This window comes from Anguilla anguilla, chromosome 4 (genome assembly GCF_013347855.1).
Source record: "Anguilla anguilla isolate fAngAng1 chromosome 4, fAngAng1.pri, whole genome shotgun sequence".
Lineage (NCBI taxonomy): Eukaryota > Metazoa > Chordata > Actinopteri > Anguilliformes > Anguillidae > Anguilla > Anguilla anguilla.
The window spans coordinates 19,561,758-19,705,936 of record NC_049204.1 but is presented as its reverse complement, the minus strand read 5'-3'; the positions used below and the strand labels follow the sequence as shown (position 1 = coordinate 19,705,936).

The following is a 144,179-nucleotide window of genomic DNA, read 5'->3' as shown; positions in this document are numbered from 1 at the left end:
GCTCTGGTCTCAGCAGGCTTCTGTATCCATTGTTGCCAATTTTCACATCAAAAACATTCACAAAATGTATTGGCTGTTTCCAAAATGGCCTCTCAGTCAAAAAAAGGAAGAAAATTATTCATTTCATTTTATCATATGTTAATAAAAAAAATTTCAGCTATAAGAAAATGTTATCTGCATATACAAAACCTTAATTTATGTGTTTACAGACAATTAAAAACATCTTGCTAATGTAAAAAATCCAAATCCAGATATCAATGTGCACCATGTCATGTATATGTGTGCAATGTGCCATAAGGCCAGTTTTTATCAGTGGAATCACTTTGTGGCTAGGTATGATTTCATTTTCAAATGTATTGCTATACCATTGATGTCACTGGCTCATTTTAAAAATGTGTTATATATTAATTATTTTTATTCTCCATAATTTCTATTTCCCAAGTATTCATTATTAGCTACAGTATTTTAATTCCTCCAGTTGACTGGGTAATTAATTCCAGCTGTACATATTAACAACATCAAGTTTTCATTGTAACTGAAGAACATTTCTTTTGTTATTAGCATTCAAGCATTCTCTGGTTGTGAATGGTATCTCCTTTGATCATAAAAAATAAAACATAGAGCAATCATATGCTGTGATATTGAAATATCACGTTTTCAAAATGAATGCTTTTATTCAAAACAATTCAAAAAAGCCAGGCTATACATTTATTTTTCTTTTTGTATTTCAGTCTACTGTATTTCTGTTCAAAAGCATACCTGATGGTGCATTCTCTATAGATACTCCCACAACTTCCATTTACCCTACATTAGGGAATTATAGTAATTATATCAAAAACTTGCCTTCAGCAAGTATTATTTTAAGATAAAATGGAACGTGACGGGATTAAATACTGTTGGACGACCAATGTAAGGTAATATTATTTGATGTTTTCCCAAAATGGCTGTAGTGGGCTACCACTTTACTGGGAGAAAGCTATTGGGAGCAGCCAGCATTCTCCAGAGACTGCCCCTTCACCTTACCCTCTCTCCTTTCAGCACATGTGTTCCTAAACATTATAGTAATGTGATTTAATGGCTGATTTTCAATGAGTACAATTGCTTTAATTGGAGGCTCCCAAATTGTATTTTATTTTGCTGCCGAGTTTTGAAATATAATCAGTTTTCCTAATTTTATTGCATTTCCTAATGATGCTTGCCCTAAGCAATTGTACTGTGTGTTCCTTAGCAAACAGCGCGTGTCAGCTACAGAGATTAATCTTGATTACTTTAGCCCTTGATGAAGTAGTGTACAATAGTGCTCTAATTGGGGAATATTATGGTATTAAGGACTGATAGACAGACGGTGAAATGGATGTTAGAATCCTGTAATAATTGCAATACTATTTGTGCGATTACTAGCTGTTGCTATGCGAAACATATAAACAAAGAAGGGGTACACTTGACTTAGGATTTGACTTATTTCAGACACTTTATTAGAGTGATTGGTTTGGCACAATTCATGAAATATGTATATTTATGATAGATATAATATGATGAATATTTGTTTACATAAAGATTTTATATTCAAGTGTACTTTAAGTTCTAGTATAAACTCACCCTGTAATGAATATATTCCCAAAAGTTTCAATTAGCTATTTTCTTGTAACTAGCCCATACAAGTGAATTTTAAACAAACCACTCTTATAAACAGCCTTCCCACCAGCCTATCCATTGTTACCGTTTATTTATTGCAGATATGTATGCAATTGTAATGAATAGAAATGATCTCCATCTTCATAAAATATGTTTTGCAGGGGAAAAAATGTCAAGACATTTGATTACATTTTTTACTTTTTCTAAAATCCTTGGAGTCTCTGGGAACGCTTGGTAAATACAAAGACAAAATAGCTGGTATATTATTTTGGCTGCTTCACTTAAGCCAACAAGGTTGGAAAAAGCTCTTTGGGGGGTTGTCGTACACACTGAATGCATGCACTGTATCCCTGAGCATATTCCAATTCTTTTTTTTTCTTAAAAAAAAAAAAAAACATCAACAAATTTTGTGTCGTCATGGCTGAAAAGATAAACACATAAAAGATGGGAGCATTAATCTGAGTCCGCCCCCATCAGAGGGATGTCTTCAGAGGTGTTTTATGGCAAGACAACATGTGCTGATTCCCACATTTTCTTTTGTGCTGACAGCATCTTTGATCCATCGGGGGCTTTGCTGAATCTCATTTGGAAGGTGAGGGAGACTCAACATCCCTGACGGGATGTGAGGATGGGATCTGAGGGCGGCCATGGCCGCGCAGCGTGGAGTAGGAGAGCACTGGTCAGCGCTGCACTGGCCAATACGATCACTTGGGCGGGCTCGGTGGTAAAGCTCAGCCCCCATTGTGTGTCTCGTGGAAGATGGACAGCCACACCAGGCAATGAAGCATTGAGGTCCCCAGGAAGTGTAAAAGGGTCCGATGTGGTGTGGAGTAGCCTGGCATGCCATGACGCCGGTATAGATGGTCATCTCTGTATTGCTGCCATTTCTCTGAAAGGTAAAGCAAAAACAGCAGAAATGAAGGGGTCCCCCAGCCATGAGTTAGGTGTCATGATGGAAAAATGAAAAAGGTGCCAAGGCCAGCTTTACAAGTGAAAGCTAAAGTAAACACAACCAGGGCGGTGTATTAACTACTTCCTGTTTTCTCTGGTTTTAGGGAAATCATCTTCCATGTGTATTTAGATTTTTGAAGGGATTTTTGATCATCTTTGCATGTTTTCTGTACAGGCTGAAAGCCCAACTTTGGCTATGTCTCTGACTAGTACGCAAACACCTTCATACACATATGTGGCATTGAACTAAGCAGAGTGTATGCACATCTAAAACCAAAGGCAATGAAAAAGTAAACTTCACTATGATCACTCCATAATTGCACTTGATGTCTGTCATCAATGTCTGCGTGTCTATCATTCTTGCAAGTCCTATTTCATAAAATTACAATATAATAATATGTTTGGTGTGACATATATCAAGCATTCCACATGTGTTGCACTGAAAGAATGGTGATTCTGAAAATAACTACTAGCTTTGTGGTGTCTTCTCAGAAACAGCCAGTAACCAGCCACCAAAGAAGCCATTGCAAGTGAATTGTCAAAACAGAGTGACTGAAACACACAAATGCTCTTAAATTACAACTCTCCTTGCCTCATTGCCATCATTAAATTCTGTGCCACGAAACAGCAACATCATTTCAGAAATTAAAAATATTATTTGCAAGCTAATACTCTGAGTACTGTAGCTAGTACAGTTGCTACTATAGTGCTCACAGGCCAGCATTGTGTCATTTTTCATATATTCAGATTTTGGAATTACAATCAAGTAAACATTTTTTCATGCATTCATTTGCTATTTTTATTTTCAAAATGAGCATATGACAGACAATCCAATGCCGCGCGGGACATCTATTGCCGAATACATTGCGAGCACAAAAATTACATTACAATTAATATTACATTATTGAAATTGCTCGTTTATCTTGTTGGTCTCAGCAGATTGCTTTTATTAAGTGCACGCACCGTTTTTTTTGTCCTGTTAGTAAGAGCTTGTTCTGATAAACCCCAGCTTTTCTTATTAAAGTCCGAGCAGCATATTGTAAATACAGCAGCTTGTCATAATAATGACAGAGTCGACTCCATTATGTTCTTTTCAGTTTATTTCTTTGATTTACCACCCCAGACTTTGGCCCGGGATGATCTCCAAGGCTGCTGTCAGGATGAATTTTATGTCCTTGGCTTTTGCGTCTTTCTGCAAGCCTGTCACATTCACTCAGCAGTGACTAGCATACCAGCCAAGACCTCTGGCATACTGAGTATTAATAGAATATTGATACAGCCCAAATACTGTTGTGGGATTTATTCGTTTTGTAAATCCTTGCGCTGTTTCGGTGGTACAGGAACAATTTAATTAGCAATTTTACTGCCTTGTCCTCTCATTAAATTAATTATTAATTAGGCAAAAAATATAGACTTGTTTAATACTTTAATTACGGGGGAGCTTTATGGTCATCAGAGTTCAGCTGGTCAAGGATATTTGGGAAGCTTGTGAGGTGGCTGCTCTGCTCTTTCCTCACTGCACTTATACACTTACATAAGCCACGTATGCAAGTACCTTCTTGTGGACATTTTTTTCTTAATTGAAGATAGTTGAAAAACAACGGGAGCAAAAAAAAAAAGAAAAGAAAAAAAGCATTTGCACAACCATGGCAGTACTGGGAAGAGAGCCAGCCTTTTTTGCATGCTATTATTATTTTTCTTTTTTTAAAACTCCTTTAGCTATTGCAGAAAACTAGTTCTGGCTTGAGCCCTCCTCATTTTTACAGGATATGCTGGGTGCTACTGTGCTTGACTTACGTTCCCTTTCTTGACTGGATTTGTTTTCATTTCAGCATCACTGAACAAGAAAAACAAACAAAAACAAAAAGCATTAATTAACACATGCTCTCTTGTGTTAGGTGCTAAATCATAATATCTGTGTATGAGGTGACGATGAACAGGTGCCTGAATCTTGAAAAAGCATGGAAAAAACTAAAGTGGAGAAATTCAAACCTTAGGGAGCCAACAAGGGAGGTCCATGATTGCATTGAGATATATAATAATAATAATAATAATAATAATAACAACAACAACAACAACAACAACAATTATTATAATAGTAATAATAATCTGTCTGCATCTATTTTCCATGAAACACTATGCTTGGCCAACAAACACAATAATACAAGCACAGCTAAATCATAGTAGTGGAGGAATTCAGATAATGGCATGTTTTCCAAAGGGAGTTACACTGTTCACTTTTCCTAGTGTAGTGTATGGCTTTAGACATAATGTTTTTAGATTGAGGCAGCCAATCAATGCCAAATATTCCTTTGGAAAAAAAGGGAAAGTAAATGCAAATGTGACGATAGGTTCATTGATTTTGATATTTACATAATTATCAACAATGCCGCTGTATATTGGAGTGTGGAGATAGATGATTCATTATCTGGAAAAAACACATGGGAGTGTGATAAACTAATTAATTTCCTTTGATAGCATTTTGGTTTTTGTTAAGAGCTGGATTACGTCAATAATACATTGTTTATTGAGAGAAATTATTACCAACTCATTGAGTTGTGCATTGCTAAGTCAATAATATTGCTTATGCATACAATGTTTGGTTCTCCATTAAAATACAGTATATCGTGAAAACACGCCATTCTTAACAGTTTATGTAACACATAGTTGAATGCTTACATACAACAGTTATGCAGCTTTTCATATATTCAAAGGCATAAAACCCCTAAGACAATGTCATCTTGAAACATCTGCAACGGTCATTTGAGCACTCATCAGAATCCCTAGTCTTCCATGAAAGAAATAATCAAAAGTCTCTCCTTCCTGGATGCCGAAATTTCCAGCTTGTTCACTGTTTCCCTCCAACTTCTGAGGAATCTTTTGCGTGGCCAGAATTAACATTTTTCTGTTTTTTTATATGCATGGTCAGCCATGCACATCCAACATACTGTAAGAGTAATACATTAATCTAACTAATAAAACTCCAGGTTACATTTTCCATTCATTTTCTTTGAGATGGGTGAACTTAAGGGTATTTTTGAATAAAACTCAAAAATATAAGTTTGATAGAAAGACTTAAAACTGATTGCAGCAGAATTGAAATCATTATAAAACAATTGTTATAAAATGAATTTGAATAAATGTCATTGGAGCAAAATGGACACATTTATAAATATTTAACTAAACTTGATAAAATTGAGTACAGCTTAAGGGAAATGCACCAGATAATTAAATTGCATGAACTGTGTTAAATTAAAATGTTTAATTTTGGGCAACTCTGCTTTCTTGTGTTAGTGAAGTTGAAACTGCATTGAGCACGCAGCAAGATAGGGGAGCACAAACTACACATTGCAGCGATGGACCCAAGGCAGCTTTTTATTGTATGCAGAGCAAGTTTGACTCAAGCTGTGTAAAATGCCTGAAGGCCATTTTCCATGCTCAAAATTCTGTCTACAGTTGCACATTGTAAACACACACAAAGCATTTCCGGTACTACTACTGTGACATCATAGAACAATAAGGATGTAAGCCCTTCAGTGGCTAACTAGCTAGCTCATTTTGATAGCCACCACTGCAGTATGCATTTTCTTTTCCAATGACAGAAACAAATCCAGTGTTTGTTTTCCTCCATGGGGATTGTTCTTCTTCACATAGAACTGGACAAAACTAACTTAATGTTCTTCATTTAAAAACAAACTTGCATAACCTACTGCAGATGAGCAGTACTATGGTAACGTTAGATGACAAATTATAATTTGACTCGTGCACTCATCATCTTAGAGTGACTTTTTGGGCATGCCTCATTAATACAAATGTGTTCGATTTTATTCACTGGCATGCACCATTCATTCTGTGGTGCAAAGTGCCATGGACAAGACTTGCAATAAGTCCACACAATGAATGAATAAAATCCAAGTTAAGCATGGCATAAGCCAGGTTCATGGGAGCTGTGATATAAGCATTTTCATTGAGTTTATTGCATACAGTTTATCATCCTGTTCTCATTTGTTAAATAAAATGATTGACTGTAAAAAGAATTCCTTTAAGTTTGATATTTTTGAGTAGTTAAATTATGATGAAAATGAATTTATCAGAGGAAATTGTTCATATAGAGTATGTGTAGCCATGAAACCACTGAAGGACTTTTTACACTGCAGGGGAAATGGGTGTGTGTCAATGTTTTTACATCCACAGGTGCCACTGTACTACCATGGATAAAGTGATATGGGTGAGCCACACGAATGCAATTAAACTGCAAGATGCCAACAGAAAATGTGACTGTGTTTGCAGTGGGCACCTCAAAATGGGATGGAATTTTTAATAAGCTAATATAAAATAATGTGGAAAGAATATCTCACTTGGCTATGTGAGCCAATACACAATAATATGTCCAGTGTCAATTCAACTCTAACAGTGTTAATTCAACACTTGAATTGACAGATAATATTTGGAATGTGGGACCAGATGGATTAACACTGTCAGAGTAGAATTAACAGTGGACATCTTACTGTGAAGATAACAAACGTGTAAGACAAGTGAGAGATATTTTTGTCTTTAAGAATATCGAATGTGTATGCAATAGCGACACAAAACACATACACATACATATGGCCTCACAAATATCGATGCTGTAGCTCTCTACTGAATTCTATTTTACACAGAACTTTGACGACTCATTTTCTTTGGACAAGAGCGACTTTCTTCCGGAGTACTTGGATATAATTGGCACACTATTAACCATGTGCAAGTTCTCTGACTGATGCTATCCAAAACTATTTTCAATAATTGATTCTGTACTTTAATTGAACAGTATGAGTGAATGTCATAGCTCATTACTTTACTCATTAGTTAATTATCGAAGAAGTAGGACAAGTCAATAAAACGGAGGGCAGTAAATTCCGGTGCTAATTAGCGGCATTTCCTCAGAGACATATTTAAAGGCAGATTAGTTACCTGAATGTCCCCAGACAGCACGGGTGGAAAGAACAAGCCAGAGCAAGTTAAGGTTAGCAGCCTGCCATTATTAAGGCATGACTTATAATCACAGCACTGTTATGTAACCCCGGATAAGAGAGCGGGCACAAGTGAAATGTCAGGCTAAGCTGTTTATGGCTCATAAACAATGATATAAAAAAGCCTTTGAGTACATGGCACGGGATTTAATAAAAGCTAGGAAAATAAAGATGGGGTGGCAAAAAATAAAATTCATAAAAATCTTGGACTAGCAAACAAATTCACAGTTAAGTCCAAACATTTATATTTATGTTTATGCATCATTTTTTCTACATTCAATTCATTATGTGTTTGTTTGTCTGACTAGAATAAAATAAAAATTTAAAAATCTATATATTGTACAGCTATCTCAGTGCAAAATGAGCCCTGTTGAAAAAGGTGGCCACATTTGGACAAGCTGTTGACGGACGCATTTGGCCTGCGCGAGGGGGTTCGTCAAGCGGCGTCATGCGGGCACCAACACGCTGCATTTGGGGGGCGGGGGGGGGGAGGGTTCCGGGACGGAGGTCGCCGCTTTTGAGATGCAAATCGTCCAATGAGATCATAAACACCTGACATCGACTGCGACCGCGCCGTTTATCCCTTTTAATTGCTCCCCTCGCCTTTATTTCTCTCTCCGACGAGCAGGAGAACCACTCAGCTGTTTTCGGGGCCCGCATTATCACTTTTTCACTCAAATGGATCCGACGGGCCAAGTTTTCCCGAGCCCTTTTGCTGCGGGGGCCCAGGGGAGGAAGTGACAGAAGGCGGCTTTTATTTACCTTAGCGGCCGCACCGTGTCATCTGCTTAATCATGTGGCTAATCGACAACACTGTCTCCCCTCTCACACTGGGCTGGACAATAACAGCTCATTCATATTTAATACAATGGAGTGTTTAAGTCATTGCACGCGTTTGCGGGGGGATATTGTGTTTCATTGTTGAAATTCTCCTTGGAGACTTTGCTAGCCGTCTAAACAAGCATATGCTTGCACTTCTGGTGTTAAGCAGACCCATGCAGCTGGACTAGTGGGATGTATCAAAGAATTAATTCACATGATTAATTCAAATGGTTAATTCAGCATTATGGAGGTTTCAGATATAAAATTACCAAGACAAATATGTACTCCACTGAATAATAAATGACGGGTGAATTTAATTATGCAGCACAGTGTACAATAGGAGTTCTTTATTCCAGTCTATAATCTCTTTTGAGCCTTAACAACAAGTGCACGGTGTCAAATTCTAAGTAGCGTATGCCGCCATGTTTGTAACCATTGTTAAAAAAACAAAAAAACAAAAAAAAAACAGTGGATACTGGAAGCAGGGTATCATTGTGGCTACAGTATTTCAGATTGAATTTAAATACATTTTCTTCACCTCAACTTCCATTTTGCACAATTTGCTATCTGCACTTAAACACTACAGTATACTATTGTCTGTGATGATGTACTGCTTTAAAAAGTACAAACAAGTCAACAATTCAGTAATGTGCTACTGACGTTTCTTCCCTGGATCTTTTAACTAAACGATGAGGACAAGGTCGTTAAGACACTGAAAGGTTCATTTCATTGTTACGAGCAGATGAGTGAATTAATCATAAGGGATGCCGTTTAATGACACACTCGCCTCGCTGATTGTGTTCTTGTTAATTACGATTGTTAACTACAGAGCACCTCTGAAGGTCCTTTTGGTATTTGATCTGAACTCCCTTCTCCTAAACATGCATGCTTTATTCTCTGTCCTTGAGTGAAACTAAATGATAGGTGAAAGACACAGGGGTGCAGCGTGTTTTTTTCTCAAACATTATGCGACGAGAGGAGGTTTGATACTTGTTTGCATGTTTCGTTAGCTTTACAAAAAATGGCCATGAAAGCATGGTTATCCTCAGCACTGGTACTCTACTGCCCTGCGTCTTCTGAGCAAGAAAAAAAGACAGTTGTTGGTACCAGGACAATGTGGCCATCTCAGTTTCCCTTCTTTTTTTGCAAATTAGTTGGTGTCCAACAGGAGTGTTTGATTATGTGGTGGGGCTCCAGTTCTTTTAATATTGGGGTCTTAGGGGCAGGCAAAGGTCATAGTGGACACTTCCTTCTGTTCAAAGAGTAATTCATCAGAATCAGGTTGCCACAGAAACAATTGGAACCAATCAGGAGAACAGCCTGGGGTGATGGGAATCTGGGTGTTACTCTTAACACTTAAGAATCAGGAACAGATAATCTCTTAAGAGCTTTATGGTTATTAGCGCATTTGCCAGGTTGAGATGTTTTAAATCTTGGTGCGGAAGGGTTAAGTCTTGAGAATTTTGTATTTATAATATAAACCTAATTTTGCTTTTGTCAATACTTGCTAAGTTCAGAACATGAATAAGAATCCATCTTGTGTTTTCCACTATTTTCAGAACAGATTTATGTTAACATTTTGCATTCATCCTTTATAAATAATATGATTTGAGTTGAAGGTTTATCTTTTCAAGATCAGAAAATGTGTCATGTTCAAAAGACCAGACAATAAAAAATATTTTTCAGAGCCTTAAAGCAATGAGAAATAATTTAATTTTTGGTTGATTAAATGCTTCATTGATTTATCTATTTGTGTTTTAAAAAGCAAAGAAAATTATTTTATGGAACTTATAAATGTTTTCTTTTTTAAATAATGAATAAAAGGAATACATTCATGTGCTTCTGAAAAATGAAAAAATAAAAACTACGCAGCCTTGTTTTTCAGGAGTTAATTTTAATGCCAGTGATAACATGAGACATTCTCTCTACTAACACTAAAGACTGACAATCGCATAAGTAAATGTAGCTTTTTTAGTCTTATTCCATCATTTCCCTTCTCTTTCAGATTGTACTTATCAACATCTCAGAACAATCTAGATTGGCAGAAGGCACAATCGCAAGTGTGAAACACTTTCCCAGCATGTGCATTTTGGCACACCTTTGATGTGGTCGATACGTCTTCATCTCACTTTTCTATATCGTTCTCATTTCCTCCGAGTCATTTCCAATAATGCCAAAATTTTTCACTTTGATTTTTCTTTAAACGTAGAAGAGGGCTTAAAGAAAATCCTGAAAAGGCCTTTTAAAATGGAATGGGACCAGCAGAGTTATTTGCTGGATTTCTTCTTTTTTTTCTACTCTGCTTTACAATCTCATTAAAGCAATCTTTTGTTTTGCCACTTTATAAGCTGTGATCTCTGGCTTAGGACAAGTCAAGAGGGCAGGACAGTTTGAAAAAGCCCCTTTGCCACAAAGAAGCTGTTTGTCCTCCGACAAAATAAGCCTCCCTTTTTTAGCCCTCGACAAAAAGAGCAGGAAAGGTCATCCACTACCAAGATATCGTGAGAACTTAATGAAAGTTTTATAACTCTTGAAATGTTTATGACCCCCCTGTACTCACCAGCTTGACTCTCCAATTAATGAAAGATTCTGAGGGGCACATCAACTGCAGCTGGACGGCAGCCAGACCGGCCAGCTCTAATCTTAATGCTGTGGCACTTCCTCTTTCCACAGGCACTTTTATATTTCATATCACCAGCATGTTGGGGGTACTTCTCCTGCGAACACATTTCCCCTCTCATTACTTGCTGTAATTCAGAGCTTGACTCTTGATACTGAACTTGATGAATTGAAGATTGCTTTCTCAGTGGACACATTTTTCAGCATTACCAGTTGTTTTCAGAATGAAATCTATGCATAGGTAATTTTTCAAAAACAAGCTGTACTGTATGAAAATAACCATTAACTCCCATTTATAACCATATTCCAGGCAGCAAGATATATATATATATATATATAAAATTTATTTATTTATTTATTTATTTTGTTAAGTTTCTGAATTTCTGTGAAAATATTGTGGAAAATCAAAACAATAAAGACAACCATTTCAACAGGCCCAGTCTACAACATTTGACACTACCTCCACCACTAAAATTAATTTTACCACAAGAAATCTCTGCACATGATAGTGGTTATAGAAATTCAACTTGAGTGAACACTTGTCTTTCCTCTGTAGACCTGTCGTACTGTGTTGCAAGGAAATCAGAATGCATCTGAAACAAATGACAAAATATATTGCCTAAGGCCTTTTCTTTTAATGGTTATGACGGGAAACTATTGCTGTCCACAAAATATGATAAAACCCCTGCCATAATAGGATTCATAAACATGCCTAAATACAATTTGTTGAAATGTATTTCAGGAAAAGACAATCATTTACAACTTCTGAGGGGGATTTGGAATAAGTATGTTTGTATGCAAATCCGCAACACGTTTTATGTACTCTGCTCCTGCAGTTCATGAAAGCGCATTAGATTTATGGCAGTGCATGTGCATAATTGTGGAATGGAGGGGGGAGGGGGGGGGGATGAAGAAACATTTTGGATTTATAGAAAGACCTTTTTGGAGCTTTGATTACAGTGAAATGAGTTCCGCTTTCATGCCTGTGACATTGAAAACAATCCGATTGCTTTAACTATAAGTGTTCATCAGTTCGGTCCTGGATTGCATTGGCATGGGAGCGAGCCAGCTCCTATGGGCTAACACATTCAGCTGGCACTGACACAGTTCTGAGGGAAGAGGGGGAACAAAAGATTCTGTAAAAGCCCCCCATATCCAGAAATTCTGAAAAGGTTTCAACAAAATTTAATGTAAGATATTTTATTTTTTGTGCACGGGACACATTTTTTGTGTGTAAAACTGAAAAAGAAAGGTTGCACACTCTTTGCTCCGTTTTTGTACATCATAGATATGAGAGACTCGCTTATTTAAGATGGTGGTTTCTTCATAGCGTATTCTTGAAGGGTTGTCTGGGTGCCACACTATGAAATATCCAGTCATTCTGTATGATCGTTACTTTCTGGTAAATTCTTGAACAAAAATTTCATTTATTTTATTTTTGTACATCACAGCACGGCACAAAATTGAATTGAATACAAGTAACTGTTTTTTTTTCTTCTATTAAATTTAGGAAAAAACGGTAGTTGTTAAAACTGAGTGTTGTCTGTAATAAAAATGTAATAAAATATATGCAATAAAAATATATAATGATGGATGAACGTAGCCAGATCACTCACATGCAGTTCAATTTTTAAACTGATATTTTGGATGTATACCCACTGGCTAAGTAGTAATACTGGTGAATATTGCATACTGTTTCCTTTTATGGTCTGGTCATTTTTAAGACTGTATTTAATTACCCAGTAAAGAATATCCCAAATGTGGGCAGAGCTCTGTAAAAGCATTACAGTTTTCCAAAAAACTGTATCGCCAAAGGTTATAAGTCAACCTTATGTAAACACATCTCAGAGCATTTTATCTAATAAAACTGCATTTACAAATGAATTTATACCCAATAAAGTGAGCAGACACACCTGCTTCACAGGCCCTGGAAAAATGCTATGTATGTTTGGAAATTTTACCACAACATATTTTTGAAATGTGGTATGGATTTGGGGCGTCTGTAGCAGTGGTTCTCCGTGCCCTGATCCCTCCCGCTGAGAGGGAAGCGGGTGACCCCCGATCATGGCTCGGAATGAGAGTTCAAAGGCGCTCCCTGCAGCTTGTATAAACCACACTCAATTGGCACAAAAGGAAACTCAATTTGCAGGGAGCTACGCTATATACTTTTTACAGAGGAACTTCAGTCATTAGACCACTTATTCCCTCTCACTCAAAGGCCGGAGCTGAGCGACGGGACACTGCTCACTCCCTCCACAAAATCGGGGGCACCTAAAATCCTAATGAGAGCTTGGTTCCTGTGCTATTAGCCAACAATGTTCGCTCCAAAGCAGGGGGATGCATTTAACCCTTCCTCAACAAAATCTGCTTAGAATATGTAATCCTATCTAGTATGCATATGCTGGTCTTCAGGCGTGGTGTGCTGGAAAAACAGCCAAAGATGCTGTATCAAATTAAACAAACATGCAAAACAGTGCTTGGACTGAAATCAGTCCACAGCCAAGAAAATGATATTAAACTGAGCATTCTGAAAATCTACTTTAAGGCTGTCATATTCAGTTTATTTAAATGGGATTTGCAAACAAAGACAGCTACCAATGTGATACAAATAAATCTAAGAATTGATTTAGTAACAAAACGTCCTCCCTCTTGATTCAATGTACCTTCATCTGCATCTAATACACAGCAGCTGCAATCCAATTTTTTAAAGTGTCTTCAAGAAGTACAAAATATTTTTCTTGCTGTTAGCATAGCAGACTATTATTTTACTATTATCACAAATGCATGTTTTCATCAGTGTATGCATTCATCTATTAAATTGCTTGGAAATAGATAATTTGACAATTATTTTTTAAGTAGTGCAATTTAATTACAATCCAAGTCCAATCCAAATGAATCCCAGAACATGTGATGCCATCCATACACTAGAACGCCATCCATGCAGTGGCATTATTAAGATTCTACAGTATATTGTATGACTGTTGACTGTGTATGACTGTGACCTGTCCAGAAAACTTGATCTCCACACAACGCAATTACAGCATATTCATCAGTGCCCTTGTTCTTCACTTTGGAAAATTACAGAGTGTTACAGAAGCTTTTTTTCATTTAAGGCCAACCTTGGCAGTCAATTTCTCTTCCACTCAATCAAATATGTGATTAGCTGCTCACGTTGCAGTGCCAGAGCTTCTCATATCAAATCATCCATAAAACATGATACAAATCACTTTAAATCTGTCTCACCTTAATTATATACACAACTGTTTATAAAATATCCAGCAAAATAAGCCCTTAATCATTCAGTTATCCAAAGCTAAACTGTGCTTGCTCTCTGCCTCATGTGCAAGTAGCATAATCTCACTTTGATCCATGTGCATCCTGTTCAGACCCTTTCCTCTATGTTCAAAAGAGTTACCCAATTCAAATAAATAACTGTCAGACCAAACATGGTGTGTGTATTCTGTCAAACTGCAAAGACGCTTTTTACATAATTTTGGACTGGATTCAATCAATGTTTTTCTTCTGCAGAAACACATTTTGTTGAGTTTAGATCGGTGATGACTGAACTCTCCAATATGCCTTTAACTGTGAATTGGAATTAGTAAAAATTTTTTAAATTTAATTCATATCATTCATATTTGTGAATATTTTTTTTTCTTCTCAGAACCCAACTAATTTAGCAAAGTCCACAGAATGAAAATCCCATGTAAAATTATTTAAGATGCCAATCAAACTTTCTACCACTGGAGATAAAGTTATAGGTTACAATGTGAGCTACTTGGGCACATGTAGGGATGAATCTTAAAGGTGTTTTTTTTTCACTCATTAAATTTACAGGTTGGTTATATGCTATACTGTTTTAGTTACATTCTTTATCGTATCAATGATCTTCTGTCCATAGCAATTTCATATCCCCCGAATTACTGTATGAGCTACTATGCAATTCCCTGCAATACAGATCCTAGTTGATAGTCAAACTGGCAATATGAACGTACTGAAAAACTTATTTTGGATTTTACGCAAGGACAATATTTTTCCCTGGCACCACTTGTCTTATTTGGGTTCACTGTAAGGGAACTGAAATGGGTTAAGGAAGAACAAATTGTTTCATTTATAAAACTCACACCCTTTTATATGGTATTTGCACCCGTGCAAAGGCCCGTAAAGAAGATGATGTCGTTTAAATCCAATCAGGTGCCAAACAGCCATGATCACCTCTGCATGACAGCACATGCCTTTTGTCTACAATCCATAAAGAAGGTCTATTATTTATATTCTATGAGAATCATGCCATGTGGCCTGTGCTACATTTTTTAAGTAATAAAGGTGACACTGCCCAGGAAAATTAATTTTGTGAGAATGTAAATTTTATTTGAATTATTACAGTTGTTTTGTTGAAAAATGATTAAAACTATGTTGATTTGGGATGCTATAATTGGAATGTAGCATACGGTAATGGTAAGCTAAGAGGCTTCTTGAGGCATTCTATATTCAGTCCTCTACTTTTTGCTCTGCTTTTCATATTCCATTTATAACAATGGCATATGACAAAAGCCTGCCAAAGCCTATCGGTCAAGACTTCATTTTAACTCATGATTACTATATTTTGCTTGATCATATTTATGTATTTATTTATTTGCTTGTTTGTGTGTAATGGTAGGTTGTTCCCTGGCCTTGCATGACTACATCCAGACACAGACTGACCCTGAGTCTTGAAACCATGGTGTCAGTACAAGCCCGTAACAAGTAACAGACTGTGTTCAAAGGATGTCATAACACTGCTTATTGTTATGTGAATCGGGCTTTTATTCCAAGATGCTACACGTAAGTGACTTCATAAATGTAAAGCTGTAGCTGTGGCCTGATAACCTCATACATTTAAATAAAACATATTGTTCTAAGCACAATTTGTGCACATTAAATGTGAATATAAAGTCTATGTATAGTATTCTGGCCAATCTCCTTTATTTTTCCAGTGACCTTCCTTCATTAGCGATGAACTTATGATGAACCTTTTTGGTCAAGCCAATGCAAGTCCTCATTTGCCCCCCTTTTGTTTCCTATGCATGTTACTCCTCTCTTTCGTTACATGAAATAGTAATGGCAGTGCATATTATCTGATGTCCCTGAACATTGCCATATAATGAGATGTGTCCCCAATGGGTTGCCGAGATGTCACCACTAACAAATTCCCCAACCCTGCGTACAATTAGCTTGTAAAAGGAGTGATCATACGTTAAATCAGCACTGGAGAAGATGGATGGGGCTAAACACAAGAAAACCTTCCCACAGTAGTTACTTGGTAGAAGGAAAAGGGGGAAAAAACCTGCTTTTCTGTCAACATTATTTCCCAGGAAGAAAATATGGACAGGTTACCTTTATGGTAACATTATTCCTGACTGGCTGGTGGCAGGATTTCATTACACCTCAGCTAATGTTGAAATATTTTCTGCAAAATGTCAGCATATGTAAATGAAGCCAAAGCTTCGCTCGTGTGTCATGTTTTGTTTAAAGTTGTTGCAACCTTTCCCATTCCTCCCTCTCTCCATCACTCAAATCCCCCACCTTCCTTTTATTTTCCTCAAGAAAAAAAGCATCCCTCTCCTTTTCCATGAAAATGAGTGAATCTATCAGTAAAATAATAATAATATTAATAAAAAAAGATCAATCAATCATAAAGTACCTCAAAAAGAGGTACTTTATGAGTATGTTACACAGACAGAATGTTACTGTGATGCCAACATACTGATACTGATGTGCTATTGCCAAAGATGGCAAAGATGCAGACCTTAGAATGGTAAAAAAAAACAAAAAACAAACAAACAACAAAAAAAAAATGGTTGTGACAGAATGACAGTATAAGAAGTTAATAAACAAAACATGACATTAAAACAATTGATAAGAATGCAAAAATTGCATTTCAGTTCAAAATTGCAATCTGAATGAAATAATGGCATTATGCCAAAGGCAAAAACAAATAAAAGTGACCAATTAGTTTAAACAGAGCTATGGGTAATAGGATTGATTAAAAAATTAATGAATAAACAAAGGCCAAGAGGCAACATTGTTTAATACTGATAATATGAGGACAATTTCAATTCAATCTAAATGTCAAATAAACAATTCAATCATAACATGACACTGAATTGGTAGATTCAGATGGACAACTAATTATTCCAGTTAGACGCAGGATGGATAGTACTGCCAAAGTAAGTTTCCACAGAAAAATCCTATCAAATGTGTCCTTTTTTTGGGTGCATGTTACTTGCTTTAAACCGTGGACTAAAAAACCTCTGAGATCTTTGAGCGACACTGAAAAACTCCTTGGAGGAACCAGACCCCAAAGAATGGACATCTGATCTGTGAGCATGAGCACAATTAATCAATGTTATGATGGGCTTCTATGAAATCCATAATCTCCCTATCTGAGTTGTGGAGTTGTTATTGGAATACTCAACTGGATGCACAACTAGATTCATTTAACCACAGAGGGTTGAAAGAATGAAACAGATCACATAAGCAGTCCACAATAACATATGTGCTTGTTTCCAATAGGACAACTAATGTTGTCCTATTGGACAACTAAGCAAGGTGATTAACTACACCAGATTAGCAGGTGATAATACAGTCTATTTCGGTGGCCTTCCTAGCAGAATGTTACCTAAAGCATTAAGTGGTTCATGTCAGTGAACACATAAGTGACCGTGTGATCATCAGTTCACCTCTGTCTCACCAGAAGTAGCAAATTCCTTTGATAATGTCCCTGTGCCAGAAGAGAGGGCCAGTTAAACCTATTAATTAGTTCATTTAAATGTGCTTTATTTTTACTACCTCTTAGCTTATATTACTGCAGGACTATAACATTAGCATTTTTTTTTTAAACTCCTGTTATATTCAAGTCTGTGTTTCAGATGACCCACCTGCACTGTATAATCATACGAATAATAAAAATGCCATTTGGTCAGCAACTGTTAAACTGTTCATATCTGCTGCTAAGCAGGTATAGCACTGTGAAGAATAGCCGACAAAATGGCATTTATATATATTGTTATAATTGTGTTATTGTGACTATTATTGTTATTACCATTAGTGTTACTACCGGTTGTGATGGTACAGTATAAGCGATAATAACATATTTCAGGGAAATAGCCATAACAAATGGATGCTTTTAATTTTCAGACATCACACAGAACAGATTAATAGAAAAAACAGGACAGAATGTGCTTTTGAGTGTTTTTATCCAGTCAATTCACCACAACATAAAATCTATGGTTTGGATGCATCACATCCAGGCGTCAATTCATGCATTTTTAAAAATGATGTTCCATTAGAGACACCAAGTCTGTTTTCGCACTGGATTTCATTAGGAAGAATTGTTTAAGCTGTCAGTGGCCAAATGCTTAGGGAGAAAAATTTGATAAGTTTTGAAGTATTGCAGATGGTTAAACAGTTTGATTAACAGATTGAGATCCAATGGTGTTTCTTCTAATTAGGTTATTATAGCAAACACCCCTGTGGAGAGAACACTCAGGAAGAAGGTTCGGAGGGGGAAGGGGTGGATTTGAATACCAGCAGATGCGATTTAGAAGTGTGAATCTGTGGCTTAGACAGTTTATAGACAATTATGTATGGTATTTGAGAAGATGCAAAATAACAAGAAACAAAGCAGTCAAAAAGTGTTTTACTGTAATCACACCAACTAGTAAACAAGCTGTGGAGACTGTGATTCTCTCAATATATGCAGAATGTAAGGGTTAGGCCCACAAAATATTTCACCACCTATAGTTTGAAGTTGAAATGGGGACAAGGATGTCCTCTGTTTGCTCAGTTTTTATTCTGTCGCCGGTCAGACACGTTGCATTGCACAACATAAAAAGAAATGAAATACTTTTTTTCTGGCCAGCGGTTTTCAAATTAGGAACCAGAGCAGCAAAGCATTACTGTGAGTTTTCATTCAGAGCCAGAATGCAAATATGTCATCATGTTTCCCATTAAGTGCACACTGATGTCCACTACAGAATATCAGCCAATCACAAGTGCATGCTTAAGTACTCATCACACAATAAGAGCAGTGAAGCCAAGTGAAGTGTGATTTTCAACCATGGCTACTCAGCTACCATTTTATAGTTATCCACAAAAGAACACTATGAGCCCTTTTATACGTTGTTTTTTAAAATGGATCACAAGACTCTGATATACGAGGTATGGAAATTCATAAAATACATTCCCTAAAAAAAACTTTACAAAACTTTTTCTTTGCTCATAATATCATCTTCCACCCGTCTGATATAATTACATTCAGCAAAAATGTATGCCATAATACAGAAAATCTAGTTAAGGAAAGAAGTAGTGTGTTTGAAGAAGCCTCTAAAATCTGCATGCAAATGCATAATAATCACACATTTACAATATTGCAATGATCAAAAAATACCTTGAATTAAATTACCATGTGGGGAAATAATCATAATGTTATTGGAAACTCAATTACCGAGGCAACCCATGTCTGGAAATTAGCAGGACTTAGCCAAGGCAAGTCAGCCCCGAATTCATCAAATTTCGATTATCACAATATTACATGTTCACTTTGATTCTGTCCAAAGACAAACATCCTCACTCACTGCTATATACTCACTGCATTTGTATTATTCATGAACAACGCTCTGATCTATTATACATACAAAACTGATTCTATGCCGCTTGCCGCGGGCTACAAGGCAGAGACACAGAATTAATTTTATTATATACACATGCATGATAATTGTGTACGATTCGGTCAAATATCAAGCTACTTTCCCGCGTGTGATTAGCGTTGTTGCTGCTCTTACTCTGTCATTGTTATTGCAGTCTTACCACAAGGAGGAAGGTGAGAATTTCATTTCTCAGAGAACTTTCTGATGCTTGTGAAGACTATTGAAGTCAAATGAAGCCTGTTTCCTATATGCGTAGTTCCCTTTAATAACAGTTACACACATGAAGAATGCATGAATAAATGAAGCACTGTTCTGCAAGGTATGAGACAGCATTGAGATATTTTTGTTTTGATTGTTTTGTTTTGTTTTTTGATGAAAAAACAGCTGGGCATCCATTGTTGTACATGTTTTGCAATGCAGAATTGAGTAAAAAGGTAAAAATACTGGGTGAAAATTTGGCAAATTTATGGGCATTGTAATAGTAACTGTAAAATATTCATAAGAAGATCTGCAACTCGGCACATGGGGGCATTTATGTATTTGGCAGATACCTGAATCCAGTGTGGGAGAGTACACATGCAGAAAACAAAGGGAAAGCAAGCCAACCCAAATAACCAGTGGCACAATGCAAGACTACACGTGACACAAACACAACAGACATGCTGAAATGTGTCAGTCTTGCAGGGGCTTCCTCCAGCCGAGTGCAGTGTCGAGGTAGCAGAACATCCTATGTCAGGTGTGCTGTGCGTTCTTAATTGCTTTAATTAAAAACCTCACATTTGCCAGCGCTATGTGCACACGTCAACTGTGTGAGCCTCGGCTCTTTTCCTCACTGGCACATGTGGCTCTTTCCCCTGAACCAGCGACACCAGTGAGCAGCAGTCTCAGAAACTTCAATCCCACATTATCAGGGGAGCACACATTGCCTCTCACAAGGGTTTAATTTATTTGTGCCTGTTTCAGACAAAGATTAAAGTTTCATTGGCAGTGACTGGCAGCTCCCAAGTTTTGACTAATTCTCCTTATCAGGGGTCCTTACTGCGGCGCTGAGGGCGATGTGAGTGCTGTGTGTGGTAAAGGTGCCCAGTCACACACACAGATGCGCTCATTCACGCACACACACACACACATGCACATACATACTCGCACACACACACACACACACACGTACGCGCACGCACACACACACACATGCGCGCACACGCACGCACACGCACGCACACACACAGACATGCACACACACTGGCATAATCCCTAGTTTTTCAGCTGGCCAATATGACGGATACCTGGAACTTTTGGGTTTTTATGTTCTCTGTCTGGTAAATTTCCAAATCCAGGGCTCTGCATGTAATCAGCGAAACATTCACTTCTTAATACGGTATGTGTGCCGAAGACACCGGTGAATTTTAATTTACAAAAAATAGAGGGGATGTATATTCAATTAAAATAAACTTCACACTAGTTTTTAACTGTTAAAAAAATTGTGCTACAATTGCCCAAAGCTATTTACCTAAAGTAACAAAAAATAAAATAAAATAAAACTGTAATTTAGGTCAGGGTAAAAGGCCATGGTATAAAAGCTAGTTTAAGACTTGCATTCATATACAAATCACATTTATGCATCCTGGGTCAAAGCAGAGTATAACCATGAACCAAATGAATTTTTTGGTGGATCATATTTATATGACATAGAGAAATAAAACATTTCAGATCTGCAGCATTAGCGGCAGCTATTAAAAGCTGTGGTTAATTTGAAGTGCCCCATTTACCCAAGCAGAGATGTGCATGAGATATGGTTCTTTTGCTCGTAAATAATGGCTCTAATCAGCAGCAGTATTACAATAACATGGTCCAGAAACTTTCTGCCTCAGATTAGCCTGTTCTCAAGGGAGCTGACGTAGCCTACAGAGCCAAACCCTCCAGATTTTCCTGCGAACGCTTGTACACGCATGCGCCTGGAACCTGTATGTTTCTGCAAGTATGTGCACATGCACACCTAACACATATGCCCACATACATGTACACATGGCATGCGCACGTAAACATGCATGTCTTGTCTGCATGTTGCACATATGACAACGCTCTTGCACGCAGATACACACACAGATACACAGGTATGGCTTTAAACACACATACCCATAAGCATACAGATACACTCACACAAAATTTGTCTAAAGTGTGGTCATGGCTGATAAATGCAATATATTATAAAAATTTGCTGAAATTCATTATTCAGCACCACTGATAAATTCCTTCTATTTTAAATACAGCGCCTCATTTTTGGATTAAGCAAAAAATTATGAATAAATTGAAGCCCCAGAAACCTAAATATACAAAGAGGAAAATACAAAGCTTCATGTTTTTATTTGTGCCGTGAGAAAATTCACGGCCGAAAGAAGTGAAACTTGTGGGAATACGCATGGAGCCATTGAGACGCAGAGGAGAACAAGGTTACCGCCGGTTTAACACGTATAAAACCAGTTTCTCACCTGTCACAGCAAATCTGGGATTATGCCAAACTGTGAGGCAGTGTGCTGCTAGCCCAGCTGGGGCCAACATGCCTTCCTAATGCAAATAATGTGCTAACGCTCGGTCCCCAAACATATTACGCGCCGCGCGGTGAAACCTGCCCGTGCAGGCTACCTGCGGGACGGGAATTAGAAAACGCCGTCCCTCCGAGATGGGACGGATTTCACAGTCAAGTTGTTTCACACCGAGCGACGACAGACTGCTGCATAATGGCAGAAGCGGGGGTCCTTTTCAGGCCTGCCCGTGAAGTCGGTACTCAGGGACAGGCGCTGGGTGATCGCGGCGCTCGGAAAGGGATTCTTCCACACGCGCTGTCGGAGCGAATGACGCCCAGGCGCAGGAAGGAAGCCCCTTTAGGCGAGCGATGGCTGCACTCGGAGCGTGGCTGGTGACGGTGGCGCGGGGTACCGCGTGGTGCCCGCGAACGCGTGTCCTCGAGCGCCGCGCATCTGCGGCCGGCGCGGGCCGGGTAAAGCGGCGGGAGCGCGGGGCCCGACGCCGTGGCTCCGAGACATGTCGTTAATTTGAATCCGGGCTGATGGGGGCCGCGGACGAGCGGGGAAGTGTGAGGCTGCTGTCATTTCATTTACATTAATCCCCTAATGAATTCCTCTCTGGGCCCCGGCCGCTCGGCTCGTCTTTCAGGCTAATTTCACCCGACACGCGGCTCGGGCCGGGGCTGGGCCGGACCGCCCGCGCCCCTCAGTACGCGTTACGCTCAATCGGAGGGGGCCGTCGCCGACGTCGGCCCGCCGCCGCACCCTGCCGCTTCCCGCTGGCGGACGGCACCTGGCCCGGCGCTGGGCAGGAGATCCACCGACCGGCCCGCGGTGTGACCTCCAGGTGGGAAACGGGGGCCGCGCCCTTGTGCCGCCCGTGTCACAGCTGAGGGGGAGTGAGTTATCAACACAACTGGCAGACAGACACCTGTGGCCTGTGCAGGCAGGTTTAAACCCCCCCCCCCCACTCCGCAACCACCACCACCGTCACCACCACCTCTCCTGACAAAGACTTCTTCTCGAGGGAGGAAAACACAAACATCCCTCCCAGTGAGCCGCCACCTTTCGCATGCTCGGTGTCTGTTCCTGTTAAAAACCACAACCGCGCCATCGTTCCAGATCAGCCTCCTGAAAGCACCTTCTCCGCTAACAGCAGCGCGGCGCGGCTCTAAACAAAGCGGCCGTGCACAACAGATGGCGTTTCTCTCCGACACTTTGCGCAAAAAACGAGGCCAAAGATGTGGCTGTCAGTCAAGAGAAAGAATAATAAAAAACGCCCTTCTACGGTACAGGCGCTCTTTTCTTTCAGCTCTTGGCTTCGCTCCGCGGCGAGCATTCTCCCTTTATGACACTCACTGGCAGAGAACGCCGACCAGCTGCGCTACTCATGACTCAAATGTTTTGGAATCAATAAAAATAGATTTGTTTCTGTGTGCATGTCATGATGCTCTCACGGAAATCACCCTTGCCATGCTCTTGTTCTGTGTCTTTTACGACGCCGCAGACTTTTGTTTTCTTCCTTGGAAGACGTGAGCGGTTGCTCTCTGACACTCCGCATTTTAAATGCAAACGAAGAGCAGATAGCGTGCACAATGAAAAACCGATAAACGAAGGCTCACAGGATTCTCGCCTCCACACAGCATACACATGTGAGTGCAATTAGAAAAATTATTGATGCGAATTCTGGATGTTTTTTTTTACGGAAATATGACATGCTCCAGCCTCTCTGACTGCTGCATCGCTGTGCCAGTCAGTTAGGTGGTTTTGGCATAGGTTACGCAACTTGTTAAATGGCCGGGACACATATGCTCTACTTATTTACAAAGCAATTCCTTTGTGTGATTGAGACTGGATCAAGCCAGCGCTGTCTAACAGGAGTCTTAAGGGTTCATATTCACCGATCTTTAAAATGTAACAACTATGCATGGTTTTATCTGTGCACAGGAAGCCTATTGAACTGATGGGTTGCAGATAGTTCGTTTTTTTTTTCTAATATCACATTTGATATCAACAGTGTTGGACAACAGGGGGTCAGTCCACTTTTGACACTCAAATGCTAGTAGCCAGCATTGATGCATATGCATTGATGGATGCTTTATGACAAGTACATTGCTTATCAAAATATGACAAAAAGCGTGCATCGGCCGGTGATGGCAACTACTATATCAGGTTAATATGTTCAGTAATGAAATGTTCTTGTGCCAAGCAAATGAAGGTGAGATGGAATGAGTTGTTGAAGAACTGTAGGGATCAAAGGCACTTAGAAATGCAGAGCTTTTTAGTAAGCAGCCTAGTTCTACATGGGGGAGCCCGCATTGCTCGCTGCAGATAACAACCACAGTCCTCCAAGCCATTGTTTTCAGTATCACTATTTGGATAAAATGCCTCTGAAATATTGAGCAGCTTCCCAAGGTTTTGTATACTAAACAATCTCAAGGCTTTGAAGTTCAGCTGGAAGTTGGAAGGAACTCCTAATGTGCGAAAATTTAGAAAAAAAAAACAGAACAAAAAAATTTAACCCTCTCTTAGCTAAAAAAAACATTGTGGTGATAACTGTTTATGTCTCATGACAGATGCTCTGAAAACATGGGATTTTTTGGGTGCCTGAACCAGAAGTTTAAAAAAAAATGCTGACAGAGTGATGGCAGCAATTATGGAGAAATTTTGCACACAGATGGGCCATACATTGGATCGGGGGGGGGGGGGGGGGGGGCACGTTGTTTGCGGGATGACCATCCCGCGCGCTCGCCATACGGACGGCGGCGCTGTGTCGGGAGGCGGTGGAGGCGACGGAGCCGTGGGATGGGCGTTAAATGAAGCGCGGCGGCGGTGTCTGCCAGGGAAGGCTCGGGAGAGCGGGGGCCCACGGCGGCGTCGCGTGCCGCGGCCCGCCGGAGAGACGCGGGGCGCTCAACCGGGCCAGACCCCCGCTCACAACACATGGTCACGGCCACCGCGGCGAGGACGCCCGGGTCCTCGCCGCCGAAGAGGCGTCCCCGTCGCTCCCGAGCCGATCCTTTCACGCAGGCCGAGCTGTGAGAGGTCCTGCCACTTCAGTGCTAGGCCTTCCTCTCCTACACACTTAAAGAACACTACTGCGGGATTATACTGCGCAAACGAAAACTCCGGCTAGGAGGCCGTGGGTGTTGTATCCTGGTAAACAAGGGTTGGCTATGTAAAAGTCAAAGCCAAGTACAATAACTGATTCATATCCAGGGCTTCGTAGGACTGGAGCACGTTGAGTCACAAATCCCTTAAATACATGCCCACTAATGGAAGCTGGTGCGTCTGTTGTTCCCAGCTTAGTGTGTTAAAATGATAATTACAGAAAAGAGATTACTCGTGATGTCATTTTCCAAACAAAACACAGATCCTTTTAAGTAACTGTAAGGCAAGATAACACTTGAACAGCAGGGACATTCAAAAAAGAGAACCGCAGAATTTTACTTGACCGATCGGGATCAGCTTTATCCATTAAGAGAACCGTGAGGCTTTCCCACTGATAGCATGATCTGCCAGAACAAGCACATTTCAGTCATATAGGTCATACATATTACGAGCATTTAAAACTGCTCTTGCACTGGTTTTAATAACCAGTTGCTTTATCACTTGTTTCTGGTCCAAAGTACAGTATTCAAAGCAATGGAATATATGTTTAACAATAAGACAATGAGGTAAGCTGTTTTATTCTGCTGAAACACGCACTAAAAATTTCATGATAGCAGCAACTTATGAAAAAAGCATCCTGAAAATATATATGGGCCCTCCATTATATTTTGCTTACGTGTGTTGTCGAAAACCGAATATAGATCCAAACCATTAAAAACTACGAGTCATGTGATCTGGAAAAACATAAACAGTTAAGACAAATAAGTAAATTAAAACAAGCTGCTGTGTGCATTGTTGCCTTGTTTCTCTGTACTCCAGGAAACATGCACACATGCCACCGACACAGACACAAACAGCATGGTAAATATGTTTATATTCAGAAATGTTAATGTCTAATAAGGCTGTTCAATGCAGCTGTGATTCAGTCTGTTCGCGTGAGGCATGATTTAAATTCTGCACAGTGCATCGTTCTGGGTTCTTCTCTTACCCTACCTGATAACAGTCGCTTAAAGGTACTCCATTAAATGCATTTTAATGTTTGTTTTCTTCTCAATTCTCAATTACGATTTAAGTAAATCTGTGAAGTTTCACAATCTGCAAAGATTAGTAAAATTGTGTTAATCGCACTCGAAAATTGCAATTAACATCATGATATTTAAGTCAATTTAGCGGAACTGCACTTTCCATTGTGTTTTTGCCCATGCTAATTTCTTCTTGAGTAGGAATTCTTCTGGTGAATTATTTAAGGGGCTGTAGTTGTCCAGACCTATATCCAATCCCATTATAACTTATCTAGATTAGCTAGAATTGCAGAACTCACCGTACTCATCCCCTATCTGTAATTTGTCATAATTTGTCCTAATTCAAATTTTTAAAAAATTCTTATACATTCACATTAAAACAATAAACAATATTTTACAGTTTAGTGGACATTCCAGTAGAATTCATCAAAAAAATGTCTAAAGTAATACATAAAAATATAACTCTAATTGATGTTTTCCATGATACACATAAGGATTAGTGAGCCTTTGTTGCTGGCTTCTACTGACACTGTGAATTGAGGCTACTAAAAGGGTCAGTGCAGGCCATGCACTTTTTCGCATTAAAAGTAGGGCAGCTTCAAAACAAGTGTTTCAGCAGACTTAGTATGTGTTTAAAAAGAACTTGGATGTGCTATAAACACATAATTCCCGTTGGGATACTGATTGACAGCCTCTTTCTGCCGTTAAGCATTATCACTCATTTGTGGATTGTGACCTGAGCCTCTGCAAACAACTGGAACTTTGTGTGAGCATAAGCCCCTCCTATGTGAGCTTAGCATGGGACTGGCCTGGTTATATATCTTCCTGCAAACAGAACATCACTCTCCCTGCAGTTACGCGTTAGGGCTTCCCCTCGCGGTGAACGTGTCTGGGTGAAGCTCTGGTCTCCTTTGTGAGAGCGCTCAGGACCTGCCCTGTGGTGAGGTGTGTATGGCCATCACCAGCCAGCCCCTGTTGCCGCGCGCCGTCACAACAGTTCTGATTGACCCCCAGCGTCACGGCCAGCTGACGGGTCTCACGGCGGCAGCTGCAATGGAGACTAAACATTACTTGCGGTCTGTCGGCGGCCTGACCTGATGCCACGCGACACGGTCGGGACCGCTGTGCCCCTCCAAAGCCACGCCTCAGACGGAGTCGTTGAGCCGTACCTGCGTCGGCACACGGAACGCTCCGAACAAGCAACCTTGTTCACGTCAATGGCGGTCATGTTACAGTCTGTAAATGCTGGGATCAGAAACAGGGGAAGAGCTTGACATATGACCACTGCCTAGCCACAGATTTTTTTTTGTCTGTTTTCAATTTGGGCACAACTTTAATGATTAATTCAGTCTATAATTAATGACCGGTATTTCATTACTTGCTCGGCAGTAAAAGTAAGGCTGAAGTTTTAAGGTCAGCGGAGTACACGCGACTGGGGATAAATATCCGCTGGCTCTCAGTCAGTGTTCTTGTGGACTTCCGTGACTCCTACATCAAGGTCATGCTGACAGCAGGAACAGTGGCTGGGGCAGGTGACTTTCATGTTCTTTGGACGTCTTCCTCATTCTTCGAAATACTTTTAGTACGACTGAATTAAGGGCGACCGACACGGTACGTATGTACGTATGTGCACAAAGGAGCGACTGAAGAAAAAGAGATAGGCCCGAGAAAAAGCCATTAAGACATAAGCTCCAGTAATTTTGCACAATGTGGCGCGTACTGGCCTTTTCTGCCTTATTTCTCTCAGCTTGAGAGCGCTTTTGTGCGCGCGTACATGTCAGCTTTCGCTCTGTCGGCAGTTTTTTGTCCGTCCCGCGCCTCCATTGTTCAAGACAACAACCTGACTTAATCACAGGAGACTGCAAAACACTAGTTGTCCCTATTCCCCTTTCTATATTAAGAATTTTCTATTTAGAAGCGCATTGTTTTAATGCAAATTATAACCATAAAACCAAATACCCCATTCTGTTAAATTAATAGAATTACAAAAAAATGTAATGATAGCAATTAAGTCTTGAAAATGCAAATTTTATAGTCAAGGACGATTACCTCATTTATAGCGTGTTGGAAGGATGCCAGATGAAGGTAATTTAGATCCCAGTTGCTCACGGTTACATTGTGATGAATATGCTGCATGCATTACAGCCATGCACCTACTGTCATGGAACTTTGAAAGAGAGAAAATGGCAGAAAGGTAAAAAGAGCGGGAGTTGTGTGTTTTCTCAGCAGCCCGTCTTCCTTCAGACAGATTTAGCTCGGCACACCACCGTATGATTAAAAGGTGCCCTTGAAATCCCAAAAGGAAAAGAACACGATCGTAAAAGTTGAAATATAACCAAAACACCAGTGACTGCGATAAATCTAGAAGAAAAAAAAAAAGGGTTTGAATATTTACCCAAGTATTAGGGAGTGTTTGGTTGGACATACCAGACATGTAGAAAGCAGTCTTGCATGCAGACAGTAATAGATTGTACCTTCTTGATATGTCAAAACCACAATTGATCCAGACTCAGATTTCTAAGCACTTACAGTAACTCAGTTCAGTTCTTTGCCATTACCAACAGGACATATCATTGTGCAACAAAAATATAAATCCAGGGTATTACTTGCTATTTGGACAAGATGCTATATTATATAGGTGCAGCTATTCTGAAATAGGTAGGTGTTCAGGGGAAAAAAATAAAATACATTTTTTCTGATTTAAAGTGCGGACCAAAATGTGCGACAAAGTCTGTGTAAGTCTACTTTCCATCCTGTTCAGTAAAATATTACATTAACCTCATAATGTTCAACTTCAAATTAAAAATTAATGTCAAAAATAAATGCAGAGATGACATTTCAATGCAGGGATTTTAAAAGGCTAACAACGTTTGGCTGTGTAAAATACTCACATTAGTTAATTATTGGACAAAAAGAGGAAGCAGTAATGAAGATCTTTTACGACCCTGTCCGAGCCCTCGCCATGAAACGGCTTAACATTTTAATTTAGTGCTTGTTCTGGCTTGCAGTGGTGAGGGAGAAAACCTGGAACGACACCCACATCATAAGCCTTAACATTTGGATTGAGATGTCCACTGATGGTAGAAATGTATTCTTCTGTTAATTAAAGTGTGGGCTCGGAGTTAACAGGCCAAACAGAGCGTGCTCCTCTGCTCATGCTCACCATTGGATGAAATATTGAGACTATTATGTTGAAGCTGTAAACCTGAACATGCCATCATAATAGAATATTGATTGTATCAGAATTCACAGGCCGTGCTCCTTTCTCCAGCTTTGGAGGACTAAAGGTCATATCGTATGAGTACATAATGCTGTTTGGAGAAGAGAAAACTCTGGAAACCCTACTTTTTTTTCTCGGCATAATACTATGCATTCATCATGGCAGCTACAAACAGGAGACAAATCTGTTCGCTGTTTGTAGTATTTGTTCATCAATATAAACAAATTTACGTGAGGTAGCTCCACCATAAATTAGGCCTAATTTCAGAAGTTGGGAATTGCAGTATGTTGCAATTTATCAATATATCAATATCATTTTGTGAAAGAAATAATACAGCAATTGGCATCATTAATACATTTTATGCACTTTGTATTTGCTTATGGTAGGGAATTTTGCTAGTGAGCTGCACCGCACATGGTTTAAGGCCTTCAGAACAGTATAGGATGCCTCCTTTTGTGTGTTATTCTGTTTCTAAGTCCTCACATGAAGGTAAATGCCTCAGAACTGTTGCAGATGCATGTCTGTGCTAACATGCATACTTTAATTAGATGTGAGGGTTGCATTTCTTTAGTTGTGAAGCAGGGAGAGAGGAGAAAGGAGAAAAGGTCACAGTTCCCCAGGATCACCTGTTTGTGATTCGCAAACCTTTCCTCTCAACTTTTGCTCAACCCATTATTCCTTTGAACCTCAGTACTACTGCATATGCTGAACCAGTCGCATATTTTGTTTGACATAATTACTAATATGTACATGTTCACAAACACTGCTGGGGAAATTACAATCAGAATGCAATTTCATAGTTGCAGAGTACCTAATGAATTTCTACAACAGCTTCCACACTATGTTTTATGCATCACATAGACCTTAATATCAGTAATGTTTCCCCCCCCCCTCCCACCACTCCATATTTTTTTGGGCAACTCACATCTGTCTTATTCACCTTAAGTAACAGAAAGGCAATCCCAACTATTAAATGTTGATTGAGGCAGTTGGGAAAAGCGCCAAAGGAAACAATGACAAATAAGCACACACCATGTGAACAGTGTACAAATTAAACCACAAGCCGCAGACATTTATGCTTGATTGGAGCAATTAAATGTTTTCTTTAAAAAAAAAAAAATCCTTTGAGGACATTTAAGAAAATGACTTTTTAATCATCCGAGGAGCTGTTGTGACTTCTCTCGCCTGATGACTCCATAAAAATTCCAGCCATTAAAAGCTGGTGTCTTCACTGGTCCTGATGAGCGATATGATGCGGCTTTACTCGATGCTACCCAAAATCACTCTCGCTCCCTCTGGTCAGACTTTCCCATAGGGTGTTTCAGAGGTATGCAAAACCGGCAGGGATGACATGTACGATAAATTGGAAAATTGAATAATCCCCATAGTAACATTAGGGGCCTACTCAGACTTAATGATGAATTCACTTTTTTTTTTTTTTTCCTGTGCCTGGAAAATATATTCATGAAATTTCAATGTTGAAATGAAACAAGTTTTTTTTTCCACAAGGAAAAAAATGAAAACATGACATTTCATTTCTCATTCCTCGTCTCAGCGACGCATTATTTTAGTATAAAATTCCACGGACATTTGTCTTGTGTTTCATTTCAACAAGCCGGTCAAGAAATAAAACAAAGTTATGGTCACGCCATTATTCACCCTCTTGTGTAAACGAAACCACCATTGCGTAAAAAATATCATCTGTGTGATGAGTCTTTTTATGCCCTTAGTGAGTAATGCAGTATTGATTCTGCCTGATGATGTACTACTCTCCCATTTGGACTGGATATTGCAGCTTGTCAACTTTCAATGTGATGTTTCTCCATGGCTTTTTATAACGATTACCCAGTAGATGGGCTTCACACTACCGTATATACATCTATTTATTTGCCCTTTTAAGTACTAGTTGCACATCGCACCATACGGTATATATAGTACAGTCTGTACAGTACAGTCTTTTTTTTACTCTGAACTCCAGTACATTGGATTTGAAATCAATCCATGAATATGAGGTTAAAGTGCAGACGGTCAGCTTTAATTTGCGGGTATTTATATCCATATCGGGTAAACCATGTAGGATTTGCAGCCTTTTTTTTACATAGTCCCTCCATTTTTGGGGACCAAAAGTAATTTAACTATTGGCTGCTCAGATGTTTCTTGGCTAGCTGTGCATTGTTGCATCATTTTTTCATACACAAGAAAGCTAACAAAATGGCCTACAGTTGATTGCTCGCTGTGGAATTTGCATTTGGGGTGTGTTTCTGGTGTCTCTCAACACCAGGGCCAAAGCAGTGTCAATACCAGTACAGTAGGCCATCGTGGGGTGACACAATCTTAATAAATCAATCAGAGATTGGCCGTGTCAAGATGGCAAAAAGGAAGAATGCACTGGTGAGTTCAGCAATACCAAACAACCTGGTAGACCACAGAAGACCACTGTAGTGGATGAATATTAAGAATACTTTCAGTTGTGAAGAAAAAACCGTTTTCAACTGTTCAATAGATCAAGAACACTTCCCTATGAATATATGTGCAAAAGACTAAAATAAAGAAAAGACTACACCAGCACGACCACTGCAAGATGCAAACCATTGGACAGCCTCAAGAACAGAATGGCCAGGTTAGCGTTTGCTAAAAACAAACCAAAAAAAAAAAACAAAAAACACATAAAAGACCAAAACGACAATAATTGTGTTTAAATACTTTTATACTCTGAAAAATGAAGGTACACTAGAGGTGCACTTTTATTCTTTAGGGGGGAAAAATTCACCAAATGTACCCTGAAAGTACAATAATGTTCTACTTTGCTGCTAATAAATACCTTTTACAAGCAAAAAAGGTACAAATGAACTATGTATTGCTGACTAGGTGATGCTAACTTTATGTACCTATTGGATACCAACCCAGTGACAAGTGTTTGTACTTTTATAGATACTTTGTCATACCTTCTTTTATGTGTGTGCGTGTGTGTGTGTGCGTGCATGTATATAAATATATATATAATATGTATGTAAAATACATCTCTACCCATGTAATGTAAATAACTGATAATTTGCATTCAAAATGCATGAAATTTGCATTCCATTATTGGGGGTGGTGGGGGGGGGGGGGTGAGAGGTGATTTGAATAATGTATACGTACATATACTCCTAGAATGTCAAAGAATACTGAAAATGTTTTTTTTCGAAACAAAGTCATCTTTTCCTTTTTATTTATGGGCTTGACATAAATAATTTCACATTGTTCTAAAGCAGTGTGACAGAAGAAAGGGGTAATGTGCAATCTCCTAATCCACCATAGTGATGATGTTTGAGTTTTTGAGAACAGCCAGAAAGCCTCTGATCCCATTGATTAGTGTGTGTAATAAAGGAAGCAGGACATTTGGGCCCGGTCTGGACATGGTTCACTTGGTGACTTCATTACCCACAGCTGATTGAAGAGTGAGGGTTTCCCAGTTAAAATGTGGTGAATTTGTGAGTGTGTGTGTGCGTGTGTGCATGTGTGTGTGTGCGTGTGTGCATGAGTATGTGTGTGTATGCCGGTCTACCAAAACAAAAATGCAAATAAAATATAAAAAATTACTTCATGTCAGTGTACTTTGAATGTGCACACATGTAAGTCTTCAAAAAAAATTTACACATGCGTGAGAAAGACCTAGAAGAGAGAGCTTGTGTGTGTATGTGTCTGCGTGCGTGTGTGTTTGCGTGTGTGTGCCCATGCTGCAGGCACACTTCCTCCACTGTAGTCCTCATGAAAACACCACCTCTCACACAGGGGGTTTGCGCATAGAGCGATCGATAGTCTGGTGATAGAAATATGCTCTGCTCATTCCCCAGGTGAGAGATTGATCTGAGCTCCACAGAGGTTCTGTTGAAATTCCAAATAATGGTTAGAGGCCAATGACCCCAAAATTCTGGGGGAAAAAAATGCAATTTTTCCAATAATTAATGTGTTAGGCCACTGAACAAAGCATGAATCATAAATACACTACATAAATACACCATGAGCAGATATGGAGCTTAATTTCAGTCATGCTCTCAGAGAGATTTTTCAAGCAGTTCAGAGAAAGGATTCATGAGATCAGCCCCCAGCAGACACCGGAGTGAAGGCACAAGAGTTTTTATTTTATTTTACATTTACATGTATGATGCCTTTCTCTACCTCCCTATCTTCTTTGTAGCTTCACTTAGATCCTGTCTGCTGTCTATATAATGGACATGTGCTGTTCATTTAAATCTCTAACCACTGAAAAAAAAGATATAAGCGTTCTTTTTTTTTTACAGAAACCACTGATAAATACAGGGAGACAGCACAAGGCAAAACATTAGCGTGTGTATTTTTAATTGCACCAGTCCAAATGTATACACGTATAATCTAATGGAAACATGGGTTCCTTGACATGTCTGTTATTTTATATAATTATATATGGGGGGAGGTGATTTATGTTTTATGCACCAAAAAGGGTAAAATGGATCATCTAACTGGATGGAAGATGTGAAGGTATTTATAGTGGAAAGGCTTAGTGGCTTAGACTTACTTGCACAGACACATTACGCATCCCACATAAAGGAAAGCTTTGAACACGGTTGTTTTTCAAAAGGGTTGTGATGCTGAGTTATAAGGTTAATACAACCTCTTATTATCCACCATATCTGTAAAATGTGCACATTTGAGTGATGACTTTCCTACAGGAACTAACAGCTGTATGGGCAAATCATGCATATAAATCAATTACCGGGGCCTATGTACTTTAAATGCACCCATTAATTAAGCAATGTCAGATACAATGAACCGTGAAGTTCATTACATTTTTAGCATTCAAACCCAGGATTATTTGAAGAAGAAATGAGTTTACCTAATGATTAGCGCAATAAAGTCGGGTGGCTGCCAGCGAAGCACACACTGAGCTTCGCCTCGCCAGACATGAGGAGGAGGAGTGCATTGGCATTGCTGAAGACAGTGATAAAAAAATAAAATAAATAAAATAACACGCGGCAGGTCTAATGCGCACACGCTATGGTTCCCAGGCAGGCAAAGGATTTGGAGTGCGCTTTTCTTACGACAGCGTTTGTCCTGCCTCTTTGTCCGTCAGCCAACGTATCAATTAAAGCCCTGCTAACCGTTAGGGTGCCGCGGTCTACCTTGCTTCGCGCACGTGTGGCGGGTCTGGAACTGGAGCAGAGTCCGATGCGAATCTGCAGTGTTGTTAAACCAGCTCAGAGATGACAGGGAGGATGAAAAAACCCCACAGCCCCAGCTGCCTACATTAAGCAATGACCTCTGCATAATGAAATATGGCGAGAACATTTTCTAGTCATTACAAGGTTCCACATTGTGACATGATTTGCATATTCATATTTTTTTTCCTGAGCAAATTATTTTCCTGTGAGCAGGACATCTGCCTCTGCTTCTCCGGAAAATAAATAAATAAAGTAAACAAACACGCGATCCATCCAGCTGCTTACTCCACCAACAATATAGAGTGGTGTTTTATTTGTATCCCACAGTCTCAATTGCAAAAACACCAGTTCATGGAACTAGGGTCAGGGAACAGCACATCACCTACAGGCAAAGGGCACTCCTGGGATGATGTAACACTTAAATGGTTTGCACCCATGGATAATTTTTCCGTATGCAGGAACTATGGTTTGTTTACTACTTTCCATAGCAAGTCTCTATTGTGTCACATTTACATCCAGTCATTTAGCAGGTCTTATCCAGAACTTACCCAGACTTAAGTCAGTGCACGCGAAAAGATTTAGACAACAAAGAACTGACACCATGTCATTAGGTTCACAACCGATAGTAGACGTTAAAACACAACTTACTTCGAAGTAGTCCACACATTAACCTACAACATTAAGCTGAGCACCATAGCAGGCGCAAGGAGGACACTGAGAATGTAGTGCTTCAAGTAGCACTAGTAGTTGGGTTTGGGTATAGTTACCATTACAGCACAGGTGTAGTTAGTAAAGCCATGACAAAAGCTACATACTAGGTGAGCAAAGATGCGATTTAAACAGCGTGTTTTCACTCTGTGATGGCCCGACAGACAGTGATTCTGCTGTCCTGACTGCAGCGGGGAGCTCATTCCACCACTGGGGGGCCAGAGTAAAGACAAGGTATACGATTTGGTAACAGATCGATGTAAGAGGGTGGCATTCCTCTCTCTGCACCATCTGCCAGGACGACAGCGCAGTGTTTTGTTCGGGCCACTGCCCATAGCCAGTTGAGGGAAATGGGGAAAGGTGTGACATGCATGTATTTTGGCTTATTATAGATGAGACACGCAGCAGCATTCTGTGTGAACTGGAGGGGCCTGACGGCACATGCAGGTAGACCAGCAAGGAGAGAGTTGCAGTATGCCAGTTGGGACAGCGCTAGGATCTCGACAGTCAGCTGGAAAGTCAGACACATGCATACAGGCATGCACACACATACACAAAGTAATAAAAAATGAAGTCAATATTTTAAACTTTAAAGTTCTTATCGTCTCAGTTTAATGAGCAATGAAGTAGCCTGCAGTAAACTTGTAAATATTCGATTAGAGTGAATAAAGCTCAATCTTCAATGTTGAAAACATTGATTTTGAGAGATCTGGAGTGATTAATGCAAAACAAATTCCATAAACATCTACAGTGTTAGGGGTGAATGGCTTCAACCATATACTGTGATTCTTCCCTGAATTAATGAAATGTTGTGCGAACAGTTAATTAAATGCTGTAGTATGTTCCAATGTAAAATCTCACTCATAAAAAACTTAGAAGGTCTGCTAGTGGTCTCCACTCGAGAAAAGGCTCCAGGTTACTGTATCTATCAAGGTAAAAGGAGGACTTAGAGTAAAATGCACAGCTAGTTACAAAGTAGAGTGCTGCACACAGCATACACAACATCAAACAAAATGCATAATAAAGCTCCGCGATGCAGAGCTCTTCACCAAAGGCTTTTGCTTGCTGCATCAACAACGCACCAAGGCAAGAATAGGGAGCCTTGTGAAAAAGGTGTGCAGAATCTTCTTGACAGTACGTTTGATTGAGCGGGCGTCCATTTTGTTTAACTTGCTTTAATTCAAATGGGCCGAGCTGCAGCCGGCAACGGCGCCCGCAGAGCTCCCTCCCTCCCTGCCTCACAGAGGAGAGGCCGCACGGAGCGCTCCCGAGCGCGCGCGCACACGCGCCTTTAATGCGCCAAGCACAGGCTGAGGGGTACATAAATATGAAATTAAACAAAGTGTTATTTCTTTTTATGTTTTGGGCGCTGGCAACATATGCAGATGTGGATGCCTACTTCAAAAGTTACAGCTCCCGCATGATAGCGCCGCAAAAAAAAAGCTTTCTTTTTTTTCTGTAATGAACTTAAATCAGCAAATGTAAAGGAGAGACTCCAGGGCACAGTGGAAAACAGTTGCTCGCAGGGATCGATTTGAATTTTAAACTACAGAGAAGCAGTGTTTGTCATTAGCAATCAAATATTGGCACATTTGAATACCTTTTGTCCTCCTGTTGAAAAATCCCACGACTGTATATCCATTTATAGAGAAGGTCAGGAAATGCTTGGCTTAGTGTGCACAGAAATAAATACCACCATGGAGGAAAACAAACTAAGAAGCTTCATCTTTATACAACATATCACTATAACAGAATCTCAGACATTTTAGATGAAGCTTAAATGGTTTGATTAACATAGTAAATCCTATTTAAAATGCCAACATAAAAATGAATAATCCTTAATATAAATTAATAATCAATTAATCAACGAATAATCTCGTATCTACCAGTTGATTTTGTTCCATTAATTATTTACATGGATAAATGTAGACACATGAAGAAGATGTTTATGTGAATATGATGTCTTTCATTTCTAATACTAGCCCTAAATCATACAGAAGCCATAACAAACGGTAGATGTTGACAAACCAATATCTTTGCCCAGCAAGTGCATAAAATTGCACCATTCCAGTATGCTTACATATCACTGTTGCAAACCAGCAAAGGATACACACAGCAGCTGCCATTATTGCTTAGAGCCCATTATCTGGAAATGCAGGGCAACAGTAATCTGTCAATTTTGGAAACAAAATCTGATAGATATGATACAATTTCTTGTGAAAATAAAATTTATTGAAGTTCTTTTTGTTTTATCCCAAATGCTCAAATTCAACATGATATATGTAAAAGATATTTACATATAAATAAAAAAAAATCCTCAAACTGAATATATTTTGAAATATTGCTTCAGTCAGTCACTGTGGGGGGTTTATAATGGTGCCTTAATGTGAGTGGACAAGTCTCTCCACATTTCTGCACCTCTTACACCGGATGAGCAGTGAAGGATTGCTGTGAAGGATTAATAAAAAATCTCATCTCATCACTTCTGCAGCCACTGAGGGAGCATCTTTCTGCCATTTTCAATATCTCTGTGCTAAGTGATACCTTCGATGGGCCCTGCACTTGACGCGTGACAGTACAACAACAGCATCGGTGTGCAAAGGCCATACGGCTCGCAGAGTGCATGACGAACCATGCAGGATTCCTGGTTTGGAACACAAGTAAAAGAATCACAGCTCATACTGTTCAAGAACTTTTCATGGCCACTGCCCCAACAAGTGAAACATCCTGAAGTGGGCAGTACACTCCATAGTCAGTATACTCAATAAGAACTCCATGTCCTTTGTTTTATGTCAAAATCTGTAATAAAACAAATTAGTTGTGCAGATTAGTTTTTTCAGGTTGTTTTGCACAATGGTGTCAATGACACCATACGTAGCAAAAACTGTCTCTGTTGACACCCAAATTTCGTGCCAAGAATTTGAGCACATTTCATTGTCTGTAAAATCTCTGAGTGATGGATCATAAAGATGACCATATAAGAGTTAAGCAACTCTTTGTTCAAAAGTATTCATCTCAAAAGGCAGTCACGATGACAATGGTCATATCTAGATGGGATACATGAGATTTCAGGAACTGGTGTCCAATCCGATGTGTTCGCCATGATATAAGAATGAAATCGAGGAAAATTTTACCTCATTTTTCAAACAAAGGATAAATCGTTTGGATTGAAAGGTAGCCAAATGAAAGATAATAGCTTACTAGTTTCCCTATCTTTTATTTGACAAACTCTGTTGAACTCCGTTGTCCCCGGCTGGTCAACCATGACGCAACCAAGTATGTGATATTCGAATGGACCAGTTGCACACAGTTGGAACCAGTTCCAGTTCCGAATTTTGCTTTGAGTATACTGGCACGTTTACACAAGTAAACAAGTAATACTAATCTACATTTATTTATTGTCTTGTCACCTTCACACCCCCCCCCCCCCCAAAAAAAAAAAAAGTGTTCCATGCTCCATCCATAGTCTTGTGGCCAGCATTCACAACAGAACTGACATGATTATAGATGTAACATCATTACAGTTAATGAAGAAATGTATGAATTGCTTGTGAAGCAAGCTGGTGGTGCTGGTCAGAGCATGACAGAGCATTCAAACTGAGTATCTGCACTGAGCATCCCTCAGACACTCCCACTGAAAAGCCCAATTTCTGAGGCTTCAGCTATCGCTTTCAAGATTAATACAAATACGTTTAATACAAGTAGTTGTGCATCCCACAATATCAGCTGCTGCATCACAGACAGTTTCACACTTAGGTTACACGTTGACAGCTGTTAAAAAAAAAGAATTATTCAAAACCGATTTTTCATCCTTTCTTTCCAAGATAAGCAAGCATGGTCGCAAGGAATATTACTCTGAAGTTACCTGTAATTTTCCCCACACAGCACTGCAGTCACTGGAGTGATGGTTTATACAGGTAGGGGTAAGAAAAAACTTCAGTCCAAAAAGTATGAGATAATGATCACTCTGGTTGACAGTCCCAAAAAGTGTTCCCACTACAGAAATTCGGCTATAATGACCACCGTAAAATGAAGGATCATCAATGAAAATGACAGGTTATTAAGATTGGGGATTAAACAATGAGTTTAATATGATAGGCTATCTATAAAACCTTTACAACCTGGTCCTGTATGCACAGATTACATCCCCGGTGCTCGATGCCAAAGACACATGTTAATAAGCTCACAACCTTTAATTAAGCAATATGTATAAGTAGGCTCCCATTAAGCAGTGATTTGTGGGCTAGTTCATTATGCCAAGGCCCAGCCACCAGACACATATTCAATACAAATCAAGCCAGCCTGAATATTATCCAGCTTAATGTGTGCCCAATATTGATATTTTATCACTGCCCCTCTGATTAGTGACTTTTAGAATCTTCATTTTTCATTTTGTTGGGGCAGCAATGAAGACCTAATGACCCTCATTAATTTTCTAATGGAATCATTAATTTACATTGTTTATTGGGTAATGAATGGCCTTCCCATTCGCCATATTTATGCTTCTTGCCTGTACAGTATATTTTATACTGGTTTACACTACACCTCACTGTTGTTGGGATTCTCTCACTACACCTCTGTTTGGGGGCATGGGCCCGCATTATATTCGGTGATTTATTCGGAAGACGTGATTTACCTGTGTTCCTCCATTAGCAGTTTACAGGTTACAGTGTTTTCAGACTGATCAATGCCCTCGGTGCGGACACATGATGAAAAGGCTTTAGAATCCCGATCGATCGGCGCAGTCCTCATTTCCCAAACACTGCAGAAATATAGCGCCGGGCCAATTATTTTTAACATGACGGGGAGTGATCAACTGCGGTTTGCGCCGCGGCGCGGATGGCGCGGCGTAATTGGAGCCGAGGCGGTGGTTTTTTTTGTTTGCGGGGACTGGAATCCTCTCGGCGCCAGATCAAAGGCTGAGGTGTTTGGGCGCCGCCCCAGACTCACTGCAGCTTCTCCCTGCTGGCTCAACCCTGTGGGAACCTGCAAAAAAAAAAACACATCCAGCTCATTAGAGGGAGAGCCCCGGCGCTTTCTCTCCTTGTCTCGGAGCCGGGAGAGGAAGCCTACGCCGCGCAAGAGCGCGCGGGAGCGGGGCAATCCATCCACTCGGGCTTGGCACGCAATCATCCTCTCCACATTTCGGCAAATGCTATTTCCCTGCAGGTTTTGTCCAACTGCCCTGTGGTCACATAAATCAGGCCCATCCCAGTGTAATGGATTCTGCTCGACAGAATTAAGAGTGTAGAAATGACACACACGGGACAGGGAGACGAAGAGGGTCCTACTCACGCCATGCAGCCTTCTTCTTCTTCCTCTCCCTGAGCTGGTCCGATGAGCACGTCTGAGCATCCTTCTGTGGCCTCTTCCCCGGACAGGCGATCACACTCTCAGGAGGCTCTGCACTGTCCACATTACCCGTCACCTTTCAGGGGTCAACACACAACAGGTTATTTCTAATATGTTCTGTTGATGGCAATTATGATCCTTCATGCCTTACACAGACAGCTGTCTCAGGCAGTAAAAGGACTCGTATGAAATGGCTGAAATGTTTACACAGCGGGGCAAATAAGTAAGAAATCTGTGGGTACAAAAGACAGGCCTGCAATAAGGAAGTCTATGGTTAAAAAATGGGATATGATGTAACACAGTTACACTATTGGTGCACTATAGCAACACCTGCTAAGAACTTTATATTACTATATATAACTCTACCAACTCTTTGACCCATCCAGAAGAAATACAATCAATTACACATAGGGCCAAAGTATGGAGTTCTATGGTGTAACTTTAACATTAAACAATTCAAATAGTTACAGAAACGAGGAGCAAGCTTTCTAAGCTGATGCATGATAAAAGGTAGATTACAGAATGGAATATCTGAAGACCAAGATACTATATCATGCAAAATAGGTATTACATTGATTATTCATTATGATTCAAATTGCAAGCGTCATCATTATCATTATTACGAACTTTTGGGAATATTATCCTGTGTATCTTAAACTTAGAAAGTGCCTATTCCATTATTTTATAGAAATGTGGGTCCTTAACCTGAATAGTCATAATGCATTTAGCTTTTATAGACTACCAAACAGTTTAAAACATTTAATACTTAAAACTAGTAGACAGGCAGGAAAAGTCTTATTATTCCATTTGGCATACACCACTGAACGTGCTGCACAGTATAAAATATACAAATGTCTGCAAGCAACATTGGACATATACCCTTGAAAAGGCCTGCTTACTGCCACCTATTGTGTAATTGTAAAACAAATATTTCAGCCATATTTTTCACAAAGTAAATACCCCTAACTGTAAAACAGATTACTATCTAAATGTTACAGACAAAAGAAAATATATTCCAAGGCAAGAATGGGTATAAATTAGTTCTGGAATAAATCATCCTTATTTCTAAAGGGTTTTTATGACATCATAACTAATGAACCATGGTTCCAAGCTCCAAAGGCAGAATGCAATCTACCATGGAAAATCATATTTAAAAAAAAAGAAATTCAAGAGAAACAAAACTGATGCATTTTGTCAATTAATGTTGCTACAAGGTATTTTTAAAGGTTAAGTTTCATATTCAAACCCTAAATTAGGTCAATACGGGCAAGCTTGAATTCATCTGAATATCTGTACAGCTGAGTCATGGAAACTCTGGAGAAAGAGCGCGGTTAATGGGAGGTCTGATGGAATATTATATCAATAAAGGCCAAAGACATTAAATGGCATTTCCCTACACTCATAGCAGAGGCTGGGGGGAGATGATGCTAACAAAGGATCCTCACATCCTTTTTAATTTAATACCAAAAGAACAACATTGCCAGTTTTAATTTATTTATAATTATAACAAAATAGCTATTTATCAAAGTTCTTAAAAACATATCTGGCACTGAAATTCTGAGCAGCGTCCTAATGAGGGGGGCAGAATTTCCTACACAGCTGTAAGAAAAACAGGCCTTTAAATTGTACAGAAAATGTGTCTTTATTTACTGCATTGTAGATACTTATGAGCTTTTATTCAAACCATAAATAATTTGTTGAAAGGTAATATTCAAGCTGTCGGAGCTTTAGTTGTGCATTTTTAATGGAAGTTTTACAGAAGCTGAGCCAGGCTTCCCATATGCTGTGGAACACATATGCACGAGATTCTTGATACAGCACAGTTGGCTAGACCTATCTATTTTAGGCCATAGACACTTAAATGTTAGCCTCAGAGGAAAAAAGCACAAGCACATATAAACCTACCCGCAGTTTTAGTACAGACAGTAATGAATTCACCAACATTTATTCCTCCAGCCTCCTTGTTTCCACAAGGAAAGCTGTTTATAGCCAGTGCTCAAAGTTCCCAGGTTTCTACGTGAAATGTTCAAGTCGGAATAGCTGAACGGAGCACGCCACATCGTGATTTGGCACCTGGCGAGCTTCACGCATCTGTTCCATTAGTAGGGTTTGTTGAAGGATAATACCTGACACTACCTCATCCCTTTGAAGAAACAATCAAAGAAACCCAGTCAGTGATCATGATACTATAAAGCATACTGTGTAATGACTAATTTAGTTACACTGCTACAACATTCTCTGTAGGCAACACTGAGGCACTGCCTCAGCGATGCATACTTATGAGCTGGTCGTGCTTTGCGGGAAGGATGTAAGAGAACTACCGTTGATCCAATTACACTGCCAAAAAATAACCTTAGCTGTTAGCGCACAAACCATGACAACCTTTGTACAGTGCTAAATGTATCGCATTTAACTGTACCATTCAATCAGGATTGCCACTTTTCCAGTAGGAAACATTAACATTCCTATTTTATTCACTGTTTGCTTACTAGTTATCCTTTGTTAATATCTTTAAAAAATGATTAAGCCAAACTTTCAGAATAATCTTCCATCAAATGGGTTAGGGTTACTGATAAACAGGCACTTCAACAGCACCCGTGGACCATTCACCAGTTTTAAATGGCTGATAACTGCCCAGAACATAAACTGCTGCATTAATATTAAATAATTGAGTTCATTCATTTCCTTCAAATAACCCAGTCATGCCTAAAAGGGTCCAAGGGACAATATAAACATATATCAAACTATGAATAGCACAAACTAAATATAGCCACAAAAACACCCTTCTGATTTAAGCTATCAGTAAGCTGTAGCTTTAGGCAACTTTTGCTGAGCTTGTTCCTTCAGTTGCCATAGTAATACAACCCTCAACCCCGTATTGCATTGTTGCTGCTATTAAGAAAGACCCCCTTCAAAATGGTCATGTTTGTTTAAAGCCTGGGGAATCCTTCATATTGACCATAGGTAGCCAAGGCAGAACTCAAAAAGCCTGGCCTCTTTAGTGAAAATGAACCATCGGTCAATATTTCTTCAGTAAACAAAGAAAAGCCACTTGGATGGGTGGAAGAGTCCCTTAAGATATCCAGATGAAAAGAGCACAGCCTGCTTTCCACTGCTCAAACAACTAAAATAAATACCCTCATTAAGGGCCCCCTTTCTTTAACGAGGAGAGTAAATAATGTTGCGTGACACTCCCACACCCACACTCGTACATACATTGATTGCTGTCCATTTTTTATTTATTTGATTCTTGCTAAAACAAAAGGCCTTGGGAAAAACCTACGATTAAAAAAACAGGACTATGTTAAAGATTATGACTTTAACTATGTTTCAGATTATGACTTTAAGATGGAGGCTAGTGTTTTGGAGGAACTTGAAAAGAAAGTTCTAGTGTAAATGCATTAGGCCAGGCAAAGGACACATGCGGTCGTATTTCATCCCCCTGAAATTCTGCAGCATAAGGTTTTTGTTCAAAGGCAGGGTTGCCTCAATGTTATTTCTCTCAGAGGAGCTGTCACCTTAAATCTTCCGACTGGTTTGTACACAGCCCCGATCGTATATTGCTGCCAGAATTACATAAAACAGTAATAAAATCATCTCAAGTGTTCTTCCGAGTGTTGGGAATGCCCTTTGGTTATTCGGTATGTATCTCTATACATAAAACCAGTATATATTCTGGAGAGAATTAGGTTGAATATGTAAAGAGTCCCTCTTCCACGAAGGCGGGAACGATAAGCCACCCCGCATGGCGGCTCGAGTGACGCACCGCTCCCTGGAGAGAGTGACACCGCGCGACTCTCTTCCGCTGATCAGGGAGGGAGTCGATTTATTTACATTGCTAAAAAAAAATAAGTAAGTGAATCTCAGAAACACCACATTGAATCCCATATTTCTCAAGTTTAAGCCGGCCAGCGGAATGATGCCCTGTGGCAACAATGACAAAAGAGGGAAATATGAACACTGCACTTATGTATGAAGATAGTGGAGATAACTGGATGCCCTCTCTGGCCTTCGTTTTAATACCTAATGCATGTAGGAATCTGTTCATTGGTCTGTGAGAAATGCGTACTGTTTACCCACACCTACTATTGATATTCCCTTTGCCCATTATGCCATATCTTCGGGAAAACTAGTATTGAACTTGATAGATAATCTTTATGTTTAGAAACGTTTTCATCAGTAAATGAAGTAAGTTGCTATTAGAAAAACGGCTTTGCCTCGGAGCAAACAGTTGATGCAGCTGCAGTATAAATCTCAGTTTTGACACGGAACTTTAAAATATTAATTTTGTTGGGATGGCTCAGGTTGCTCTCGGGGGACGGGGAGTTATTCATGTGCGCGCAGTTGCTACAAAGCAAAATCAGTGGAACGTTTCATTAGACAACAATCTGTGCTGCAGTCTGCTCCTTCCTCGCTGGCAGTGTGAAGACTCGGAGAGGGAGGGAGAGGCACACAACTCAGAGCTTCTCAGAGGCATTTCACAGCTTCAAAATGCTACTAAATTACCAACCTTGCACCTTTGCTATAAACGTGGATGACGATGAAAGTTCATGTAAAAAAGTAATAACAAGTTCGGTCAGCAATAAAAACATATTTAATCTATATTATTTAATTATTATTATAATAATGGGCCATTACGATTTTCCACCACAGGCCTCCGGTCTGTTACTGCTATCGGGCGGGCTTTACTGTGTAGCTGTGTTTTTCACGACTGACCCTAATGGAGATTTCCCTAACTGAGGGCATAAATGTGTCTGTCTGTGAATGTAGCACACTGGTTTTGTCTTCTGCAGTGGACGACGGCAAAAGAGGTGTGGTGCCCACTCTGTCTCTCTCTCTTCTCTGTCTCTCTCTCTCTCAGCTCAGATTGTGCTAATGGCTGGGAGTGCAGAAAGCAGAAAAGAGAGGGAGAGACAGAGGGAGGAAAATAGAAATATAGGGTGGGGAGGTGGGGAGAGCATGAGCAGGAAAGGAGGAGCTATTAAAAAAGAAGGAGTACGGGACCGTAAGGAAGATACAAATAGAGACAGAGACAGACGGTGAGACAGAGTAAGAAAGAGAAAGGGATAGACGCAGGGAGAGATAAAGATAGACCTATAGTGAGGTAAGGAGAAAGAGAAAGAGAGAGAGAGAGAAAGAGAGGCCAGCAGACTCTACCTCCACGATGGCCCCGTCAGGCTGTCTGAGGAAGTGCCGGTGCTGCTCCCTCAGCCCGCTGAGGTGCAGGGTGTAGACAGACACGCGCGTGCTGGTCTCCCCGCGGCCAGGCGTGGCTCCGGAGGGCCCGGCGCCGTGCTGGGGGTCACAGCTGGAGGTGGCACGGCCCGCCGAGGGGTCCTCCATCCAGATGTAGTCGTACACTGCCACCTAGTGAGACAGAGGAAACCCCCCCCGACCACCCCCAACATCGTCACCACCACCATCGACCACCCCCCAGCACCGCCTTTAATTAGGTACTGTCAAGGGCTTGTCACAGCAGTCAGGACTCTCTCTCTCTCAGCGGCAACAGGAGGGGCGAGAGAGGGAGGGAGGGAGGGAGAGCGGGAGGGTGAGGGAGGGGTGGTGGTGGGGATGAGCAGGCAGGGCTGAACTGCATACCTGCACTGACACAAACGCTCACTGCACGCAAATACCCCCTCATACCTGCGACCGCACATCAGCGGCATTCAAAAAAAGAAACAAAGGCCACTGACAGTAATCCCCCGTAATTTGCCGTGAACTCCACCGCGGGTGAATTTCGGTCAGAGAACGCTCGGCGTCGGGTTGCTAATGGATTCGCACGTGCTCCTCTGTCTCCTGGGCGCCACTGTGAGCGGTGCAGGAGTTCACCGACTCATTTTTTGGCTTCTTGCATTCACGGGTCTGCAAAGCCCACAGAAGCAAACAAGGGATACGTGTCTCTTTGCTGTCACGATCACCTTGTGGCAGACCGCTCAAAGGGGTCTCCTCTTCCCGCTCCTCGCACGGCAGGCAGAATACTGTTGGTACGTACGTAAGTTGATCTGGTGGCACTTGCTGTTTATTCGTGCTCAGCTTGTACTGTACCTGTAATGTATTGCGCTCATCTATTAAGAGAGCAGAGCGAGTAAGCAGAGCGTGTAACACGCTATATAGGTCATGTAACTGGGAGGCATCGGTGTGTGAAGATCAGGATGCCTCCCTGTTATTTGCTGTTTTCAGATGCTCACATGTGTCAACTCAATCACGGCCGTTCCCTTTACCCTGCTCCCAGGTGCAGTCTGCGCTGGTCTGCCACGCAATGGCAACCGACCGCACGCACGCGCTCACAAACACACACAGACCCACACGCGCATGTAGCACAACCGCACAAACATATAAACATACACGCATACCAATCAGTTTAGCAGTTGTTCATTGGGTAAGGGTGGGGGGGGGGCATGGGCCTCCTGGTGGTAAGCCTTTTTCCAGGGCCACACTTGGTCCCTGTGGAGCAGAAGCCCAGCGCCGAAGAGGAGGACCACAGACCACAGGCCCAAGAGCAGGCTATTCTCCAGGTGGCAGTGGTCGACTAGCTGAGCAGGGCAAAGGCCAGTTGGGGCAGACTGGGGCAGGCTGGGGCAGACTGGGGCAGGAGATTCATTACCACATGACTCACAATCAGGGCCGAGCTCTCTGCGAGCCTCAGCCAGGTTCAGCCAGGGTGAGTCAACCAGGAAGTTTTAGACCGCACCAGAGTTTGTAAACTCAAGGTGACCCTCTAATTGGCTCCGTAATTATGATTTGTCTGAAAAAGAAATAACAGCGACGACTGAAAAAGCAAACTCCTTGAGAGGGCTGCATGGCAGGTCACGGTTAAAGAGTAACTTAATTTTGTGTCCTGACGTTTGGATTTCTTAAACGACTTAAATTGTTACTCAAAACACAAGTCGGTCGGCTGGAGCCCAAGAACCATTACCACAGGTAATTATGCATTCTTGAGTGCAGAGAGCCTTGAGAAACAGGGCCTCATTGTGTGAAGGCAACTGAGGGCAGGAAGGTCTCTGTCTCTTACGATTTCTAGAACTCTGCATGGTAGTTTGTATCCTTTGGTGGAGAGAATCATGATATACTGCCATTACCTCCTTTTGGAAAATGTGTTTGTGAACACTAGGATTCTACTAAGGTGGTATCCACATTTTCCGATCCACATTCATTTGTAAACAAAAATACCAAGGCCAAATATACAGTGCAGTCTGCAAGCATTTGGACAGTGACACAATTTTTGCAGTTTTGGCTCTGTACTCTACAACATTAGATTTGAAATGAAAAGATGAATATGAGGTAGGGCAGACTGTCAGCATTAATTTGAGGGTATTTACATCCATATTGTGTGTTCCCTGTTGTACACAGTGACCGTATTTTGTGGGACCAAAAGTAATCAATTGGCTGTTCAGCTCTTCCTTGGCCAGCTGTGTGTTGTTGCATAAGTAAATTCATGCACAAGAAAGCTAACAGAAGGTCAAGTGTTGGTTCTAGGCGTGCTATTTGCATTTTAAGTCCGTTGCACAGGTGAGCTCGGCAATAGCAAACAACCTGGTAGACCATGAACGAACATGAACAAAAACCCCTTTTCAACTGTCGAACAGATCAAGAACAGGATGTAGGCATAGATGTTTCAAAGACCACCATAAAGAGAAGACTACATCAGCATAACCACAGAGGGTTCACCGCAAGATGCAAACCACTGATAATGCTCAAGAACACAAAGGCCAGGTAAGAGTTGGCTAAAAAGTACAAAAAAAACTGTGGAGGTCTGGAACAAAGTCTTATGGACCGATAAAACGAGTATTAACCTATACCAAAGTGGTCGAAAGAGGAAAGTGAAGAGAAAGAAAATAACTGCTGATTATCCAAAGCATGCCATCTCAACTGTGAAATATGGTGGATATAGTGTTATGGCTTGGGCATGTACGGCTGCAACTGTAACTGGCTCACTTTTTTGATGATGTGACTGCTGACGGCAGCAGGATGAATTCTGAAGTGTACAGAAACGTCTTATATGCTCAGATCCAATCAAATGGCTCAAAACTAACTGGATCGACCTTCACCTTGTAGCAGGACAATGAGCCCAAACATAGTGCTAATGCAGCCAAGGAGTTTTTCAGGGCCAAAAAGTGGAATGTTCTTGACTAAGTCGGTCACCTGACCTGAATCTGACTGAACATGCATTTCACTTGCTGAACTCAAGACTGAAGCCAGAAAACCCCCGAAACAAACAGGAACTGAAGATGGCTGCAGTAGAGACCCATACCAGGGAAGATACCCAGTGTGGTGATGTCTATGGGTCGCAGACTTCAGGCAGTCATCGAATGCAAAGGATTTGCAACCAAATAATAAATATGATGACTTTATTTAAGATTATGTTAATTTGTCTAATTACTTTTGGGTCCCTAAAATGGGGTATGAAATGAAAAGGGCTGTAATTTCCACATGGATCACTTGACATTGATTTAAATACACTCAAATTTAAGATGACAGTCAATTGTTTCATTTCAAATACAATGTGCTGGAGTACACAGTCAAAACAACAAAAGGAGAGCGAGAAAGAGAGGGAGGAGAGACAGAGAGAGAGAGAGAGAGAGAGAGAGAGAGAGAGAGAGAGATGCAGAGAGACTGTACCCTATAACATAAAGTACTGTTCCGACAGAGGAAATCCCCCTCCCATACTTTTTACTTTACACTGATAGGTTCTGTCAAGCTGCTAGCAGAATCTGAGTGGTCTTTGTCCCATCCTTCCATTTGATAGCACTAAGTGACTGATTTAGAATCAATGCCTGTGTGTTTCAGAGAGACCAGCTGTGGGTTAAGCAGATAGCATTCAAGTGAGCTAACCTAATTCTAACCAATCTGCCCTGGATTTATTGTTGATGTCTGTATTTAGAAATCTGATATAGTCCATATCAGTCTCTTTACTCCCATTAGGAGAGACAACCACTATTTCTTTTAGGACTGTGAACATCAAAACATGTCTCCCAGCAGGGACATAAATTCACAATTTGTAGACGTTACCACAAAATGCACAGACAGGGTAAGAGCCAGGAAGTGACAATCACACAGCACAGTACTGATAAATGTACATAAATCTAAATAGAAGTACAGTAACTATCGCATGTAGTGTACAGTGTATACGCATACACAAACATGCATTGAAATAAATAAGTGCCCACTAAGAAATACAGACATGCATGGGCAAGATAATGGAAATGAATGATAATGTAACGTACAAATTATGTGAAATACATGCAATGGTACCGATAGCTCATTTAAAAACCGCTTACCACTGTTCATCAGGATTAATAAAGCTAGTGTATGCAGTGCACATGTAAAGCAGCATTTTTAAAATGCGGACATATTTTGAGAATTTATTTAAAAATGTATATATTATTTTAAATGACCCACGTGTCCACTTAAGACCGGATATGGCCTGGCATCTAACAAAAGAGAAGAGGCAAGGAAAAAAAAGAACAAATCTTTAATGCTTTCATCTGATTTGAGTATAATTATGTACTTGACTTCTAGCAATTCTAAAAGTGCTCTCTTGACATTCTTGCACATCTTTCTAGGGCCCAACTGTTGGCAGAAATAAGTGTCAGTACCATGGATGTCGGGGGTTTACTGTCCTTGCAACTTCAAATCAAAATTTCCCAAGCTGACTTTCCTTCATACTCTTGTGACTCTGTGGCCCAAACGATGGCAATTACCAATTACCAGGGGAAGCTGTGATTAATGAACAATGTATATTAAAACTAATAAATCACCGGGCCACTTTTCCTCTGATGGAGGGAGTGAATATTTTCAGGTAAGCGGCTAGTCGGGGAGAGACAGCTCGGAGTGACTTCACCTGCGGCTGAGTTCCTCTGGCTAGCTTCCAGGATCGGCCCGGCTCCTGCATAAACAAGCCTGTCAATGCTCCAGAGCTGCACCCCGCCATCTTTACCCAGGTTTCCCTCTCATTCTAATTTTACCTTCCATTTGCATGCTCCTTTGGACTAATTAAATCTTTTCTCTCAAGTCATCGGGATGACAAATAATGTGATGCAATTTTGGCACATTATTATGTATGAAATGTGGGTATAATATATTCCACTCGGCTGAATATCTCGAGACTGCATGTAATGAGAACAACAGCACAACTCTGCTCTGTGTGTAGCCCGCACAAGTACCTCACCCACCCAACCCCCCCTCCCTCTCTCTCTCTCTCTTTCTTTCTTTCTTTCTTTCTTTTTTCATCAAGACAAAAGCTGCTGACCTTCCTATTCAGTACCACCCACCCCCTTCCTTTTCCCCAAACACAGTTTATATATAGTGCCGGCCTTCCACTGGGATCCTTTCGGTTTCAGTTCTGTCCCACTTGGCTTTAATTTACAGTGGGAAAATAATTAGAATCTCACTTTTGCGAAGACTGGAGTGAAAATGTAAACAATGCTTCCCTGCAGGCGGGTGCTTCATCACGTTGACAGGGTGCATTTGAATTTGCCTGGGTGGGGGACAGGCTGGGTTATTTATGTGTCAGTCGAACATGGAAGCCCGGGCCTGGCGGAGATGGGCAGCACGCTCCGGCGGCGTGGCGGCTCGACTCGCCTAATCCCGGGCAGCGGATCGGCTCAGGCTGGGCTGCGGACGGGGGTGTACCCGCGCACGCCGCCTCCGCCCCCCCCCCCCCCCCCACTTCAAATTCCCCTGTCTCCCCTCGCCTGTGGGTGCTGGTGGTTGGGGGCTGGGGATGTGGGGGGGGGGGGGGGGGTTGGTGTCGCCGACGGTCCCTGTGTTCGGGGTGGTCACTCGCGTGCCATGCCTCTGTGGGCCTGTTGTGCTCTCGCTGGCTGGATTTCAACATTTCCGCAGCGCAATTACAGCAGGAGAGGTGATGTACGGCGAAGAGGGCCCCTCCCCAGCCGGACACGGGAAGCCATGCCTGGCCGAACGAAGCAGCGGTGCTCATTAACATGGACACGGACAGCAGCCATTACGCTAAACCTGCACAACAAGCAAATCATGTTTATGCGATTAGGAGAGCTTCAAAATAGCTCGGATTCATTATGACTTCATGCCCATTGACCGAAGGTACTGACCTCCATGCCAGAGGCTGGATTTCATCTGTATTATCTCGACCTCATGCCTTTCCATTTTACTCAATTCGCTAATGTTTAAGAAATTCTTGGCGAATCTTATGATCTTATAATCGTAGCTGATGGGATGAGATAAAATCGATATCTTAAATAACTACTGAAAGTCACAAACAAATACAAACAAAACCCACCAGCCCCATGGCCTATGCTCATATTTATATTTTTAGAATGTTAAATAAAATACAGTCTGAATAAATTAAATAACTCAAGAGTTTTAGGAGAGATGGTATCTTTGCTCACGATAATCCTGGAAATAATCTGCATAATTCACTGTTACTAATTTCCTTTTATCAGGGCAAAATGCATATTTATTCCACAAACAACTGTTATAAATACAAAGCAGAAACATCAAATATCTCACAGAACTCTCCAAAACCATGGCCCTGGTTCTGGACCAGGTCTTGACTAAGAACTAACCTGAAGTCCAATTTTTCCTGTACTTTATGTTTGCTCATTTTTGCCATCATCACGCATGGACATAATGTTCCTAAATGCTTATTCTCAATGTTTATAGTGGCTTTACATTTGAAGGGTGGAGTTCTGCTCCGCCTGCACAGGGGCTCAGGTTTGGGGGGGGGGGGGGGGGGGGGGTATCACTGACAATGAGGGTTCTTCCAAATCTTCCATTTCAGAAATTGAGGACCGTTCACGAAAAATCATCCTTGAAGGCTGATTTCACAGACAGAGATAATGTATGCATCTGTGGCATCTACTTTTGCTGGAATAGTGATGTGGAAGCAACAAGCTATTTATACATAACCCACTCAGAGCCTGAAATGGAAAATCATACCACACATCTATGTACTGCAAAAGAGCATTACATTACAGGCAACCGCAGATTATTCCGTACACATTGAAAGGATCCCTTAAATGCTCAGATTAGTAACGTTGCTTCATTTCCATTTTCAAAAGAGCTGATTGTTTGTCACACTGGATGTGGGAAAAGACATGCAATGGATGTATTTTCAATTTGCTCATCCGATTGTTTCTTTAACAGATACATGTCTCTTTAAAAAGAACCACTTGTACAAAGATATGCTACAAATTGAACGAAAAGTGTCCCTAATTTACCATACATAGCAGTGCATTTGGATCATCCCTCAAAGGCTATGGTAATTTGTATAACTTTGCCTCTAAAATAATATTGCAGCTGTGGGTTTCCGTAGACGGCTCGGCTCACGTCACGTCAGCGGTGCAGCACCTTAAAGGCGTTCGCCAGATAAGAGATTCAATAACGATACGTCTCAGACATATTTCTCCTTGGATTGTCATCCCGCCCTTAAGACTGGACTACTGTCACAACAATAATCGCAGCCCTGTGGGGCGAAAGAAGGCTCCAAGGTCAAACTCTTCAAGACGCAGTAAAATGAACGAGGTTGTGGGCTCTTGTGTGCGCGCGCCTGCTTTTGTGCTGGGGACCAATAAGCAGAATAAAAAAAAGCCCGGGCCTTTCCTTTCCAGGTGTTTGCAGTAGTTTACGCAGTCCAGGCCATTTAATGGGGATGTCATCATTCAGTCACAGTGTGCTTTACGGCAGCGGCGGCAGCACCGGCAGCCGCTATTATGACTGTTCTTATTAGCCCTATGATCTATCGCTGATCAATTACAGGAACGTTAACGACCCCATGGATCACGGGGAAAAAAACAATTCCAACACCCTCTGTTCATCAACGGTCAACTCGGAGTACCAAAGGCACAAATTACAGTCCTCCCATCCGCCGGCGTAGCGGCTGAGATGGAAGTTGTGCAATCCCTTTGGATTTGGACAATTACTGTGAAGAATGTGGCGTAATCCCTGATATTCTCCCTCCCCCCCCCCCTCCCCCTCCTCCTCCCCCGCTCCTCTATCAGGTAATATTGTTCAAACATCATTTCCTTCCCTTTAAAGGTTCGAGCCTGGAAGAGTGTGGGACGCAAACATTTAGAGGCAGAATGAGGCGCATTTTCTTAAATATCCCATTGACTCCGCGCGCCGCCACCAAGCGCTCACTCATTCGCCGACAGTCCAATTTGTTCCTCCTGTTTCGCATTACGGGCGCCCGGCAAAAAGCGCTGGGAATCTATAGGAGCCGGGGAGGGAGAGGAGTTCAGCAGAAACATGTGGCTCCAATTTTGCGGCTCACAGCTGTATGTGTTTTGACAGCTGACAGGGCCTACAACATAGCATGGTGAAGCCGAAGCCCGTCCCGAACATCCCATCGCTGTACATGCACAGCAGCCTGGGTCAAAAACAAACAAACAAAAAAAAGACACCAACCGTATTTTCATTTGTCTCCATTTGTGAAACGAAGAGACCTTTGCCTAATCAGAGTCACTTCCTTTCTGGGGTCGGTTTGCTCTCCTGCTCTGAGAAATCTTGAACCTGTTAAGGATTGGAAGATAATAATATCCTGCTCTTGGATTAATCAGGGGAGACATATTAACCAGCCCCTGAAACTCCGTAATTAAATGTTCACACAGATGCGTTCAACTGAGAGCACTTGCACATACTCCTGTCTGTTGGGAAAGAGGAATAATTTATTTCAAAACGCAAACAGGAACCAAAAAAAAAAACCTATACAGCTTTTGCTCAAAATTGTCAAATTTCTCAAAAGCACTTCTGCATTCACACATGTCATTTTTGCACTGAAATATTGTTTCTTTGCAAACTGAAGATAGCTTCTCAAAGATAGCCCACAGTCACTGCACTACACTAGCCCTGTCTGTCCCATAGCAGGATGGCCGTGGAACCCCGACGCTACAGCGGCTGCAGTGGCATTAACAGAGGCGGACAGGGCTGTGGTGTTTGTGAAGGGGGCTGTGCACTCCAAGTGGGCTTTAACCATTGTGTGACTGCAGAGCTTTCACACATTAAGGCCCACAAAAGTCCATGACCTTTTCACAAACACAGGCACATACCCTTTGCAGTCACATCTCATATTGAATTCTCTAATGCAGCGCTCCTGTGGCTGTAGCCTGGGGCCGTGGGGGCTCAGAGCAGTGTCCACTAATAGCCGCTGTAATTGAAGAAGCTGCTCGGACCTGATTTGAACGCACCGCTTCTCTGGGCAGGAGCAGCACTCCAGGAGCCACAATGCTTTCGGAATGACCTCTCTGTATCAGGGAGCGTCGTCTCTCTCTCTCTCTCTCTCTCTCTCTCTCTCTCTCTTGCTCTTTCTCTCTCTCTCAACTGTTCTCCTGTTTTGGCTACCTTCTTGTGCCCCCTATCAGAGGTAGTTATGTTATGGGCCGCTGGTCTCATGCTAGGCTTCCTGGCCTTTTCCAGAGAAATGCGAAGCTTTGCTTTGCCATTACCTTTATAAGCTCAATTGTAATTTAAATGCACAGTTGGACATCAATGTTGTCCCAGTCTGACACAAAAAGGCAAGATAGATGTTGCCTCTGAAGCCAGTCCTTAACGGAACCCACATAAAAGTTATGCATAATACATCCAATGGTTATGTGCTGCAGGGAAAATTGAAGGGAAGCCACAACTTCCAGTACAGAGACGAAAACTCCAAAACAAGGAAGAAAAAAAAAACAGCGAGGCTGTTTTCCTTATGCTGCAGTAAGGAGGTTTCTCTATTCATCTGTATGAGTGACACAAATGAGGGAATGTACTGACCATGTAATATACTTGCTGCCCATTTCTAACAAAGAAATATTTCCGAGTACAGTAGGTACTGTATACATCATAGAAGCTCATCTTTCAACAGACAGACCAGTCTAGCGTTCTGCCAGCTGGAGACATGTTAGGACGTCAGGATAAATGATTTGCTTGCAAATAGCTGAAACGCCTAGGCAGTGGTCGCCCACCAGTAACACCGAAGCGCGATTCAGATTACAGTGGAGGAAATGTACCTCGCTCCCTTCGCTCGGCGGGGTGAAGAGTGAATGGGATAGCGACAAAGACCCTGGGAAGCCTGCTCTTCATTAGAGCTCCAATCTGTGCCATCCCAACCTTGACAGCTTTACCCTGGTGAATTGTTGCAAACCACCTTGGCTTTTCCAAAGTTTGCCCTGTGGTCACACATTATCTAGACGCGGGAAGAAAAACTACGCGCCCGCGCAAACCTTGATGCGGCGGTTGCGCGATGCTGTTGTGGAAACATCTTGAGGGCAATCAACTGCTATTAACACATGTCATGGGGAACTTATGAATTACTGCAAAGATTGCAGCTAACTGTACCGCTCCTCCATCATTGTCAAGACCTTCTGACAAAACAGTTTGCATACCTGCTTAAGTATTATAGAAATTAACACCTCCCTTCCAGGTATAGTAATCAAGAGGGTGACAGCAGACAATTAATTAGGTCCATCTGCATCACTGCCTTTACATAATTAATGTGTTCATTACAGAACTCGAATATAATTTTGTACTTCAGACTCCCAGTGGCTCGTGTGAATGGGGTGTGCAACTTTTCGCCTGCTTCCATAGCAACTTGCAACAGAAACATGAAGTGAAGATGCAGACAAAACATGCAACATAATTAAAAACATTTAAATGCATGGTGCATGATTTGGTCTGTCATCAGTGAGAACTAGGAAAGCAAATGTGAACAAGAACTTAAATGTATTAATTTTTTTTAATTTAACCAAGTAGGTCAACTGAGAACTCAATTCTCTTTTGCAGTGAGGCCCTGGGAATCAAGGTGGGCAGGAATGCAAGGCATTGTGTAGCCAATCAAATATGGATGGCGATTAGGTGCAAGACGAACAGAGCCATTTTTGGTGGGATGTTTGCCACCTCCACTACACACCTCCACTATTTCAGACAGTGTCATAGGTTCTTTAATGATTGAAAGAAGTCAGGAGCTCAATTTGACATCTTCTCTTTAGGTCAGCACCAACACCTTCTACAGCGCTTTATCCCCATCTCTGTACAGGGGCAATGGATTTCCATTTCCAGATGGAAGAGTGCCCCCTACAGGGCCAACAACAACTCTTCCAGTAGCAACCTTTCTTTCCCCAGGAGGTCTGCAATCCAAGTAATAACCAAGCCCACTCCAGCTTAGTTTCTGCAGTTAGCCAAGGGAAGGGTACAGAGTAGTATGAATACTGGTAAAGTTTCCGTCTTTATTCAACGGTTTCATTCAAATGTCTCTATTTATAGATCTCGCTATTGTTGCTGTATTTAACGTTAGCAGTAATAATGTCAATTGTATGGCCCGGAAGAAACCGTGCTGTACTATAAAGTTAATTGCTACGAGAAAAATCTGATTATATTTTATGATCGTCTTGTGAAAATTACAAGTTCGATAATAACAGGCCATTGGGAGATTTGTTATTGAATGTGGACTTATTTTTATTGTTTCTTTGCTCGAGGGAAACCATGTACTATATAAAAGGAATCTGCTTAAAGTTGCCTGACATCTTGACTTAAGTTTCGGTGTGATGTTTATTCCGTATATGTGAGAATTATAAGAATTAAACCCACAAATATCCACTTTTCTATCTGTCACCAATATTCAAAAACACTCAGGTTTATTTTGTATTTTGGTACCAATCTTGTCTCTCTTTTTCATCAATGCCATAATTTTAGAAGTGTATTTACTTATGACACATTCATATTTACACATTCATATGATAAAAAGCATTACATTTTGTTTCACTGAAACGTTCTCTTTCAGGGTTGCCCTTAACATTGTATTATACTACTATATAACACAAATCAGAGAAGTTGCTGTTCTGGCAAAGTAAATAAGGTGATAAACACTGTGACCATGTCCCTTCCATGGGAACTTCATTTTTCACTTTCACGTCTGCATAACTTTTTGAAAGATCCAATGTACCTGTGAATATATTTTCTTTCTGTTCTTTTTCCTTTCTTTTTTTGTAGCTAATGAAGGCCTTGTGGCCCATTGTTATTAAAATTACGCTTTTCCCTTGGATATTAATTGGGTCCATAATAAGAAACGCGTTGGATTCATTATTTAATTGCAGGGGCACATTTCGAATACAGTTTCTGAAATGTATTTTTAATGAAAAACACTACATCCTGACCTAATCATATCAACCTTATTCTATCTAATTAAGGATGCAAAAAATCATTAGAGTTGCAAAATATTAGTTTCAGCTCTGTCGGGCTGCTCCCCTCTCCTTCATGAATATATTTTTTCATGTCTATGATAAATAGTTAATGAGGGAAAAATGACAAAAATTTGCATGTAGGCAAATTAGTTTAATAGGGATATGTCTTTGCTGAGTTAGGAAAGTGACCCTTTTTTGCATGGAGAAATTGCTACAATAATTATGAAATAATGGCAAGGCCCATCTTATTTAAATGAAAAATCGCCTGCCTGAATAATGTAAAAATCATAAAATGCAATAACCTTAAATTTTCATCATACTGGCAAATGTGTTTAATGTGTTAGCATTTTATCAGTTTAATAAAGGCAAATTAGGGCCAATATGAAATATGCAGTAATTGTTGTAATGCAGGAAAATATATGTAAAGCTGATTTGCAAGGAAGTGCACTACAAGAAGCCATCTGCAAAAATAGAACACTGTCTTAATCAGAAACAAACTTTGCCATAAATGTAAATTAAACTTTCTACAGTGGGGTAGGGCAGTTTTCTCCCAATCAAATTTCATTCAATGGCAATGTACCCAATCACCTCAACTGACCACCATCAAAAATACTTAAGTTCAGAAAAAACAATCTACGTCTACATTTATGCATACTGCTCAACTCAGCCAAACTTCAACCCTGGCTAACACTCAAGAAAGCAGGCAGGATAGTGTGAAGACACCACCAGAAGCAGTCAACTACATTATGAGAATCCCAATGCCTTCCTGTGCTTTAAAATGCTTTATCTTCGAGTAATGATGATGAGAATTTTTTAATAGTATGGCTATTAATTTCAGTGACCACTGACTTTATGGCGCACTGTAAGTATTTAAACAAATATTATAAGTAAACCTTCTTCCATTAATATTTCATTTTATTTCAGCTCAAGAAATGCAGTTTTTGTTTCTGTTCGGTTATGGATATGGCTAATATTTTAATGTTAAAGCATTTGTAGAGGAAATTATGGAAAAGAAGATCAATATTATTGATGTTGTTTAATCAATATGTAACCATAAACAATAATATCTGTATTTATCTCTTATTTTTACTCATATCACTGATCCATACCTGTCAACCCTGTCATTCCAGGGAAAACACAGCCATTTACTTATATTTGAGAAGAGTGGATTACTAAGACATCCAAAAATATTCACACAAATAGGCTAACAGGTTTGGAACAGTCCCATTTAATGAATGGCTTTGAAATATTACCAGAATAGCAAAAACAAGATGTATGTTGGTGCCAATTAAGATTATAAAGGAGAAATTAAAGGGAACGGATCACTCAACTCTCCCATCTTCTGCTTTGGGAAAATAATATATTCACTGACTAAACTACGATTTTTCCAGGACTGTCAAAATATGAGACATATAAAGAGATGTCCTGTAGATGTATTATTATTGTACAAATTGTGTGTGTGTGCACCCATTGAACAACAGAGCATGGAATGCATGAAAATAAGTAAAAAAATTCATAAACCCCAGTTTATACGGTTCAATAGTTTTGAAAAATAAATAATTGTAATACATCAAGAATATGACCCTAAACCAATTCCCCAAAACATCTATTTCTGAGAAATACTCCCTTGACTCAGGGTGGGCCATTTGTGACAGGCACCATGAGAGACCCACACTGTTGCATTGTTTGTTGTGTTATTATCAACCTTTACTTATGTGTCAGTCATCAGAGTTGGCCCTGTACTACCTCCCTACACTTCCTCAACAGTATCTCATCAGTCAGAAACTGGCCAACCTGTGGCAGGGTCAAACTGGCCATATATCAACAACTACCGGCACACAGTTATGCACCTAACACAGTCAAACATGTGACCATCAGTCAGCAGCCTGTTCTGGTCAGACTGGTACATGAGAACAGCCCCAATGGATAACCGTGTTCAGCCACTACTGTTGGCCAATGCTGGACAATTGTTCTGGCCCTGTGGATTTCTGAACATTGGTAACACTGATAAAAATGACAAATTGCCACGCCTACAGTGTCATGCTTCATGGTTACTAATACTCCAGTCGATGTGCATAAATATTTAGAGATATTAATTGGGTTTCTACACCAATTAAAACATTAAAACCCCCAGAAGTAGAAGCTGTTAAGAGTAAACTTCCTATCAAGTGAGTTGGTATATTAAAGGTAATTTAGTGCATTTGTCCACATACATGCACATGCAAGTGTCTGCGTCTAAAGTGTGCATGTTGATTGAGTAGCCTTTCTTTAATGAAATATCTTTGGAAATTGGTTTCCACAGACTAATCAAGCAGCCCGCTAGCTGAGTTTCTGTTTTGGTAATTATCTTGTACTAATTAGAATGAAGTTAAAGACCTCTGAGATGAATTCTTGGCTTTCTGAAATGTAACTAAGGAAAATATAATGATATAAAATAAGGTTATTTTATGTATCTTTTTAGCCTAAATATCTTTGTTAACATCCCTTGATGAAAAGTTGGGGCCGGTGTCAGTTTCCACTATGACTAATCATTGGATTCCCCATTAGCATGCATGTACCATACACACTTCAGCCTAATCCAGCCTTACAAAAGAACAGAAGTTGAGATTCAGGTGTGACATTCCAATGGATCAATACAAACAAGTGATGTGTTTGTTCTCTGTAATATAAATAATTTTAACGGTGAAAGGAATATTGTTCATTAAAATGGAGCTGTGCTTCCTACAGAAGATCTCACCTTCCTCCTCTCACCATTGAATCCTCTCCACTGCTCAGCCTTCTTCACAATGTAGCTCAGCTCCTGGTTGGACAACTCCAGATCATGTGGAATGAAGAAGGCTTCCTCTTTAGAGTGCAAGCGCTGGAAGATGTCAAGCATGCGGCCGTCATTGTGTAGCCTGAAATGGGAAGGGCAGGCCTCCTTATAAAGGATCACAAGGCATTATCGTTTTAGAGCTTAAAGGTCATTAAGGGTCAAATATCAAACAAGATCTAACAAATGTCCAATGATAAATAATTTCACTACAAATAAAAAACTGTATACACAACATGGTCAAAAGTATGTGGACACCTGACATCGAACATCTCACCCAAAATTATGGGCATTAATATGGAGTTGGTCCACCCCTTGCTGCAATAACAACCTCCACTCTTCTGGGAAGGCTTTATACTAGATGTTGGAGCATTGTTGCAGGGATTTGTTTCCATTCAGCCAGAAGAGCATTAGTGAGGTCGGGCACTGATTGGACTATTAGGCCTCGCTCGCAGTTGGCTTTCCAATTGACCCCAAAGGTGTTGGATGGGGTTGAGGTCAGTACTCTGTGCAGGCTAGTAAAGTTCTTCCATACCAATCTCAACAAAACCATTTCTATATGGACCTTGCTGTGTGCCCAGGGGAATTGTCATGCTGAAAAAGAAAAGAGCCTTCCTCAAACTGAGGCCCAAACCATGAAAAACAGCCCCAGACCAAAGGGTGTCCAGATAATTTTGGTCATATATTTTATATGGCACATTAGCTTTACTTTAGCAAGCGTCTACAATGAAATGCATATTATTCCTTTTGAAAACATACACTATTTTAAAATCTGAAATACAAATTTCAAAAGGTTGTTGTTATGTATTATTGAAAAAACAACATATAATACAGATACTTAGCTATGCAATCAATATTATCTAAGCTTTTTACACTGCTGCTTTAAACCCATTTCATCCACTGAATCAGTGTGCTAGTCTACTGATAAATGGCACAAAGGTCATAGCTAGTTTTGCAATGCATTCTGGGCACTGGAGTCAGACAGGAATACACTGATATGGAGTTATGAAACATTAACATTACAATTAAAAATTGGCTTAAAAGCTCAAACCACCACCTGTACATGTTTTACTGTATGAAGATGGAAAAAAAATGAATTCTCGCAGTGAGTTATAAATCAAATGGCCATTCATCGCTCATGCAGTAAAGAGGGAGAATGTCACATGCTGACACCAAATCATGAATAATAAAACTTCAGAAAAGAGATTTTCTGGCAAACAAGTCACTTAAACTTCAACATGCATATCTAAAAATCGGTACATTTAGAAACATACATACTGCATTTTTAAGTTTTGATTAAGGATAGAGGATGAGTTTTACTGTTATCCTGAATACGGCATTGTAACAGGAAATATTGTATGCTTTCCATGGAAAGCACTCCATGAAACAAGCCTTGTGAGTTACAATGTTGTGCAATGTTTGAACAGATGCTTTCAAGCATGTAAAAGGGAATGCAAATAAACTGTAAACAGACCGGAGACTACGCATGGAGAGCAGTGAATGCCTGGCACTCTCAGCCCATTTTCCAAAAGCCACTTCAAAAACAGTGCCGTGAAAAAATGCATTGTCTGTGACGTTTTGTCTGAACACATCATCACTGTTGATCAATTCCTGCGATAAGTGTTGTTATGGTGGAGTGTTTCTAAAAGCACCAATAACAAACAAGACACTGGCAAAACAGAGATTTACATAACTTTCAAAACAAATGCAATGGAGGGGCTTCTGGGAATTAAGAACAATGAGGGGGAAAAAAAATCCAAATCCAATAAGTTAAAATCTACAAATTTATTCATTGTTCCATCCCAAAAAATTCTAAGATTTTCTGCTTTCTTTGAAGCACAAAACAAAAGTGATTGTTCCCTGCTACATGTGAATCCCTGCTTGAAGCCATTTCTTCCCTGGACAGTAGTCCATGTAATGTCTGTATGTAATCCACATACTCTGCATCACTGCTTCCCTTGTGTATTACTACAATAGGTTACACACACACACACACAAATAACTCAATTGATGAGTGAAAGACAGCTGGGCAGTATGGATTTTACACAGCGTTCACCCAGACTGTCTCTGTGCAGCAGGTTCACCACAAATGGGGACTGAAGATAACAGGGAAAAAAGGGACACATTCATGGCTGACATATTTCGTATCTATCTTTCTGCTTCAGCCCCTGAGCCTCACAGACAGACAGCAGTCTGGTTGGTACGGACGCACTCAAAGAACCGGGAGACCAGCCCTTTCGTCGTCCATTAAAATGGAAGGGGTTTACCTTGTAATCATTTTAATGCAATAATGTTACTATCACTGTCACATCACATACCCTTTATTTGCGAGGTTTTGGATGAAAAATCAGTAAAATATTTTGCAGCGAATGAATCAGGCCTGCCTAAAATGTAATTAAAAAAGGATAACAGTTCATTCTATCTATACGTATAGCCCCGGGGTTTTTTTTTAGAAATAGGTCACACGCTGTGTCACAGCTCTTCCTGACAGCCAATAGGAATTTGTAACCCATAAAATTATCAGCCCTCCTCAGCTCCCTGCCCTACATTCAATAGAACCCACATCCCTGTGAGTGGCAGAAGTCATTATTCTGAGCTCCTGTTTTAATATTGCCCATTTAGTCAAACCTGATAAACAGTGCTTACAGAAATTAGATGTCACCCTTTACCTAATATTTCCAGAAGGAAAACTGATTAATTCAATAAGGATTACTTTTATTGTGTGCTGCGGATCACATATTACTGTTGTTGTTTATTAATGTGAGTACAAAACATATTTTTTTACAGTGTGGGGTTATTATAAAGTGTAACAGTCACACACTGGGGTGCATGATGATGCTGCTCACCCCTAAAGCAAAGACAGCAATAATTAAAGCTAAAATAAAATTTGTGGTCTGAGATTAAATGTATTATAATAATGTGTTCAAATGTAAATCTGAAGCAGTGAACATTTTCTAGGGAGAGAGTGAAGTCTACTCGAAAACCAACCTAATATTTATAATACTATATGTCTCTAATGCTATTCAGATGCCTTAATCGTGGGGTTCTAACACTCCCGAGTGGCATAGGGTTAGGGACAGTATGGCATGTGGGTCTACCAGCAGGTGTCCCAGGATGTAAAAAGCACTGTATCTACTCACAGATTCCAGCATCCAACAGCATATTTATAAACAAGCCATTTGAATATTCATAGAGGACAAGAAGCAGCAATGCGCTCAGAATGTATTCATTTTATGCAAATGACTCTTATGCAAAAAAAAAAAAAAATTAAAGAAAACGCTACCTTTAGATGTGCCCCCACTGCACAATTCAATGAATTCCCAGAACTGAATACGGTTATCCGTTACGATTATAACAGCAAATGGTAACAATAAAGGACTGATCGAATCAGATTAAATCAACGTTTGCTTTGTGGAATGAGAAAAAAAACTCTAGGCCTTGTAAAGATGTATTTATGAACGAGTAGGGGCTTGTAGACAGCTTTGGAGCGTTTCAGAGGGGCCCTGCTCTTCATTGGCAGAACATCCCTGGAGGCTCAAACTCCAAAAATATCCAATGATAATTCATAATTCTGGGTGGCTCTTCCTGCTTGCTTAAGTGTTGTGACACATTTCAGCCACTAGGAAGGTCAGAGACAAATTCAAAGTCAACATCAAAGTACAAAATGACAGTGAGGAGAGCTAACTCCTTTCTGAATAGAAAAAAAACATAATAAAAAAACAACAAATAATCCTTGTGTTTCTAGGACCAAAAACACAAAATAAAACTTATGCATGGCAACTACATTGAAGATGTCTATATTTCTCTCTTTTTCATCTTATCTAAATATTTTATGTTTTAGTACCGTACATTGTGAAGGATGGAATTGCATATTTTCACAAAATGAGATACTGGAAACATGAGTAAAAGATAAGAAAATCTTCCCCTCTGTCCTACCTGTTTGTAATACCTGTGGCCATTATCAGTGTGTAATGTAATCGTATGTATGTATCAGTTACAGTGATCTCAGACTCCAGTGTCCTAGTCCTGTAGTATGCAATGCAGTGCAGAAATGATCCAGCTCTTGTTCACTGTAGGGAAAATGTTAGGCCTGTCCATATTAATACTTTTTGCAGGAGGTTAGCCACAAATGATGTTAATGGAGTAATTTGTCTGAGGCTTCCCTGGAAGACTTCTTGTATTTTTGTATTCAACGCTATTTGAGAGATGTAAGACGTAACCTGATTAAAATACACCATTAAAATACCCAAGAAGATGTAATACATGCTTACTCTGAAGCTGTAAGACATGCATTACAGCAGTTAGACAGAATGACCCCCAAAATTAGTCACTAATAGCACAGCAGGTTAGTAACCCCTCTCACCTGAAAAAGTAGATGTAGAGGATGGTGATGGAGCAGAGGAAGAGTACGGTGTAGAGGAAGAGTGTGATCAGTATCCCCGGCGCGCCTGAGTTTTCAGTTCGGTGGAAGTGCCAGTACAGCTTGGCGGCGTCTGCCATGGGCTGCTCGGCACTGTAGGCCAGCCGCTGGAGAGACACGAGACCACCATGCTCCTGTCACGCCCTGCAACACCTCAGTGGCACTCAGGGGAAAAAGGATGTGCCCAGGACTTTGGCCTAAAGGTGCAACAGCCTGAGCGTACTCTGTATTTTTTATGAAATAGAGCGTTTTTGAATTCGCTAAAATCGTTAAAAACATAGCAGAAACTGCCTCGGCTCATACGTTACAATCCATCTGTCTCAGTCATGTGACCTTTTTGTTTGTGGCAGCCATTTTCCTGACTGTCTTTTGCTGCGTAGCAGCAGGGGAACAATGGCGGGGAATACAAAAACTGCATTTCAACGTCTGTGAAAAACAATATTTACAGAAACTAAAAAACTAGCTAAAATTCAATCACAACAACTATGCTAGTTAGGCTGGTAAAATGGCTGACATTACTCTAGCTAAAAGGTAGTCTAAAAGGTAGTCCAATTGGCTTCATAAACGATAACAGGAGGTAGCTGAATGCTATCCAAAAGCACAGGCTAGCATAACACGACTGGTGCTCATTACAGGGTCAGAAACCAGGTGAGCATACCAACGTTACAATATTTATCAATCGACAACCTCACAGGTAATGGGATAAGAATAAACATCAAAATTCCAAACAATCCTAATAAGACCGATTATCCCATATTATGAAGTGGGTTAATATTAATGTTAGACCAACTGATATTTACCCTAACGTTAGTGCTAACAAAGGCCATCCAGGTGAGTCATGTTAAACATACAGGTTTAGGTTACGTTACTGCCGTGCGAGCCAGCCAGCTTAGCATCCCTGATATAAAGTGTTCATCGCACATTACGGAGAGTACTGTTAGCTTCCAGTTTGTCCCTCCTGATTGCAGCCAACCATTTTATGTGACGATCAGGGTCTTTGGGAAAGCAATAAAATTCCACATTTTTATTTTTATTGTTGTACCCAACTGCGCAGCACATTGAGGCATTTTGATTTTCACGGCCAGGAAGATGGTGGTGAGGTTTTACCGTGACGTTACAAGAAACAGATGAATATGCATTTTTAAATGGACTGACTGGTGCTTGAACATTACCTTCCTCTATCTATTTTTATTTGAGTAGGAATTCCAGCCACAAATCGTATTTATTCCTGCTCTATCTAGTGCATTATGATTCATGATATTCTTAAGCTAGAATATGACGACCGGAATTTAAAGCATGGTGGGGCAGAGTGTACAGCATTTAAGTAGTGAGATGTAATCTAACAGTGTGGCTGTAAACCACTATGAATCATATGCACCGACCAGGCAACGGAAATTTTTGATACATTGCTGGAGGTACAAATAGGTTCTCACCAACACATCTAAAAACGATTTGCAATCACTGAAAATGACACATAGCATTTGGAGATGGACAACAACAAAAAAAAGCTGCCAAAAAGGCATGCATCTAACCTTGTTTTTTCCCTCCTAAAGTCACTTTGCCAAGATAAAGTGAACTTCTATTTAAAGTGCACAAGTGTCCAAGTTATTTTAAGTGACTTACCCCCAGGATTGCATCCACAGCAAAGACTGCCAGAGGGTCGAGCACTGTCCACACTCCCAGAGCCATGATAAACTTTGACAAGAAGGAAGGGAATGAGCTAAATATTAGCTGACAGCCCCATCTGATCAGAACCAGAAGTAACGTAACTGCATTCAAGGTCAGAGGTCCGATCACGACCATCGCCAACTCCTCGCGGGTATGAAGCAAGGAATTCTGGTAGACGAGTTCCACGGTGTGAGGATGGAACCGGAATCTGAAGGGGGGGGGGGGCAGCGGGGAGTAGGGGGAAGACAGCATTTACACAGAGATAGCCGTGAAGGCTGTGCTAAAAGGCACAACACGCTCCGCTTCACCACCAGATTACACACAGCTGCAGGTTTGCTCTGCATTTTCAACTTAGAAATCATGTTGTAAATAACAGAACACTGTTTCCTGAAAGCTTCTGTTATTGTAAAGGTGCGTTTTTCGAAATCACAAACTGACAAGAAACTGACATGAAGTTTTGATGCACGCAGCAAAGAAATTGTAGTTCCGGAAACATCTCCAAAAAAGCAGTGCTGATGCGAGAATTTGATTTCGCAGATAGGTGAGAAATTTACTGTACATTTTGCCCAAAACACTGAAAGTTGTCTGTGCCCCTTCAATTTACAGCAAGGCTCATGAGTTTCTTAATCTACCATCTACAAGCTGTGGTTGTATGAGTGGAGTCCATTTTGTGGCCATTAATTCCTTTCTGATTTAGTGAGGGAGAGGACTCACTTTTAGATCCTCTCCATTAAACCCACTGCGGTCCATTTGACTTTTCCCCTGATCCACACTTTATTTTTTGTTGTGTATGCTGTGGCTTTTGCCATGTCTACAATTTGTCAATACCATGTGCATACAATGTCAATATCATGCATTTTCAACATGATTACATTTCTAAATTCCAATAATTTGTCTCTGAAATGGTTTAAGTTTGAAGCTTTCATTCCGTAACTTCCAACATCGGAAGCTACTTTGAAACGCATGTCCTGAGTCTGCATAAAAAAAGTACTGCATCTGCGCATAATCTGGTATAACACACTAAAAAATGTTGTTTTAATAAATACAGCTTGATTTAATGCTCCATATTCACTGTGTGGAAACATTATCTGGTTTGACCCTCAAAGAACAAAGTGCACATAGAATGGAATGAATTATTTCCCCTCAGCTACGAATTGATGCGCAGGCGGACCTGATGTTTTTGGACACCTGACCGAGTGAACGCCACTCTCCCCCTGGAGCGCATGCAAGCTCAGCGTCTGGCAGAAGCCGGCCTGAGAGGGCACGGTGGTTAATTACAGCCATGCAGGCACTGAGAGAGACGCCCGCACTCCTGAAGGACCCGCTCAGTGGCCCACTGATATCCGGAGGCCCGGGGAGGCTGTCATGTTTCTAATCCTTGACAGTCACAGCACTGTGGTCATGAGCATTGTCCATTGTAGGGAGAAGTGCTGGGAGGGGAACAGAGGACATGTGGAACTTGTCATCTGCGAGTGGATGTGTTCTGGCCAATTTATTTCCATGTTTTGAATTTTCATTTGTCCTCAGTCGTGAAAACAGGTGTTGTCTGCACTGTCACCATTTTGTCTGTCAATATTTAAAAGGTACACTAAAGACACCGAAGAGTCAGGTCCAAAGGTATTGCCACCTTCAGCAAAAATGTGCAAAAAGGCTGCAGAAAACAATTAACACAATCACACCACTACTTATATACACCGCATGGAAAACATGGTACTTTCAACCTAAATAACATATTTTTTAAATTATAGATTTAATAAAAAGTTTTCATTGTTATTGGCACCTCCATTATTAGTACTTTCGAGGGATCATGAATGATTCCTCGATGCAGAACCTTTCCAGAACTTTGATATCTATAGGTTTGCACTCATGGACTGCCTTCAATTCAGACCACATGTTTTTGATAGGGTGTTGATAAGTCTAGAGAATAAGATTTTTTGATGCATTTCAAAACATTTATTTTTCATAAAACCATTTCTATGCTGATTTTGAGATTTTGTTTCATGTCATTGTCTTGCTGGAGGGACCACTTTCTGGCAGAAGTAAACAGGTTTTGGGCTAAATCTCCCGTTCTTATGCAATTGATCTAAAAAGGGGCCCCTTTATTTTGGCCTCATCTGACTATAGCACCTGGTATATATGTGTGTGTGTGTGTGTGTGTGTGTGTGTTTGTACGAGAGTGAGAAAGAGAAAGAAAGACTGATATTAACCCCTACTGAGTGATATTCATTCCAAATACATCTCCTTACAATTTTTATAGAAACAAGCCAGTAATATATATATATATATATATATATATATATATATATATATATATATATATATAATTAAAATTTTATTTTTATTAAAATTTGAGTATGACAAGGTGACTATATCCTAAAAAGTTTCACTATGTTTATCCCTTTTTAAAGATGCTGACTCTGTACAAAACAACGATTGATCCAATTAATGACCACTTATAGGAAGTGGCCAGTGGATTACAAGTAACTCCCCACATCACATCATTAAGGGTTTTTGTCACAATCCGGTAATTCTGGTAAAAGGGCTCATTTTCTCAGGAGCACAAAGTAACGGTAATGAATCAGTCTGGGGTGTTGTAAACATGCTGCTGAAGAACTCTCTCTCTCTCTCTCTTTTACTCTCTCTCTCTCTCTCTCTCTCGAGCTTGGTGCGCACAAGCATATCAAAGGAAGCACACTCACTTGTTGACAGGAACTGCGATGGCCTGGAGGAAGAGCCATTGGCTGCAGTAATGCAGGTAGAGCCTCACAAACCAGATCAAAGCGAGGAGCAGCATAATGAAGCAGAACTCTGGAGAGCGCCACTGTGACAGGCCCAGCTCTGACAGGAACATGCGGAGAGCCAAATGTGTGTGCTCAGCAGCCGCTCCGCCGGCCCGCCTGCCGCAGGACTGCTGAGGCCTGGAAACAGAGCGCCCGAGTCAGGCCTCCGCCGCTCCGCTCCTCCCCTCCTCACCCACCTCCGCCGCGGCTGCGCCGCTGCTTAGCTATTCTCTTTCATGGGGAGGGCTGGGACTCAGTTTCAGAGGCGTGGGAGCATATACAGTGGGAATGGGGGGTGGGGGTGGGGGTGGGGGGGTCGGGGTGGTAATAAAGACTATAACAATTAGGCTAAGGACCAATACAATAGCTTTCCAAATCATTCTCATACCACACCTCAAAAGCATATGCTATACTGTATGCTGTATCCGTAACTTCACTAAACATTGGGTGAATTAAATTAACTGAAATATATTTACTCGCATGATGCCAAAATGGGCACATAAATACATCAGCATCTGTGATATTCGCCTGATGATGACCTGAATGATCACAGTCTTGTCTTTGTGACTGTACAATAAAACAACTGAGAGCAACAGCAGTGTGCAGGGAAAAAGGAACCTTATCATTTACTGATATATTTTTCACCTGTAAGTATTTTAGATATGTGTACAGCCTGCTTTGTTCTAAATGATTTTAACTAACACTGCTGGATAAAAACAAAGGTCTACTTTACTACAGGTGATATTTTTAGTTTTAATCAAATTGTGCAACTTGGCAGTTGGCAGCTAGGATATACATCTAGGGAAATACGTTGCATTTTTTGCCTAAAGAGTAAAATAGTTGTGGGTAGAATAGATTGCTGTTTTCAGCGACCAAGTGAACTGTTGCATTTGAGTCCAAATGAGTGTAATTTGGAGAAAATTAAGTCACAGGATGTTGCCAGCAATTTCTTACATCAAGTCACAATAAACTAAACTGAACATCTCCAACCCCTCCAGGAATGCGCTTTCTGAAGTGTTAAATTATCTTACGTTATCAGGTTTCTCAAAAGATGAACATTAGATCACTTTCAGCTTTTGAAAGTGGAGTCTTATTATGAATGCTGAGTCAGCAGTTTAGGGACAAATATACATGTTAGCATGCAGTACAATACAATGCTGCAGAGAAAACAACGTAAAACCTACAAGGATGCACTACAATTTCAAACATATCTATTTTGTTCAATATTGTTTTCACATGCTTGCAATAAAGAAATCAGTTGTTAATTTACCAAACTACCAAAAACCTTTTTTTCATAAGCATATTTTCTGCATGTCCACACTAGTGAAGTTACCCAGTGGATTAAATGTACCAGAGATGTTTGTAGTATGCTACGCTATGCTATGCTTACATTTCCCAAAATTAGTAAATAAAACCTCACTTAATCATCCTTGTAATGAAGATGTTCATGATTTATGAATACTATTTTTTTGCTGCCTTAACAAAGAGACTTTTAAAAGAAAACCTGATGTGAAATCTGCAATCACCACAGATATTCCATCTTTACACCTTCAACCAAATAAAATAACAAAACAAGAAAAAGGGAGGTAGGAATGAGTAAATTTAGATTTACACTCTCAAAAATGGAGTTTTACAAGACTACAATATTTCCTAGTAAATTACTGTAATTAGCATTTTTTCTGTGAAATCAGTGGTTACCTGGAATTTACAAGACTTAACAATAATATTTCACAATGTAATCTGAATATTACTGAGAAATCAATGTAAGCACTACAGCAAAAAAATGGTGAAATTTGAACTGAATTGGACCATGCAGCATTATGGGATATTGCGGCTGTAGTTAAAATCTATCAATGCGGTACCTGCGGAAAACTGGGAGTTGACTATCAGACAGATACAGTATTAAGCAGTAGTATTATTAAGTTATTTCAGCATTCAGATAGGTTTGCTAACAGTGGCTTCCCCATTATTACGGTAATATATTTAGCTAAATATATAGCTACATTTTAAAATCTTGTAACTGTGCTTTCATTTGTAGCTAAGGCTTTGTAGCTGGAGTGTGCTGTGTTGGATTATGGTAGTAAACGTTATCTTCATGTTAGCTGAGAAATCTAAGATCATTACGTGAATGTATGGATGAGCAATTAATGCACACTTCTTTAGAAATTAGATTGCTTACAAGTTTTGAGTTTTGTGAGCAACCGATATCCGATATCAAAGTGCTAAGGTAGAACTATTTGGGAAGTGGGCACTGCGTGATTTAACGTAATTTTATACAGAAATTATTAGTCAACTTCTCAGGTTAATTGAGTGTTTTTCAATTGCAATGCTTTTGACGAGCCAGCCTTATCAGGCTGTTGTTGTGTGATGAATTAAATTATAATGACATGACATGGAAGTGTGGAGCAACAGAAGGAGTTTGCACGTCTAAGATTGGATTTCAGGGTCGACCTAATTTAATTAAATTTTTTGTTGAAAATCATGGTGAAGGTTTCAGTGTTATTGCAGTTGTACAGTAACATTTAAAACAGACATTTACATTGTCTTGCATAATAAAAAAATATTTAAAAGAACCTGTTAGTATGCGGTTGTCATTGTATAAGCTTCTAATAAATTATTTATGGTGTCATAAATTTTGATACCATAAAAAACTGCTTAATATGTAAAATGGATATTGTCTATGTTTTAATTTTTTACTTGATTCAAAAAGGTGTTGTCAAATTACATTACACTGTAAAATTTACAATATGTAACAATACAAACTACTTTTACAGTAAATTTCTAGCTACTGAGTTACATTCATTTTACAGCTGATTTGTGAAAATACAGGTGATTACTGCAATTCAGAAGCAGTTGATTACTGTAATTCTACACTTGTACACAGCTATATCACAGTAGTAATGGTCTAATGTGAAATGGCAGTATATAGTTGTCATTTAATTAGAATATGTTACAGGAAATAACTACTAATTGGTTAACAGTAAATTACTGTGAAGCTTACTGTAAAAGTACAGCAATTATTAAATCAGTAATTTACTGTAAATTGACAGTCAATATTTTTGTGTCGTCCTACACATGCACCTTCTGAGTAGTTCACTGTTGTAATATCACTTCTCGTAAATGATTAAATACCACTGAAAACAATTTTCATGACTTCACACCTCTTCACATATTGCAAATAAGGTCAAAACAGGCAATTTCAGACACACACACCACAAATGTACATGCATTGTCTATCATAGACATTGCCTCTATGAAACATTGTGCTACTTCATTAAAAAAACTAAAGGAGTATTTCATTGACCTTTATCCTAGATATGCTACAGAAGAAAGTATCTCTTTGATCATTCTTAGTTATATAACATGGAAATGGAACTAATGCTCTTTAAAAATAGCATGAAGTGAACAGCAAGTGGTAACAAGCATTAAGCCTTTAAGTTGGTATTGGTGATGATGGACTTTAAGCAAAGCATTGGCGTTGAGTTTCCAGCAGATTTATGTTGAGATGGCTGCAGGGAAGAGAGCATGAAGGTAACCCTGAGAAATATTTTTGCCTTTGGTTAAAGCTCTAAATCTGGAGCCACTTAAAGACTGGACTTATCCTTTATTTTGAGGATTAAGTTATTTTCTGTCACTTTTTTTTATTTAGGCCATGGGCATTGTTTTTTTTTTTTTTTTTTTTGAATATGCCAGAAACTATTTTTCTAACATTGCCGCTTTCAGTGAATGAATGCTGTCGGAAAAAAAGGCGCACTTCGTCCACAACGAATGCTGCCATTTGTGTTTGTGTGCATCCTGTGTGCCGTAGTTCTGTTTACTGTAGGTCATGTCCAGAAAAGCAAATGTTTCACACAGTCTAAAGTTCAGACTGAAAAAGGCACAGGGAAGACGAGAGTTCTTCTGTTTACAGTTGAAAATCTACGAGGACCTCGTGCAGCAGCAACGAAGAATTTGCAGAAAAGGTAAATATTTTTGCAAAGGTTTGAGTTAAGAGACAGATCAAAACTGATTATTGGTGTTAACTAAAACACACAAACACTTGGCTTATTACGTTTGAAAAAGCAAATGCAAAGTCCGTATTAACCCTTATTTGTGAATCCACTTTCAGATATTAAGTTACCATTCAGCGTACGTACATATCATTAAGATTAAGATCTGACATCTTATGATGAGTTACATTAACAAACTGCGGCACTTGTATTTTAGAATTAAATTTTATCTCATCTCCAAATTACTGCAACACAAACACTTAATCAGGTGCATTATGTCCCACACACTTGTTATTCCCCCTACCCATCAAGAACGAATAAATAAAGTAAGCTTGTGTAAAGTGAAAGCAATAAAGTATTCCTAGCCTGAGTGTTGACCGTGACAGAACCAATACACAAAGACTTATAAAAATATTGTCTAACTCAGAATGTTTCCATATTTCCACACGTGAATTTTCACACAGTGCCCATAATCAGCAAGCACAGCACTGCTGACTGGTGAAGCAGCTGTGTTTTCTTTAGTTACTGGTGGAAAACTATTAGATCAGATTAGAAGTATCACAGTATAGTAGTAAAGTATTTTAGGACACATCTAAGTATGCTTGAATATTTGCATACTTAGATGCAAATACTTAGACTATTTCATAGTCCTACAGAGTTCTATACATGGGCTTTGATGAAAAAGAAGTTATCTAAGTCTCTTCTACAACCATTTTTTGCCACAGTAAAAAACACTGTGTTTGTCACTCAACTCTTTCACACCATACTGGCACATTAAAAGGCATGTTTATTGTTTATTTTGCAAGACACAGAGAGAAAACACCTGTAAAGTTAGTAAGATATCAATGTGAGCTACTCTTGCTTGAAAAAAATGTCTAAACTCAGTGGTCAGCTCTAAACTCAAGTTAAAAAGCAAAATTATACTGTAGGAAACAAAGTATATCAGTGTTTAAAAAACAGAGGGAAGAATGTAGCGTTTATAAGTGTTACTTTGGTTTATTTGTCCCCCAGGAAAACCTTGTGAAACATGGCAAGTGTTGAAACCAAGAAGTGAACAGGCTTCAATCAAAGCTTCAAGGGATGCCATGTAATGCTGTTGTTTCTGCTAGCAATGGAAACACTGGCTTTACAAGCCTTGAGGTAATTAACCAGAACAATGTTTCACCGAGGCCGGGGATATTGTCACCATATGAGAATGATATGTGTACAGTGACTGGGTTCTTGTAGTCAGGAAGCACTGTAGACAGAAAGAGCATCATACTTCAGTGCAGCTCTGTGAGGGCTTCAGTGTTGGTGCAACCCGCCCTTGATTACCTGTAGCAAATGTTGGGTTTAATGTGGAACAGTGCCAAGCAGCAAAACTGCCATTTGAATCTGGATGTATCAAAAATGTAACCATACAATGATCACATCTTGCTATTGCAAATATACAAAGAAATCATAATTTTGGTACATGATTTGCTAATTAAAAGGATAAAAGGCTGAAGGGTAAAACATTCCTTTCCCAAGGTTTGTTTCACTGAGCAGTGCATTCTACCAAAAAATCTATCACCAATTTAACTGCATAACTGCATCAAGCTTGGCATGAAAGCACATCCACAGCCAAAAACATAAAAAAATAAAAATCACTACAGTTACAAGGTTTCAGATGATTTAGTGATTTGGATGCCTTCTGGGTTTTCCTGAATGAGTGCTTATGCTTTAAACAATTTAATTTCTTCAGATTTATTTTACAGTTTTTCTTTTACAGTTCTGCAATTAGATTGAAATCTGCAGATCCACAGGCACTACCTTCTAAATTTAGCTGGCAGTGGAAGATACCAACAGCCCAGTTTCATTGAGAAAATATGAGACAAGCAGGTATTTGGGGTATTGTAGAGGAAAGTAATGACGTGACTCAGCTGCAGAATTAGATACATTGCGCAATTAGAATCGTAATGCCTTTCTGCCAAATTATCAGAATTATTTGCAGCTGAGAGTGGGAGATGGGAGCAGGAGCTCTCTAACCTAATCAAAAGTATTGAAAAAAAAGATGTTCCATTTAATTAGAAAACCTTGTTTGACTAATAGCTGGCAGGTGCTTTTCATATGCAGGAACGTAGTTAAGCGTTGGAATCTCAATAAATGGCAGCGTAGGAGCGGCAGGCTGGATGGTAAGCGGCTCTGCTCAGCGCCCTACCCCATTACGGTTCTGCGGGCTGCCCCGCGTGAGCAGATCATTTTGTGTATGTGAGGTAGCTATTTTAATAAATGCAACAAGTCAAGTTTTATAGACCCATTCAACAGCACCGGAGGATTTAGAACCGAGGGAATGGCAGATCCCCCAGCGATTAATAAAGGTTCTGAAACCACCGGATTATCGAGCACCGGGGACAAAGACTCCAGGTCTTTCCCTGTCCTCCCTTAAACACAACATTCATGGAGATCGCATTCCACACCCTAAGTGTCACTTTGACCTTTAATGTAATCCTCTGTATTAAAGTTTCTTATTGGGTTTTTGCGCTACCTCGGATTCAGTAACGCGACCGTCGCATCACGGCCGTCGCAGTGAAAGCCAGAGCGATAGCAGCTGCCCAACGCCGGGATGTGATTACATATTACAAGCGCCATTACTGCAATTATGACTTCCTTGATTCGATTTATGTGATTTCCCCAAGCTGAAGCGCAGGAGGACGACATGCGATTATGGCGTCCCGTCTTGCATGTATCACTGCAGGGGGAGGGGGGAGAGAGAGAGCCGCCAGCCGAACACACCTGTGAGGCCGAAACCGCGCGCCAGACGGGCGAACCGGCCCCGTGCCACTGAGCGCGCTCCCCGCAGCCTTCTTATCGCCGCCGCAACGCACGTCCCGTTCGAGGAGCCCGCGCCCGCAGAGACGGCGTCCCTTCAATCAGGAGGTGCGGCAGGCTCGCTCTAATCCCCGCTCTATGGGGCGAGCTGGCTGCGGACCCCCCCCAAGACGATTTGGGGTTGGATCTCCACCCGGGGACCGGGCAGCCGAGCAAAGAATCAGACAAGATGCAGACAGCGCCACTTTTCACCGCCCCCCACCCCCCACCCCTCAGCCTCATCAGAGACTCAGAGGGGAAGACAAAAACGGCGAGCCATTAAAGCCTCCTTTCTCATTTGGTAATCACCTTTCTTTCCACGTTATTAGCTATGCGAGATTACCAAGATCAGCATTTGTTTGTTTTTTTGTTTTTTTTCTGTAGGACTGTACAACTTCAAAGGGATCAGTTCCTGTCCATTCAGCAGCCAAACAATGCAGAACAAATTGTATCAGTACCCGGAGAAACAGTGGGGAAGAGAAAGCCCTGCTGTACACGTTGGGTGTAATGGGACTGAAGCAGATCAGACGGCTGGAGAGGCGTGTCTCGCCAGCGGGGTTAAAGGTCAGGCTACGGTTCCAGAATACTGCAGTTCGACAGACAATACACAATGGATGTGCATTTAGGACAATGGTTCAGAAGGGCTGTTCAGAGATCAATTTTTGTTTGTTCAAGTTGACGAACACAGGCTTGGGAATGTGGCGATATTTGAAATGAATGGAAATTAATCTCGCTTAAGGTTTTCTCAAGCCAAATAATATTGATTTCTTTTTTTGCAAACAGTAATAATTTAATATGCATTGTGGAAACAAATACTCTCTACTATGTGAATGTATATATTTTTTTTCTTTTGAAGGACCCCTAAAGTTGTCCTTTAGGGGTCCTTCAAAAAACATAAACCCAGTTGAAGTGTTTGTTTGGAGAGCACATGCATATCACTTTGCATTGCAGGCCTTCTACAGTACTACATTTGTGTTTGGTAATGTAAGTAAACCCAAACACTTTCTCAGGGATGCATTTTCATACATGTATCTTGATTTTACAATGCCATAGGCTCCAAAAAACGACATGTTATATAAAAATTAAATACTTTTTTTACTTTAAAATAATTTAAAAATTAAATATAAGTGCCTTTTGACATTCACGGTCAGAGAAAAATGCACAATTTTACTCAACTACAAAACCGTATACCATTCAAAGCTGAAGAATAACCAAATCAAATCAAGGCAGGAAAACAATAGCTGGTTTTCTAGCATGCGAAACACACAGGAGCCACGCTAAGTTTCAGACCGAGCTGAAGGGGAAAGGCACAAAGGCCTGCCCTCCTGCCCCCTGGGGTGACCCTGCGGGGCGCGCGACACGTCTCCCTCCGCCGCGCGATCAGGAGGCTGTGGGAAACGCAGCACATCTAACACGGCCAGTCAGCGGGGCCGCGCCAAGCCCGTTACAAATCACCCGCCCACCTCGCCCCGGCCCAGCCAATAGCGTCGGAGCAGGCCCCTGTCAGAGCTGACAGCTTTGATTTGCTTGAAGTGAGCACATCCACCCCGAGCGAGAGAGGTGAGGCCAACATCTGCGCTGGAGCCGCTCGGGGGGCCACGCCGCGGCCTCACCTCCCCTTCCTGCCTCCGAGTGCAGAAACGAAGCCCTAGGAACGGGGGGTGACCACCACCGCCTCGGTCCGCACCCGCGCCGAATTACATCAGAATTGATTGACCTCTGCTCGGTTTCAATAGGATCAGCTTCCCTGCGCCGCCGGATGCAGATACCGGCTGACGGTTGCCGCGCAGTTTTGCGGGTTCTGCTCTTGTTCCTCTCCTCCTCCTCTCGTCTGTTTTCAAGCACCTGCAGCTGCGCTGCGCAGTGCATCACAAATAAACAAATGTGAATTTACGTCCCTGCCCTCGTTCCCAAAACCGCAATGCCTGGATCTTATCAATTTAACGACGCCACGCGATCCGTTTCCAACAACAATAAGAGCAGGATGTATCCAGGAAGACAGGGCCCTCGCTTCAGAGTGTTCGCGAGCAGGGAGCAGCGTGAATGACAGACAAAAGGAGAGAGATTCCCTCCCCTAGCTCCAGAGAAGTCTTGATCCTGACCCCGTGGTGGTTTGTAGCCAGCGCTGATACGCGCGGACGGAGTAGCAGGGACTCGCGCATGGAGGCAGCCCAGGAACAAGTGGAAAATGGATTCTCAACATCTGAAGACTGAAAAATAGGTCACTTTGTTCTTGTCGACTTTACAATTTTTTTACGTTCTAAGAACAGTTCGAAATTTCTGACTGATTCCAGCTCCGAGGAATGGCGGCTGAGGGGGTTGTTTATTAGTCCAGTTGGATGCAGCATGCAGTCAGTCACAACAAACTGCTAAAAACACAGTTAAGGCAAGACGTATTGAATGCAGCTCAATTAAATAGATAACATTGCCTCTCTTTTTGCTATGTTGGATAATGAATAATGTCTAGGCTACTGCGCAAAATATAATGCTTGATCGCTGATTGAACCTGCAAGTATTGCATGACAAGTTTGTACATCTTATCACAAACAGCAGTCTATGTCATTGAGTTACTGTTGGTAAGACAAAATTGGAAAAATTATTAAAAACAAATTGAATAAATTATTTATATATTTCATAATATCCAACTGTCTTATATATAGAGTATGTTTGAATCAGCTCAGTGTATCAAACTAGCTGGAGCGGCTGGGAATAAATTCAGGAGGTAAAAGGTCAAGCAATCATGTGTTTCAGTGGTTAGGTTCCTCTGATGAAAGGCAGTACAAACAGAGGCCTTTCATGTCTGAAGTCCATAACTGTTCAGCAAGATGTATGTTATTCTATAGGACTGCTGCAGTACATACTGCCCTTTTGCAAATACACCAACACCCATAATTGGCCAAAGGGAAACAGCCATGGCAAACAAACATGAACCAATATGAGTGTAACCTTTTTTGTTGCATCTGCTAAGCAATGTTTTTCAACGAGACTGTTATCTCTTCAGTTACAGAATGTACCGTAAAAAATGTATAATAATAAACATATTTTCATGGGGAACTTTTCTTGTTTTCATGTCTATTCGTGTAATAGGACTGCAGTATAACCACTCCTTTATTTTTTTGCACAATCTACGACCATTGGAAAAGATATTAAACACAGTATAAAACATGTTAAAATAATGAAGTAAAACTCACAGAATGCTTGTTACTGAGAAATACAAAGAGGAACATGAAGGAAGACAGCATCTTGCTGCCTCTGGAGGCCAAGCCACAGTTATATTTCTCCTTTTCTTCTCCTTTTTTTCCTTTTTCTAACAAGAAAAGTCACAGATATAATTGATATGAGATTTAGGGGGTACATTTCAGTGTAATTAGAGTCTTGATAATTGGGCTAATTAGATCTAATTGTTATGTGAAAGTGAGTTTGATTAAAACAGGTTTCCCCAAAACGAGAGAAATTTTTTTTTCCGTTTGATAACATTGCTGAAACATGCACCATAGACTAATTAACGAACAAACACATAAACATAAAAAAATGAAGTATTAACATTGGTGGATAGCCTGCGGATGATATGAATCTTCCAATCAAAAGATTTAGCTGATCAATTTAATGATAAATTTCCAAAAATACTTCTTGCAAACCAGACAAGATTACTCATTACATGTAGTTACCCAGGCTTAATTTTACATAAATATGCCGTGTCATCAACAAAGTGAGAATATCTGGTGAAGACCTCCAAATTGGAGGATGGTTGCTCATCATAAATGGCTGCACTTCAAAAACATACACATACACATAATTTACAGTAACTGCCCAGTAAAGGCTTTGTATCAAAATCCCCACGTTAGGAATATAATCATTGCACGTAATATAACAAGCAGCATTTGTTTTATATTGAATAGACACTAGGCAATAGGAATTATTTTGTTCACAAATAATTAATATACAAGCAATTATGGCTTCAAGATGGCTTTCTGAATAACAGTGGATTTAATCAAACGCTTTAATATTCCTCGTTTACATTTCTCAAGAAATGTTGTTAAGACGTGCAGACATCAAATAAGGTGGAGGGTCACAGAATACCTTTCATGTTTCTTCAAACAGATCACGACTGTACAGAAAGCTCCACAAAATGATTCCTGCTGAATTTTCATAGTCGATTCATCTTGCTAAAATTGACTGCTATTGTCAATACTCAATACTTGCACTGTACCGTATTGTGTTTTCTTTGAAATTGTAATTTATGGTTTACGGTTATTATCGTGCCATGGATATTTATTTCGTTAAGTCGCTTTTGAGGTTGGTAACGAACAGCTCACTTTTTGATATGTAAATCCAGAAGGAAAAAAAACAGGAGAAATATACTCAAACTGAGAGACAGGAAACCGTGAGCTAGTTTTACAATCCAACCAAGTGAAAATATATCAAATGATATTTATGAACTGCTTTCACTGTAGGAGGTATGGCATTCAGAGAATTTTCTTCATAAATATACTGCAGCCTTTTAATAATTCCTAAAAATATTCCACAAATTCTTTGTGTGTGTGGAACGCCATTATGTGCCATTCAGTGTTTCTCCACGTCCCCTTCTAATACAGTGTGACTCTGCATGGACAGCTTCTGGAACAGGCATCGCTGTGGGTGTGCGTATTCCATACCTGCTGGCACCTGGCACACTAAGCTGTACGGATAAACGCAGAAACTTCAGAGCCGTATCCAGAATGCCACAGTGAAATGTAAATCACTTAGCGCTGACAGGCACTCCTCAGCAGGGCGTGAAACCGTAATTCACACACACCGAGGCACTTTAACCAGCAGCTCTGTCAATAACCCCACCAACAAATGACTTCTTTCAGCACTGACCAAATATGCTCGCACCCCGAGTTTAAATTTAACAGCCATACATATCGAAGCAGAAAGGAGCACTTATGTATATCTTTGTTTTTGTTTTAAATACTTCCTCGAGCTCCTGCTGTATATCTTGAACCTTAACCAAAAATGCAATCCGAATTGGGGGTGCACATTTTTATATGAAAGTGAAATATATGAACAGTTATACTGTATTCATCATTGCTAATTTTCAAACTATGTACAGTATGTCATCTGAACAACATGCCTTTGAAAACATAAAATCATATGGGTTACTGAAGAAAATACACAGGCATGCACACAGTATGTAGTCACAAACGTCAGTGTCAGAACTTGCGGAGAAGCACATACTGACATGTCATAAAAATCTACTGTAGTTTGAAGAACAACACTCCCAAGGCTGAAAGCAGTCTCTGGTGGTTCTCTAGATGGCAGTAATATCCCTCAATTATCAGAAAATGAATTCAAAATTATACATATGCTGCACAAATTGATATGAAGACGGTATAAAAATGTCAAAAACCCTCTTCCAACTCTGCCTTGTTTACAATTTTGTCACAAGCTTTAAAGTGGTCAAAGAAAGTAAAATTTAAGTATACCTGATGCATGTTCATTTTTAATTGCTCAGCTGGAATATACAGACTGATTCAGCACATCTTCCTCCAAAACAAATGTACAGTGTACAGAAGCTTCATTGCTATTTTTTTTTTTTTTTTACCTTTTCTCTATATACATACTAGTACATTTTCTGCCACAAGGTGCTCACAGTTGTGGCTCTAAAGTCTAAAGGTTTCTGGCATATTAGATCATTGTATATGTAACCATTCCTCTTATGACATCATACAGATGCCAGCAGATCTATGCACAGAGCATAAAATATAAAAATTCACACGGCAAAATATGTAATTGCGAACTAATCAGTTTATGCAGTCTTGCATTAAAGAACAGAAACAAAAATGGATGTCTATTAGCATTTTCGTTATTTCCCATAAGTGGTGATTTGCATATTCCAAAATAATATTTTGAAAATAAAAAATAAAAATCTATTATTTTACCATCAGTCTAAACACCATTATTGATGTTATTTACCTCATGGAACAGAAAAACTACAGGTAGTATGAGCTTTTTTTCTTGCTTAAATGAAAATGTTTGTGAATGGGAAAAAAGAACATAACCTGTATGAAACTATATAAGGGGCAGATTTTTTAAACTTTGGTGACTGTATTTAAAAAAAATCTATTAAATTGTTTAAGGTCTCATGTAACAACCTAGGATGAACCACAATGGTGAAATCACGAACGCTGCTTGAATGAAAAGCAGATGGGTAAATATGTGGGTTTCACTAGTGTTGCTGCTACATCAGCCAGTCTACTGGCCACTTAATTTCGGTACTATCCTCTGAGCCAATGAGCTTTTCACCGAGCAATTCCCAATGGCATTATGGAATAGGCCTTAAAACACATTGTGCTGCTACTGATGATAAAATCAAACATGCAAAGCACAGAATAAGGCAAAACAGACGCACACATTTCCGTCTTCGTGTTATGCAGATAAATTAAATGGAAACTTACTGTAGGGAGAATGTGTACTCCTCCAGCTCCTCAACAGAGATCATTTCCTGTTTGCCACACTGAAGAGGTGGCATGTTTACTTTCAGACATGGGTTTGAGCCACTGATCTTTGGGCTTTGATTCTTCTGTTTCATCAAAAAAATAAGGAAGAAGAGACACAAAACAGGAATAGATAGTCAAAGCAGCAGCCACTTAGTTTGCACAACAGCATGTCAGACCTTTGCCCTGTCACACAATCAAAATGTCAGGTATGAAAATTTGACAACCATCATAATGCCAGACACCATACGCAACTTTTTCCTAAGCTGGTGATATTATATATACCAAAAAACATAATGTGGTGCTGTCTTACACAATGCTCAACGGCATCTTTGAGCAGATGACACGTTATCCAAAGCAGTTATTTAGAGCCATAAATCCATAAACAAAATCAAATGGAGTTAGGGAAGATGCGTTTTTAAATATTTCACAAAAAAACTACTGCGATGCTAATATTATTTGTTAAGCCGCCAACATGTTAACAGCTTGCTTTCCATCGTCCTGTCAAGTGCGCTTCGCCCTTGGGTGAGCTTAGGAATTGTGCTACAACTTGCAGAATACTTGCTAGTAATGTATGTTAATGAGTTCTCCAGTTGGAAATGTGCCCTATCTTTCTCAGCCCCTACACCTGAGAAATCCTGTAAATACAGAAGAGTGGAGATAAAGTCGGCATTGGCCTTCATGCTTTCTAAAAAGATAAAAGATAATCCGTTTTTTAAAGAGAAGACAAAACAAACCCTAGATGACATGCAGATTCACAACAACATGTTTCTGGGGAACGGTTCACCTCCAGAAAATGTTTTAATTAGCCCTGAGCTACAGTTTGAGGGCCTGAAATTCGATCCTGTGCGCCCTGGCTGAGGCATGTTTGAGATTAGTGCACTTAATCATTAGACAACTGGTTTAAAAACTCCGACAAACAAAAAGCTGGGGTTCTTCTGCTCTTCAAAGTTCTTGAAGTTCAGCAGAGGAATTAACTTTTGAAGGCTGATGCTAGCTATTTTTTTTTTTTTGTCTAGCAGTTGTGAGGGATTTGGAAAACTGCGGTGGTAGGGCCATTTAAGAATGTGTTTTATGGGCGTGTGTGCATGTGCGCTTGTGTGGCGTATGAGGCGGTAAAGTCGTCATCGAAAACAGCCACAACAATAACCTCACAACAAAAGGCTGCATCGAAAGCCGACTGGCAGCTGGAATGCGAGACAGCAATGCCAGATTAGCAAAGAAGGCAATTCAGCAATTACCACTTCAAAGTGTGGCAGGTAACTTACAGGCTTTGATTAATTTAGCTTAAGTCCTCTGTAGCTCAGGAAGAGGCGTGTTGCGAGCAGTAAAAAGGTTCGCTGGCATTGCTGATTTCACAGAATTTGAGTTGCTTTGGCATGTCAAGCAGATCAAAAAACTGGCTTTGAAGAGCGAAAATACCTGTTAGTGTGAAACGTATTTTGACAAATCTCAGATAATAATGGCAAGGGTTGCCTATTTTGAAGGAGAAACATTTCCCCAATCACACTGTTACCTTGTAGCACATTCCAGTGTCTCCTTTCACTGGGAAGGCACCGCTCGCCCGCTCTGCATTTTCTGGGATCACTTGACTCGAATCCTTTCCTGTAACACAATAACACATTTCTGTACGCCATCTCTGTGTGGTGCTAATAGCAAGGCATTTGAGATAAAAATAGTGAAAAGAGGGAGAGGAAGAAAGATGAAAAAAAGAAACAGAGGAATTGTTACTTTTGTGTGCATCTCCTGTATTTACTTACTGACACCGCCTAACAAACCACAATTAAAAGGGGAAATAAACAAAAACAATACAATTATGAACCTGTGCTATGGTTAATTACAAATATCAAGGCAAGCATAAATACCGTTAGTGTCTGTGTGTGTGTGTGTGTGTGTGTGTGTGTGTGTGTGTGTGTGTGTGTGTGTGTGCGTGTGCATGTGTTTTTGTTGTCCATAAATGCAATAGATATTAAACATGCACTCTTATCCTCCAACCTAAATGTGCAAACATATATGCCAGTTATCTAAATTGTAACTTTAATTATAGTCATTTTTTGCCACTATCACTAACATGCCACGTAAACTTGTCCTGCAATACATTCCATACATGCTTAAATGTGTTCTACATTTGCTATTATGCTCAAAATGTACAAAATAATTTCCCTGATTAAAAGATAATTTACCATCAATCTGAACCAAAACTGTGTTGCTTAAACAAAAAAAATACTCCAAAAGAGGGATGAATATATAGTTAACATTCTGAGAGCAGTCACAGTACATTTTTAATCCCCTGTAACAGGTTAACGTGTGTGGCAGCTAACTCTGACGCAGGTGAAATCTGTTCTGCTGCACTGTCTTGAGACTCCGGAATGACAACAAAGACACAGAGCCAGTTCACACTGTGCCAGAGAAAGAGAGAGCAAGAGAGCGAGCCACTCACAAAAGTTCCTTCCGCGCAAATCTCTCACAATCGGAAAGCAGACTTTGTGAGTGAAATCGCTCTAATGCACGCAATTAGACATGATGAAAAATCGAAAAAGAAATTCAATTTAGTTGTAATACATTTCTCCATTCTTCCTTCCTTTTGGAAAATTACTTTTGAAGTGTTTTTTTTTTTTTGCTGTAATTTAAATGGTAAGCCGCCAGATGTGTGTCTCATGCTTGAAGAGCTAAGGCTTTGCATTATTTAGCATATTAACATTCGCAGAATTTAAAAAAGGGTTCCTTCATTGCCTGGAGGTTCTAATTAAGTAAACCTTAGCTTGATACATGTAAAAATTTCACTATGAGAAACTTTTTTTTCCTTCTCGCTTTTTTCGGCAGCCAGTCACATCTATATAATAAATATGGAAACTTCCAAGATGATATAATTTTTCCTCTCGCTTCAGGATTAAATATATCCGTAATAATAACTTTTAAATATAGGCAACATATCAGGAATTCCTCTGAAGGCTAAAATGTACTTAATGGCAGGACTGTTTAGCTTGCTGAATGCTGCCATTTCCCTCTTGCTCTATCTCTCCACTTCTTGACATTGACATCAGATTTTATTTTAAGGCTGCTGTACTTTTTAATTAGTGGTTTGGCTGGTACACATTCAAAATGCCTACAGTTACAAGGTTATGGATTTAAATATCTGCAATTTTTTTTTACGAGGGGAAAATGCATGTTACGGTTAGCCTTTCATCATTTGAATGATAAATTTTCATATGTCAAATTTACATTTGACAAGTTACATGTTGCATGCTACCCTCAGAGGTTCACATACACAAGACAATGGATAAAATGCACAGGAAGGCATTCAATAAACTATTTGCACTGGCTTATAGAATGCTATTCTTGAAACAGGCTGATAGTGAGGCAGACAGAGCATTTCACCACACACATTTAAGACTCCATGAAACGTCCCATTTTGAACTTTCATAAAAAAGTCTCTTTCCATAAATTCAATGCCACAGATTGAACTGAGTATTGTGAAATCGTAGAATTGGAGAGAAAGTCGAATATACTATATTTTTCAGTTTCGCAGCTATTTCAAATGAAACATATTTGTTTTTCTTTTTACCGAACAAAAGCCATAAGTTAGTTAATGCACTAGAATTAAAAAATATGCTGAAGCTTGACAGAGAGACCATCACATTCATTTCTTCTGACTGATAAAGTAACAAGGAGTTACATCAACAGGAAGGCCATAGCCACAAACTGTCCGATAAAAATGGCTCAATCACTTTAAAGTGCTTTATTTGGATGATAAACCACTCAGAAAGGACAATAAAAATCATCTCTTTCCGACAAAGGCACTCATATGACGTGCATGTGCCAACAAATTTCAAGAATCATACTGTACTGGATTTGCCTATTTTGTTTCTTATCCGGCTTCAAGTATTTCATTTTGTAAGGCAAGCCCACTGGTCTAAAGAGGAGTGTGTCAGTCTGTGTTCGGCTCAGGGCTCCTTATTCAGTCGACTATAAAGCCTGTCAGCGGCACACTCGCTCAATAACTCCTCCATGGCGTGGATTTTTAATGGGGGAACACCACACTGCAGCTTCGGGTTTAATTATGTTCGCTACCCTGATGCTCAGATGGTGTCGAGCCAGAATTAGCACAGTGTTGACAGCTACAGGCTATGTCCATGAACTTGAAGGTCCACAGCCACTACCCTCATTCTCAGAGGGGGAACAACAGCTCCTTGTTATACCCTGGTCTCTGAGCCGTGTGTGAGCTGTGCACTGAAGAAAATGGCCCCTGGCCACTCACGGCGAAGGACCGGGCCCTTCACTAAGAGAACACCATGACCGGCCGAGCTGGTCTCCCTCACCTGGGCTGTGATTGGCCAAGAGGTGCAATGGACCTTGGAGACATGAATTATTAATTACCCTTGAGTTTTCCCTTTTGTTGATGAATGCACACAGTAAACATATTAATGTAAATATATTGTTGCTTTTGTGTGTTTTTTTTTTTTTTTGAATAACTTTTGGGTTTTACAAACGACTGTCTAATGGGCTATGTTTTACTGTAGCATGACAGCTAGAAAGTCATGTCTGAGAACACAATTACAATTCTGTCTGAGAATATTTGAGATGAAAGAGCTTTATGAATTCTCCTACTATACATGAGAGCAATATTCAAACATATTGTCATCGTATTGTTATGTGTAACAATAGAATAAAATAACATTTCTTCAAAACATCTTGGCCCATGAATTTAAAATAAAGAGTTTCTCAAGGGTCTTGTTCTATTTCTATTCATTTCATGCCTTCATATTTATATACTCAAACTGTGAATTGCAAAGGTTAAAATGTCAACTTCAAGAGTACAGAACTGTTTAAAGGCACTGACAGTGGATAATTAATAGGGGGAAAGATACACAGTGATTGAAAGGGTATGATACTGCATTGCATTTAACCCCTCATTACCACTACCCTATCCTAAGGGATCTCATCCTGGAGGTACACAGATGCACTCCTAAGAGATTAGTCATGAAGTCCAAGAAATTGTCATCCAGCTAAAAAGAGCAGTATATTCTGATGACATAGCTGAAGAGTAACTGCAAAATGCATGCTATAAACTGTGGTACTGAGATACGTATTTTGTGCAATATTTATAACACTGTAACATTTAGGACACATTGTGTCCTCAGGACGAATATACAGTATACTGAAAAGCAGTCGCACAATAAAATCCTAATTTAATTAGTCACTTTAATTCAAACAAACCCAGTGTGAACAGATCGTCCAGTTAACGGTAAAGGTCATTTGACCCATAACGCTTCCAGCGACATTATATATTACTGTGGAATATTCTGCTCTTTATAAATTATGTAATATTATGATTACATTCTTTTTTTGTTGCAAACTGTCACACATACACACACACACACACCTACATACACATTCATGCATGCACACACACACACACACACACACACAAATACACGTACATACAGCTTTTCATGCCAACAGAAGAGCTTTGGATACAGTATGTGCAATGTAAGCTTTACACATGCAGACGTGTGGGTAGGGCCAAGCAGTAGACAGAACGACTCTCCTTCCACATCCTCCAAACAATCCTCAAACCTTCACCTTCATAACATGAAGAACAGAAAGTCCTCTGTCGACACAGATCATAAACCAAGGTAAGTTCATTGTAAAGACATTTGGGGTCTTAACATTGGCCTGAGCGCTAGACATCTGATAAGTCTTATCATTTCATTTCATGTTCTGAATTCGATTATCACTTCAGGATAGGTTAAAGGTGTCTTTCCTGTGTTCCTTTAAACTTGAAATGATCTCTGGATGAAACTCAAAGCCTTGGCACGAAAGGAGCCGCCTTTAAGACCAAAGTACAACATCTGAATACTGTGACCCTCTTTCTTTTGCTCCTCCAACAGCTCCCAGAATAAATTTCTTGCGTAAACGCGACATAAACTTCGCACTGCATTTAAAACTTTGCCCGTGATGTGAAATCGGAGACGCCCTCCGCTTCGGTTTGAGAGCAGGTTCACTCCTCCAGCGACTCCCGGCCTGGTGTTTTGAGGCCGGCCCTCGTCGCCTGTGTGGAGGAGCATAAATCTCCTGCAGTACTTCCCCAACACCAGTGGGGACACTTCCCCTGTGGGTGTTAGGATCTCTGTGGGAGGTCAAAGGTTGTCCGGCAGAGGAAGTGACAAGCTGTGAAATGTAAAAGAACAATTTCTTCCACATGTTGCTGCACTCTGAGAACACTATGGAGCTGTCAGACAGCATCACGTTAAAATGGGCCAGGTTACTACCCAGCAGACCTGTCACAACTCATTTGTAATTAAAAAGGCTGTGTGATGTTTAAAGCTGAGCACCCCAGAAACTTTTAAGCAGTGTTAAATAAAGATGAGTGCTGCCAAAAAAAATGATGTATTAATAATGGAGGCTCGTCTTTGCGCTAGATCAATACCAAACGAGTCTGCATTTGATACTTAACTCATTCAGGGCGGGGCATGCATGGATATACCATAAAAGTGTGTATAATAAGATACGGATTATCTACAGTGGAGGTATAATAGCACATGTTAATATGCAGTTTCTCTGGGCAAACCCAGTGAAATTCCATGTATTATCTCTCAACTCTCAACCTGTAAGACAGGTGGAGTCAAAGTACTTGAAGTACTGGATGTCTTATCTGTCAACATTAACACATTTTTTGGGTGAAGAGAGCTTAACACATCAAGTGTTACGATCCAGCCAGGGATTTTGTGAACAAATACATTAGGGCATGCATAAATCACTCTTGCTTCATAAGAAACAGGCAACGCTTTCTGGTCCACACCCACATATAAACCTTACAGTCTTGGCAGTGGCAACTTCGCAGTAAACAGGTGTGAAAGCAGAAATGTCTGACAGAATTGTGTGAGCTGTTCAGGTCGGTTGGACCCCATTTTACTAATGTGACACTCAATGGTGCACGATGACATCCACTGGGGTTCGATAAATAAAGTCCCCTATTAGTAATTACTTAGAAATGCATGTTCTCCACACGTTCATATATAATAAATTCTATCCCTTCAGGTGTAAGTACCAGTGACTGATTTATGCTAGAATAAATATCCAGTGCACTTTTCTCCACGCTCATAGTGGACCCTGGTGACCTTGGCAGCTATGCCCAGCATGGAGGGGAGTAGGTTTAATTGTTAACCCCAATTTGTAAGGATCATTTCCATTCCCTAAATTATCAGCGCGGAAAACGGGACTGGGGCTCACTCGAGTGCACGTCCCTCTGGTACCTGCTGCGTGATTCCTGTCTGCTTCCACTCAAGGCTTTTTAATACCCAGGTTGTTTGGGAAACTTGAGGCCTTAGCCCAAAGGCTCCCGTGCCCGATAGCCGTATAACTTCCCCACTGGCACTGGGGTCATTGGCCTTGGCTGCAGAACCAGTGCGTACGCATCCAAGTCTGGTCTTCAACCAGGTGCTGCAGCACATATTTTATCAACACCATGCTGATAAAAGTATTTCCAAACAATGCCTCAAAAAGGTTCATTTTTATATATCCTAACCCTAATACTCTATACAATGTATGCTGATCAGTCTCACATTGCTAACAATCCCACATATTTGTACGACCTTGCACACCACTCCCACTGCTCCATTGTAAATGCCACATGCAAAACAGCCTACTGCTGACAGGCACTAATAGTGCCCGAGCAGAGACAATTATAATTGGCGAGAGCCTTCATTCGATGCCTTCACTCCTTTGGAGCTTCCTTTCTAACCAGTTTCTCTTCAACAGAAATCCATCACGCTAGACAGCACATCTAACATCACTTCAGTGCGCCAGACAGGCTTACTCAAATAAAAGTTGTAATGGAAACTTTGATGTGCCTTAAAGTTTCCAAACTACCAACTGCAGGGACATGAGATTGTTGCGCTATGAGACATTTGTGATGTTTACAAATTGTAGACTGGTTCTGATTCTTAACATTCTGCGTGAGAGGCAGACACTTCATGCTTGGAGCAGTAAAGCACCAAACAAATTATCGTCCAGGTTCAAAATCAACTGGTGTCACGAGTCACGACCACCCCTTTCACTCCCCCCCTCATGCTAATACCAGCTCGCGAAACGAACATCCAGCCCTGCCATTTAGAATTCGATTCATATTTCCTAAACCCTTTAAACACACGCGACGTGTCCTATGAGCTTCATCCCTGCATGTGGCCCTTTGTTCTCATCGTTGTTTCCCAAACAAATGTAGCATATCCACAGCTCAAAAATATAAATATGCAAATCACACACGGAAAGGTTAAATGAGTTCCTCCAGAAGTGCTTCCTTCCCCCATTTTAGCGCATTCGGCCGTATATTTTATGGTTCATTGTCACCCTAATTGTGTTCATTGTTTGTTGTTGTAACATTCTGATTGCACTGATTATGGCTTTAGATGGAGATGGCTCTATATACTTTTGATTGGTACAATATATAATAAATGTGCCCTGCCATTACAACTGGAGAGGAGAGTACATAAAATAAAACTTAAGAGGAGGAAGAGGAGAATGCATAAAACATAATAAGATCTACTAAGACTAATAAACGACGTGACACAACAAAATAAACACAACGCGAACGCATCGACTATATTACGAGTTGTGGCATGCGGTTTCACTGCGTCTCGTGCACAGTATGTGCACTGATGAGCATATGTTGCGTGCAATAATGCAAATACGTGCTTGTGGACAATATTAATGCATGTTGTGTATCAACAGTGGGTGACTTTTGCATAGGAAATGGTAGGCGGACACACATCCACCCTTGATTACCCCAGAGGACGGCTACCGAGGTCTGGTGCTTCTCCCCTACCTGCCCCTGACCTTCAGTGACATTTGTCCCCCGCAGCGGTGGCGGCGGCGGCGTACCTCGCAGTGACGCGGAGGAGCACCTGGAGCGCGCGGATAGGCTGAGCGGGGACCCCTGGGGCTGGGGCTCCACGGTCCCGCAGCCGCGCCCCTGGGCGCCACCCGCGCACGGCTGGGATTGGGAGGGGACCTCCAGGGCCACGCTGTACTCCGCCCCGTCGGAGGCACCTCGAGGGAGCTTCTTTACCTGCAGCCGGGGGCCCCACAGACTGAGTGTGAGTTCAGTCATGCAGAACATTGTGCCCTGAGACACAGCTTCCCAACACATTTAGCTGTTAATATTATTAGGACTATTGGCATTATTATTATGTTAATGAATTGGAATCCATGTACTGTTGTAATAACAGAAAGCTGTGTTTTGTTCTGTAATGCAATTAAGCTGTTGGTTAACTGGACCAATGCACCACTTGCAGAGCATCCGGACATATTTTGCAGTTTGTTTACAATTCAGGGCCAGTCTCCAAGTTCCATGCTAAAGCATTTTTAGCACGCACTCGCCTTCGAAGTCAACCAGGTTCACGTAGGGTAAACGCACTGGCGCACGCACTCGGCGACCTACCAAACCGCGGTGCACAAACGGGGCGTGAGTCACGCGAGCGCACCTGAAAGTACAGGTTGCACAACCAGTTGTCCAGGTCGGACGACATCAGCTCCTCCACCTTGCGGAACTGGTCGAGCGCCGGGGCCCGCTCGCCCCTCAGGAGGGGGGTTCTGAACTTCCCCTGGACGATGTCGAAGCCGCAGTCGCAGACGGGGAAGGCGCCCCAGGCCGCCACGGTGCTGACGTGACTGCGCTCCCCGGGAAAGGAGAGGAGGCGGAACTGCAGGACCATCGACGGCACCACGTCGCTCGACGCGGGCAGGACCTGCGCACGCGGTGCAAACAGAGCGCGTCAGGCGCAGGCCGCCCAGAGTGGAGCAGGCCTCCCGACTCTCTGATCCTTTCAGTGGATCTTCTGCGGACAGGGCGCAAATCGTAACGGCGGTGAGAGAATCTTCCAAACGAAGGGCGTAGCTCGAGCAGCAGTAGAAAACAGAAACAAACCTAATGATTAGGAATGCACATATTCATGATTATGACTGCGTAAGATATCTACAGTAAGCACTATATGTGATATATATGTTTCATGACTATATATGTATTTATTATTATATGTCAGCTATCGTAGTTGAATTTAAAACCCGCGAAAATGATTCAGTGGTCACGGCTAACAAATAGATTTTTATTTACTCAAGGAGCACTAGACTTGAATTCCGTCTAAAAAATGAAGTGACAGAGAAGAGCACGGGTCATCAATCACCAGAGAATATTTCATCCCTCTGTTAGTTCTAATGGAAAATAGAGAAGACTTGTTTTATCACATAAATCATGTGTATCCCTGCTAATCTGCTTTCAGCAGCACCTGAAAAATGATGGGTTGCTCCTGAGTCAAGGCACAATTTATGGCATAATGCTGCATATTATGGATATTAAAAAAATCTTCTATTGTTCATTTACTGAAACAAGCATAAACAAAGGATGGGGGGGGGGGGGGGAGCTGGCCTAGCAGGTCCAAGGTATGGGCACGACAGAATATCAAACAGAAACACATGTTTCAATATGCTTTAGCCCATGGTGCCTGCAATTAACCCATTACAACTATCAGATTTCATTAAAAACAGCTTTTTTAAGCAGACTGAGAGGGGGGAAGAAAACATTATAAAAATTGTGCATTCCGGTTCACTTTATTGTCATCATTCTTTGGGAACACTTGACGAAAAGAGGCCCTTGGAATATAAAAGAGAAACAAACAAAGATAAAAAAGAAGAATAATAAGATTGGGGAAAATTCCAGAGATTTTTGTTTATCATCCCAAGCCTTCATTCTCTTTCTCTCCCTTCTATATTCCGATTTAGAATCGTATGCTTCCCACCAGAAGTAAACACTGCATAAAGACCGTGGGCCCGGTATGGATTCATGAGCAGCCTCGCAAGAATCTTTAAGACCGATCAAATTGAACTCCAGCATTCCCGTTAAAACCAACCAGAAACGCACAAAAAAATGAAAGAATGAGAGAGAGAGACAGAGCTAGAGAGAGAGAGAAAGAGAGAGAGAGAGAGAGAGAGAGAGAGAGAGAAGGGAGATGGAGAAAAAATAAGCTCTTGGCTTCCTCCTACTATTGGTAATTCCTTATTCCCTCTTAGAAGGTACCAAAACACTGCAGAAATCACAAGATAACGTGGGCATGGGGGGAAAAAAAAAGAGAGCCAATCCTGATGTTCTCAGACAAATCTGATCATCACTTTCACAGCTAAGAACAACAGCTATGAATAAGTCCCAGGGCTGGGAGAAGGGAGAGTGACATGAGGCGTTTACAGTCGCGTGCGAAAACTTTTTACCTCGGAATCACATCCCAGATTCACCGAGCGGCCCGTATTCCTTTCTTTCCCCGGCCTACTGCATGATTTACTTCAAATGAAATAAAGACGATGTAATCGGGAGTCGGGGGCTGGATGAATACACCCACAAAGGCACCAGATGGTGGTCACAAAGCCAAAGCAAAAGGCCAGAGCGGCTAAGACTGGCAACTTTTTTCCACGCTGTCTCGACCCTTCTAACACCGTAGAAAACACCGGACGTCTCTAAACGCGACGCCTATGCCATTGGGAACAGCTGGTGGAGTAAAATAAATAAAATAGGATGCACTGTAAAGTCACTGTGATACTGTGACAAGAGATGGCAAACACCCTCTGTAAACTAATATCTTTTCTTTTTACTTTTTATGGGGAGCACCAAACAGGTTGATGTAGGTACTGTAACTTTAATATCACAAGATGCAAAGGGATGTCAAAAACACATATGGTAATTGGCTCAGCATATAAACGCAACAGAAATTTGGCCTATTTTGCAATATGAATATATTTTCACAAACCGAGCATCTAAACATTTTAGCAGCTTGACATTTACAGTTCTTATCAGTAGCTGAACACACTCGACTGTCCAAGACTGTTAAAAATTGTGATGAAACCAAATGTTTAAAAAATTGAATATAAATATAATCAGTATGAGAAATAATTTAATAGTAGTTCTGCTTAAATAAATCAATAGCTACAAATGAGCCTTCAGGGCACTCTTTTTTTTGGGCTGAATCAAAATTTTAAAATCACCTTTTCCCATATGTGAATCCTCCATATGCCAGGATATGTGCTGACACGTGCAACATAATCCACTGATCTCATCATATTTGAAAGAGGAGGACCTTAGGTTATGATAATCAGGCTCAGATAAATGCAGCATCATAAAGTCAATTTGAAGAAAGACATTTTTTGAAAATGACTAATAAGTAGCAAATATTAACAATATTCCTTTGGTAGCATGTTAGCACTTAAGGGTGCATAAAATATGATATTTGACAGCATATTAAATGCCGTTCCTAGTACCTGGCTTTGTTATCAAAGACTTCTCCTTTTTAGATACCAGGGCTGATATTTTTTTCATTATGAGTTCCATGGTGACTGCATGATGAGTGTTCACAGTCCGCTGGAAAAGACACTAAATTTTTCACAGCATTTGTGCTTCATTTTCATTCCAATAAAATACTGTGCCCTTATATAAATGAATAATAGATCTTCTGTTTGATTTACATGCATGGATTAAATGTCATGTTTGAAAAGTTGCTGTTTTATTCATATTGGATTTCCCAGAAGTGAAACCTAGGGGCTCTCTGGCACGTTTTAATACAATGTCTTTCCACTCTCATATACACAGTTACTGTTTAATATAACTTTTCATAACCCCTTTCAATCTATATATTACTCCGCAGTGAAGGTGTAAACCACCGTGAAAGGGAAAAGTGAGAAAGCCACCGGAATTACTGCAGTCAAAATGAATTAAAAACGGGATCATGGCGCACCAGTATTTTAAAGCGGCGCACCGACTCTCCTTTTATTGCGGAGGTCGTCTTTGTTTGTTTTTAAGATACCGTTTTGTATCGCGCTTCGCTTCAAAGACGTTCCGCGACATGGGAGTGAATGTATTTTAATCCCGACCCTCTCAGTGTCAGAATTACTTTCAGATGAAGGGTGCGTTTTTTTTTTATTTTTTTATCACGTTCATCTCCGGGACCGCTCAGAAAAAAAGGTTCCCCCAGCATCGTTTCAATAAAGCGAGGCCTTATTGAATGAACTTCGATACCCCGCAAATCACATCCTGCCCTTCCCCTCCTGAATAAAAACACATTACTCTCCATAAAAGGGGGGAACAAATGTGTTCATTACTGGGCGGCAGCGGCGCGGTCCCCGGGCCTTACGGTGGAGACGCTTTGATCGAGGCGCAGCTCCGTGTCGTGGAATCGGCCCCGGTGCTCCACGCGCTCGGTGGTCCCGGCCCACGGGCGCTCCTTCAGCCGGGACCAGCGGAGGGCGCGGCCCCCCAGGCGGGCGTGGAGGGCCACGCTCACCGCGTAGTGGCCCCTGGGCAGCTTGTCCCTGACGGCTCGCAGACAGAGCAGGTGGATCTCCACGGGCTGCGGGGTCCGGCTCCACTCCACCTGGGAGTGGAGGGAAGGGGCGGGGGGGGGAATGTGGAAGGGGGGCACAGGGGTGACATCAGTGCATGTGAGCATCACCAGCCCACTTGCAGATACCCTGCTTTCAGCTGTTTTTTTTTTTTTACCCCGCACTACTACATTCTGTCCTGAAGCTGTTTTTCTTCTCTCTCCCACAAAGGATGTATTTACCTAAACATATTGTGCACGCTTCCTGTATACCCCCTCCCAAGTTGATCCTTTCCTACATGTTTACAATTAAGGAGAGATGTCCTGTTATTCACTCATGCTGAGGCTGAACCATATGTAAAGCCTTGTCTGGTCTTCCTGCAAATTCAGCCCAAATGCTGCCTACTCACAATGTCGCACGCTTCCTCAAAAGAACAATTCAGAGAATACAAAAAATGAAACATTTAGCACATAATTGACCTTGGTTGTGAATACCATACCTTGGAGCAAAACGTGTCATTCAAAAAATAATGTACTGCTGTATAGTTTATTGTGTGCTTTAAAATTAACTGCACAATATCTCCTTTTTTAGGAGATGTACTAATGAACCCCAGTTTATCTTTAGTCAGCCAATTTCAGTGCGTTTCTGAATTTAAATCAAGAGGCACAGCCACACTGTATCTGCAGAGTGCAAATACGGATTGCTTTTCAAAAAAAAGAAAAAAAAAGGGGGTAAAAAAACTGCCGTTGATGGATTTCTCTCTCGAACGGCTGCATGCAGGGATGCACATCAGGCAGGGAATCCACCATCGGAAGCGATTTGGCCAGCGATGTTAGGAAAATGGGGGACATGGAATACTCGGGATTAGTTGAGGAAGCAGAAAGTTAAATATAAAATGTGCGCGCCCGTGGAAAGTGGTAAGCCGCCGTGGCGAAAGCGTGGGAGGACCGCGATGCGCGCCATCCCGCCTGGAGCAGACGCCGCATCGCCCATTGTATCGGCGCCGGAGAAGTAAAAGACAACCCTGTCAAATGGCTCCTCTCCCCAAAAATATTTTTTGGGGAGTTTAAGCCTGCGATGAACGGAAGCTATTTACAATGCCGTTCGGGGCCTGGCTCGTGTTTTTGGGGAGTGCGGTGGTGTCACATCTCATTATGCCGCTCCCGGTGTGGCAGGCAGTGAGCATCGCCATAAAAACAAATCTTACAGCGCGTATAGCGGGTGCGCTTTTGTTTTCGCAGGGTGGACAGATTCTAACACTTGCAGGCACTGTGCTAGGCTATGCAGGTATTGGTTTGGCTGTCCCAGTGCAAAACAGGTAATGATTCATAAAACTGGATCCTTAGGTTATTATGTACTTCAATAAGTCAGCAGACCTGATCCTGTATACATATCACAGAACCACCTTAGTTCTCTGGCCTCAAAAGCAGCTGTTAATATCACAAACACAGTTCAGAAAATCCAGAATTTTAAAGTTAGTACATTCAATAGTTTTGCATTTAAAACACAAATGACTTTCACAAATATAGCTTTAGTACAGCCATAATACCTATACAGCATACATAAATAAACATATAAATACTATTATTAATTAATTATATATTTACATATTTGTATATACAATATATAATTATATAAAACATATTAATTAATACTACAATAATTAATTGGCTTGTCTGTATTGTTAAACCCAGCCTAACTAACAGGGAACTGAACTACAGATGACACAACACTGCTTGTGAATGACTGTGAGTTTTGGGGCGGTTTCTGCTCTTCAGCCCATGTTTATAATATCAAGATGGCAGTGCGAGGGCCCAGAGAAGGAAGTGCAGCTGTCGAGCCGTGTCCCTGACCACAGGAACCCCGCCCCCTCTGCCAGCAGCGCCCAACATGATGCCTGCCTTCTCAAATACGTGCCTCCACACAGAATTCACCCACCGAGCAGAGTCTTTGGCACTGCCCACTAATCGTCGAGCGTTAGAGAGAAGCGATTTGCTGAGCTCCAACGTAATGCCGCCGAATCTCCTTGCCCAAGCATCTTTGCATACACAAAACCAATTTAGTCAATACTGAAATTAGTATAATTGGTGGTAAAGCGGTTTAACCCACACATTGCATCCAGGAGGTTAAACCCCTCAGCCCCATAGCAGTAAAACTAAGTACCCCACCAGCCTTTAATTTCGTTCGGTGTCTTTAAACACCGTTATTATCGGGCTCTCGCGTGCACAGGAATGGGAGGGAAAGTGAAATCTTCCAGGAAGGTAAAAGGTGAAGCGAGCCAATCTTCCATAGCAGAGGTGGTTCATTTGCCTGGAGTTCTATTCGTGCCTGAAGTACCTTAACATCACACCACTCCCACAGATGAGATCAAAGCCACTACCAAGTAACCTCAGCAATTTTCCTGGCACCTCCGCTCAAATGTCTTTTCAGGGTTACACATTGACTGATTACAGAATGCACTCTTAATATACAGGAAACGCCGCATAAAAGAAAGTTCTTTTCTTTCTAAGTATAGCCTAATATTCAGAGATTAAGCTTTTGCGTTAATTATTTTCATTTTAATTAGTAAATCTTAATTAACAATGAACATTTACCCTTAAAAATTTTGGCTTCAGAGGGAAAAAAAATATGCGAATAAATATGACAATCTTTTCGGAACCTCAAGGCAGGATTACTGATGCAGGCCGACTTAGTTATTAAACACGTTCTAAATTAAATGCCTCCATGAATTTTGCACAGAAATATATTTTCATAGTTTTGCATGCCAAATGTGACATTTTATGTTTTAGATTCATCTGCCGCAGTCATTTTGGAAATGTCATATAAACAAAGATTTTGTCATTTACCAATGAAATTACTATGCATGGCAGGTTGGCCATTGCATTTCTGGCTGTGCTGGTTGTTTCAAGTCAGCAAGCCATAAAAAATCTTTATCTCTCTGAAACACAGCAATTTGGGAGATAATCGAATGGTGACTGGGGGGCACAAATGCCAGTCTGAGGAATTATACCACAATCTCTCTTGCATTTACAACCTTCCTCAAAGCGAGTTGTCACCCTGGCAGGAAAGGCTGATAGAGGATTCATTACATCTCTAAGCCTGCATGGTGGCAGAGCAGTCTCTGCTAAAACACAACAGCACACACACACACACACACACACACACGCACACACTCCTGCTGCCGCTCTTTCACACACCGGGGGAAAAATATTAAATAAACAAGGGGGAAGAAGATGATTTTTGCCCACCGTTCAGTCACAAACACTGAAACGCTTCCTTTAATGTCTGTGCGAGAGTGAAAGAGAATATATATATCGCTGACAGCTTCCATTCACTCCGCGCATTTCATTTAATTACATCATTTTAGTTTTTATAGAAACGTCCCCCTATCTGCCTTCGCACTGTGCAAACACTTTTGGAATATCTCCTTCCTTTTTTTTTTGTGAGAGTACAAATGTGCGCGTATCGAAAGGCGGTTTTCCTGCAGACTGTAGCCCCCTCTGTTCCCTCTGTTTTGCCCTGATAATGCTTGTTAACAGATCCTACCTGCCAGTGAAGTCCATGCTCCCTGTCTGGCGGCGCCGTGACTTCGGCCATGGTGCCATATTTGGCGATCACTTCACCTTTGCGTTTGCGCAGCGCCTTCAGCAACTGACTCTCTGCTCTGAAACAGAACGGTAACAGTGTTAGCAGCCACCTGCATATTGTGCTCTCTTGTTCCACTTTGTAGCCAACAGCACCGAATCTAATAACAGACACAAACTCTCCCTCTCTCTTGCACACACACGTACGCACGCACGCACACACACACGTACGCACAAACGCACGCACGCACACGCACACAAACACACACGCACGCACACGCACGCACGCACGCACACATGCACACACACAAGAACACTCAATGCTGGCCTTTCAATCTTATCTTGTGTAATGTAATAAACCATTGCTTCACTTTGTCTCCTTGTGACAACTCTTAATTCCTCAAAATAAAGCAATATCGCAGCCTTGCCACTCAGTGGCAATGCTGTTTTTAAAAGAAGAATAAATCAACAAAATTCTCTCTGTCAACTAAACGAACATTGTGCTTTTAACTTGAAACATTTTGCCTGCTTTGTTGTTTTTATTTTTAAATAAAGCATAGGTGTCATCCCACCAAACAATGTTATGAGTATGGTTCACTAATACAATTATCATGGTGCCATTAAATCATTTTTTAATCAAATGCTAGAAAGACATAAATTTCACATGTTAAAAAGTGAGCTTGGCATCCATTTCAAAGAATGTGAAATTATTTCTTATTGAATCTCAGAAATGTAGCCTTAGGTAGTGCGTATAAAGTCTCTCATGTCTAATAGCCACCCACCAACGATATCAGAAGGAATTTACAGGGGCAAAGCTGAGCGGAGTAGGTCATTTTGCAAAACTAAAACTGCATTCATCTGACAGCTCTGGTGTCCAACTAACACCCACAATATACAATAACCACAAAAGGCTGATGTATATTTCCTTGATTTTATTATGTCAGCCAGCATGGTACCATAAAATTATTAAAAACTTAAACATGCTATTGCCTTTAGGGTAAGGGAAGAAATGCATGATTCCTGACTGAAGTGGATAGAGCAAAATTGATGCTCCTTTGAGTTCAATGACATGGACAGATTCTTTCTGCCTCACAGCGATTTACCCACAATGCAACAGCACAGACAATGCAATGTGGAGTATATTACACATTTTCTCAAATGCCACCAAAACTACAAACATTACACGTTAAATTAATGATTAGCATTCCAATATTTTATATCAGAAAAGCATTGTAGTGTGTGATATGATTTATATAGAATGCCTTTTGGAAACATACCGTTGAAAAGCTGCGTGAAGCTTGTCATGCAATATCTGTTCTTGCTGGTGAAGATCTCTGTGTGTATTAAATTCCTTAGAATGATGAGACACAAGAATAAATGCTCTCAATTTTCAAAAAATATAAAAAGAAACAAATACTACTATTGCCAGCACTTTGACTACAACTAGTATTAGTACTAGTACACATACTCCCACTATAATAATAATAATAATAATAATAATAATAATAATAATAATAATAATAAAAAGAAGAAGCAGAGGAAGAAGAAAAAAAAGAAGAGGAAAATTGGTTTTAAAAAAATTAAAATGTAAATATTTCTGTGAATACTAGTATTTTCGTAGGAAACCCCCTATAACACAGCTAAAGTCATCTTTGCCTTTTGGATGCAGTTGAGTACCTCTGCATTTCCCCTTAAGAAGGACATTAGTCTTTTCTTTTCCTCTCGCTCCGCTTCCTGCGACATCCCTTTCTGCATCACGGAGTGCGCATTCTGCCAAACAAGGGCACATACGTACTTTGAGCCAGATATACTGGTAGTGTGGATTAGGTATGGCTTCCAAGCAGCAAGTAAATTCAATGTGATTGCATTCCGTAAAAGACTAGACCCTGCAGACTCGTGAGAAATATTTTGGCGGCAGCACTTAACTAGCTACAGTTTGTAGCTATTGAGATACAACTTTTAACAAGGCTGCATGCTTGTGAACTATCGCAAAAATCAAGCTGTGTGCTTTTGAATATTATTCCAAAATAACCACTAAATCTCTAGTGTACATGTTCTCACTCAATGAGAAGTGGGCGCAGAACAGTCAGAGAGCGAACGCTCTATTGTAATGGAACAAAACACTGATCCCCACTAGTATAGATAAGACTGCTGTTATTCACAAGACAGGATGACTCAAGTCTTACCACTACATTTGATTCACTACATCATATTGTGCGATCAAATTTTAACTTTTAATTTCATATTCTCTGTATAAAATTAGGTACTTGTTCTTTTCAGTTTTAAAATCTTCTAAGACAGATTAGAGCTATAAATATAGTAGCATTTTCTTTATTCTCTACATGTGATTTTTGATAATGTATGTTTCTTTCTATTTTTTTGGTGCCCAGCAACCCAAATGTTCTCATTCAGGGCACAGCGACTACAGTACCATGAAGTATTGTTTCATAAATTGTTCCATATGTTCACAATAGTCCATGTGCTCCTTATTCCAACAGCAAAAAAATAAAAAAATAGTGATACTCCATTAGTCATCAAGAAGTACATGGACTGCAATTCTACAAAAGCATATCTACAATATGTATGTACAAATATTGATATGTAAAATAGAAATTACATATTGCTTCACATATTGCCATATAATGTTAAAAGCTGTTAAAAGTTTCTCAGAGAAGTTCAGTTTGCTTGTAGCCAGAATAAAATAAAATGCTCAAACGTCATTTGTGGTGCCAGAGAACCACAAGAGCTTCTTACTGAAGAGTAACAGTACTATTTTTATATTACCTAGTAAAAAAACACAGAGAGGTGATGAATATATGAATAAAGTATGTGAAATGCAGGGGGACCACACAACGCATGGCTTCACTGTCTGAATATGCAGCCCATAATGGGTGACTGTGGTACCGAAACATGCAGCACGGTACACACAGAGCGCTAATCAAACGGTGGGAAGCGACGAGGGCCAAATGCCTCCATTAGGCGGAGCATGGAACGGACAGGCACATGCCAGGGAAGCAGAAGTGACAGTGATATGCCCTTTTTAACTCTGACCTGTTCCGGTGAAAGGCTGCCAAGAGCGATCACGTCACCCCGCACACACTCCTTCAGCCGCTCCGCGTAACAGGGGACCGGCTCCTCCTGGGCGGCCCGCCCGCGGCCCGGGGGAGCAGGGAGAAGAGCTGCGCCTCGCGCCGTCACCTCCATCTTCACCTCCGCCTCCTCATCTGGGAGCACTGTACCTGGAGGAGACAAAGTGCACGTGCGAGTACCTGCTCACACGCAGGCAATACACGGGAGCACATACATACACGCACATGTACGCACGCATGCAGACACGTACAAGCACACAGACACACACATACATACACGCACATGTACGCGCGCATGCAGACACGTACATGCACACAAACACACACATACATACACACACATGTGCGCGCGCATGCAGACACGTACACGCACACAAACACACACATACATACACGCACATGCGCGCGCGCATGCAGACACGTACACGCACACAAACACACACATACACACACGCACACACTCACACAGGCACACGCACACAAACACACACATACATACACGCACATGTACGCGCGCATGCAGACACGTACATGCACACAAACACACACACACACACACTCACACACATACATACATGCACATGTACGCGCGCATGCAGACACGTACATGCACACAAACACACACGCACACAAATACACACATACATACACGCACATGTACGCGCGCATGCAGACACGTATATGCACACAAACACACACATACACACACACACACTCACACACATACATACATGCACATGTACGCGCGCATGCAGACACGTACATGCACACAAACACACACGCACACAAATACACACATACATACATGCACATGTACTCGCGCATGCAGACACATACACACACACAAACACACATACATACACACACAAACACACACATACACACACACACACTCACACAGGCACACGCACACACACACGTATACATGTATATAGGCACATGTACACATGTGCACATACATACACAAAACAAACACACACACACACACATCCATACACACAGGCACGCATGTGTATACACACACACACACACATGCATACACAGTAGCCCTACACAAACCATACCTCATGAAATACCTGCTCTTCAGCTCTTTTACATTGCGTACACACACATTATGTATGGGTGAGGTGTTAGGTTTAATTTATGCTTTGTTTTTGAGTATTCTGAAATTAAAGGGCTTAAGTTAATCATGTTAGCTTTTGACCCTGTCGCTAATTAAAAATGACCAGCTAACACAGTTCCACCTTAAATAGATGAAATAGCTTCAATTAGTCCCAGGTTTGGAGCCAATAATTACTGGGTAGGTAAAAGCTTTGATTTACTCACATCAGGCACTAATCATCGATGTGGCAGGACTAAGAAGTGTAATCTGAGATAGTGCTAATGGCTAGGCATACCAGGAGTGAATTAGTAAATTATTGCTGGCTGAACAGCTTTAAGAAGTCACCGATGCAGCACTTTTTTCTGCAAAGTGTGAGGTCGACAAACAGAAGTTCAAAATTCTGACAGCTCCCAAATAGCCCCTGCCACCGCAGCGTCCAGTCACACCGGACTTTTCTTATTGACATTTTTCAGGGTTGTCTCTGAAATCTGAAGGAGTTGGCTGTTTCAGGTTTTTATTCCTATGAGGGGCGCAAGCAGAAGGAACGCTGGTGATTATGAACACTGCCGGTATCCATTTCCACGGGCTGGCTGTGACCGGGCTGGCGGAATACTGCATTTTGGGATGAGCGAACGGAGGCACATTTGCATATTGCGATACACGTGTGCCGGTACGAGTGGGTGGGCTAACAGAAGCGCACCTTGAAGACGAACACAACGTGTGCAGTCCGATGGTAAGCGATTCAAACGATCAGTGAGCTTAAGAAGGGGGGTTTTTCTCAGGACACCAGATAATTGCGCTGGACCATTTCATTAATGTTTTTTTTTTTCCTGTAAAAGAGCTTTGAATGCGACTGTAAGGAGGAAAATCTCGTCAGAAGTGACAAAATATCAGGATCATGCAAAAGCCCTACCTAGACAGACTGAGGCCTACATTGGTGGGAGGCATCCACAGGAAAGGAAAAGGTGTTTTTTTGCAGTCTATTGTGGCTCACCAGGAAAGCATTGGCTGTGGATGCTGTTGGAAGCAAAGGGCTCTGCTATTGCATAAAACTGTTAATCCAAGATCCTCTTTACTTTTTGGATTTCATGTATATTCTCAGACAATAGCAATGCTGCTAATCTCGCTGCTACAGCTAAATCCATAACAATCAAAATAATACAAGCAGGCTAAATTCTAGCATGTACTAGAGGGTTTAAATCCCTCACTTCCCCATTGGAATTACAACTGAGATGTGGCATGTCAACAGGATCCATTGCCGCTGTCTCCCCGTGAACAATGGCTGCTTAAACCACCGCCACTTTAGGTACATATTCAAATGAGTTAAGGCTAATGGAAGAACACATGCCCACTCTGAAACAATGGCCCTCGCATGGAAGACAAAAACACTGTTTTGATTCTGTAGTGTATTTTACCAGCCCACAAGTTCCCACATGCTTTTATGCTATTCCCTTTTGGTGAACCTCAGATGTTGTACTATTGCCGTTTTCTTTTTCCTCCTTACATCCGAGCTTGCGTGACTGCGAGCGGGTTCGACTTGGTCCACTGGGACAGTGTAAAATTTTAGTCATACCTGGTAAATCTATGATGGTCGTAGTGTCATCTTCAGTCAGCATCACTGACATCTTGTAATAAAGTTCTTGTTCACCCTCTCTCATAAGTTCTAAAAAAAAAACAAATAAATTGATAAATCAATCACGACGAGTCCCTTCAAATCTCCAGTCTAGTAACTAACGCTGTTCTAATCATAGTGTCAACCTACATTGCATTGTTTTAAGTCTCATGTAGCCCCATTACCCAATCTATAAAAAACCTGATCTAATTCTTTGCAAGGCACTGAAGCAGACTGTCTTATATATATACTTATTCTTCAGCCATGTAACCTGAATTGGACACATGGAGTGTATAAACACATTATTTAACCCAAAGACCTACAATATTAACATTTAAAAGGCACACTTGAAATATTTTGAAGCTATCCTTTTAAGCATGTTTTTTATGCGTTTGCTTACTTGTTTGTTTATAGCATTGACCTCCATGCGGCCAGAAATGTGTTTTATTAAGGCCTAGACTCCTGCTTGCATTGTCACAGTCACAGTACAGCCAGTGGCCCCTTAGGCCAATATTGCTACTCAACCACTTGAATAAACAAATAAATAAATGCTGAAGTAGAGCAATAAAATGTGTGTATAAACCACAATATGTCCAGAATATATCCATTGTCATAAATGTTTATGAAAACCGAGCACACATTTTAGGGGATGAGGCATGGGGAGGCGGCAATAAGGGTTGACTGCAGAAGTCACTGCTCTACACATATTTGATGTCCAAGTTTGAGCTAATCTTCAGAAGATCGAGCTGCTGTAGAAAACCCTGTGGTCTTATTAAATCCAAAATATTTGCAGACAACAACATCGGAGTTGCTATAATCAAGCTCTGACAGTCAATACTGGGGATAAAACTAAAAATGAATCATACGTGATATAATTCTACAGAAGATGTTTTTTATTTTAAATCTCTGTACCAGTTGTGTGCCTACACAAGGATAAGGACAAATGGAAAAAGAAGTAAATAAATAAGTAATTAAAACTAAATGTTACCAGCTATGGGAAATGCTTGACAGTAGGAATTTGGAGAACAATGCTTGTTTCTGATTTGATGAAAGCTGGATTTCTTTGTAGAAATGAAGATCAGCCCTAGTTATCTCAGAATCCAGACCACAGAGGAGAAATCTTTTCTTTGTGATTCTTCAAAGAAGCAAAAATGAAAACTAGCCACAATCAAACACAAGAAATTAAGCCTTTTCCACAAAACAAATCTTCTGAAGTGATATGCGGACTAAAACTATTAATTTTCCTTTCTGTAGACATACTATCTTCCACTGTGAAACCAAAAATAAAGCCTCCTTCAAGTTCAATCCATAAAAAGAGAATACATATTAATTTCTCCTTTGGTAATGTAGTAAAACTAAACAAACTTGTTTCAATTAACAGATCACACAGACCGCGCATGAAGGACAGCTTAATGCAAGAATGTCATCAACAGATTCACTGCTTCTGATTAAAATTAGCATAAGTATTTTCAACATCTGCCCAAACCCATAATGTAAAAAGACATGCCAATCACTCTCAGATTTACCACTTCAATAAAGGGGCAAATGTGAATGGCAGTTTATGAGAAGCTATTGAGAATAAATACTAATTTATGCTGAAGATAGGTACTTCTGTCTGAAGAGTTTCTGTTTTAATGACATCTCAGATATTTTAAAGCTCCAAAAATACAGGTGAAATGGCTCTCTGTTAATAACCCACATTTCATTATAACATGCATATTACTTATCTCCCAAGAGAATGGTTTTAATAGGTATGGGGGGATGTAGCTATTGATACTGCATGATGTCTCTAATGATAATATTCTTTGGAAGCAAAGGGAACGGGCAAAAAGATAACTGACCAATGAAATGTGACCTTCAGCAATGACAAGAGGCTGGATACCAGTCAGTCCAAAGAGCCATCCCAGAAACCATCAGCAACCGTATTTACTAAGACAGTCCCATCGAAGTAAATTGTTCGCAATGAATGATCTTTCTCACCTCACTTTAATGAACTGAGCGGACTATTATGACAAGAAATGGCATACTTAATTCCAGCTCATCTTCCGTGCCGACCTCCATCCTGCACTGCCTTGGGTTGGTTTCCTCCGCCATCGGCGGGTCAAAGTAATTTCGGGCGCATTCATTTCCTGTGGAAAGTACATGAAGCGAAAGGGAAGGGAAGGGAAGGGGAGGGAGGGCAAGGGGGAGGGATACGTGTGCGTGTGTGTGTGTGTGTGGGGGGGGGGGGGGGGGGGGGGGGGTCAGTGGTTATTAGAAGCACATGAAGTGAAATGTTAATTCTGAAACCCACACTGTTGCGACTGGGCCGCTCCTGTTACCCGATAAGCCTGGCCGCCAGTTCTCAGTGCTGCTCGCTTGGACCGGGGGAGCTGTGGGGCCTAATTAGCATGCTGAGAAAGGTCACGCCAGGCAATCTCTTAAATACGACTGCCATATGTTACTTGTGTTCAAAAGGAACTAATGAGAAAATTTACAAGTTAAAGTACCTGGAATTCAAAGACAATACCCCCTAAATGCTCTGGGGTCGCCGGTGCGGAGATGGCCGTTGGAGGAGAAGAGCAGCGGCAGGAAAAGAGAAAAAAAAGCGAACCCACATCCCATTGACTTCTTATTAGCGATCGCTGACCTATGGGCATCAAAGCTGCTCCACGGAATTTATGGGGGTCCGCCACCTCGAGGGATATTTCTATTAAACAGGTACATCCTACAGAGCGACTTTTTAAATGTGGATTCCCTCCCTGAATATTCCATGACATTATTCTATTTAAATTACTTCACACGTTTCCGCAGCAAAGTCCATTAATAAAAGTTATTGATGCACTGATGGATTCAGATAACAGTTAGCCCCAAATGAAAGCACCCAGGAATACAAATCTGATTGTGATTCGCAATCACAAAAGCAGGCAAAGTACGTTTGCATCTCATGAACTCTCTATTGCTTTATTATGTACAGGACACCATGGGCCTTCATGCAGGGAGCGCCTATATAAATAAATTTAGCAAATTTCACATACCTCTTTTGCAATTCAGCTTGGGTTGCAATATGTCAAATAGAAAATGTAATTGTGCTAGAGTCTCATATATTCGTTTTAGTAATAGCGATACCATAAATGAACTGCAAAATTCACATTTAACTCCTTACAACGTAAACACAGTTTTAACAATTTTGCGGCAATAGCTTAGAGGTTATGAAACCCTTTTTCAATCTGAATTTGCATAATATCTACAACCCCAAAGATCTCTACTTTGAATCATATCTTTGATTTACCTAAATCGTCTGACTGTCTTCCAGTGTTCTTCTTTTATAATAATATATTCAATGCCCTGTCTGCATGCCATCAATAACTCAGAGGTCTTACAATTCAATGATCTTCATGAGAGGGAATCTATTTATGGAAAACACTGACAATAGCAAATAAACTACCATGTTAGCAGCTAAGATCAACTGAGGCCACTGGGTGTACGTCATAGCAATGCAAAATTAATTTATAAATTCCCCAATACGAAATGAACCTGCGTACTGTTTTTAATCTTTTCTTTTTTAATTTCACATTTTAAAATTACATTAAACTTAATTTGGTACTCATAGGTAGAGTTCAGAATCATATAAATGGAAGAAATATTATATGCAACTTAACCTAATTATACTGAAAAATGGAAAATTTGAAAAAATGGAAATAACTATCTGTGATATCCAATATGACTCCAAATTAGTTATCAAACATAGAAGAAAGATATGAATTGAACTGTATACACTGTAAAATTATTCTGATTGTATGTATGTATGTATGTATATGCAGTGCTCCATAATGTTTGGTGCAAAGACTTTTTAAAATTTGGCTCTGTACTCCACAATGTTAGGCTTCTAATCAAACAATTCATATGTGGTTGAAAAGCAGATTCTCAGATTTTCATTAAAGGCTATTATTTATGCATTTTGATTGATTTAATTTTAACATGTAGAAATTACAGCACTTTTTATACATAGTCAAGGGAACCATAAGTTTTGGGACCAATGGTTTCACAGGTGTTTCTGATCTGGTCTGGTTTCTAGGCTTTTGATTGCCTTTGGTGTCTGTTATTGGCATTTATCAACATGGGGACCAGAGTTGTGCCAGTGAATGCCAAGGAAAACATTATGAGGCTGAGAAATAAGAAAAAACAGTAATAGACCATAGGTATCTTCAATTGGATACAGAGGAGTTGAATGACATGGCTAGTCTAGAATGTTCCAGTTACTTGTTTTGAAAAACGTCTTTGTTGCTTTAGCAATACATTTGGGATCATTGTCTTTCTGTAGGATGAAGCACCATCCAATGTGTTTGGAGGCACATGGTTGAACTTCAGCAGATCAGATGATTCTGTACTCCTCAGAATTCATTCAGCTGCTGCTTTCAGTAGTTGCATCATCAGTGAAGACAAGTAAGCCAATACCTGTGACAGCCATACATGCCCAAACCATAACACTCACACCATAATGTTTCACATATGGGGAGAGGAATGCTTCGGATCTTGGACAGTTCCTTTTGGCCTCTACACTTTGTTCTTCCCATCACTCTAATACAAGTGTACTTTGGTGCCCTGAAATGGGGAGCTGTGTATAAAATATTCTGTCATTTCTACTGGGAGAAACCAAAGTGTATAAATATATCCAGGCAATGTGCAATTTAACCACATGTGAATTTTTTGCTTACAAATCTACAATTGTGGAGTACAGAGCCAAATCAAGATGTATTATATTGATTGATTATATCCTGTCATAAAAATGATTTAAATCAACCAAACATATCAACGGAATCTGGTCATCTAATATGTTTTGTGTTGTTTATTTTAGTGATTATGTATTGCAGATTTTGAGATGCATACACTGATTGGCCACACAATTGTAAAACCTTCATAATCATAGACAAGAAATAGTTTTCAGAGAACAGCAAAAGGCACCCTTTAACACTTTACAGTCTAAAATGACTGACATCTGCTTTCCAATGAACAGGTTGTGAATGATTGATTTCACAGAAGAAGCCCTTTACTCTTAGAATATTACCGCTTCTTTTCTCTTTTTTAATAAGTGCAAGTCATATCTGCTGACAATTTGAAGCCGAGAGGGGCCAATGTTATTGATTTAATCTTTGATGAGAGAAGACCGCCCCTGGGATTCATCAGAGTACTCTCCCTGTCTCTCACATGACGTGCTGATGGGAAACACCAAGCTAATCAGGAGAATCTGCTCCACCACTCTCACCCAGCACAACAGTCCCACGACCAAGTGTGGGGCTATGGATCTCCAGCAAGCTATCGCTAATCAAAATCATTCCCGTACTTCTTGTCACAATCAGCTCCTTGCTTTGATGGCTTCCTTTATCCTGTCAGTATTATTTTTATTAATTCTGAGCTAACAAGAGTGCATTTCATCTCACAGAGAAACCTGACATATTTAGACTTTCTTGTTATGTGATTTGTCTATGTGGCTTCAGTAAACTTCAAATAATAATGAGTGCAAAACTTCCAAACGCAGCATTCCTGGTTTGCATTCCTGTTTCCTTTCATATTGCTGTAGAAATGTAGAGGGATTAACGCTAATAAAAAGCATACTATTTGTTGTTTTCATCATGACTGTGTTTTTTAGAGAGGGTGCACATTTTCATTAAAGCACAACCATATGGCTGAATGTGTGATTATCCTGAGCTTACCCAGGTCACACAACACATTCCCAACAGCTTTAGGGAAAAAAAAAATGCATTAGAAAATTAAATCCTTTAAATTTACATTGTACTACAAGTGTATCATGTTAGCTACAAGCAGGTCTTGTGAGGTGTGAGTGAACAACCAAAGTTTCCTAAATATGTCATGTTAGCTGCGTTTCAGGGTTTCTGCAGTGTGTCTACACTTTAAAGATACACTGAAGACTCAGTCTGGTGTGTTAATGCTGAAGTCTAGCTCATGAGGCAAGCACTCTGGAAGGCATGTGTTCACAGAACATTCTGACTCAAGCAAGATGTTCTGGAACGCCCGTTCTCATGACACTTATCCGGTGCAAGTTATGAGAGAACTTGTTCGGACGTGTTAGCTTGGAATGCATGGATCAGGCCCCAGAAAGCAAAAGGTTAGATCAGGAACAAAAACCACTGTCAGTCAGCTTGAGGTTAATGAAGAATGAAGCTTCACCTCTTGGTTCGGCAGGGGCTTGCAGCTCCATTTTGTGTTTCTGAGCTGCAAGGGTGCTATCCTGCTTGTCACGTTCAATTTCTTGACTTCCCAGAGCGTGATAAGCCGAAAGGTCCCCATCCCTGCCATCGAAAGCTGGGTTTTCAATACCTTCCGCAGCGGCTCTCTCGTCTTCTCCTGCGAAAAAACAACACAACAGAAAGAAAAAAAACAAGGAGGTCAGGAACCAAAGCATTATACCAAAGTACATTTCAGTGACAACCAGAAAATTCCTTCTAGTGATTCCTTTGCCCAAAATACTCAAGCGCATCCTCCTCGAATGTCACTAAAATACAATTAGGTTAAAATTAAATCTGAATCTTGTATGAAAAAAAGAAGAGAAGAAGAATAAATGATTAAAATAATTACAAATTGCGCCCTGACAAGCAAGAGCAAAATTTAGCCCAAAGCCATTTGTCTGTAATTAGTTAATTAATCCTTACACAAATTATGAGCAATAACTCATCAAGCAGGGCTCACCCATCAGAAATTCAGCCGACTCGGATTTCTTCTGCTTAGGTTGCTTCAGAGCCTTCTGCTGGAACTTCTGGAGGGAAATTGTTAAATGAATAAATTAGCTACAGAATGAAGATCATCATTTATGATCCGCAACTAACGCAGTATTTTAAATATGGGACGACACTGAAATGTCATTTAATTTACATCTCCGCTAAAGGGGTCAAGCACTAATTGAACAACAGGAGTGGAAAAAATTTAATCATAAATAGATAAGAAAAGTTGACGTGAATGCGTAATGAAGGTCACATTAAAATACTTCCTCTGTTTCTTTGTGATTTCTCTTTTTAATGAATGGGAGACAACACCCCCAGAAAAGTGAAGCCGTTTTAAAGAATTTTGCCGCGTGCATTTATGTGTGTGTTTACGCGCATTCAGACAGTACTGAGGAATCCGGACTACCAACACATTTACAATGTGGGTCAACTTTGCATACATCATTATAGGTCCAAAGAAAAACCTTTTTCTTGTATAGCCCTCGTCTATACCAACACCTAAAAATATTTGAAATAGCATCTGAAATATTTTACATTTGGAATATATTAAACATTTCCGATACATTGTGCCCTTTGGTATCACTAAAATACATGCAATGGATATTGAAAATATTCACAATTAGGTGCAAAGAAAGGAACAATATATTGTACATCAGAAGAAACTATGGCAGCTGGATACACTGGTTGTTATAGAACGATGCCAAAATTTGCATTCTACATTTTCCATTGAATTAGAAACATTTTGCATAATACTTTTTCATAGTAACTGGATGTGCCAGCCTTTCGACTTCTCATCCCCAAACATTGTGGAACATGTTCCATTAATTACAGCACATTGTGACTGCAGCTAAAATTGTTCCGCAATGATCCAATGTCCTCAAAAAGGGTTAGATCAAGCATGCCCCACCCATTGAGACAGCAGCTTCATGCCCAACAAGAGCTCCGTGCGATGCAGTGTAGACGTCAAAACACATGTAACAATGACATAAACCTGAACCATTGAAAGCCTGGGAGTCTGGTTAAAAAAGCCCCCCATCCATAGTAAAATGCTCAGTGTTAAATCAACTCTAACAGAGAATGTATACTCCCTTTTGGACATATGGTCCCATTTTACTGTGTATTGATTTCTCCCTCTTTTTGGAAAATCAAGTTTTTTTATTTATTTATTTTTAACATGCAACAGGGGTCCTGTGAGTAGCAGTAATGCTTGCACCCTTTTGGCTTCTACGAGATGTCCAATGATCTTCTGTAAACATAATACCTGAGTTGAAGTAATACTTAGATAAAGTGAAAGGATTTTTTTTTTCAGTTCCTCAATTTTAGTTTCCATGTATAACATGATTTTATGTTATACATGGAAAATCTGTTCATTGATTATTTTATGGTATCTTTGATTCTGTTAGATGAAAAACACTTTTGTATTATATGTAAGTATATATGTATGTATTATGAAATAATTTGGGGATTCTATATTGTTCATACAGACACATGGCTCTGGTCATGCACATGTACAGTATTTTCAGAAAATACAACATTTAATTTAAAAGACAACATTTGCATAGAAAGAAAAAAAGGAATGCTTTAATTCATGATGGCAATTCGTGATGGGCAGGGCAATTAAAATTGTGGAGGACATATTCTAATTTGAAAAGAAGAGTTTTGTAAATCTGTTTTTTCAATCCAGCAAGCCCTAAAGCAAGACATTCATTTATACCGCAGAGATTAATGGTAATCTAATTGTAACTTATTTAAAAATCATTTTCTTTCTACTGCTTTCCAATCAATTTCACTTGAGTTGCGCTTAATAGTAAGACTTTAGCACTTACCAGACACATTAACTGTATGTATGTAACTGTAATAAAATGTTACAGATTTGTACATACTTGTATGTACCAGCTTTCCTCAATTTTGAGCGGAAGTTGTGATCTACCTGAATCCGTCTAAATAATGAATATTATTTTGCTAATATGGAAATGACAGACCTTATGATACTATGTACAATATACCTTTCCTAATGTTTCTAATGCACAAAAAAATTCCATATATAACAGCTGTCTATATTAAAATATTAAAGCACACAACAGACACACACACCCATGCACACACACACACACACACACACACACACACACACACACACACACACTATTTGCAGTTCAGTTAGTTTAACTTATTTAATTTCATACTGAATGTGATATCATAAAAAATATAGAACCAAAATTCACAAGTTTTCCTTCATTAGCTAATATGGTACAGCATGCAACATTAGAATAATTTAAATGTGTCCTCATGTACTAAGGGATCAATTTCCATCCAATCCCAAGAAAAATTTCCTTAAAACATAATGCATCATGTAATGCAATGTTACTGGTTCAGGGGTGTGCGCACACACTGCACAACTTAGGGAATTATTTTCCTCCACAAGACAATACCAGAATTTCTGCAGCTGATAAAATAATTTTTTGAAGTCCAGTGCTAGTAAGAACATGATAAACATAGACCATCATATCGGTTACAACATTATTGAACGAGCTAAGGTGAATTGGCCTTAAGAAAACTGAACTGAGTGCATGGGAGATTAAACAACTTTATAAACACTGTTTACAATAGAGCAAAAACAATCATTTTTTAAATTATGGCAATACCTTTATTTTCTTACATTTTTAGGGCATGTTGCGATTTTCTGTGAAAAACTGGACCCCTATGACACTTGATTTCCCTGCCCTACATGTTTTTTTTTTTCAATGCCTTCTCAGTTTTAACACTATGATCACTTCACTTGATTTAATTTGATGACCTGGCCAGCACGTACCCTTTTCTACGTCCAACTCTCCTAGAAGAAGTGGTCCCTGACCACTCGGATTAGAAATCTGGGTCCTTGTGAATTGTGCTTGTCCTTGGCTCCCTGTTACTGCTAATGTAGTTAACCTGTTAATTAATTATTAGCCCCAAGTGCATTGTATATAAAAGCTTTGCTGATATTGCAAGATACGTAACATCATCAAATAGGCCTATATACAGAGGCATTGGTGGAGCTGGGCTTTGGTTAACTTGTGTAATTAATCATTACATTAGCACTCTGTAGGCAGAAAACATGCCTTTATTTTCAAAAAATCTTTGTTTATGCCCTTGAAATAGAAACACTCTAAGGAAAAAAAACAAAAAATACCCATACAGGAGTTTTCAAAAAAAATGTACTGAATTCCACTCAAAACTAAAATCTTTGTTCTTGCTTTTTCCATATTTATGAACAGTATGTAGGTCTGGACGTATGCATGTATGCTGCATGTTTGTATGTATGTACGTACGTAGGTATGTGTGTATGTACAGTATGTATGTATGCACAGCATGTATGGATGAAAGTTATGAATTACTGTTATGCCACTTTCAGAATCAGTGCAGCTACCAAATATGCACCTAACCCTCATAGTATACTACAGCATACATGTTCTATTCTGGAACTCTCATTTGAAACGGTTAGCGTGCCAAGTGGAAATGACTTATTATCTTTTCATCAGGATAGGGGTTTATGATATATAGGGGTCCAAAAACATATCCAATACCTCTCCAAAATGAGTAAAATGCTTTTTGTCCATTATAAAGATTATAAAGTAGCCCCTTAAGATGGTTTAAGATGCAACCTTGATATCACATTGAAAAATAATGCAAAAACATTGTGGCACAATGTGGTACACATACCTAAATACGTACTCTACAGTATGTACTCTTTTGTTGCGAAGAGATGACATTTTACAAATATTACTATTTAAGATCACTCGAAGGGAAAATTTAACATTAATCTAGCACATATCAGCACACAGTAAATTTGAAAGAGTGTTTTCCATGCCCTATGTTGCAAGTATATCCCATGGAGATACTAATACCCCACATTCTGTATAATAATATTACAGTAAAATAATATTCCACTGTCAGAAAAATGTTGGCGATGTTCTAGCTTCACAGTAATCTGGTGATTCAAACATAACACATGACTGAGCTACCTATGAATGCTTACACTACAGTATCTGAAATGCCCACATTAGAGAATAGCAAAAACCATTTTAAAGACTCTCAGTTTCATTGTGAGTGAATTTCATGAATTTCATTTCATTATGAATTCTAACAAAGCAGGCCACTATGTGCCGCTTTACACTGCACAGGCTACGCTAACAATTGCCTCAACATTAACACCAGAACAAATGCTGAGCATTATTAGCCAATGCTAACAGTTGTTTTATAACCAATATGAATATAATCATATCAAAAATATGACACAACGTAAATAATAGAAATGTTACAAGCAGTAATATATACATCTTCACCATGTATCATGGCTAGACTTCCTGGCCCACTCCCCAAATCCATGTCAGGAAGGCGAGATTTCGCTTTAACCATGCTGATGAGTTGGCCAAATTAGCAAAATCGAATCAAAACTGAAGGTAATATACAATGACACCACAACAAGTGCTTCTTTATTAAGCGTAACCTTATGGTTGACCATACAACATTGTACTGAATCAAAAATTTAAGCGGTTGTGTGGGGCTCTCAATGTTTGTTATAAATGTAAAATTACACATGCGATGCACGGTTAGAAAATTTACACAGTCCTCTACTAGATAAAAGAGTTATCAATAAAACAGGAACAAACTGAAAAGAGTTATAATGGTGTAAATGGCAAGTGGGGTTTTGTGCATGGCTGATGTAAATACCTACCCCCTCTTTCTACTTGCACTTCTAAAATGGATTGTTCAGATCAATAAATGAAAACTGAATATTAAAAGGGCACCTCTACATATGAAACCATTAGGTAGGCTTGTATATTTATTCCATTTGCATTTAGTCACAGATATTGAGAGTAAAATGACGTGGTATAATTACACAAGAATACCAATTGTTTATTTTGCTAATCGGTGAACAGTATTTTTCAAAGATGTATTGGCATAACTTTGGGCTATTGTTGGCTTTCTCTTGTTGCTATAGGCGAATACTCATGATTGGTGGTTAAAGAATATTTTAAGGAACACTCAAATAGACACTATTGTCCAGTGCATTGTGCTTGGGGGGTATAGTTGCAGATGAGACTGCAGGGAGGGGGTGCTTGTTAAATGGACAACCTATGCAACAATGGTGGTACTTAAAAACTCTGTATTTCGCATGATTGTTGTGAATCGCCAACTAATACAGCCAGAACACAGAGTTTGCTCTTTCAAATCATAGTTTGGTCGCAGGAGCACTGAACATTTGAGCTGAGCAATTTCAGGATGCTGGCGTCCTAGCTACATGGGGGCTAGCGCAAAGGGGTTAACATTAAAGATATTAAAGCGGAAACAGTAACCAACTCAACAGTCACAAAGTTGTGAAAACATTTATAAATAAAGATTATACAGAAAGTCACAGACCCACAGACACCTCAGCTTCTCCACACACCTCATCATGAACACGCACCAACATTTCTAACTAAGAACCCACATAGTTTGTTCTTGTCCCAAATGGGGCTAACCAGGCTCAGTCTACAGGATATGTCTGTCTCACTGTCAGATTTTTCAATCAAAGCATCATAAATCTTGCTGCACCTGGGATGACAGACAGATCACACTAAGTTTGTGTGGCATTAGTCTGAACCAGGCATTAGCTGGCTACAGCTTGCAGGGGTTCTAGCTGGTTTTAACTTAGCTAATACAATCTATCAAATAGGTAACATTATCTTACCTAGCTAGCCTAGGTAAACTACCAAACTCAAAGTTGTTACGTTTGCTGAGCTGGCTGGCATGAGATTTATTCCTGTTGATGGAGTTATGTGAGATTTGTTTGGATGGTATGACTATGAGAGCTTGAGACTGAGCCTGAAATCATACACACACACACAAACACACACACGCGTGCACACACGCACACACACATACGCACACACACACACACTATAAAGTGGACACTAATAATATAAATACCCAATAGTGCAGCACCAGTACAGCAAAGTACTGATGATGACCCACAGTGAAGAAAGCAATTAGATTCAGCTTTCAAGTGTACTATGATTTCAGGACAATAATGTATATTTTCTCATTTACCATTTTAAATTGACTTCTGTACTGTTTTCCATTGCAATTCTAAAAAGCTAATGTTGTTGTTTATACTGCTTTCTTCCTCAAGTGCGTATCAATGAATACAAACAATACATTTTCCCACACACATAAAAGTTAGTGGCCATAAAATCACATCACATGGAACATTATGCCAGCAATGCATTCCATTTGCACCATCTTCTGGACATGACCAACAATCTAGGGATTGAAAAAGTGGTGTATGATATTGATGATTCCAATCACGCAAAGTAGTGCCACAGAGCCCTCAAACTGCACACGATGACAAGACTCTAAATTCACAGCATGTAGTTTGTGAATAGGCCTTATTAGTGTGTACATACACTCTGGGCACGTCATGCCTCAGTACGCTTAGGGGAACATTAGAAAGACAGGGGGGAGCACACTGAAGTGCACTCACACTTAGGCATGGTGATAATGTCTCACGATGCAGGGAAAATCAATGCGGAGCCCAAAAGTAGTACAGCAGGTTACTGCTGGTTTTATAGCAGATGTGGTCTGTATCTAACATGCCCTTTCTTAGCAAATGTTCTGCAAACAGTATTCTTTGGACTGTGCTGTTTTAATGCAATCCTTTGTCTCATTTAGGAAACATGCCATTTCAAACCATTACTAGCCTTCAGATAATATATGATGCAGAAAAAAGAACTTGGTTTCTTTCATCCCATTTGTTGTTCCATACAAGGGAAAAGTGTCATTTTGTTGACTCAGACACACCACAATGGTTTGATATGCATGCTGTTATTCCGTTATTACCAGACTTGGTAGAATTTCTCACATTTCGTTTGAATTAGTTCCATTCATTTTAAATGTCAACACGATTGCAATTTGCACAAATTTATTGCCTAGATTTCGGGTCCTTGTCAATCACAGCAGAATAAGGCTCCAAAACAACCTATTGGTTACTTCAAGCCAATATATAGCAGTTACTGTCACAATTAATCCAGTTCAGGCAAAGCATTTTTCCTCTTCAACCACTGATCTGCACACATGCATTCCTTTCCCCAATGTATATCCAATGTGAGTAACTGTTCTTACTGTGCCTGTTTTTGCAGTTACCCCATTTTTTTTTGTAAACCCAAAAATTATAGTAGACTTATAGTCAATTTTAATGATAATTATAGTCAACTTCACAATATATTCATCATTTCTTAGATAATAAACAGTACTGCAGCATATATGTATCATGCTGGGGTGAGCCTGAATATTTTGTGCCTTGACAGGTCAGCAAGACAGATGCCATTTCAGAAGTGCTGGGCCATTTTTATAATAAACATATTACCATGCACAAGTAAGAGTACAAAGGGGTAAATTCCTCTCGACATGACTTTCCAGGGAACACACATACATTAAATTCACAGTGCTAACACAGAGTCATGTGCCAAGTATAACTGGTGTGATATAACAAGCACTGAATGCAATATAAGAGCATTAAATTCACTCTGTTGTCATTTTAATGCACAACATTTCTCGTGAAGTTACAAATTCTGCTCCTCGCCGAAAATGAGTCTGCACATAAAATGCATACTTTGTGGTCAGGGAACAAAAAAAAACCTTCATTTAAAACTGGTGACAAGGGAAAAGTTTTTAAAAGAATGTGATTGTTGTCAAAAGGAATTGGGTACAACAATGCCTTGTTCAGTTCTGGTTCCATTCAAGGCTGTTGCTGTGAGGGCTATGGAAAGACTGCTGCTAGGCTGGTGGGCATGGACCAGCTAGAAAGTGAATTTTGCATACTGTACGGATCATCGCCCAGTTCAGGGCAGTCACATTGAATCTGTGATCAACCAATTGTGCTTCATGAAACCGTCAGCCCTAATTTATGTCTGGCTGTTTTCTTCTATTCTGCTGTAAACAAGCTCCGCTCTGAGCTGTCTCCCCATCCCTATCCGCTTACAACGAGAGCACAGACAGCATGCGTCCTTATCGTCAGGACCCCCGCTTAAAACTACCACTTCCAGACAGCAGTCTCAGTGCAGGCTGGGAGCAAAAGAACAAGAGTGGCCTGGGAATGACATAGCCTTCCTCAGTTTAAGGCGTACACATACTATACCCCTACACACTGGAATTATTACATTAAATAAGGTGTTCTTTATCTAAAACTGTTTTCCAAAATCATTAGGTTAGCAACTGGCCTCAGTTTTCTTCTACTTTTCATTCTAATGTCACTTGGAAGCATAAGAAGGTGATACGCCAGTCACATGAAAAAGCAGAGTGCATAGATCAAAAATACAATTACTGTCCAATCAATCCTGTATGTTAGTATCGGTCACGGCTGAGACTGACTGAGATATTGCTTTATCGCTGTCAGGAGAGAAATCTACACCAGTGATTCCCTACTTGATTTGACAGAATGGTGTAGCTTCGCATAGGCTAATAGAACACATGTGATCTAACCAGATTATGCACCATGTCTAGACTGGAAATATCAAACAGCAAAGCTGAGGGGTCATCTCTTAAATCATTTGTTAACAGATAAATTAACATTGCTAAAACAAAGAAACTGTAGTTCTTAATTTGCCTTATTGTACCAAAATGAATGTATCTGCAGTAGCAAATTGTTCACAAATAGCTCTGTATTTCATATTTTCTCTTATACAAGTAAATAGCAACTGGGAAATCTGCCAAATGGTCATATGCTTAATTATCTATCGCTTCAGCTGATAAAGAGCAGAGCAACATAATTAACATTCTATCCTAATTAATATATGCTGGCCCCTTTAAGACACTGGGCTTAATTATTTATGCAAGGGTGTTCCTTTGAAGCAGAGCTAACTGATTGGGCAGCGGAAGGGAAAACTTGAAATATAGCTTTGAACAGTTTGCCCGGGCACTCCCTTAGATTACATTTGTCAGTACAAATACAAAGGTTAGAAAAGACCTCCTGTTATCAAATGTATATGAATTAGGCCTATACATTCCCAAAGGTTATTAGCACTCTTACTAAAAATCAGAAATATGGCAAAAAAATTAGAATATTATATTTTATACCAGTCATTTTATAACAAAAACTTCCTAATATGTTTGGCTCCCCTGCTTTCAGTACTTTGTGCACCTTTGCAAAACACTACTGTACTGGGTCATCTTCTATAGTGTTTTATAAGAATGGTGAACATCTTAGACCATTCTTCCATGTAGAAACTTACAAGATCCTTCAGTCTGTAGACGACTCTCTTCAATTCAATCTCTCTTCAATTTCAATCAGGTCTAGGTCTGGGTACTGAAATTGATATTGCAATGCCTTAATTCTGTGGTCAGTTAAATAGTTCTTGGTCGATTTTTAGGCATGTTTGGGATCATTGTACTGACTGGAGTGTATGATTCCACTGACCTTAACAAGAACCTCTGGACAAGTAGATGCAAAGGTCTGCCACATTTCACTGTAGGTCTGACGTCCTTTCCAACATAGGCATCCTTCTTTTGACACCCAGCCTACGTCTGGTGCAGGCGGCCAAAAAGCTTCATTCTGGACTCATTTGACCATAACATCCAGTTCCAATGGAAGTTCAGCTTAGGGACTTCCATAACACTACTTATGGAAGTCCCTAAGCTGAGCCAAGTTTAGCCAGATTTAAACTGAAGACCACCATTTAGCAAACACAGTTAGGTGGCATATTTCCAGCATACTGGCTCAAGGCAGGGGTAAAATCTCACAATTCCTTTCCTGTCTCCAACCCAGAGGCACCACGAAACGCATAAATATGTGTTTTTTGTGTTTGTAAATCTAATAAGTGACACAAAAATGGAGCAGAGCAGGATCAAGGTCCCTCTGGAGACCATGGGAACTCTTTCGGCCTCTGAAGAGACTTTTGTTTTACTCGTTGAGAACTTCCCTCACTGTGGCATTGCTTAATACCCTCCCCAAATCACCCACAGAGATCTTGGGGGCTAAATGAAAGAGAGTTAAATGTCAACGCTCTGCCACAGTCCATCGACAGAATTCATTGGGGTGAAAACACAATCCTGCATCCTGAGTTATATTGTACTTACAGAGCCAAATGTGTCCATTTCCTCAGAAAAAGAAGTGAAGGACCATTTCCGTATGTACACTGGGCCTGACAAAAAAAGGGAAAAATCACTTTAGTTCTGTCTTACATGCACTTATCATGTGATTTCACTCTGTACTCCTCAGTTTAAGATTTGTGATCAAACATTTGTGATTTAAGTGTACATTCTCAGCTTTTTTTTCATGTTTATGAACTTTGGGTTCACCAAATAGAAATTACAGAACTTTTTATTAATCGCCAGGCCCACATCCCCCCCGCCCCCCATATTAATGTTATGTAAATGAAAGTAGTCATGTTTGGAATTGTGTTGTATATTCTTGTGACCTATAGACATCACTAGATGCTGAGTATTTTCTCTGGTGATGCTCTGCCAGACATGTACTGCAAACATCTCCTGCTTGTTTTGGGGGATAGTTGTCTGAAATTTTCTCTTCAGCATACGAAACAATTGGATTAAGATTGTGTGAATGGCTTGGCCAGTCAAGAACTTTCTCTTTTTGTCTTTGAAAAACTTTTTTTTTTTGCTTTGGTAGTATATTTGGGATCACTGGGTCTCAGTCACAAAACATTTTGTAAATTCTGCTAGCTTTTGTTCTTTGTTCTTAATAAAAGTTCCTATGAAAAACCAACATGGGATACATGAAACATGCACCTTCGATTTTGTAGGTATGCTAGGTATATCAGAGCATGAATGCCAATTGTTCATGAACTCAATGTGTGTGCTGGTTCATGTTAATTGGCATACAGAAATACCCTAGAAATCCCATAAAATATATGCCACCTGCAGGGTTATATCTAAACATCAGCAATTCATTGCTGTGGAAAAAATTTTAATATAAACTGAAATAAAAATAAAAACAAGGGTTTTTGAAAAAATTAAACCAAACTAGAACTACCAAACCTTTTCTAAATAAATAAACGTTAAACTGAAATTAAAATGAAAAGCTAGTGAAACAAAATTCTAGGCTATTCAGATAGGTTAGTTAATGTAGTTAAAAGGTCTGTAACTACTTAAAATGACTTTGTACAAATAATAAAGCATTCCAAATAGAAGCGGCTTCTGTTTATGCCTTTACGTTTCCAAACACAAGTAGATTTTGATCTTACCAAAGAAAAAATTCAGATAAGAGAAAAAATGATGAATGCCAAAATATTTTGGGGACGTTCATACGCACAGTTAATGATCTAATTTGACCATACATGTTTCATGAATGCGGCCCATTGTCTTGCTGTAGGATGAAGCACTGCCAATGAGCTTGGAGGCATTTTCCTGAACTTGAGCAGATATGACACTTCTGTATACTTCAGAATTCATTCTATTGCTGCCATTAGCCATACATGCCTAAACCATAACACCCCCACCACTATATTTCACAGATGAGGGCAGGCTTTGGATCTCGGGCAGTTCTTTTTGGCCTCCACACTTTGCTCTTTCAATCACTGTGATACAAGTGAATCTTGGTCTCATCTATACACAAGACCTTTTTTCAGAACTCTGCAGGCTCTTTTAAGGACTTAGCTAACTGTATCCTGGCCATCCCTGTTTTGTGACTTAGTAGTGGTTTGCATCTTGCAGTGTATCCTTATGTTTGTGACATTTTCTGTGGACAGTAGTCACTGACACATCCATTCCTGCCTCCTAAAGAGTGTTTCTGATCTGCTGGACAGGCGTTATGGTCTTTATGGTGAGAATTCTTTGGTCATGAACTGTAGAGTTCTTCTGTTTGCAATTACTGAGCTAACCAGGGTTTCTTTCTTCTTAATGATGTTCCAAACAGTTGATTTTGGTATGCCTATGGTGTGGCCTAGGTCTCTGACTATTTTTTTCGTATTTCTCAGCTTCGTAATGGCTTCCTTGACTCATTGGCTGAACTCTGGCCCTCATGTTGACAAGTAACTATAATAGACTCCAAAGGCAGTCAAAGGTATAGAATCAAGACTAGATACTGAAAGCTATCTTATAGATGCACAAAAGAAGCAAGAACACACCTGACTAATCAGAAACAACTGTGAAGTCATTTGTCCCAAATATCATGGTGCCCTCTAATGAGGGGATTGTAATTTCCACATGGTGAAACCAAAATGTATAAAAATACCCTTTATAGCTGAGAATCCGCACTTTAACCACATATGAATAGTTTCATTACAAATCTGAAGTTGTGGAGTACAGAGAACCAGATTATTTTTAAAAGTATGTCTTTGTCTCATATATTACTGTGATCACTATATAATGAGAGAGAGAGACAGAGCTCCATGCAATGCATTTTAAATAAGAAAAACATTTTCAAGATACTGTTATAGTGGGTCTTACAATCAGCAGAGTGATGAAGAATAATTTCCTTTTTTCAAAATTATCTGGACAATGTGAAAGGTTGTAAAGATTTGTTCCTCAGCCAGAACTCTTTGTAGCAGTTAAAACTCATGCACAAAACAAAGATCAATGTAGTCTGTTCCATTTTTGTACAGTTGCATAGGTTGTTGTGGCTTGTATGATTCCAGGATCAATCTTTGGTATATATCTTGATGTATGTCAGCATAAATATACTTGAACTATTATCAGGAGGACTGTATTATTGTTCCCCATTATTCAAATATTGTATATTCATTTACATTTGAGACAGTACTATTTAGTCTTTTTAAACATTTTTTTTTTCCAATGGTAATTCACACAGTTTTCACAAGTTTCTGCTGATATAGCAAAACAAACCCCAGGCAAAATGTGAAAGATTATCCCCTACCATGTGAATTACTGTGAAACGCTATACTTTTTCATATTAAACACTGCTCCACTGGGTGTGCTCAGCAAACACACTAAACCATTGAATTTTTACTCCGTATATGGAAGGAAAAATGTTTCAACATACCAGCTTTTTAATTATGGTTTCAAATTATACTCTGCTTAATTTGGAATTGTTGACTACCGTAATTAACCCATGAGTAACAAATAAATATGACTTGATAATGTAAGAACATAAAGTTCAATAAATGTATATATATATATATATATATATATATATATATATATATATATATATATATATATATATATATATGTGGGTGTGTGTGTGTGTGTGTGTTTGCAACTTCCTGTTTTTCTCTCTTTTAGCATTAGGAGGGAGAGTCAATCTTGGATACAGAGCTAACTTTGCAATGCTTCCTTCACCTACATTCAATTGAATAAACAATAGTTTTAAATTTACGTTTTCATTTAGTGATTTGTTTTCTTAGTTACTAATAGAGCTGGGTGTACAAATGTTTTATAAGGGTTATAAAGTGGAATTCTGTGAGCTGCCCAGACAATTGGTTGTAAAAGCTGTTAGGCTCTGTCTGCCAACTGCTGTTCTCAAAATAATTTGATTCCCAGCAGTTTCTTAACCGCAGAAATGAGTGACTCAGAGAAGCTGGCTCTACAGAGACTATGTAAATATATTCACACAACACCCTACAACATTTTGTGTGTGATATACTATTTGGGTCACGGTAGCAGCCCAAACATCTATGGGCCATGGATCGTGCATGATCTTGATACTTTCTTAATGTTATGTCTGCCACATAATCATCATTACACAATGCCTGTATTGTATAGAGATGAAATTCGCTATATATCTAGTTGAGCAAACTCTTTCCAGAAACATACTTCCTAATAATTGCCATTTCCTCTTAAAGCCATAATGCTGTTAATAAACATTAATTGAATTCATACAAAAAAAAGTGAGTGTGTTAAAATTTCCATTCTGTAAAACATTCACAGCACATTTTACAGAGCATAGGAATTAATGATACAAGCAACTCATTTGACCCCCTATCCACCCTCTGCCCAGGGCAGCATTATCTTTTCTGTCATCTACTCAGCAAAGCTCAGTCAATTCCAAATATGAAATTCCTCCGTGTTCCTTAGCCCATTTTACTTTATTGTATAACCAGAAATATTTGGTTGACATTCTTTGTTATCCCGCACCAATAATAAAGGATGTAATTTCATCAGCTACATAGTACAGGTCGAACCTGAGCATTTTTGGGGGGTGGGTGGGTGAGAAGCCTTCCAACTATCCTGGAAAGCACTGCTTGTTATTGTCACTGCTTCTTTTTTTATTTTTTTATTGATCAGCTGAACCTAGGGCTGGCTCGACTTGCTTTCGTCACATTTATAAGACCACCTTTACGACTTACCGAAAGACTAGAGGATGGAATAAGCACATTAAGAGACAGAAGGACCAACGTCCACAAACTGCCAGAGTGAAAAGTGAACACCACAAGAATATTACCGATCATTAAATTGTTTTTGTAGACCTACATGAAACAACTGTTTACGCAACAATTTCAAAGAAGATGTATGTATAGGAAGAAAATAACACGTAGGCCTATTTCAGCGCACACGTTCTGTTTTACATTTTCAAAGCAGAATAATAAACAACCGCCAAACATCTGGTAGATAATGTCATTTCGAGCAATAAATATCCGAACGTGCAATGGCTTGATTAGGGATCATCCATACACAGAAATGCAACACACCCGCCACCATTGCCTTACAGCCATAGAGTCGAATTTTTTAAATAATTGCGTTAGGCCTGCGAACACTTATCATGAAGCACTAACATACGTGCATAGAAGGACACAGTGGATGTATTCAGAATTTGTTTCGTGCATTTATAAATGATAACACACATTAATTAAAGTTACCTGAAAAGGCTTCTCTTTCTCCCCTTCCCCTGAACTGCAACCGGATCTCCAAAGTGCAAGGAGTCGCCAAGGTGACGGTGACGCACCTCTCCGGTCATTAGAAAGTAGTAAGAGATGTGAGTGAGTGGCCATCCTCGAAAGTTTACATTTATGAAGGTATATGAATGACTTTCATGCTCCTGGGTTTGTTGGAATACCATCTGAATTTCGACCGCGGTTTCATAAATGAATTAAATGCGACAGATTCTGAACATTGCATAACATTACAGCCTCAGACTATGCCTTCCGTTTAAGTAATGTTAATGAAAAGGAAGTGTGCCGAAAAAATATCCCGCGTCCTCTTTAAATTAAGCAATGCCTTTTCGATACATTCAAATAAAGTGTATATTCACTGGTGTTATCCGCTCCCAGCCTTGTAAAAGCCTTTGAATTTTTGCATATTCCAATGTGAATATGCGATATGGGCCTATAGCTCTGGTTGGACTGGTTCTTACTTGTTGCTCTGTTACATCGTAAACATAAAATATATGACTGCACAGATTTGAATATTGTCTCATGCTTGTCTTCTAGCCTATCTGAACGTAATCAGTATTATGAGGAGATCGATTCAAGAAGCATTTTTTCAGGTAAATTGCACAGTTAAGTTTTTTTGTTTTTGTTTTGTTCCCCATCATTAGGCTATGCATTCTGTAAACTGGTTAGACTGCAGTATATATGCTTTATAAAATTAAAATATTAAATTAATTAAATCATTGCATGCCTATATATTATTGGTGACGTATTTGTCGTGTATCATTTTATATTGGTCTGCAAGTACGTTCTGTTAGTTTTGAGTGGAATTACCATGGTGTCAAATGTTGAATACTCTGTAATTGATTAAAAGTTCATATAAGGTTTCAACTCTGGCAACCTGCTATGGCTGGCAACCAGATGGCACAATGTATGGCTTGTCCTGTTAAGTGTTCTTTTATTATTTATACTGGTCTTAGAAAGTGGCTACAGGTTCTAAACGTGTTCTTGCGACTGTTTACAGGTGGTAAATTACTGGGAAAGGAGGCCTTTGTTACCGTGCCACATCAATTAGAATAATGAATTTGCCAGTACAAGCCATCATACAACTTTTACTTCATTTATAATGCAGTTTGACAGTTTTTATAAAGGTTTCTCATACATTATTTACAACAGTTCTCATAAAGATACTTCACACAAAGAAAGCAAGTTTGAAATATAGGCAAAAAATAATAATAAAATAAAACAAATGACTGACTTTGACATCACAATAGATACAGGACATTTGTCAGGCCGGCCTTAAATGTAATCTATACCTAACACTGCCATTGATTATTGTAAGAAATAATGGTATTTGTGGCCTTTTCAAGTGAGGAAAAATAATTTGTTAAAAAAAATGTGTTGTTTGTTTGACAGGTTTTAGATCAATAACCCTCATGTTTAAAGGTAATCTGTGGATAGAAAACACATGGTGTTATTTTAACTGATAGTGTGTTTGTTCATTTGAATGCAATGCTTGGCAGATATACCTGGAGTGAAAAATTGATTTGCACTGGTTGGTTTAATTCATGTAAACAGGGGTTCAAGCTGACAGTAAATCCTCAGCTTGAACAAAAAAAACGTACTACATTCATGATTAAATAGTTTTACGCAATGCCAAGTGGATACATGTCTACAGTGAATTACGAATGCATGTCAATATGTCATTGTCCAGAATGAAATTTATTTTTCCTATGTTTGTGTTTGTATATCTATCTGTGAATCTGTCTACCCATATGTACAGTATGTGTGTGTGTGTGTGTGTGTGTGTGAATGTGTGTGTAAAACATTAATAGATTAACATTAACAGTAATAACATTATTAGCTTATTACACAGCTACAGAGTGTTAACAGTATCCCTCTGCTAATTAAGCACATTCTATATATGATCTAAATAAGACATTCAATGATCTGGACTCTCCATGCCTCTGCTTCAGTTGTTCCTGATTGTTTAAATGATTAAATATAGACCTAAATCTACAATCCGGGCCCAAGCTTATCCAATTAATTCTCTATGTAGGCTTGAGAGTGGTTAATGATGTTATCTTACCTAATTAACCTGCAAGGAATTCGACTCCAGGACTAGAATTGTACATCCCTCATCTAAGTGCTCATGACTATAAAGGGCTAGCTAATAGTATGGGCAGCTTTTGCACCAACTCTTGTAAAACTGTGTCAAGAATTAAAAAAATCTTTTCCTGGTGCATGCTTTATGTGGTGCATCCTATGGGTTTAAATCCTGAAAACACGGAAGTTTGGAACGTGTCTATATCCTGGTACAAATAAACTCAAGAACCACATGGTCCACTGCTTGACTAGCCTGTCAATCCTGTTGTTGGCTTTTGAAAGGCCATAAATAGTTCATAAATAAATTGCTCAAAATAGCTAAAGCATCACCCAGCTCAGTATCTTCACCGTCTCATCCTCCTCATGAGAGAGGAGTTTCCGAGTCTCTCTGCGGCCATTTCCTGAAGGTGTTAACTTGAGGCAAGAAAATGAAGGTGGAATGTAAGCATGCTGATAAGAAATAAGTGCCAGTACAGAGGCCTGTCTTGTCATTTTACAACCAGATGATATTGATGTCCCTTCACCGCCTTCCAATCACAACAGTACGTTTGAAATATGATCACATTACATATTTAGCATACTAAAACTAATATACCGAAATCTACATTGTCAAGAATCATGGATGCCTGTGAGGGAGAGGCAGATTTGCTCTGCGATAAGACTAATTACAGGAGATTTTGGGGCTTTGATTTGCTAGGTTGTGCTGGAAAGTCTTAGCACACTGCATTACTAAATGACTTTTTTGTCAGCTTTCCCATTTAGTGAAGCAGCTCCAACTTATTACCACTGCACCATGCCTGGGAATCAATACACTTCATTGGGCAATGTGTCATTTGTTAATCGGGTATTGATGAGAATATTGACATGGAGCTAATTAATCTCAAACCCAGCTCCAGCTTTCATATGTTTTCTTAATTATGTTCTTCATCTTAGTCCTTTGACATTGACACAGAGACGCCTTATTGTAGACAGTGAATGAACTAAGCTGTCAGGCTTTTTTTTTCTACATTCCAGCACTCTGGTTAGCAGTTGCCTGTGCTGAATAAGAGATTTAAATTATATTCCTTCAGAAAATTGAAATTATAAGTTAGCAACTGAGGCATCCAATGCAAGAAAAAAAGCATGTATTTTTTTTCAGAAAAACACGTATATTGCATGTATAATGCTTTTTCGTTATTTGTTTCGTTTTGTTCAGTTTTTGTGTTGTTAGTTTATTTTTCTTTCTTTTTTTGGGGGGGAGGGGGCGGGTTTGCATGTGTCATGTAGGCCTGTCTAAAAATACAAATCACAACATCTGTTGGTCCACTTTTTGGATCTTTTTGGAGCTATTTGAAAGAATAGGCCTAATCTTCCCTAGTTCAGTGCATGGAGAAAATTATGTTGCTTAGAAGCAATTGGACAGAACAGTAAAGTGTAGCATATCAGGTAAACGGTAGGTGGTAAAATCTAGTTTTGTTTTGCTAAGTTAGCAATTTTATACAATAGAGTATATGGTGTTCGTGGATTTATGATGCAGTAAAACCTACTGTATATATAAAATTGTATATGCAAGACACAGGTAGACACAGGCTGAGGTTACGATACACATCCACATTCGCACATTTATGCACTCTCAATTTATTTTTTATAATCAGGCAAACCCACACCCCGGTTTTTTCCCTTAATTTGTGCAAACTGTGCTGCTTTATTGTGGGTGATGTTAAATAGCAACACGAGGGTACATTGTATAAACAATTTAGCTGGAGCTGCATGAAGCCTGACTGTATGTTACTCATTAACAAGATGTGGGCTGCTGCAATTACAATGTTTCCTCCTAATGTCCCCATTTATTGAGCTGCAGTGGAGGCGGCTCCACCCGCTCTCCACGGCCACAGAGAGCCACAGACTGTGGCGACTCTGCTGCTTGGAAGGAGCTGGGAGCCAACTGACTGCATGAGCTTCCAGTTTTAATCGATACTGTTTTACGTTAGCCTGCGGGCTAACGGGCCAGAGCAGCCAAAGGTTGTGATCGCCGAAGGTTGTGACCGCCACGGGCATCTCTACAGGGTCCACCAACCGCTTCCTAAAGTGCCACAACAAAAGCCCAACTTGCGCTCAGCAGTTTGATTATTGTTTATAGATATAGTGAGTCAAGAATTAAAGCATCGCCTCCAGGCAACATAATTATTTACAGCTGAAAACTCATATCATTATCAGCATGCTCCTAATTGCTTGAAGTAATATCAATGTTAGTTGATTAAACAAGTTTTTGATAATGTGCATAGAAATTGTTTCCCCACTGCATACGAGGTGACAGTTTAGAGACATACAGCTATTAATTTACCTTGTCTGTTTTGTTTTCCTAAACCTCTGTATCCCAGCATGCTTAGAGGAGAACGATCAATTACCTGTGCACTGCTTTTTCTGTAGACCATGTACGAGGTCAGACATGAGTTTACTGCTGAAATGCAGCAAGTGGATCGAGACTACAATGTGCAAGTACACTTTCTTAAATACACAGCAAAAGTATATGATATTTGTAACAAATGTATGAATGTACTCCCAGTAATTAGGTATTTAAAATAATATTTTAAAATATTGTGAATACTACTGTATGAATGCATGGATAAAGTACAACATGGCACAAAATGCATTTATGTAAAATGACAAAAATTATGGAAAGTGTAGTAGCTAATCAAAGATATATAAATAAATGTTTGATTATGCATATTGTGTATCCAAATCGCAAAAGGAACGTCTTTGGAAAAGCAGTACATATCTAAACAGATGAGGAAGAAATACTGCTAAGCTACAGGATAAGTGATTATTTATGCTTCTATCACTTAGATGTAAATGTAATAGTGATATGTTGACTATAAAGCCAAAAACAAGAATAGCAATACTTGACAAAGGACTCATATAAAAAAAAAGTCTGAAGTACATGTATTCCATTTTCTTTCCAATAGAAGAAAAATATAATGACCCTTGGAGGACGAAGGAGCTCCCTGTACAGTGTATCCATTAGGACAGCTTCAGGGAATGCCGAGACGCTCTGATTTCTTGTCAGCATTCGTCTCAGAAAAATGATAGCTGTAGAGGGTAGGCTATTTCGCAGTTCGGGACGAGCACGGTTGCGGGTCATAAAGAGATGTCTGTCTGCACATCTAATGCTGGTATTAGTGAAATGCATGAGATTTGAAAGATCACGTCAAAAATGAGTGTCATGGATAGGTGCTTACCAAGAATTATGTTACTCTTTATTATTTAAAATTATGCACTTAAAACATGATGAAAAGATCCCATCTACTCAAGACAACCAATCATCAAATGTTCCATACAATCTCAACATTAGGATATGTCACACTAAGAATAGAGCCCCCTTGCTCTCTAAAATCCCTTATTTTTTCTATTACTTGATATTTTTCTTCTTTCGAGCATACAAGTGAGCAAACACACACACACACACACAAATGACCATATTGTAGTATGGCTTGTGTCTTATTTTGTGCGTTTGATCAGGTCAAAGCAAGCTAACTAGAGGAAGTTCACACTTCCTATCCCACCTTGGTTTTCCCCCTTTTTCCCTGCTTTTTTTACCCATACAGTTGAACCTTATCATGTGCATTGAGGAGCTTGTGTGTGTGTGTGTGTGTGTGTGTGTGTGTGCTCGCTTGTGCAGGCATGCAGAGAGAGGGGTGGTGGGTGTTAGCGGAGATGAGGACTGTTTCATGTGGTTTTGAGAAGCCACAACGTAGCTTTTGGGAAAAAGCTTTTCCGCGCTCGAATGAGGAAGGGGGAAAAAAAAAAGGTGGAACGGAGTCTGCCGAGCATGATATATTTAATATGCATAGATTAGAAAGAAATAAGACTGTTAGAGAATTTTCTGCTTTCTTTGAAAGCATCATGCCTGCTGTATGTGATAAAATAGAAATAATGTGGCCCCAAAAGATTATGTCTACGAGGCAGGAATGTTCTGCAGGAATCCATCTTGGGCTCTGAATAAAATTGTGCAAAGAAGTGGAATGATTGTTGAAAGGGCATCACAAATAATTATTAAAAATGGGCCTTGGGTCATCATTAGGGCGTGATCTTTGGAAAATTGGGACCACTGGGACCATTTAGACAACATCTTGTTCACCAACGAGGACCATCTTGCATGCGACAGCAGCGTTCCTTGACGAGGATTTATTATGTGTCTCTTGACAGGCGGTGAATCTCTCCCTTTGATTAGCCGGCTGCAAGTAACTCCAAAACGCTTTAGGAAAAGAACAATTGGACAACTGTAAGAATAAAACTTTCTGCTTAAAATACAGATCTTTCTATTGTATTAATTTGGAGACATGGTGATGTCAGCCCTGGACGCATGTTCCTTCCTGGTTAGGTCAAGTGCCCCTAGCTTCAGCTTAGACTGCCTGACTGAGTGCGGTGGATTCAACCAGATTATACTGCCCACTTCGTTTAATTTATTTGTTTACTCATTTATTTATTTCTGTTTCTCATTAATCGGAGACTTGCTTTTGATTCTCACGGGGATAACACGTTTCCATTTTTTCTGTAGACATACCATTTAAGTTTACTCACTAATTAAAAAATTAAAGTATCACTTTACTTTCTCATTCGTAAAACAAACCCAAACTTTTGGTTGCAGAATTTCAGCTGAGTATTGCTGGTACAAATAGAGGATATGTTCAGTAAGTTTCAAATGAGTATGCTTGCGCAATGATCGATTGATACAGTTTGTGGGTACATGCAGCTCTGAAGTGGTAAGTCAAGCTCTGCCAGGGTAGCAGATCTGTAAAGAACACGCTGTCCTTGACAATTACATCATCAACAGCACAAAGATGATACAGCCATGGTGTCTCACAGTTTCAGACTGCTGAGGCTCGTGTCAGAGGGCCTGTGCTTATTGTCACAAAATTAATTGTTTTATTGAATTCAGTCACATTAAATGGACTGCATTTATTTTTGATTTTTTTTTTTGTTGACCTTACAGGCAGGTTCATGGCTTTTATGTGTTCAGTGAAGCCAGGTTTGCTATAGCTAGATGATTTGACTTACTAAATTTACCATATAATACGCTAGAAATCTTTTTGTTTTCTTAATATGCTGATGACATAAAGTCTGTGGACATCGTTCATAAAAGACAATGATGGTTGCTTTATGTAAATATGTAGTTCACTTCACTGCAAAGGGGTTGGGATATAATTATAATGGAAAATCTAAACTGGGAATTCTCTGAGATGTGATTGACACTTGGAGGTTAATGGGTCAAGGTGGCACCAAATGTCTACAAGACTAATTGCTGTACAATCTGATGAATATCATCAGGAAGATTTATGCAGATGTTGCACAGTGAAAAGACAAATCATGTAAACTCAAGAATAATTTGCTAAAGCAGATGTTTTGTTCCTATGACCCAGTTCAGCTGTCTTACAGTAACTTGATTTTTACTGTGATCATTGCAGTCTTGGGATCCTTTCTGTGTAGGCTTCACTTGACTGCAAAAAAGATGGTTTTCTCTGATAAATAATTTTCATCATTTAACCTTCTATCACAGAATAAGCCTGTCTGCTTAATGGCCTAATCATAGTCATTTGAACTTAAAAAAATAATAATTTATTGTATCATTGGATATTTTACCATATTGGATCTTAATTTTAGCAGCCAAACATATAAACAGAGCTTTATAGATGCATCTCTAGACATATGTGCTTGCTAATTGGACTGTTCTGGCCTGGTTTTTGCTCTTTTTCTGTAATAGCGTGATACAAATAGAATTCTTTTGATTAGATGAATGCTGAAATCTTTTAAACATTTTTGTGCTCATCTACATCTTTCACGAATCTTTCAGGGAGGTTTCTCCATTGGAAACAATCAACATGGCCGAGCAAATACCTGTAAATGATGTCAGCCTCAGCACAGCTCACAGGGCACAGTAATCACATCTTACTGCTGATTGCAGTAGCTTAATCAAGAGGGTGAGTCTATAGTTTATTTTAGATTTTTTTTATTACATTAATTTGTTTTCTGCAAAAAAAATTGTTTCTTTTATCACGTTTGTTGCTATTTTTGAATCCATGATCAATCCATCAGCATTTTCATTATACAATATAAACAAAAAGATATGTTTTCAAGGATAGCTGAAAGAATGCTAATTGTGAGTAAAATGCTGTATTTAAACATAGGTATTTACTTAAAAACGTAAAGGATTCACTGTTATAAACACATTGAATTGCACCCTTAAAAAAGAACAATGTTACTATATCAATTCATGAAGCTATTCATAGCGTGGAGAGAGACTGCAGAGTCTGTTTTTCCTACAAAGGTTGTTTGGTTACTTCATTGCTTTTGTATGATTGAGCTCACTCTCTTTAAACAGATCAAGGAAGAATGAATCAGTTTTTCCATTCACTAATAGGTTGCACAACAATGTATAAATGCAACTGTATATTAGGGCTGAGTTTCTTTGCATGCTTCATTCCACAACGCTACCAAAAACAGATATAAATAAAGTTAGAAAGGTTTTACTTTAACTTACAAAGTGCTTTGTATTTCTACAAGTTTATCATTAAATGTGAGATGAATTCAAGTTTAACTGCCTTGCATTCACTTCACCATTGCCGGGGTTTGAATGAATGATCTCTGCTGGTCCAGGTAGATGAAGACTCTGTGTACCATAACATGAATTGTGTGATGAGCAATGGTCTGACATTTGCTTAACAAGAGAGAAAAAAGTACCAGGAAGAGAAAAAAATATTGACACCATAAATTCAAGGTGCTGTCAGTGTAAACCAGATTAGTCTATTCTTAAGTGTTTTTTTTTTTTTGTTCAGATTGCAGCTCAAGCATGACCTCCACGATCACGGCCCTCTGTTTATGCATACACAAGAACAATGAGGTGACCCGGCGGTTTGCGGGATATACGTTCCTCAATCTTTCCGGCGATGCCATGCTTAAAATTGCGGTGGGCTCTTACGGGGGTCGCTGAATCGGCTGGGAGCGCGCTGCGGCAGTAGTAATTCAATTGTGTGTTTTGCTGTTCTTGGAACCTTTTCGGGTCCGAGTGAAGGGGGGCTCCGCGCCGCGTGGCTTGCAGAGCGCTGCCAGAGGAGGGAATTCTCCTCGTGCGGCCGACGGCGGTAGGCACGCCGGGAGGCCGTCCGGTTCGCGTCCCCGCCGACGGTTTTTACGGCCGTCCCAGTCGGCACACGTGGGGGCGTTATGACGTCCAGGGGAGGGAAACTGGGCAGAGGGAGACACCTCTATAAATATCTAGTGATGGGGGAAATGATCTTAGTACTGTGAGGAAAGCACAGGAAAAGTCCAAGCGTGTTTAACCTAAGAGCACAAATAGTACTTGTGTGTGTGTGAGTATGTGCACACCAAGTAGGGAGTTTGTCTACCTGCCTGTCTGTTTTTTTTTGTTGTTTTTTTGGTGGGGGGGGGGGGTTCGCTCTTAATTTTTCACTGAATGCTACACCCCTCTGTAGTGGAAAGTATACTTTGAATTCTACTACTGGCCTCTCGCTGTTTTTACCTACACAATCGGGGAAGAAGCCATTTTCCAAATGTTCAGTGTTTAAAATACATTTCCACTATTCCAATAGATGCATTTTTCTAAACAAAACATGTACTTCAGTTCTTGGTAAATGTGAACTTTTTACAACCAGTTTTATCGGTATCAGTAAATTGTCAACACCTGAAGACAAGATAGTGAGTGGCAAATGCAGCCTTAAATAGGATTTCAGAAAAAGCAATAATTAAATTAGTTGTTGCTCGTGTTTCAACTTCACAGACACACCTTATAGTCTTTCTGATGACAGCACGTGCTTGCCAAAGTTTTATTAATTTAGCTCACAGGTACCATCAAAAAACAGACCGAGTATGTCATCAAAAGATGAGCAGAAAGAAAGAGTTGCTTAACATGCAGGCTGCACCTGTGGTAGGAGACCAGGTGGCCCTAAAAGTCATAAATCAAGTCGGAATGAGAGCACGTAAGGCCTCTGCAAGGAAAAGCCAAGGTGTCGGTAATTAAAATACAAAGAATGAAAAAAATAAAATCTTACTTTGATGGGAACAATTGCCCGAAGAATTTTCAGATGAGCACTTGATACATAATATTGTAATGAGTGCTGTGTATACCAGACAATGGCATTGAGGGACAGGTGCACGGCAACATTATGCTGGCTTTCTGTAGGGCTTGATTAGTCAGCCGTCTGTTCAGTCGTGCAGGGAAGTCCGTTTTGGGCCAGAAACAGCTTTTAAGGTCTACAGAGGCCTGGCGTGCTATCATCCTGGCCTGACACGGCAGCACCACACCCACCATCTCCACCTCTCCCCACATCCCCCTCCAACACTCCTAACCCCCTCCCCCCGCCCCACCCCCTTACTGTCTTACACCCTGCCTCTGCCCAGCCTGCTGAAAGTTGACACAATAAACATAGAGCAGGGAGGGGGTGGAGGGGTTACTGGAGCCCGTACAATGCCTGTGCTTGTGTGTGTGTTTGTGTGTGCGTGTGTGTGGGTGTGTGTGTGTGTGCGTGTGTGTGTGTGTGTGAGGTGGGTGGGATGGGTGGGGCAGGGGGTGTGCTGGGTTTCTGCAAAGCGGCTTACATGTCAGTGCACCGCCTGCTTCTCACTTTCATTAATATCAGTGATTAAAGAATTAGGCCCAGCTGAGAAGGAGGATAAAGTTGACACTAACCCAGCTAAGTTACAATATTGGCAAGTCGACGGGCGAAAAAGATGCTGCAAACACAATGCTAGTGCTCCCCCCATCTCTCAACGCGGAACGCCCTCAGGATTGCTCCACGCCTGATTAACGTGACATTATCTGCTCTTACTGAAATGGCCGTTATGAAAAACGAGAGGGCTTTTAAAGGACAAATTAAAATCCTCATACTTCAGACCAAGACCGATGTGGATAACACGCAAGGTACACATTAAAAAGAGCATTCTGTTGAAAATGATGGTCTAGAAACTGCCCATTTAAAAAAGAAATTGCAGGTTTATGAATAATTCTGGCCATGTACTTCATATCTTATATTACAATAGCAATAATTAAGCTAGTTCCTTTCTGTAATTAAATACCTGCGAGCATTCAGGGCTGGAGAGTAGACAATGTGGATATTCAGCGTCATTTGTCACATATCGTCTTTTATCTCCTGGCATGATGAAATTGCTCTGAACTTTAAATTCTGTCTTTTTCTTCATAAGGTCAGTTTCTTGCATCTGAATTCTGCCTCCCGGTTGTGTTACGTAACAGCAGACAGCTCTGATTACTTCCAAATGAAAAGAGAAAGACGGAACTTCCAAATTAATTTACGGTTGCCCACCTTACAGGTAGCTGAGTTTAATGTAATTGCTTTCCGTCGTGAACGACTGTAATTGCCCGGCCGCCCACAGTGTGCACGATAACGGAAACGGGAGCCGCAGCGAAACTGCAGAAAGCCTTCTTTCCGTGGTCCGGCGCGAGGGAAATATCTGCGTGTCCAGACTGCATCCAGCCCTCGCACGCAAGTCATAATCCAGCCAACACCTGTTGCATCGCTCCGCCTCTCGGCTTTCAAACTCTTGCTACAACAAGGTGGGTACGCCCGGGATAGGAACGACAAGCTCTGCTGGGTGCTTAAAATCAACATTTTGGGGCATTATCGGCATTGCGAGTGGCTCAGACTCAAGGTCAGAAGTCGGCACGCTGGCAGTGCAAATGGAATCAATGTGCCCAGGAAGCAGGCCTGGTGGGTCCTTCTTTCTGGCTTTAAGAAAACCAATTTTTTTTTATCCTCGTTTTGAAAGGTCGTTTAACAAATGAGGTGAAACAGGCATTTATAATAATACAGGCATTTCATACTATTAGATAAGAGCCCCATCGTGTAAAGGCATACTATGCAAGATTTTAAGCCTTGCTGTGGTCCTGTGTTTACAATCAAAAAAAGCTTCCTCTTCAATCTTCAACCCCGCCCAGTTTTATATTCTATTTGTTTTATGCTGTTTTTATTTTTCTATCTCCATTTTATAGATAGCTGTCACCATTGAGGAAAAGCAATTCCAAGGTTTTTGAACAAGCCCTGTTGTCTTATCAGTTCGCTGTGCTTGTGCTTGTGCTTGTGCTTGTTCACCTCCGCCATTGCAGTAGCAACCTAGCTACAAATGCTTCACTGAAACCTGATTCAGCAAAAACTGAAACCTGACTCCACAGGCACTGTAGCTACACTCACCCCTCCCCACACAGAAAAGAGCGTTACACCCAGAAACGTCCCGAACACATTTTAGAAGAAATAAAGGCAGAGGAGCAAGGATTTGGCAAATGTGCGCATAGACAGACTGCCAGTCCATCATAGATATGATTGAGCATGGTTATTTTGTATTTTCAGGGTAAAAATAGTATGTTTTAAATAATTGTGGCAAAGAGGAGTGCAGCGCACTTGTGCGGACATCGTCTATAGGGATTGTGCACTCGGTGGATGGCGTGTATTTATGAGTGTCGCTATTTGTCCCCACGTGCACCTAAGAAATATTTAGAGGATCCTTAGGTTGTAAGGTTACTGTTGGATTCAATGCCCCTAAAGACAATAGGGAATTCCAAGCTTCTAAATGAATATCCTGCAGTTTAATTTGATTTTAACATTAGACTGCTGTTAGAACAGCATTAGGAAGAGGCAGCTACCTACAGAACAAAATCTCTCCCATTCCTCTTGGCCAAGTGGTGTTGGAGGGAAAGGGTGTGCGTGTGGGCCGGCCCACATTCTTTTAAAGCAGGCACTCAGATTCCTGGCCCCTCCCCGCAGATCGGCACGCCCCTCCCCTGCTTTCGCGCGTCAGCCCTTCCTCCATTGTCCGCTGGAAAAAAGATCCAAAGCCTGGGCCTTGCGGAGAGACACCGCCACCGATTTTCAACTGGAGCTCAGACACCGAAAAGGAAAAAAAAAAATCAATAAAGCATTGCAGCGGCCTGACCCACATAGAGGGCGCGAGCGCCATTATTTCATTATGTTGAGTTTGTGGGCCGCACAGCACCCAGGGAGGCGGTGGTGTGAGTTCACACAAGTGAGCCCTGCCGCCTGACTTCACTGTCACTGATTACAAGTGACGCAGAGTTAATAAAAGAGCAAAGCTGACTGTCAGGCCTGATTAGGCTGTGCGAAAGACGAGACAAAGGAGAGAGCCTCTGCTATTATTCATGGTCATTAACCGGGCCGGGTTCAGGATCCCCGGGACCTTACCTGAGCAGCCGAGCTCGAGATTTGAGAACCTTTTAAGGGCTCGTCCGGGACTCTTCTGTTCGCTCTCTTCTCAGTGTCCGCGAGTGCGTTTTTATGTGTTCGGTTGATCAAAACAAAACGTATTCGGTCCACGATCAGGTTCTAGATATCCTTTCAAGTTGTTTATAGGGCAATGACTGGAGTTCAGCAGCCCACAATGCTCATTTTACTGTCTGTCAGGATTCCTAATATTGGCTTCCTGAGGTCATTATTCCCTCAGTTTACAGTGCAGTCTCTGCTGGGTCACAGGACAGTGCTCTTCCCCCAGCAGTAATCTGGTGGGGACTTATGTTTAATCACCAGATGCAGCTACTCTATATAGGTCTGTGCACCTACAATACGGTGTAGGAGTTATACACAATTTCTGCTGGGAGACTCAGTTGAGTCCAAAGTTTTTATAATTTTTTCTAATGAACTATATCACCTAAACTGGTTTCAGTTTAAGGCTAAATGTACTATTTGACTGAAAGGAACATTCAGTAATTTGACAAAGGGCCTGAAAACTGCATTCATAGTGGTTACTGGGTGACTGCTTCCTCTCAGTGAAATAAGGAAGCATCACCATGCCTGAACGTAAGCACTTCCGCCCTGGGTAGAACGTGCAGGCTTTGCCTGGTGGACTGTGCTTTGCTGCTGGTCCCCGACACCAGTCTACCCCCAGGAGAGGGCCTAGATCCAATCAAAGCCAGCCTCCTCCTGCTAATTATACACCTGGCACTGATGGCTCTCCTTCCACGGCTGAACCCTAGAGGGAATTCTCCATCAACCCAGGGTTTGTAATTTTCCCAGAGCGGGCAAGGTTGGGATTTTGATTCATCTCATGCCAGAACGCACCTTAACACTGACACACTAATCTGTGTCACCCCTGTTAGAGAGCTGATGGGTGCACCTCCCTTTCACTTCCTGCATCCTCCTCCTCCTCCTCCTCCTCCTCACCACATCACCTCACCCACAGGAAAAGGACCTCGCACCACCGATGGAGCTTCTGCCACCAGTCAATAACATTGTCTGTCACCAGAAACAAAGAAAACGAAAGTTCTGAAATGAGAACGTAACAAAAGGGGAAAGGGAGGGGGGGGCGAGGGAGCGTTGCTTTTTGATCAATACAGAACTCAGAAGGTGCAAGAAACAAGGGCAGAATATGCCTGTAAAAAAACCAATCAATAAAACAGAGGGCTATCCGCCGTAATTTAGTTGGGGGAATTTCAGTTTCTGTTTAGGTTGCTCTCGCTGGCCCTTTTCTGTTCCCATAAACCCTATGAACACTATGGACCAGCTTTCAGTTTCATGGCTTCCATTAACTTCCTTATGGCGAAGGCAGTGACCTGATGTGGTTCGTTAAAAGAGTAGAATTTATTTGATGAAATGACTTATAGAAATCAGCTGTATTTACTAAAACGCATAATGTGAAGCATGTGAGTACGTATTACGGGTGTGTAGTAATTAGAAAAACATGTCACTTGTGTGCCAGTGGGACAGTTGCTAAGGCCCTCTCTTGGCTCAGGAAATCATGGTTTTAATTTCACTGGATTCATAAAAAAACGTCCACATTTTTTATTTGTTATTTTCCAGTGGAATTATAGCCAGAAGGAAACGTGGAATTCAGAACAAATAAACCTTAGGCATCCAGAGAGGCAAACAGCTAACTAACACTGACCAGTTATGGAACGAATCTGATGTTTCTGATGCATTACGAACCGGTCTGGCCCAATGAATGTGTTGTGATTGCGTGGAGGGAATGTGCCATTGCACAAGGTCCAGTCACTAAAAATGACTTCCACCCAATCAGAGTACTGGGTTGAGAGGGCACGGCTTCAGCCTGGATGAGACTGATTGCAAATGAGTCTATGAAGTTTGAACGAGTATATTATGTGTCTGTTGGCATATTTCAGTGAGTGTGCTTGTGTCTGTGTGCGTTTCTCTACCGTTAGGGTGTGTGTGTCATTATTCCTATGCGTGTTAGTTCACAGAACTGAAATCAGTGTATAGGGATGTGATGTTTCACTTTATTTTTGTTGAAGGGAAGCAGTTTATTTACTTTCATCTTTCAAACAATACATTTTTTTAATGCAAAAGCCAGTACTAAGACTATTATCTCTCTCTCTCTCTCTCTCTCTCTCTCTTCCTCTCTAACTTTCAGTCATGCACACACACACGCACAAAGGATGACTCACCTGCGAGTTTCCATTTGCTGCGCAGGTAGATCTCCTGACAAGCAGGTGGGGATTAGTAAAACTCATTTATGCCTCTCAGCAATGTTGAGCTTCTTGGATCCTTGACAAGAAGGTTGGCTGCAATTTTTTTCCCCTTAAGATTTTGCATACCTATGATATTATTTCCAAATAAATCAAATGGGGGGTGTCATCAGCTCATGCAGCGTTTTGCAAGTTAAATAAAGCTCCTGGCATCTCGGACATGAAAAAAGACATACTTAGTGAGACATTCACAGAAAACTGCTCCTTTTTATCTGAGATGGCCTAAGGAAGAAAAGTGAGCTTTGTGGAGGGAAAAAAAAATCATAGATGACAGTATGGAATACAAAGAGGAGACAGAGAGGCCAGCTGGCAGCTGGAGGTTGAAAAGTGAAGGAAATATTAAAATAACTAAAGAGTAATTGCAGTAATTATATAATATGGTGAAATTGCAACATGACAGTATCAAAGCAAAAACCCAATAGCTTGTGAATTGCTATGTTGGTTTGCGGCCAGAAGCATGCATGATGTATATTCAGTCACCATTTATAATGCATTTTATTTTCATGATATTTCATTATACATTCTTTCTTATAGTACTTAACAGTGAATCGTGTTCAGATTACTAGGGATTGAGTGGAGAGAGGTGCACAGTAAGCATCTTCTTCAGAGGGTTTACGGGGAAAATGTTCAAGCGTGTACAATCTTGCAGTGAACACAAACTTACAACTCCCGCAGCTCACAGAATGAAAGTATCGACTTGATGGGAGGATTTGTTCTGAATAAACTTATCCCAAAACATTGCAGCAATTTGCACAGAATCCCATTTTTCAAATATGTGAAACCTCAACAAAAAAGCCGCTGTTGTTTTAAATCTTTAGCTCAAACTTTTTTCTGGAATGCTGCACGCAGCTTGTCAACTTGGCACGCATTTAGTGATCAGAGCTAATTCACTATTTATTAATGGTTCTCGGTACAAAGCAAACAGAGTCTTGAGGTGGTGATGTCAATTAATTATTCATTTATAATTCAAATCTTGAAGTAGGCAGAGCTACCTGACCAAGCATGTTCTCTTGGGTAGGCACTTGAAAAAAAACTCCTTTAAGGAAAGCTGTTTGTTAATTGGTTTGAACCCTGGTCAGGCCTGCGTCTGCATGCAGTACCCTAAAGGTGGGTTGGAAATGAGGGTGTCCTGGGAACGCTGGAGGTAATTAATGCAAGCAGGCAACCTTAGCGGCCAGACAGGAGGTTATAAAAGGGGGGTCAGGAGTCGCTGTGCATGTGTGTTCTCAGCTCAGAAAGGGCCCACAGACCTATGCGAGTTGCCTTGCACACGCAAACACACACACACACACACACACACACTCAAAGACCCACACACACACACACACACACACACACACAAAGCACACTGACATA

General features: G+C 40.2%; 1 protein-coding gene and 1 long non-coding RNA gene across 3 annotated transcripts; one reads left to right on the top strand and one right to left on the bottom strand.

The window, feature by feature from the left end:
- Window positions 1–38,954: 38,954 nt before the first annotated feature.
- Window positions 38,955–127,319, bottom strand: ofcc1 (orofacial cleft 1 candidate 1). Of its 2 annotated transcripts, XM_035412649.1 has the most exons (22): window positions 127,211–127,319; window positions 122,514–122,578; window positions 112,390–112,456; window positions 111,871–112,047; window positions 107,730–107,831; window positions 105,664–105,753; window positions 102,951–103,138; window positions 101,577–101,669; window positions 101,177–101,250; window positions 99,862–99,979; window positions 96,129–96,368; window positions 92,442–92,705; window positions 91,840–92,026; window positions 84,476–84,564; window positions 82,921–83,045; window positions 69,585–69,803; window positions 66,841–67,093; window positions 65,161–65,324; window positions 60,723–60,882; window positions 46,005–46,214; window positions 40,791–40,923; window positions 38,955–40,481 (listed from the first exon to the last, which is right to left on the bottom strand). In XM_035412649.1, exons 2-22 carry the CDS (start codon window positions 122,529–122,531, stop codon window positions 40,408–40,410), a joined length of 3,045 nt encoding a protein of 1,014 aa, XP_035268540.1. In that variant the 5' UTR covers window positions 122,532–122,578; window positions 127,211–127,319; the 3' UTR covers window positions 38,955–40,407. The 2 variants fall into 2 exon arrangements, with proteins under 2 accessions (XP_035268540.1, XP_035268542.1); XM_035412651.1 differs by lacking the exon at window positions 101,577–101,669 and having other exon boundaries at window positions 127,211–127,318.
- Window positions 73,384–77,235, top strand: LOC118224851. The gene is made up of 4 exons (XR_004764710.1): window positions 73,384–73,627; window positions 74,666–74,794; window positions 76,371–76,784; window positions 76,868–77,235. It is a non-coding gene; the product is annotated as an uncharacterized LOC118224851 (long non-coding RNA).
- Window positions 127,320–144,179: the final 16,860 nt, after the last annotated feature.

Coding starts and splice junctions, on each gene's coding strand:
- ofcc1 (XM_035412649.1), bottom strand. Junction 101,670..102,950: donor GCAGCCTTTCACCGGAACAG/GTCAGAGTTAAA, acceptor CTTGTTTGGCAG/AATGCGCACTCCGTGATGCA. Junction 92,027..92,441: donor TGTGCAACCTGTACTTTCAG/GTGCGCTCGCGT, acceptor CCCCGGCTGCAG/GTAAAGAAGCTCCCTCGAGG.